Here is a 144,179-nt window from a genome sequence, read left to right on the forward strand (position 1 = left end):
CTTTCCTGGGTCCCTACTAATAACTATGCTTATATCTCAAAATCATGAATGTGTTTTAATACCCCTTTGTGTCTGTGTGTATATTGCACACATACACACACACTCACACACATGACTGCCAGGGATCACATGTGCTATCCTCTTCATTTTCCACTGCGTTAGAGACAGGGTTTCTTACTGCTCACTGCTGTGTATACCATGGTAGCTGGCCCACTGGCTTCTGTGGATTCTCCTGTCTCTGCTTCCATCTTGTCATGAGACACCACCATGCCCAGCTTTGTGTGGCTTCTGGGGATTGGAATGAATGTAGAATGTGCCTTACCCACTGAGCCATCCCCCAGCTCTTGGGTGTATTCTTTATAAAGTCTTAGACTTCACAGAGTTATATTGTTAGGTCTTAATGAATCTAATTCACTTTTCTACATCGCTTAAGCTGTAAGTCTGGTTCCTCCCCCTTCCTCATCTTCATACAGGCAGCCAGCTATTGTGGTATTATTTGTTGAAAATAATATTCTTTCCCATTCAATTATTTTGACACCCTGTTTTAAATGAAATCATGCAAAATGGGCTCATTTTCTACTTATCAATGTGTTTGTTCATCTTTAAGACCATGCAATCTTAACTTTGATGGTATTTCATCTTTTATAATATTGTGATGTGTAAAGCTTCCTTTTTCCAACTTTCAAGTAGTAATATTAGACATTTAATTGATTTTTGTGTATTTTATGATAACAGATACATTTATTGGCTTTATATTTTTTGATTCCTTATAATTCTTTGTGAATATTGTGAACAATTCAAGACAGTTTTGTTTGTCTTTTCAGTCAGTTCTTACACCCTTCCTTTCTTTCTTCCTTTCTTTCTTTCTTTCTTTCTCTTTCTTCTTTCTTTCTTCTATCTTTCTTTCTTCCTGTGGTTGTTATGTTTGAGACAGGGTCTCTCTGTACAGTTCTGGTTGTCCTGGACCTTACTCGTAGACCAAGCTGATGCCCCAGAGTTCTGGGCCTAAAGGTGTGCACCATCACCTTTGGTGCTTTTCATTTCTTAATGTGCTTTCCTGCACTAAGATCTCTGTCACAAAGATAGTGATAAGAGTCAAAGGATGGGTATCTAGCTCTTCTGAGTCCTATGAAGAGGGAAAGTGTTCAGGGATTTTGCTGTTGTTGTTTGTTTCCTTTTTGTTTTTGTTTGTTTTTGTTTTCTATTAAATGTAATGTCATCTGTAGTTTTGAAAATAAATGTCCTGATAAGGTTAAAGTTTGTATCCATGCCTAAGTCTCCAATAGTTGATGTTTCTATAATATCCCAGTACTGAATTCAGTGACATGCTAGTTCTTCAACTGGAAAGATAATGAAATGATTTGTATCTTATTTTTTCAGTTTATAGATAACCACAGATTTTATTTTTAAATGTTAAAAATAACCCTTTGCATTTCTTGGAGAATCCCTTGTTGCGTTAATCTACTTATGTATCGCTGAATTTGAGTTGATTACTTTTCTCTGTGTTTATTTTAATGAGAGATATTAATTGGCAGTGTTCATAATATTTTGGATGGTTTGGTATCAATATGGTACCTATATTTATAAATGTTCACATCATTGGTATTTATGAAAAAGTTCACAGTATATCCAAGTATTTCTTCCTTGATTATCTGATGGAATTTACCAGTTAGGCCATCTAAGTTTAGAGACTTTGTGAAAGTCTCAAAACGTATAAGTCAGCTTTTAATTTTTTTTTTTTTGATAATTTCATACATTAGTACTATGCTTATATCATACCTAGCCCACCTTTTCCCCGTTCAGCTCCTCCCCTGTTCCTGTCACTCCCTCCCGAATTCACGATCTCTTCTTAACAGCTGCACACACACTCTGAGCTCTGGATATATTCGCTGTTGTTCATATGTACGTGTTTTTAGGGCTGACCATTTGGGACTGTGTAACCAATTGGGGTCTCATTCCCTAAAGGGGGCTTATTCTTGCCTCTCTCAGCAACCTTTCACTAATTGCGTACAGCTGTTCATCTAGGGCCGGAGTGCTGTGAGATCTTCCCACCCAGGTTGGCATTCCAACTGGAGTTGTCACTTGTGCGGGTCTTGCGTAGGCGACAGCGTTGTTAAGATTTCACAGTGCAGCTTCTCTGCCATATACAGAAGGTACACACAACAGAAGTCCTGGCCCTCTGAATCGTTGTGCCTTGAATTAAAATCAGCCCACCCCATGTAAATCACCAGCAACACCAATATTTTAATCGTGGTTTTTTTTTTTTTTTTTTTTTTTTTTTTTTGTCTCTTAATCTTCAAAGATTTCTTCTCACCATGCTACAAAAGAAACAATTTATTGCTATTTTTTTCTTTAAACAATGCATTATTTTTTATAAGAAATTAAAGAACAAAGCCTGGCTTATATTTACCTATGTATTTACTGTCCTCGGAGATTTTCATTTCTTTGTGTAAATCTGATTTTTAATCTGAAATCAGGTTGTTTATTTATTTATTTTTATACCTCGAAACCTTCCTTTATCATTTCTTTTACTGTAGAGCAGGTGTGCAGGTGACACATTGTTAGTAGCTCTTTGCCAAATGTAGAATTAGCATATCTGTATTTTTAGGAAATATTTCCCACTCCGTGTAGAACTAAGTTGGCCATTTTTCCTTCTCTGCTTTAAAATCTGCCCACTGTAGGAAGTGGATGGAGGCTTAGAGAGTCAAGTCTTGAGTGAACACGTGTTATTGACACAGGCATGATGATGCCGAGGGCTCCATAGCCTCAGACACATAAGAAAAAGGGAAAGCCTTCCCCTTGGGGTGATGCTCAGAGGTAAATATCAAAGCCTAACTTGGGGGAACAAATTGCGAGTGTTCACAGTGTGCACAGAAAATGTCCACAACAGCTTTCTCCCAGCTGGATACTCATGACCTAAAGATGGCGCCCCAACAGACACTGCTCCTACTGAGATGAGCTAACCCTGTCTCCTTGACCCAGCTGTACACCATAAACCCTGCCTGCTTGTTTTCCTGTATATAGTAACCCCAGCTCCTTGTTCAGCTATATGCATCTAGTAAACAGGTCAAATTTCCAAGATGCTGAGGTTTCTCCAACAGAGAGTCCAGACCACCCAGTGGAAGCTTTTCTCTGTGTCTGTGTATTTATCTGCGATTTTCCTTACCTTGTCAATCCAGTCAGGTCCATCTCTGGAGCTATGCACGATTCCTCCGTCAGTCTGTTGTCCTTTGGCTTGCATCAATTGGACATGAAGTCACTAGTTTTTCTTAGGTTGTAGTCTTTTTCTCTGCCTTAAAGCATTCTTATTATTATTACTGATCTTCACTGGAGAGTGATGATGGGTGTTAAAGTAGTTTTCTCTGGAATTATCCTCTTTGGGACTAATTAAGCTTCTAAGATCTCACAATTGATATTTTTCTCAAATTTAGAGAAATCTCAGTGACTTTGTTTTGAGAAGATGTCTCCCTTCCTGTGCTAAAATTTAACAGAGGCCAGTGAAGCCTAACATTTTAGCTCCCCACTCCCCACCACCGCTCATTAGTTTGGATAGTTTCTATTTTTGTGTATTCAAATTAATTTATCTTTTCTTCTAATGTTAATCTCATCCCGTGGATTTTCCATTTCACGCATTCTCTTTTCTCTTGGCAGAAGGTCTAGGCTTTGCCTTTGATCCCGTCATATTTTTTCATTAATGTTTCCATTCTGTGTTGTGTTTCTCTGCTTGTTATTTTACGTTGTGTTTTTGTTAGTGCCTGAGCATATTGACAATAGCTATTTCAATGTTCCTGTGTGTTACCTCCATTCGCCTTGTCACGTCTGGGTCTGCTTATGTTGACTTGTTTTCCTCCTGGCTACAGTCTGTACATGCCAAATAGTTTCTACTTTGATGCCGAGGGTTATATAGATCTGAATGCTGCTGAGCATCTGCATTTTGTATTCTTCCTTAACTGTGTTGAGCTGTGTTCTGGAAGACAGTGAGAGAGCAATCTTGATTCCGAGTTTGTCCTTAAATTATGTTAGAGCTGCCATAGAATCCTGAGATAGAGTTCTTCTTTCCCTAGCTAGTGGCTTTTCTGGGTTCTCTACTCAACACTGCGGGAGCTTAATGAGACCTCTACTCTCTGGATAGTTGAAAAAGAAACATCTCACCCTCATTCACCTCCAACACTATTCATGGGTCCTTACTAGTTCCCCCCTCTCAATCATCTGTGTTGATCTGTTGTTGTGAGGTGTTTCTAACTTCTGAATCTGCATATGTAAAGCTATGTGCTCAGCCAAGGACTCCAGGTGTCCTGGCTAGAAGTTCTCATTGAGACACCAGTTCAGTACTGACCTCTTGTCTCTTTAGGCAAGGATGGCCGTGACATGGCTTCCTGCTCTGAACTTTAGAAATCATTTCCTGGAAAGATGATGGAACCAACCCAATTTTTTCTTTAAACCCAGAAATCACCAGCCTATATCACCTGTTGTTTAAAATCTTAAAATACCAGTTCATATATTTTGCCCAGTCTTATTTGTAACAGAGAACCTAGTGTGAAGATAAGAACACAAATATGTGCACATATGTAAGTAGAAAATGAGGGTTTACTTGGCTGTCCATTTAGTCTTGTGCTATTTGCTTTCAATGCTGAGCTTCTTTTCTTTTCAGAAGGTTGTTATTCACCTGAGGTAGAGAATCATTCTGTTGAAGGGAGGGCTAAGTAGAGTCAATTAGATCCTAATAGGCCTGATAGGTTTTAAATGAAATGCAATGTAGAGTGGATTTTCTCTTTGTATTCAAAAGGTTGGTTTAGAGAGGACCCTGCTCTCAGTATTTGAGTCACCAGCTGGAATGTCCAGGTCAATGGGACAAGTGAATCTCTTTGATTCACCTGTATTCATGTTGCTGAATAATTAACTTGTAAGCAACTAGAACATTGATGGAGGCCATTGTTTTGAACTACACATTACCTGCTACTACTTTGAACCTGGTTTCTATCATAAATGGGTTTAGACAGACACATGAAATAAGTAGAGCTGTTTAGCATTGTGTCTTGAGGGTTCTTTCGATACAGGTTGCACTTAAGCTTTGTAAATGTTAAGTGCTTGGTAGTAGCCTAGACTTCTTAGATTCTACACTCAAAATCAAGGTTTCAGGTATGTTACTTTCTTAATAATATAAGTATGGTCATAATGAGTGAGTTAACCCAGAAGCAGAAAGACCTACATGGTATATACTCATTTATAATTGAGCACTAGCCCAAAAGACATGTCCCATGACAGTCTTCACTTACCAGGAGATTGGGATAGATGTGAAGACATCCTACTGAGACTGTAGGTAAGAGAAACACAGGAGATGGGGAAATAGAAGGACTCAGAGGGTCCTAGAAACCTACAAGAACATTGTGATGGACCAAGGACAATACAAGTAGTAAACATCGAACCTCTGCTCTGATCTACCCAATGAACAGGACATTGTCCACAGTTCTGTGGAGAGCAGGGACTGACTCTGACATGAACTCTGGTGCCCCGTATTTGACCACCTCCCCTTGGTGGGGAGGCCTGATGGCAATCAAAGAAAGAATAAGCAGGCTACTAAGATGAGATTTGATAGCCTATGACCATATAGTGGGGGAGGAGGTCCCCCTCGGTCATAGACCTAGGGGAGGGGAATGAGGTGAAAGTGGGAGGGAGGGAGGAATGGGAGGATACAAGTGATGGGATAACAATTGAGTTGTAATCTGAATAAATAATACAATTAAAATTAAAAAATAATATAAGTATGAATATTTGTTTAGTATTATTATTTTTCCTAGGCATGCAGTTGATGCATTTTTATTTTTGGTGGACCAGGGAAGCATTAAGGCCAGTACCTTCCACTGAGCTACATCATCAGCTCAGCTGCATTTTCAGGAATGAGCAAGATGTTAGGTGAGCTTTTCTGGATACAAGATAGAGTATATCTTAGAAAAAAGTCTGTGCCTTGGTATGATGTAAATATAAAGTCATATACATTAAATAGTGCATAAATGAAGACTTTGGGAAACTGCTTTTCAATATACTGTTCTAGAAACATTAAGGTAGTTACTCACCCTTATGGAAATGTATCAACTGACCGACTTGGAACCATAGGTTCCAAAGGTGACATGGCTGGGGATGTAGCTCAACGGTAGAGTGCTTGCCCAGCAGACTCCAAGCCTGGGGCCCAATTCCCAGCACAGAGAGGGGAAAGGAAGCTTAATGTTCAGTAGTGTTGCTGCATATCATCCCGGCTGGACTTAAATCAACCTTGGCTGTTAGTGAACAGTATGGATTTGTTACAATCCTCCTCCTTCTCTCCTCCTCTTTATCTTATGCCTTCTCTCCCTCTCCCTCCTCTGCCTCCTCCAGTCCTAACTTCCTCCACCTACGTAATGGGTGAAAGAGTTTTACTCTTGGGAATATTTTCCCTTAACAACATACAGAATGCCTGTGGATCAGGTTGCAAAGCTCTCAGCTACTGTTCTAGCTCCATGCCTTTCTGCTCTTGCCACGATGATCATGAACTAATCCTCCTAAAACTGTAATCAAGTCCCCAATTTGATGATTTTATAAGACTTGCTTGGGTCATGGTGTCTCTTCCCAGCAATAGAACAGTAACAAAGATAAGACCAAATTAGCTAACAGAGTTGGCTGGTAGGTGCCAAGAGCTCATAGCCAAATGGTGCCACCTCCTGCTCTGGTCAGGAGTTTGGATAACAGACTTCATTTCTCTAAATATAAAGAGACATTTGTCCTTAAAAAAAAAAAACATACAGATTGACTCCCAGTCGTTTGTAGCTCCTAAGACTCCTTGTTAAAGCACCCAGTTAGTGTTCTCCTGCAGCGGTAGTGTTTCTGATCACACACACCTAAGGATCTGAGCAGCCGACTAGATGACACTGAAAGTTGTTCAACAGAAGCACCTGTGTGGTACTTAATATTTTGAAGGGCTCCTCAAAATAAAAGGGACCATTTATTCTCATCAGCATTGGAACCTCTGTCTTCCTATAACAGCAAGCATGATGTGCTGCTTCCTCGTCTCTGGCTTCCCTGATGGAGCCCCTGGAACTCACAAGAGAAGCAAATGCTGGTCATTTCCTGTGATTTTCATCTAAAGCCAAATCAAATCCAGGTAGAGAGCAAGTGGTGGTCTCTATGCACACGTCCTCCTCCCTCCTAGATTATAACAAGAAAGCAGAGCTCCTCAGGTTCATTGTGTGTCTGGCCTGAAGGAAACTTTCAACAGGTGGCACATGACAGACAAGATGAAGCAGTGTCCTTGGTATTTAACACGTTCTTTATGGAAGACTGTGTCCAGATTTTTCAAATATAGCCATGGGTATGTTAAATATAATAACCATAAATGTAATATATGTCATTCCCTTTTATGGTAAATACAACTATAGATTTAATACATTCTTTCCTTTTATATTAAATATAACTCCAAGAGCAAATATATGCTTTTTCTTAAATAACTCCACAATATCTACACATATATAATTAAGTGCATGATTACATACATGAAAGTATAAATGGATGTGTTTCAAAATTCTGCTAAATATTTGTTTGTCCTTGACGCTCCATATATCCAGGATATTTTATCACAAAATGAAAGAAATACAATTAAATGAAATGTTGAGGTTTTAGTAGACAGTTTCATTTGTATGGTTTCATTTGGCTTTTATTTTTTTCATAAAATTGACCAATTGTTTTGACATCAGATAGACATTTTGAAGAAATGTGTTTGCTTATAATTGTTAAGTGATTAACGTTGTAAGTAACATATGCTAATTTTATATTTTAAAAGTCCTGGACTCTTAAAAGACAGCTTGTGAAGTTATGCATGCTGCTGTCACATAAGGACTCAGCGTCACCAGCCAGAGCAGGATGATAGTGGCACAGGCCTTTAGGACAACGAGCAACAGAACTGCTCCAGCTTGTAAGGAAGACAGCATCTTGGAGATCCAAAGAGCTCCATAGATTCCCGAGTAGACGAGTGCTATGTAAGAACATTGAAATCAAAATAATAGGTAGGACATTCTCCTTTGGAGATATTTTATTCAGAAAACTTAAGGTGTTTCCAATAAAATGAAGGGAGGAAGATAACAAACACAAAAACCTCCTTGAAAGCACCTGGGCATAATAACATTGTGAGTGACCCACACTCAGACAGTGCACACAAACACACAGGGGACACATTATGTGAACTTCTTTTCCCTTCACTTATTTTAAAAACGAACATGTTGATAATGTGTTTTGATTTTAAGAAGTATTACTCCTGGAGTCTAGATGAATGGCTCAGTGGTTCATAACACTTCTTGCTCTGCAAAAAGGCCCAAAGTCATGTCCCGATGCTCACACAGGGTGCCTCACAACTTCCTGTAACTCTAACTCTAGGGGGTCATGATAACAGTTATTTGAAGGCAAGAGGAAGACAAAATCCTCACCTTATGTTTTATTGTTCATTGTCTGGCACTTTTCTTAAGGGCAGAACATGGCATGGGGTGGAGAGGGATGGAAGAGTGGGGGTAGGTGGTAGACTAGGAGGATGGGGTGAAGGGTGAAGGACAAGGCGTGGGGATGGGGGTAGGGGTCTGGGATGTGGGGTATGAAGGTTCAGTGAGGCATGGAAGTGAGAAGAAGACTTGCCAGTGATGAAAAGGAACAGAGGAAGACAGGAGGAGAATGGCTTGCTGAGGGTGAAAAGTGCAGGTTGAAGGTTACAGAAGTGAGTGCAAGTGCTCCTGTGCCCTTCATGCGCCCTGTGCTTCTGGAGTCCGAATGTTGCGGGCTGGCTCCTCTGATGTTCATCTTTCCTTTGAGACCCAGCACGATCTGATTTAATTAGAGGACTGCGGGATTAAAGCTACAGGTTATGGATTATTCTAAATGAATGCTTACTTGGGGGATCAAGGCTGCCAAGAAAAACTATTTAACTTATGCATTTAATTTCACACATAATATTTAAGTGTGTGTGTGTGTGTGTGTGTGTGTGTGTGTGTGTGTGTACATGTTAGAGGACAGGTGTCCTTGGAGTCTAGAAAAGGGCTGGATGCTGGAACCAAGCTGCATGAGTAGCACTTTGTTCTTAACTTCTGAGCCATCTCTCCAGGCCTCACAAGAAAATTCCTTTGTAGAAAATGGGACTTTCCCCCCTCACACCTAATAGAGGCCTGACCCCACCCTTGTATATGGAGCTCTGCTCTCTTCCACAGCTGTCACAAAGCACAAAAGTTAAGACATGAGTTTGGAGAAACACAAAGATGGATTTCCCTGTCCACCTGTTTTGTCTTTTCTATTCATTCAAGCCAGTTGAAAGCCCAAATATTCAAACAGAAGTCTGATTTTTTTTAGGTTAACTGCAAAAAAAAAAAAAAAAAAAACCCTGTAAGTAAGTAATAAATGAATAGATAAAATATGACAAATGTAATGGAATATGCTTACCACAATACATTCATTGCCCACACAATGAATTTTATGGAGACATTGCACTCATATGCACCATGTTCCTTGGCATCTTTCCATATTCAATTCCCTTCCTCTCTTTTATCTTCTTCCACATTCCTACTAGTCTCTCTCCTTTTTTTTTTTTTAGTCTCTCTCCTTTTACCAAATAGTCTTTTTTTTATTTTTACATCATATATGTTTATATATGTAATATATTATATTGCTCTTACATTACATATGTTATATATATAAAATCTAGGATCCATATATATTTGTCTTTCTGAGTCTGGCTTACTTTGCTTAAGATAATTATGTCCAGTTCTATTTATTGTCCTGATGACACAATTTCACTCTTCTCTATTGTTGAATAATCACACTATGGATATACACCACATTTTCCTTCTCCATTCATCTGCATTTCTATAATTTGGCTAAATACAATGAAATATTACTCAGTAACGACGAAGGAAACTGTGACAAATGCAGGAATGAACCCAGACAACATATTCTAAATGAAATAAACCAGTAACAGGGAGACAGATACTCTGTGACACCATTTATATGAGCTGCTTACTTTGGACAAATTCTTTGCAACAAGGTGAGACCAGCAGCTGAAGGATGAGGACGTAGGAAGTTCTTGATTCCTGGATACCAAGTCTCAGCCATGAGAGATGGCAGGAATTGGTTGGTTTGATGGCAGGACACCAGTTAGAATGTACTTAATGCCACTGAACTGTATGCTTAAGGATGGTCATGAATGTTACCACAATTTCAAAGACATAAGAGAGAAGGGACCCAAGTCTATAAAAAGTCTGCACTGTTTCCAGCTTGATCTTGTTCCGATGATGCCTTCCTAAGCAGCTAAGCAACTCCCTAGGTAGACTGTGTTTTTCTTATTGTTGTTGTTTGTTTGTAGCTTTACATATAATGAGTGTGTGTCGGGGGGGGCGGGTCTTCTTATGACAATTTTTCTTTTTGAAGTATGCTTGTTTATTTTCTCTTGAAATGCAAGTCAATTTGATGGACTCTTTTCTTTGCAATTTTAGTTTATTTTAATTAATTTATTCAGATTGCATCTCAATTGTTATCCCATCCCTTGTATTCACCCATTCCTCCCTCCCTCCCGCTTTCACCCTGTTCCCCTCCCCTATGTCAGTGACCAAGGGGCACCTCCTCCCCTACCATATGATCATAAGCTATCAAATCTCATCTTGGTAGCCTGTCTATCCTTTCTCTGAATGTCACCGGGCCTCCCCACCAAGGAGAAATGGTCAAATATGGGGCACCAGAGTTTGTGAATTTGACAGACTCTTATCCACTGTTCTTATCTCAGGGGGTAAAAGAGTTTTAGATCACAGACCCAGAACCAGCACAGGGTGTTCTGGACTCAATCAGACTTGCCCCGCAGCACTTAGGCACCATGGAAAGTGGCTGCAGGGCAAAGCTAGACAGTGTAGGATCTCCATTAAAGGTCGTGCCTATGTGTCCACTCTGGACCAGGACAACACACTAGGTGCCTTCTACTTCCTGCAGAAAGACTGAGAAAAGTTGATGTGTCTGTTCTATTTTGTTGCTGTGACAAAACTTCATGCTCTAGAGTGGTTTATGGACGAATGTATTTTGGCACATGGTTCCAGAGGTCCATAATAGCAGGAGAAGCATGGCTGCAGGTGATCAAAGTAGGAAGTTTTGAGAGAACTGGAAATGGCATGATCTGAACTCTCAAAGTCCATGCCCAATGACATACTTCCTCCAGCAGGGCGCAACCTTTAAAAGGCCCCACAACCTTCCATAGCACCATCAAGTATGGACCAAGTGTCGAAACATGTGAGCATGGGTGGGTGGGGACACTTTTCTTACTCAAACCACTGCAACTGGAATTCCCTTTGAACTACTGACTTCACTTATTTGAGATATTTTACTTTAAAAAATCATGTTCAAGTCTCTTTATCTTCATTCAAGAGTGATGCTCAGTTGAGAAACGGAGGCAACTAGTGAGGGTACCAAAGTAGATTCGTTAGCAACTTTGGAGCTAGAAAGATATGGCAATAAATTTCTGCTATGACACCCATCAGTTGTGGGTTCTTGTCTATCATGTAACTAAAATTATTTTTCCCCCTAAGGCATGGCCCCACTATGTAACTCTTGCCAGTCTAAAACTCACTAGGTAAACTAAGTTGACCTCAAACTTACAAAGATCTGCCTGCTTCTGCCTCTTGAGTGTTGGGACAAATGGGGTTGCCACAATGCCCAGTGTAACTAAAATTCTTAAGCCTCAATGTTCTTACCCATCCATTGGCGATATCATCATATACTTGCTTGAGAGATACAGTGATGATTGCATCAAGCCTTAAAGCATCCAGTTTGTAGAAAGTATTTAATTTGTAAATGGGTACACCATTATACAAGCCTCAAAAATTAAAAAATAGTTCAACATACGATTTAGTAATGTCACTATGTAATAAGTACCTAAAGAGAATTTGAATTAGGACATCCAAGGGATACGTTACCCTCCAAGGTTTTCTGCAGCACCCTTCACAACAGCCAGGACACAGGGTTGACCTGAGTGTTTACTCAGAGATGAAAAGACATGGAGATGCACTGCAAGTACACAATTGAATGCTATTCAATATCCTTGACTACATTGATGAGAGCAGAGAACATTACATTAAGTGAAATAAGCCACACACAGAATGACAAATACAGTATAAATCCCACTTCTATTCAAAATATAAAAAAATTAAACTCATGGAAGCAAAGTAGAACAGTGGTTAATGGGGACTGGGAAAGGGGAATTAAAACATTATTTGTTCCAGACTCCTTTTTATGGCTAATGATCTTTAAACACATGTGAAACCAACCACTGTGATTTTGATCTGTGTCTTCAGTTCCCTAGTGTTGCTCTTTTTCTTCTTTCCTTTTCTTTAAAATGAACCCTTGTGTTTCATGTTCGTTGCCCTTGAAAAGTGCTACCAAAGGTTGTGATGAGTCACAGCAGCCTGGCTTAAGAATGATCAACATAAAATATCCAAATATAATCCACTCCCACATGATGTTAACCATGAATTATTCATGCAATCTGATGAGGATATTGAGAGCATTTGTAGTCAAATAGCTTGTCTCCAAATGATGAGCCACACATCTGAAACACATCACGATGCTCTCACTTGCAGCTGGGGAACCAGGGCCTGAGAAAGCAAAATAATTGAACAGTACTAAGTAAGCAACGAGGAATGTAACATCAAATGCTTCTACCGGGGCTCAAATCTGAGTGGTAAGTCTCCACCCGCCCCCTTTCCTGTCCCTATTTCCTGTAGGATGCATGAGTTTATTTTTAAGAAATGTGCACAGGTGGAAGGACTTTTGTTAACCCAGATGCTAATTGTGCTCAAATTCAACTGCTATAATACCAACAGAAGTCAAAGTGTAAGCTAAGATCAGTGTCTACCCTCTGCTTCTTAAGTTGGGATGCATGACCCTTTGTGACCCAGTCCCACCCAACTTTGCCAGCATTAGCTGGCCCAACTACTCTTAACTAAAAACTGAAACCTCAAGTAACATTCTTATTAAACTCTCTCCAACCCTGTATCTCTACCATTGACTTCAACATTCTTCTCTTCCTGCCTTATTTCTTCATTCTTTGGCCCAAGCATCCATTCCTCCAGAAATACTTTTCATCCTTCCTTCATCCCTCTTTGGGTACTCTGAATATGAAATGGCTATTACAGTCATAGCATTTAAAATGGTCCATTTTCATTGGCAGATTTACCCACCTGAATCACCTGAAATAGGAGTCTCAGTGAGGGAGTGTTAGATCAGTTTGGCCTGTGAGCCTGTCTGTGGGGAATTGTCTTATTCCACTAATTGAGATTTGAATATTCATCCACTGTGGGCAGCACTATTCCTTTGGTTTGCGTCTTAGGCTCTATGAAAGTGAAGAATTTGAGCTGAGCACTAGCACACACACACACACACACACACACACACACACACACACACACACACACCATCATCATCATCATCATCATCCTCATCATCATCATCAATTCACTGCTCTCTGCTGTTGACTGTGGATGCCATGGGACCGGCTGCTTCAAGTTCCTGTACCTTGAGTTCCCTGCAATGGTTGGCTGTCATCTGGAATTGTGAGACAAATAAGCCTTTCTCCAATCAGTTGCTTTTGCTGGAGTATTTTATCACAGGGACAGAAAGAAAGCTAAGACAGCACCTCTCATCTCACACCGCTCCGGTGTTGACCTTCCTCACTAGACCCTCAGCCCCTTTGAAGGACTGGAACTTGAATGGATGTCACTAGACAGTTTTAGATAAATGCTGGGTCGGTGGGTGAAATACATTATTATCTATGTGAAATGGATAAACTAGATAGATAGATAGATAGATAGATAGATAGATAAGATAAGATAGATAGATAGATAGATAATAGTTAAACTTTTGTGTCTTTCTTTTTTTAAGAACTTCTGGTGGGCACAAGTAAAACAAAATATCAGGGCCGGAGAGATGACTCAGAGATTAAGAGCCCTGGCTGCTCTTACAAAAGACCAGTTTTTGGTTCTCAGAACCCACATGGTGCCTTAAAACCACCCCAAAGCTCAGTTCTGGTTGGTCAGGCCTTTCCTCTTGCCTCTTTGGGTCCTTGCATTTATACAGTGCACATAAGTTCACACACACACACACACACACACACACACACACACACACGATGTTGCACATACAAAAATTAGCAGCTTACCCATTTTAAAGTGTACATGTCAGGGATATTAAAAGCATTCATAACGTAGAGCCATGACCAGCATTCAGGAATCTGCACAACTTTTTCCTGCTAACATGTTAATGCCCTATAATGACCCTATAATAACAGGTAAGAGCTGGGGACTGTGTTTTGTCTCTTTGTATGATACCGTTGAAGGTAAAAGTTGACGAAGCTGGTTTCAGAGTATTAGTCTTGGCTAGAAAACCAAAACAAACAAGTGCAACCAAATACAAGACTCTAGAATAGGGCCAAGACTTACAAACTGAGTGTGACTTCCTTAGGTGATCTATGGTATGGTGAACTTAGGAGCTTTCTATTACAGGCTGAGGAGTCTGAGAGAGGAGTTTGTTATTTGGTGAGCATCTGGCCACTGCTTCTTAGAAGGTGCTTTGATATTGTGTCATGGTGTAGGAGAAGGAAAGGAGTGACAAAGAGAGTCTAGCTAGTTCCCTCCAAACTTTTTATAAGGTCTCAGACTCCCTGGCTCATGGGTGTTATCTTGTCGGAGCTCCAGTTTTCATCCCATACATCCTGGGATGGATGCAAATGTTCAAACCACAGCAAGAGAGAAAACCCTGCAGTTCATAAGCCTGTGATGACCCAAATGGAGATGGGAGCTGAGGTGCACGCAGATGATAGCCGAAGATCTCTGGGCTCTAAGACTCATCTAATTCTCAAATCAGCACCTCATGACATGCCAACATCTGCTCCAGCACTTCAAGATACATAAGACACTTTGCTTTTTCAAATGGCCATTGTGGAAGTGGGCTCTGGCTGTTGGAAGCGTTCCTCGTTATATCAGTATTGCCTATGCCTTGCAGGTACCGGCAGCGAGTTGCAGTCTTTTGCCCTACAGCACTCTGAGTTTCAGGGCACAGCTGTCAAGGGTTCTACCACTCCTTTCCCGAGTTGAAAACTTCTACGAAGGCGGATGCTCTTCCTCACATGGTACAACTTCCAATTTCTTCACTTTCACGAATTTTTCCCTCTGAAAACCCTTCCTTTTGTCCTTCTGTTCTTTAAATGTGTTTATCGGAAAGAATGTATATATTTCTCCATCCTCAGAACTTAAAAATTATGGACTGGGATAATTTTTTTTCTAAGTGAAACAGTGGATATATTTTGTTTTGTTTCATAAGTTTCAGTCCCTGTATCCAATATATATAATTCCCTCCATCTTTCCCCCTTTCTTTCCTTCCTCTCTTTCTTCCTTCTCTTCTTCCTATTTTTCTATGCTTATTATATCAAAATAGCATATTTATAGGCATTTGCTTACTCAAAAATTCCATTCTCCATATTGTCAGATTTTGTGCACTACTGAGTGCAAGCACCCACCTCAAGTCCCATTTAAAGCATAATACCTACCACAGGCCACCATACAATTCCAGAACAAATAAACCCCAAACAAAAACAAGGCAGAAAGGAGATCTTTACTTCATCCCAAAGCAGGAGGGAACATCTCTGTGTCCTATGACTTTAAGTGGAACTAGACAGGAAGTTTGGGGAAGGATCTTTGCAAGGGGAAAGTGGCCTTATTAACTTATTCTTTTTTCACAGACAAAGCCAAATTGGTAGAAATAGGATATGCCTGAACCTTGGATGTATATAAGTACAGAGTCAACCAGTAAGAAATGGACAATTGCATCACCTGTTGTTATTTTTATGGTTTCTTATTGGGGTTTATTTATCTCAGCCACAGAGAAAAGTCTATAGGCTCCAGGGGAAAGGCTGGCCTGACCCAAACCATAGCAGAAACAGAGAGTCATCTGATCTTAATAACTGTGTTTAGACAGAGATGGGCTGCCATTAGTGACACCATCAACAGCTGTTTATATAGGAAACATGGCATAGAGGCTTTTACCCCTATGAAAATTGTTTTTCTTTCTTTCAATGTTTGTGATTGTCTACACAGCAATGAAAACATCTGGATGAAAGCAAAACTTTTAGACTATCATCCACATGGCTGGCACACAGAATATGAAACAATTAAATACTAGGAAGACAAATGCAACTGGCTGAGTCATTTTGAACTGCAAAAGTTGCCAGGTCTGAGCTCCCCTTCAGAGCATCACTAGGACAGACAATTCAGTGGGACAAAATGGTGAGCTGAAGCCACTCAGGGCTGTAAAGGCCATACTCTGGGTTCACAGCTTGTCACCTCTGCCTCATCTGCAACTACCCTTCACCCAGTGAACCATCCCATCAGAGATGGCATATACCACCCAAGGATCCAAGAATGCTAACTAGGTTTTCATAAGGTCAAGCATACCTCTGCGTCTATACATTTTATGTGACTTTGTTTCCCCCTATTTCTTGTGTCTGATAAACTTCCAATCATCTCCTTCAGACCAGACTCAAACATAAACTTTTGAATGTGTCCTGGAGAGTCTCTCTGTGCTGCATGGGCTGCTGGGATCCACTTTCCTCTTACAGGTACCACTTAAGATTTGTTTCCACATCCACATTGTCATGGTTTGTCTCCATCTCACTTCTGCTACCAAGCAGAAGGAGAGCCTTTCACATCTTTGATGGCCTTGTACAGAGAATAGTGATCGGTTGGCGATTGGTGTTGTATTATATTTGAGTTAATTAATTTCAATATAAACTTCTTGACTGAGAAGGTTTTTTTTTGTTTAATCTGAATAATTCAGAAATCTTATCCAATGTTCATAAAGGCAATAGCAAAATGAGCCAGTTTCACCTAATGTTGATTGGATTGCATGAGTTTAAATGCTGCTGTAGTCTAGCAACTCAAATTCAGTGGCGGCATAGTTTGCATTTTGGGTTTTTAATGCACTTGTATAAGACATGTATTTTCCTACTACTTCAGTTATGATTGAAAAACTGTTTTTCTGTACATGTGTAACTGAGATACCTAGCTTATGAGGAGGCCTGACATCTCTTTAGAACATTTCCAAATCTCCTTAGAATGCATTGTACTGAAAAGATCACAGTGAATGTGAAATACTTAGTAACATTACCAGAAGCTGTGCTTGTTCAGGGCATGAGAGGCTATAAAAGGCCTATAGAATGTTCCATCCACCAACCCAATTCTAAATATTTGGGAATTTTCCTGTCTCCTTTGCTTTATACTCTATTACTTGCTAAGAAAAGGAAATGCCCCAAGTTTTGTGTGTGTATGATAATAACTCTAGTAATGTATTTATATATTATACATTATCTAGTAATATATACATATATTACTAAATAATATAAACTGAAATATGTATATTATTTATAGTTATATTCATCAATGGAGTATAAATATATGTATATGTATATACATTTTTATTGAGTAAAATGGCATCAAGAATCAGAGAAATTGGCTTTATCCCTCAACCTCACCCACAGCCCCTTAAAACATGCAAATAATTTTCATTTCTTCACCAAAATCCAGCAAAAGAAGCCAAGGGACACGAGGAGGACTAGGGAGTCCTTTCCCCAGGCTTGAGGGTATGAGATAATGAACCTAGTTCCTGGGATAAGCATATTTATTGCGCTGTTATGTATCAAATGTAACAAAAGTGGAGGATCTGAAGAACACCCTGTGTGGCTCTTTTCACACCCTTTGATCACACAACTCCTCTTTAATTCAAATGCAGTAGAGCTTAAGTGGCTTCATTGATGTGTTAAGTGTGGGATGATTTTTGTATAAAATAAAAAAAGGCCCCATTATGTGTCCAGGAAAAGCCTGTGTGTGCTTGTTTATTGAGACAGGAAGTCGGTTTCCCACACAGAGCAAGGGTTCTGTGATGCTGGACCATTGTGTCTAAAAAGAAGAGTGAAGGAAACTTAATTTTCTACCTGGCAGAGATCAGCTCCTGGAGGAAGGGCCAGACAATGCCATTGGACTTCAGCTGAATGAGAGGACGTGATTGATTTTCAGAAAATGTGCCATGGATAGGGCAAGCCCGGGACACTTTTGTTGGGAAGAACATACATTGTATAATAGAAGCTTGATTTCTGTACCTTGTTTAAAGTGATGTCTCCCAGTGAGCACCAGCTATTGCCTCCCAGGTCGGTTGGGAAAAGGAGAAAGAGTCTTTTGCACAAAGTCTATAGCTTGCTTTGCAGTTGTTTACTTTTCCCTTAATTCAGCTACCATTTGCTATTTCCTCTCTCTCTCTCTCTCTCTCTCTCTCTCTCTCTCTCTCTCTCTCTCTCTCTCTCTCTCTCTCTCTCTCCCCTGCCCCCTTTTGGCTAATGTCAATATTTCTGAGATTTTTTCCAAGGCAAAATTAAGTAAGTCCATCCATAATGGATATGGTTCCTATAATCCCTGGCATAAGCCCTATTCTGTGTTGGGAACAAGCCTGAGTTCAAGGCAGTCTCTTACTCCCACGCCTAGTCTCACCCTCTCTGCCACATTTAACATAAACTCTGAGTTGGCTTCATCCCGGGCCATCCTCTCAGAGGCCCTTGCAATCCCATCACCCACCATCCTGGCTACTATCACTGCTGTCTTCCTCTTCATCCTCAAGATGGACCCCTAAGACCTTCTGCTTCTGAGCTGGGAATCACAATGAACATTTTATAACATGGGTCCAACGAATAATTTTATAAGCATACAATATTAAACGCTGCAAAATGAGAAGGATGTGGTGAGGCAACGATTTCAAGGTTGACATTTATTTCCAAACAAGTGGACTTCCAGGGTGAAAAGCTTGTAAAAGGGTGGGTAGTCATGGCTGGTTCAAATCCAAGAAAACAATCCTGGCTCTATGGACATTGGTTGTGGGGCAGCAGAACAGCTACTTGATGAAGAAGAGAAGGAAGGTGGGTGTTCCAAACACAGCACAGTTTCCATGGTTAATCACTAGATTCTTCCCCAAATAGTTATGTCTCTTACTGACCATATGTCCTAATTTTTAAAGTCCTGCCCCACCGTGTGCGTGGTGCGCGCGCGCGCGCGCGCGCGCGCGCGTGTGTGTGTGTGTGTACAGGTACCCATAGAGATCAGAAAAGGACATCAGATTCCATGGAGGTGAAATTGTAAAGGTAGCCGTAAAGATGTTTGTGAGCTACCTGAAGCAGGTGCTGGAAGCAAACTTGGGTCCTCTCGAAGAGTGACAACATACTCAGCTTCTGAGCCTACACTCACACACACTCACACACACTCACACACCCCCCCCACACCCACACACTGATCTGCTTATAAGATAATCCCCAAACCAAGAAATTGTAATAAAGAAAGTATTGGGGCAGGAAGAATTTTCTTTAAGATATCTCAGGTGAATTAGAACAGCCCTTACATCCCTTGTCCCTTTCGTACACCACCCTTTGTGCTCACGGTTCTCCCTGCTAGTCAATGCTCCTTTTCCCTGTGCTTCTAACTCCCTTCTCAGGTATCCCTCTTGGAACCCCACCTCTTTTTTTTAAAAATATATTTTATTAATTTATTTATATTACATCTCAATTGTTATCTCATCCCTTGTATCCTCCCATTCCTCCCTCCCTCCCATTTTCCCCTTACTCCCCTCCCCTATGACTGTGACTGAGGGGGACCTCCTCCCCCTGTATATGCTCATAGGGTATCAAGTCTCTTCTTGGTAGGCTGCTATCCTTCAGAACCCTACCTCTTACCCTGTTTACTGCGGACTTTTGATGAGATGAAAGGAAAGTCTACCCCCAACTATGGCACCTTGACACAGCTTCAAGCTGAAGCAAACTGAAACCACAACAGTAACAACACCACAATAGACTTCTCTCTTAGGGACTCAGGTGGTCAGTGCCCTGTTCTGTGCCAAGCCAAAACACAGGCTCACTCTTTTGCTGTTCAGATGTGGTAACTCTAAAAAGTAAAATAAAATGAAGTTCTGAGAAGTAGTAGATTTAACCAAACAGGTGGAAAATCTCCACAATGAAAAGTGCAAAACATAAATGAGAAAAATTGAAGAGGACACACAGAGATGACAAGACAACTATGTTGATGGCTTGGGAGAATCAATATTGTTAAAATGATTATGGTGGTATCCAAGAACTTTATTAAATTCAGTGTGATCCCTGTCAAAATATCAGTGACATTATTCATACAACAAGAAAAACAATGCTAGATTTATATAGAACAATTAAAAAAAACCTGCTAATAGACAAAAATCATTTTAGAAAAAAAGAATAAGACAGGAAGCAGTAGACTAACTGCCTTCAAAGCATGCCATTGAACTACAGTCACTAGACCAGCCTGGCAAATGGCACTCAAACCAGGCACGAAGAGAGATGCAATGAAACAGTTATCTTAGAAGTAAAGCTGTGAGCATACAGATAACTAATTTGGCCAAGTGTCTAAAAACGTGTGTCCTGGAGTGAACAACAGAAGGGGTGCTGGGAAAATTGGGTATCCATACGCAAAAGAATGAAAGTAGACTGCTATCTCTCCCTCATTACAGAAAGCAACTCAAATTGGATTGAAATATAAGCATTATAGCTGAGGCTATGCAAGTCCTAGAAGAAAAAAAAAAAAAAATAGAAGAAATATCACAGGACACTGAAATGGTCAAGGATCTGTTTTCAATGCGCCTAAGTTTCTAAATGTTCAATAAACATAAGAAGACAGTGCTCAAAAGAAAATAGGCAAATGGCCAACTGACCTATGAAAACTTGCTTCAATGTTGCTAATCACCAGAAAGTGCATTTCAAATCACAGAGAGATGCCCACTTTTTTTTCTTCTTCAAGTAAATGTTATCACAAAGACAAAGGTTCTGGCAGAGATTGAAAGACTAGGTAAAACTTGCATGCTGTCCTTAGGAATGCAAATTTGTGCATTAATGTAAATTAGAGATAGAACTAACTCCCAAGAAACACGCTCCTGGCTAAAGGCAAAAAAGTCAGTGAAATCCTTATGTTGAAGAAACAATTGTGCCCCATGTTTGTGTTAGCACTATTCATACCAGCCTCAAATTGAAGCAACTTAGGTAACTAAGTTTATTGTTTAACTAAACAATAGATAAAATACAATGCCTAATCACAATGGACTGTGATTCAGCCAGGAAAAGAATGAAATCCTCTTGTTAGATGTAACATGTATTATGTTAAATGAAATAAGTACAGACAGAAAAGTTTCACACAATCTTCTTCACATGTGGAGTACGGGAAAGCTGGGCTCAGGGCTGGAGAGGCAGATGGCTCAGCAGGTAGGAGTGCTTGCTGTGCTTGCAGAGGGTCAGTTCCCAGTACCCAAAGGGTGGCCCAGAATCTTCTCTAAATTCCTCCCAGGAGATCCAATGCCCTTCCCTTGCCTCCACAGGCACCAAGCACAAACATGGCACGCATACATGCAGGCAGGCAAGACAATCAGACACTTAAAAATAAAGACATCTTTTTAAAGGAGTTGATTTCCCAGAAGTTGGAAGGGAAATAGTAAGGTCTTTGAGGCTCACATGCGTAGAAGGAAGCGGACTATTACAAACAACACATATGTCTGTATGTAAGCAGTATATGGCATGCTTACAGTCTTGGGAGTTTTATGTTTGTTCCCATTTTAAAATGATTGAAATAAAAATTATGCAATTTCCCTAGGTCTTGGGAGTTTTTAAAATGATCATCGGGCAACAAGGCTATGCCGTATAGCTCAGTTCAACAATGTGCTTAGCCAGGACCTTCAGGTGGCTGGAGTGACAAGGAACAAAGAGGAGGAGGGCTACTTTTGGCTAAATAAAGTTAGGAAATTTCTTAGTTGAAAAGGAAAATCTCTCTTTCCTGTTTTCTCTTTCTTCTTTTAGAGTTTGTATAAGTTGAGCTAAAACAATCAAGCATATTTGCAGTGCAAGGCATACCTTCTGTTCCCTCTGGTCTTGGAGGCTCTATCTGATTTTAATCAACAGTGGGTCTGATATGATTCAAAACAGCTGACACAAAATTTCCCTTTTAAAAACCCTGTCCTGAACTGGAGCTGTTAGGATGCCCCCATCTAGCCTACAACCCTTCCCCAAGGCAGTCTGTTATTAGGTACAAATATTGGGCTTATGAGTTTTACCCTTAAAATATTTCAATGTCCTGCAGAGTCCTCTGTGATTTTAAAGTCTTGTTAAGCATAATACAGCTAGTTCTTGATTATCTGCAAAAGAGGAAATGAGTAGTGGTGTAGATAATGCAAAACAGAAAAACAACCCAAATGTTTCTTATATTGACTCTGGAATGCTTTGTATGGCTTTTGGGGGTTCAGCCTTCCTTCTCGGTGATGCTGTGCCCAGGAAAAAGTCAAAATGAGTTTGCATTCCCTAAGCCCGGAACAAATAGCTGAGGGGGACTGGGACAGCCACATGCTGGGTGGCAAGGAGAAGGCAGCCTCAAATCTGTGGGAAAGCATTCCATCAAGGCTGGAGATGTGGAAAATGCCTATATGAATAATTAAGTGCTGACTGGAATGTAAACCAGCCTTGTAGAAAAACTAGTGTTTTTCTAGCCCACGTGATTTAAAGGTTGGGTTATCTTCTTTAGAACTAGTAAACTGGTAGGGAAAAAATGATCTCAAAGTTCTTGACTTCTCACACTCTACTGATGCTGGGGTCAGTCCACGGGCAACACAGTCTAGTTCCATTCTACAGCTTTCTGCTTTTGGAAGTATGTAGCTTTATTACGTGCCAGCTTGTGCCATTGTCTTATCTGTCGATAGTCATTCCTAACTGAAGTTCACAAGGCTAGTCACCAGAGATGTTAACTTTAAAGTTAGGACTATTTATCTAGTTCAGGTAACTATAAGTCAAGAGTTAAAAAAGCTCCAATGTTTTTATCAGTATGAAACTTGTATTAGAATTTTAATCATTGTCTTGATGTTCACCTGGTTCTCTCAGTGTTTTTAGGAAGTTAGATCAATTGGACACAATTATTAGTTCTAAATAAGTTGTTCAGATAAATAGGTTGATGAGCTAGCAAGCTAGATGATGGATATTATTAATACTGTATTATCAAAAACTTGATTGTATTACCCAAAACTTAATAATATTTACATATAATCTCTTTCATCTGGCAGATTTCAGTTGAGAATAGAAATAGAAGAGAAGAGAGGAGACAAAGGGAGGGGAAGTAAGAGAAAGAGAGGGGAAAAGGACAGAAGTAGGAAAGGGGGTAAGAAGAGGAGGGAAGGGGGGAAAAGTAGACAGGAAAAGAGGAGGAGAAGAGAAGAAAAGCACTATATAATAGGTGAATACAAAAAAGGGGCAGAAAGAATCAAGTCCCACTCAGCTTAGGCAAAAACCAGAAAGGACTTCAGAAAGAGTAAATAAATGAATAGCTGCAAGGCAGTAGGTAGTTAGAGTGTCATTTGTTTGATTGTTCCTACAGTTACCAAGCACACAGTGCTATTGAAATAGGCCATAACGGTTTGAGATCATCTCGTCATGGCCTCTGACATTGGTGGAATGGGATGACTCTCTTAGTTTCCAGTTGCTGGGATAAAATGCAGTAATAGGAAATTGTGGAAAGGGGAACAAAAAGACTACAAGAACTGGAAGGTAGAACAAAAGGACTATTAGGAATGCCAACTTCTGTCCAAGTACCAGCCATTCCAGTCATAAACTCAATGCTCCTGTGCTTGCTGACACTGAGCCTCCAAACAGATGAGCCTGTCAACAGCTAGCCAGGGATAGTGGAGGATACAAAAAGTAATGCCCACTCCATGTACCCCACCTGAACTAGTGACCACTAGTAGATTCTGGGAATTGAGGGGTCACTGCCATTGTTTGAGTAACCACTGATGAGCTCACCAGGCTCCAATGGTGAGCTCCAAACACGTGGCCACACAGAAACCAAAACAAAATGAACATGAGAAAAGGGCTTAAATAATGGAGATGGGGTTGACAGAGAAAAACAATGGATGGTAGGTGGCAACAGTAATCAGAATGCATTGTGCATATGCATAAAGATGTGAAAGAAGAGATTTAATTTTTAAAAACCCACTAAACTACTTGAGAACAATTTGGAGGAGAAAGAATTTATCCGGCTCATAATTCCAGGTTATAGCCCACCACAACTGATGCTACCACATCTATAATCAGGAACAGAAAACAATGAATTAATGCAGACATCCTATACTCAGCTTTCAGTCTCCAGTTTGCACAGTTCAGAAATAATGCCACCCACAGTGTGTGGTCCCTCCTTTCCCCATCAATTACTATAATTAAGACAGTCCCTCACAGACATTCCCACAGGCCAGCTCTGTCCAGAAAAGCCACTTGTTGGGATAATTCCTTTTGTGGGTGGTTCTAGAATGGGACAAGTTAACAATTAAAACTAAACTCTCACAAGCAGGATTCTAGATGGCATGAAGACCTTAGGAAGAAAACTTCAGAGACGTTCAGAGAAACACGAAATGACCTTAAGAAGAATTTGCTCAAGCAAGAGTTAAAATAATCACAGCAGCAAAGGTGTCTAAATGGCCTATTTTTTTACATAAAAGATACCATGTTGGGGGAAAAATATAACGAGAAGTAATAAAGGAGAAGGAAAAGTCATTAAAAACCTATCGTGCTTGTAGCTCCATGATAGAGCACTCGTCCAGCAAGTGTAAAATCCTAGGCTTCATCTCCATCACTGAAGTGGTGGAAGAGAAGGGTTCCTTCATGTTATCGCGCAGTGTAGGAAACAGAGATGCTCACATCGTCATGCATCTCAGGACAATGAGTGGGTTGAGGACTGAAAGGAGATGAGAACGGATCTGTGGAAACAATATGATCCCAATCACCCCATTGAATATGGATGCTAAAATTCATGTCTGCTAACTTAGTGATCTGCTGCTAGTCAGTCTGTCTCTGGGACATTTTGTCACCAAGGCTAAGTAATCTGGGAAAGATTCAGATTAGTATTTGGAAAGAAGCTTGGCATACTAGAATGCTTGTACTAGACACGAGACACAACTCAAAGCACATAAACTTCGATTAGTTCTGCAAACTCCTCAGCTGTCTGAGCTACGTTACATTCCTTTTCACATGCACACCGTTTTTGTCTTCTATCCTCCAACCTCATAACCATCTCGAACCTGATTTTATCCAGACATGTATATAGCAAGAGACACCCACCTCTATCTATGCTTTCTATCTCCTGGGGTGGTCTGTTTTTACTGTCTTGAGTCTTAGCACCCCTGGGTTCTCCTCTTTGGTCCTATGAATAGCTTCTTTCTGGACCAAGGTTCTCTAGTTCCCAGGAATGTTGGCTTCCAAGCAATCTGAAGGCCTTCCCTGGAAATTTCTCTCTACTAAAGGAATCATTCTTTCCTGAGGTCATTTCTACCGCCAAGATATAGTTCTCACAAAAGACTGTCCAAACCAATGACCACATTGCCAAAGCTGCCCGGGGGATCATTTTATTCCTCTCTTAAGAATTCTGCTTTTGCCCAGTCCTGCTTTCTTTATTATTTCCCATGTCACTTTGGTTTTTTTTGAGACAGGGTTTCTCTATTGTAGCCTTAGCTGTCCTGGAACTCGCTCTGTAGAGCAGGCTGGCCTTGAACTCAGAACTCAGAGATCTACCTGTCTCTGCCTCCTGAGTGCTGGGACTAAAAACATCCTTAATGAACTCCCTGCATATAAATCCCCACCACATAGGAAACTTTCCAGAGAGGGGATCTACTGTGCCTCTATGTTGTTGATGCAGAAAACTAGCTTATCACAAAAGAAAAAAAAAAAAACATGAGACTTTGAAGGCATCCAAGGTCCAGACTCTGGAACACTCTACACAGAAGACACTGACACAAGCTGATAGCCAAGCATGACCATTGCCTTCCTCCTTGACTTTGGATGACTGATTTATTATTCCTCTGCATGTCTCTGCTTTTCTTTACATGGATAATGAGGTATATGATGGAATGATTGGAAAGAGAAATGAGTTGAAATTGAGCTCCGCTAAATGACCACAGAACATTATGAAAACACAGATTCAGTGGCTAAAATGTCTCAATCTAGAGTCCCATAGATGAGACTACTTCCTTGGAGGTAGCTCAGCACATGGCCTTTCCTTGTCATTTTGTAGATTGTGCCACCACAGAATTCCTCTGAGGACTTAGCCCCACCCCAAGTCTTAGCCTAAACCCCCATAAGAATTTGAGAAAGAGCTCACGCAATTTTTCCATCAAATTGAATCCAAATGTTGCCCGAGTTGGCTGAGAGTTCAGTCAGAAGAGGAGAATTCATGCCTACCAACAGCTAAATGGTGATACTTGAAACTGAATGGAGTTTGGTTTTGCTTTAGGGTGAGGATGGAAGTTTCGAACCACAGATAGTATGTAAACCCTGGCCCAATTCAAAACAGTTCCTACTTTTGTGGGTGATTATTTCAGTATGGCATGTGACTCAACTCCAACACACTATACTTATTCCAGATATCAAGGTCAGTTAGGAGAAACTCCAGACTCCGGTAGGTTAGAGTAGAGAGGGGAAGTCACTTCTCGTTGTCTGTCACTTTGGTTCCCCTGCATAGCACAGAACCCTTAGACAAAGGAAGAACAGTAGTATTTGTCAAAGACTAGGTGGCTCCCTAGTCTGGGCCCTGTGAAGAACTAAATAAGCAGGGACTTTGGGGATTGATGCTCTGGTTGAAGTCTCTCCTCCTGTGTCACTGGGGTATAGAGGACATGTTGGCTCCTTGCTTTCAGGAGCAATGGCTTTGTCTCAGATGGAGCACATGGTTAGGTGTAATTACAAAACAGAGCACATTAAGTTTCATAATCACACAAATTCTCTTATGTGAGTTCTTAAATGATAAGTCTTGTTTCCACTCTGTGTCCTTCCTCATTGCTATGGCTTTGGATCATATGCTCCAATGCCCTTGTGCTAAGGGCTTGATCACTTGTCTGAGGGGTCACAGGAGGTAATGGAATCATCAAGAGGTGAAGCCTACAGTGGGAAGAAGTTAGGTCATTGAAGAGATATCTTGGAGGGGTTGTGGTGGTCTGGTCCTTCTTCACTCTTTCAATTATCAGTTACCAAGTTGTGACTAACACTAATGCACCCTATACTCCTCATGATGAATTCTTTTTTTGCCAAAAGTTTGAAAACAGAAGAACCAATTAACTGTAAGCTCTGAAACCATGAGCCAAGATAATCTTATTCTTTGTAAATTGATTACATGAGGTATTTTGTCACGTTGATGGAAGGCCAACTAGCATACCCCTTCCCCTTCTGGCCTTTCCATCCCCCTTTCTCATCCTCTCTTTCCTCCTCCTCTTATTCCTCTTCATCTTTGTTGCCCCCTGCCTCAGTCACAGTTTGGTTGCTGTGAAAAGGCTCCATGACCAAGGCAACTCTGATAAAAGAAAGTATTTAATTGTGGACCTGTTGCCAGATTCAAAGGTTTTGTACATTATTATCATGGTCGGGAGCACAGCATTAGGCACGGCAGGCATGGAGCTAGAGAAGTCGCTGAGAACTACAGCCCAATCTGCAGAAGTAGTGGGGAGGGCCACTGAGAACTGAGTTTGGCATAAGCTTTTGAAATTTCAAAACCCACCTCAAGCAACACACTTCCTACAACAAGGCCACATTCCTAGACCTTCTAATCCTTTCAAACAGTTCCACTCCATAGTAACTAAGCATTCAAATATATGAGCCTATGGGGGCCATCCTTATTCAAACTGACACACCCCCTAAGAACTTACAGTATCATTTGCATAGTTTTCAAGCCTCATTTAATGTTTCACCAGAGTCTCCTCCTATCCCAGCCTTCCACCTCTTGCCTTTCTAAACCAATTGTTGTATGCTTTGTATTTTTACTTCTACTTCAAGTCCATACAAGTCTGTTCATACTAAGCCCTGAAATCACCCTACTCCCACACGCTAAGATTTATTTCCTCTACATACTGTTTTCTAAAACCTTGCATGCTTAGAGACAACACAATAAGAGCATCTGTGGGAAATTTTAAACATATTTGAGTCCTAGGTTTCTCCTTTCCAGACCATCTGGCATCAGGTAAAACACTAGACTCTCTAAGCTTCACTTCCTTCACCTCTAAAATACAGAGTGAAAATGTCTAATTTATAGTTTTAGCTGAAATTTCATGTCTATAAGAAAACCAATAAACTTCTCAATCTTCCAAAACAGGATTGAACCTCCCTCCCATCCCCATGCTGTTGTCAGCTTGTCCCTCACTTATTATAAAGCTTCTAACTTTGTATCTTCATTTCGTACTTAACTGAGTCCCCCTAAACTGTCCTGTATGGCCGAGACAATAGATGATTGCCTCGGAATCCCAGTGGTAATTGTGCTGTCTAGAACCAAGTGATACTGAGCTAATGGACCACTTCCGAAAGCATTTGTAAGTGGTCGTGGTAGTTTTCCCAACATGCCGTACTTACATTGGAAGAACATCCTTTTAAGACCACGCCTTTCTTTCTCCTGTGGGGCGGGGGGGTGAAAAAGAGTTTCTCTGTGTAGCCATGGCTGTCTTGAACTTTCTCTGTAGGCTGGCCTCGAGCTCACAGAGAACCGCCTGCCTCTGCCTCTCAGGTGCTGGGATTAAAGGCGTGTGCCACCATGATGTCTTTACTAGAGGAGAGATTATAATGGAAATGTCAAAAGCAGGAAGATGATTTGGTGTGAATCAAGTAGTTCTATGTAGGTGACCTATTGTTCTCTCCAGACATCGCACTGGTCCTGGGCCCACACACCTGAATGTTCACATCTGAAGCACAGTATTTCCTAATCCATGTTAATGACACTAGTTTGGCTCACGTTTCCAAGCTGGGACCAGAGCTTTTCCAGCTGTGGAGAAAACAATAAAGTTGCTATGTCTCCTCTTTGTATCATACTAACAGTTTTCACAGTGGCTTATGAGATTCCCAAGAGACAAGCCCTGATCCATAGTCAGGGCCAGTAGCATCCACAATTGTGGGCCTTGACACCTCTCTTAGCAGATAAAAACGAGGAAAGCAAGTCCCTGATGAGGGGCTAGAGCAACCAATAGCATGGGAAAAGATGAAAAAGAAAGACAATGCAGAGGATGTGGGATGTGTGCAACATCGTCTGTATGGTGTAGAGGCACATGCAGAGAACCCTCTGTAGTGATAGAAAAGAAATGGAGTGTTTCTGCTCTGTCCTTTGGAAGCCAACTTTCCATGTGGCTCATGTTTGCACATCTGGCAGGTAGAGGCGCGGCATGCCTTTGTTCTGGGCTTCCATTTCATGGATGTTCCGTAGTGAATAGGCTGGGGAAAATAGGCTAGTCTGAAGCGTAGGCCAGGTATGCTTGCTTTTTCTCATACAAACCTTGTGTTCCCTAAACCCAGTGCCCCTTTCTAGTTACACAGCCCACACTGGGTACAGGGACCACCCATTCTCTTCGTCCTGCAAGGATGGGCAAGGAGGCAGTGTAAGTACTGGTGCTCATCCCGCTGGCTGCACTGAGTGATTCAGCCCTCAGCTCAGACCCAGGAGTCTTGGGTCTGCCAACATCTTTGCAACTGGAAGATTATATTGGTAGCTACAAGTTTCTAACAGCTTTTGGCAAAGCTCTGTCCTCTAGGACTAAATATACCTTGTGAAACAATTCAGTCTTCCTGGGACTGGGTGAGGCCTACCTGAAGAAAGACTAAAAAGGAAGAGGGAGAAACAGTGGTGTTTATTGAAATGTCCTCTTTCTGCACAGCTGTGCTGGGCACAGGTTATCTCATTTGGTTCTTATGACCACTCTAGAAGAATGCATTATTCTACCTTTGCAAAAATAGATAGGGGGTCCTACGCCCTATAGGTGAAGGTACATTATGAGGTCACACACAGGGCTCAGAATTTAATGAAAACCTATCTGTTGAGAGGTTTCTTGGAAACTCAGGTCTTTCCAAGTACTGAGAAGGTGTTCGGTCTAAGGCCAATGTCTTGACAAGCTACCAAGCATGAAATAAATTCCTCCACCATTTGATTATCTGTTCCCTGAGTTGGCACAGCTCTCTTGGATGTAACCCTGGTTCCCCGCTCAGCGGGCAGTTTCCGGTTTCCTAAAATCATGCCTATTCTGTCTTTCTTCCCTTTTAACTCCTCATAACCTCTAGCCAGTGTCATTCTAATTGCTTAGTCTTGGCCTTCTTGGCCCTGCCTACTGTTCTGGGTTTTTGTTTGTTTTGTTTTGTTTCCTCTATGAAAGAGGATATAGAAGCCATTCTGAGATGCTGCCCCAGAAGCAATAGTCTTTAAAAGCTGCGAAGAATTGTATTCGGTTTTCAGAAATGACTGGCGTGATTAGCTTAGACTCACCATCTGCTCCCCAGAAATCCCTCACCCCCGCCCCCCACCACTGCATTCTCCTGCCATAGGCCAGTCTGATCTACCTGCTACTGCCATCCCCAGAGACTGCATACCTGAGCTACAGTGCTTAAAGCTGTGCTTCAAGAAATTACAGAAAAGCATTTCCCCAGCCCAACTACACAGCCTAAGTGCAGTATAAAACTGACCTTGCCTTGTGGGAAATGAGGCCAGGAATGACCTTGTTTCCACCTAGTACCTGTTTGTTTTCTAATTAAGAGGGTCTGTAGTACTCCAATTATTTCCTTTGCACTCCTGGAACAGCCTTGCTTTTCAACTTCAATTTATATCAACAAAACACTGCCCTCCTAATTAATTCAATTAAGCATCTAGCCATTGGTAGTATTTTCGCTCAATTTTTAAAACATCTTAAGATGCTAGTCCTATAACTATTCCCTGTATGGCTAATGCCATTCCACCTAGCTCTCAGCAATTGCCACAGCTTGAGTATAGGATCAGAACTGAATGTAATGGCCGATCCTCTCTAACCTTCTAAGCGTGTTACCATCCCGTTTCATCTGTATTAAACAGGCATGAGTGTAGGAAGGACAGTGAACATAAAGAGCTTGCCACCTTCTGAGGCAACATCTATATGGATCTATTACCAACACAGCACAGACCAGTGAACATTTTCTCCCCCTTGCTACGGAAGCAAAAGTTGAAATACAAAGCATGATGGGATACACACCATGCTTTCTGGAGTTTACAACCAAGTTGCTGAAAGGAGCAGTAACCAATGAAAAAGAAATTGCACATCATAGCAACAGGTAAAAGATAGATCTCACGTACCTAGGTAGCACCATCTGTGGCAGATGTTGTAGACCTCTGGCTCTTACCATTTTTGCATCTTCTCTTCTGAGATTTTCCCTGAACCTTAGATGTAGGGGTATGTTGTAGACATATCAGGTGGGGCTGGATATCCCATAGTCATTAGCTCTCTATGTTCTGGCCAGTATAGTTTCTGTAATGGTCAGGGAAGGTTCACCCATGAATTCTCAACAGGATAATTGCTTAAACAGGACCTGGATAATGACAACACCATCTGACATGCCAGCATAGATGAGATCCCATTCCTAGATGAAGAACTATCAGCAATTAATAAAGGCTCAAAGATGGAGAATCAATCTTCTCTAGGGATATGGTCCCTAAATGGCTATCCAATATCAACTGGTTAGTCTTAAAAACATATACATAAAAGCAACGGGACTCAGTTGGTTGCAGGTATGTATATGTAATAATGATAATTTTCAAAAGATGCATCTGAGAAGCTCAGCCACAAGAAGGTATTATACTTGGTCTCCAGGTTACAGAGATGATGAATCGCGGAGCTATCCTCAAATCCCACGCCGACTTCACGCCTACCCAGCCTCCTTCAAAATGCTTCTTTCACAACCTCTTTTCCTTCTTTTTATGGCTAATGCCATCACCTTAGTTTAAATCTTTGTCAATTTGTATTTAAAATTTTAAAATTCTTTCTTTGTTCCTTGCCTGAGGCCACTTCCCACTGTGACGGGACTCCCGAGAACTCACATTCCACTTTTGGAAGTGCTGCTTTGATCGGTTCCTTCTCTGTGCACAGACCTTCCGGGATGCTCACTCCTGATTAATCAAAACCGGAGAAATGGCTTGAAAGTAGAATCCACTTTGAGGTTGCTGTGGTTACTGTTGGCTGTCATCTTGACAGAATGTGGGATCACCTAGGAGACAAGCCTCCAGGTACAACCACGAGGGATTATTAAATGAGCCCGGCCTCTAGGTAAGCCAGGGAGGGGTAGTCTTGATCTGGTTAATTGAAGTGGAAAGAGCCACTTCAAAGGAAGTGATACCAGTCCATGAGCTTGGGTCCTGGAGTCCACAAAATAGAAGAAAAGAGCTGAGTGCGGGAATACCCTGCCACTACTTTTTTTCCTTTGGCTATGATAGCATAAGCAGTTTCAAGCTCCTGCCACTTTCCTGTTGCGTGGACTGTGTCTTTGAATCCATTCATCCCACCGTTAAGTTGCTTTTGTAAGTGTAATTTGACACAACAGTAACTAAGATAGAGATAATGTGGGCTTCATCGCAGGATGGGGAAATTAAAGTTCAGGCAAGACTAGGTGCTTGGAATAGACAGGAGTAGAGAAGCAGTTGGTCTACGGACTGGACCTGAAAGACTAGACAGATAGCAAAAGGCAAATGTGGAGGAAGAGCAGGCGAGCAGGAGAAGAGGAAGGTGAGGCAGGCGCTGTAGGGCTCTCTCAGTAGACCTGCTGCTTCGCAGACACTTTACGGAACAGAGAGGCGCTCAGTGGGTGTCTGTTGAACAAATGAGCGGACAGTAAAGGAACAAGGCTCTCGTTAGCTTTACACCTATCATTTCATGTTGTTTGTCCTATAATCAGTTTATAGGACAACACCTGCACTCTGGATTCCAGCGGCCTCAACAGGTTCAGTCCTTTGTCCCTAATATATCAGTGAAGGAGGAGGAATGGTGGTATGGAGCAAAGGGAAGGGACGTCCTCGATGTGGTCATATTGAGAAGTGTAACAGATGAAGGAGTCCAGTGACTGCAAGTGTATTTACAGGGCATTGACATGAGCTTTAGCCTTAAATAGAAGAGTTGGGACAGGAGCAAGAGGTGTGCATGATTAAGAAGTTCTGGTCTAGGTGAGGTTTTGTTGATCATTATCTCAGTGCAGGTCCTTATTGCTTGAAGGGACAATGTGACGCTCAAGAGATGGTCGCTTCCACCAAGAGGCTGCTCGCCCTCATCTATAATGGCCATAATCTTATAGCAGATTGTGCAGGGAGCATGTTCTGACTTACAAAGTTCTACTGTCTGGGTATCCAAGGCAGCTCAATGGGAAAGATTAAAGACAATGACTTAAGTCTGTGCCTTCAGCCAAAATGAGGAAGACTGACAAAGCTTACTTCCTATTACTTTTAGTTACCTGTTAACCAAAAGTGAGTGGTCAATGCTTTAAGACCAAACCAAACCAAACCAAGCCAAACCAACCAAACAAACAGAAAGATCCTGACTCTCAGTGCCTGGGTGGTAGCTCCTAGTCTCTCCATTTTCCTGACATGTAAGCAATGAGTCAAAGCAATTGCATCATTCTCCCAGCATCCCACAGGATACACATGGCAGATCCAGAATGTACAGCTGGGTCAGCCTGACATAGAAATAAGCAGCCAATAGTGGTTGAGTGCAGCTGTGACTATCAGGGCCAGTGGGAGCGGGAGATTCAACCCAACACTGCTGCCTGGTGCAGCCTGAGGAGTTAGTTTGGAGACTTCTTCCTCAAGTGAAGATAGAGTTCCTAGCCTTACTACACTTCAAGACAAATGAATATGAAGCAAAGTTGGAGTTTATTAGTGGAAAGTGTGCATGTGGGGAGGGGTATGGGTTTATGTGTTGTAGGGGTGTAGACCCAAGGTCAACCTTAAGTGTTGTTACTCAAAATGATCTACTTTGATGAGACACTATCTTCACTGGGAGCTGAACTCACCTGATTTTGCTCAGAGCTCACCAGGGATCTTCTTGTTTCTACCTGTATGCACCACCAAGCTTAGCTTTCTTTCTTTCTTTCTTTCTTTCTTCCTTCCTTCCTTCCTTCCTTTTTCTTCCTTCCTTTTTTTCTCTTCCTTCCTTTCTTGTGTGTGTGTGTGTGTGTGTGTGTGTGTGTGTGCTGGCGTTGCTCTCAATAACAACACTGTAGAGTTCATTTCTTAGTATGACAATGAATATGGCTACAGCAACAATGTGGTAGACCTCATGGCTGACATGGCCTCCAAGGAGTAAGAAGCCCTGGGCCCCCAAGCCCAGCAAGGACATGAGAGCAAGAGAGAGGCCCTTGGCTGCTGAGGAGTCCCTGTCCCAACTGAAAATCTTCCCTCATAGTTTCTATCACAGACCCCTCTAGAGAAAGGTAAGGGCCTTAGGGAGCCCTATTCTATGGAGTACTATCAATAAAGTTCACTGCATCCACAAAAAATTTTACATGGTTTACAGTATTTCCTAATATTTAACATTTTTACAAGTGGCAATCACCTTACTGACTGGCAGTCTCCTGAGCTATCTTGCCAGCCTCAGGGGAAGGTTTTAACATATCTAAGAACAGATGCTAATGAGGGGGAGGGCATTGCTTAAGTAGGAGAGAGTCACCACTGAGTGTCTTAACATAACTGCTTAGACAGTTTTGGTGGCACCTGCAGTTTTCACTGTTCAAAGGGTTTCTAAGGACCATCTTGTTTGGTCTTTCCTTTCGTAAGTGAGATCATAGGGTGGTTTCTGCAGGGCCTTGGACTAGAAAACAAGCCGATAAGATGAAAACACAAAAGTTCAAAGGGTCAGAGGAGTCCTCGCAGCATGTAAGCTGCAATGAAATGAAGACGAGCTTTGACTGTAAACATGGCTTGAGGTTTATTTGTGAGCGCCTCAGAAAAATTACAGGCTTATAACCGGGAAAGGGATAAGGATGGACTTATGCATGATTGCCATTTTTAACATTTTAAAATTTGAAATAGCTCTATTACAATAAAATATTTTCTTCACAGTGAATTTTGTTAACTATATCAAAATTCTCACCTTTCAGACGAAATTTCAAGCCGGCTCCAGGGGAAGGTGTTTTTTGTCTTCCTACGTCCCTTAATTTTCCATCTTTCAGTTGTGCCTCATGGAGAAGTTATAAGGATCAGAGAAATAGCTGAGGGACTCCACTATGGGAGGCGATTGCTCACTATCAGAGTTACAGCTGGGAGTGAAAAGGTAGAGAAATGTGGGAGACAAAAAAAAAAAATCCTTGTCCTTGAGCTCCACAGTAGAAAATGCCAACATTGTAGAGATAGGTGCAGAAAGAGCAGAAAGAGTGTGTTTACAAGGAGAAGGAGAAAGAAAGCAGACAGGAGTTTTGTCAGCAAATGTGTGATTGGCACTATGAGAAGCATTAGAAAGAGCCTCCTTCCTCACAAGGGGCTGTGAGGCAGCACAGTTTGAGGGGTGGACAGAGCCTGGGGCCCAGCTGATGGTTTCCAGGCTAGAGCCATCTGCTGCTCACTTTGGTCACCAAAGGGAGAGAGCATAGTACCGCTCCTTCCCGCTTGTGAAGGCCAAGGCTGACTCTCCTACAACCAAAGGCAGACAAAGGAGAAAGACAAATAAGGTCCAGACAACAAAGATTTCCACAATAGAAGCCTCTGAAGTGATGTTCTGTAGACTAAGGGAATTTGTCTTTATGTTTTCTGATAGTAGGAAGATATTATAGAGAAAAAATGGCTGGGCTGGTATAGACTCTCTGGTTGTCAAGCCTCAGGACCAGAGTTCAATCCCAGGAACATGTATGGTGGAAGAAGACATTGATTCCTACACTCTATCTCCTGACCACCACACATTTGCCATGGCATGCATGTGGTCAACCACACACACACACACACACACACACACACACACACACACACACACATGCATACATACATAAATGAATCAATGTCAGTTGAAGAGGGAAAAAAAAGGGGGGGGGGCTTGGACAGAAGTAGGTATACACTGGGAATGAGCTGGAAGCCAGAAATCGACTCAGGAAGGCTCCTGTTGCGCTTAGCCTCTGTGTAGTGCCCTCTTTCCCTTCTTTGGGTTCTTAGAACACAATGCCCATCCCCAGGCAGTCTCAGGAAGGCTCCATCAGAGAGCATCCTTTTAGGTCTAATTCTTATATGCATAGGGGTAAGGGGAAGCCAAATTGACCCTCTTGCTTTTGAGTCCTTCTCAATCTATTTCACTTAGAAGTACTTTGAAGAATTTCCTGATGCCTAACTAACACGATGTCTAAAGTAGCTCCAATCTAGTTACCACATTTGGCAGAATCCAACATAATAATGGTGTGAAGACCTGACAACAGCCAACAGTATAAGGCCTCAGACAGTAGCCATCCCAATCAACAGTATTAACTCATTGAATCCACGCAATGGCAGTAAAGTAGCCCCCATTGGATCCAGCTTCTTCATTGGTGAAAAGATGCAAAGATGAAAATCACACAGCGTGTGAGTAAGATGGAGGTTTTAAACACAGCCCCTGTGCTCACAGAAACTATGGACTTGATTCCCACGCTGTGCTAAGTTTTGTTGAACAAATTTTCCATGAATGTATTTCCTTCCTTCTTAAGAATGAGGGAGGTACTTTTAAAAGCTATGTAAGTTGTACCAGAGATCTGCAAATGAAGATATGTTGGCCCAGAATGGTCTGCTTTTTGTATAGTCTACAAGCTAAGAATGTTGTACTTTTAAATGATTTTCTCCCTCTCCTTGTAATATAATTTTCCCCCCCTGCCCTTTTTCTTTTTTCTTTTCCTCCTTACCTACTCTAGTACAAATCTGGCAGCATTCCTATGTTTTTGAAGCTATATTTCAGATACAGGTCATGAACACTGGATGTGAGTCTAGAGAAAAAAAATTACAGAAAAAAAAAGAAAGAAAGAAAAGAAAAGTGAAATCATTCAAGAAAATATCGAGTCTACCTACCCAGGTTGGGTGTTATTGTGCTTCAAATATGTTTTGAATCAGGTTATATCAACCATGGCCACAAGGTCAAAACATTCATATCAACCCTGGAACAAGGCATATTTGGTTTCCTCCAAAGGAATCTTCAAAGTATAGCTAAGAGCAGACAGAGCTCTGGAATGAAAAAACACAGGGGAAAGAGTGGCAAGCAGATCATCTTCCTGTTCCATGGCATTAAGACCATTGAGACCTTCAGAGTACCCAAAGCTTCTTTCTCTTAGCAAGATTGCTTAAAGAATCTGTTCTTTTTTTTTAAAAAATTATTTATTTATCATTATGTATGCAGTGCTCTGCCTGCATGTATACCTGCAGGCCAGAAGAGGGAATCAGATCATGTTATAGATGGTTGTGAGCCACCATGTGGTTGGTGGGAATTGAACTCAGGACCTCTGGAAGAACAGTCAGTGCTCTTAACCTCTGAGCTATCTCTCTAGCGCCAAGAATCTGTTCTTATTCAGCAGCTTCAATTACTTGAGAAAGGCCACTCAGAGAGAAATGAGTGGGGAAGTTGTGGTTTCGGAGGCTGTCTGTCTCTGTCTGCTAACCTAGGCCTAGTCCTCGAAGCTTCTAGCCTCTGTGCAGTCTAACCTAGGCCTAGAATGTTTTCAGCCTCTGAGACTTACTGCTGAATAAGCTCACCCTTTCTTGTTCTTACTGAGCTCTGGGCTGGCAGGTTCAACTCAGCTGTCCTGGACCAAATTCATCGCTCAGCTGACTTATTCAATCTGGCTTTTCTCTCAGCCTCTGAAATTTCTCTGCTTGGCCTCAAACTAACTCTAGCAATCTTTTCTAATCTCCAGACTCCTTCTCATTCGTTGGCTCACTCTGTCTTCACCTGTGTCTAGCCTGTTCTCTCCTTCAACCTCTCTCTGTAAAGCTCTCCAGGTAAAACTGCCACCTCTCTCCTCATTCTCTGTGTTGCTCCCTTAAGTAGCTTCCCTTTCCTCTCTGTCCTCATGAGAGTTGGACATATCCTATTCCATCAAATCTTTCTCTGATTAATCACTTTTTCTACCACTCAATTAAACACCACTTTCAAACATCGGTGCTTCCTTCTACAAACTAATTTTACCTTCATTGTTTGGGATTAAAAGCAGGTAGCACCGCATATGGACCTAAGCTTTTCTTTATATGAAACTTGTTCTATACCAGGCTGGCCTTGAACTAGGATCTGCTTGATTCTGTCTCCTGGATTAAAGGCGTGCTTGTATTCCAGCTGGATCACACAGATCTAGAAGGTCTTTGGACGTGATCTCTTGCCAAAGAAACCATGTTCTGAATCAAAATTCCTCTACAGGGAAGAGTCCAAAGAAGCCATGCAGACACAGTGTCTGTCCCCATCCATAGACTCAGATACTATTTGTTCTTATCTCACACACAATGTGTGGCAGTGTAGTGGGCTGACTCCTAAGAGAACAGAATGAAATATAATTATAAAGGCACAAAAACTTTCCTGAGGAAAAAAAAAGATACTGTTTCTTTAATGCAGAGTAGACAAAAAACATATGAAAGAAAATGCCACAAACTAATGAAAAGAAACCTGCCTGAATACAGAGTATGGATGAATTATTCAATAAGGAAATAGGCCTACTCGATTCCCCAGAGCATTGCGCGGAGTCCAAACTGAGGGTCCCAACACTCTAGACCTTCAGACAGGTCTTTAACTCCTGACTCACAAAGTAGTAAAAACAAGCCACTCTAGAAAGGTCTTTCTGCAAAAGCCACTGTGTCTTCTTTGATCATCATGTGAATTAAATGAAGTATCAGACCACATCACCTTCTGTTAGCATATTTCGTTATGTAATGATACAATGTTACAATTAAGAGCTTACTTATGAATTACAATTCTAAGTGAGACCAGGGTCCTTGTCAATCGAGTGCTGTCATTCTTGGCAAAGGTGATAATGACAATGAGAGTGATAGCGTGATACGAAGAACATTATAGACCTGTTGTAAGGACAATAGCAGAATGTGTACGTAATACAGCCACAACTTTGCAGGGTCCTGCTTTCTAAGTGTTAAACAGGACTCCTGCTCCCACAGTCACTGCCATAACTTTTGCTTATGATATTGCCACAGACACTCAGTATATAGTCACTGACAAGGCTGCACGTAGGGTCCAAAGCTGCCGCTGGCCTTTGTAATCTGTAAAAGTTTGGGAAAGTCATTTTCTGCCTCAGTTTTCTTACTTGAGAAGTGAGGATAATGCTATATACATCATTTGTCTATTTTCTACCTGTCGTCTATCTACCATTCTACCATCTACTTACTTGTCTGCTTAGCTATAGTCTACATTCCTATGAATCTTCATCTATTTATCATATTCTATACATTATCTATCTATCTATCTATCCATCCATCCATCCATCCATCCATCTATCTATCTATCCATCCATCCATCCATCCGTCTGTCTGTCTATCTATCTGTCTGTCTGTCTGTCTGTCTGTCTGTCTATCTATCTATCTATCTGTCTGTCTATCTATCTATCCACCCATCCATCTATCTGTCTGTCTATCTATCTATCTGTCTGTCTGTCTGTCTGTCTGTCTGTCCGTCCGTCCATCTATCTATCTATCTATCTTGTCTATAAAACAGGGACAAAACAGGAGTAAGTATTCAAGCAATACCAACTATAAGTATTCTTCTTATTAAATTTTTAAAAATTTGTTATGTGTATGTATATGTGACTGTGTGTCTGTCTGCCTGTATGTGCTTGCATGTGCACATGCCTACAAAAACTTGTGGGAATGAGTCTTTATCCTCTACCAATTGGGTTCTGGGGGTCAAACTCAGGTCATCATGGCTGTAGGCACCCATACGCTGAGACGTCTCACCAGTCCCTTTCCTTTTCAATGACCACATGTTACTTGCACATGCCTATGGAATGTACTGTGAGTTTCCAGACACTTATACACTGCATCATGATCAAATCAGGATACGAGCTCAGCCATCAAGGAAAACACTTACTGTAATGATATAATTGCCTGTTTGGGCAGTTTTACATCTAAAAACTGTTTCTCCAAGTATGGTGTGGATACCCTAGGTGGCCTCTTTTGTGGGTAGGTCACAGGAACCAGAGCTATTCTTAGCAACACCTTGAAGTACTTTGTCACTTTTGTACTAAGACAAATTCATAAGTGTGGTGTCACTACAGAGCACAACTTCCCTCCAGCTTCTCCTGAAAGATGTGTGAAAATATGGACCAGTGCTCTTCGCTCTAGTGTGTTTACAAAAATTCAACCATTTTCATAAAAATATGCCCTATAAGCTAGATGTGGTGGTGCATGCCAGTTATTCCAAAACGTGGGAGGCAGACATAGGAGCTTTAGAAGTTCAAGGCCATTCTCAGCTACCCAGCAAGCTCAAGGCCAGCTGGGATATGCTGAGGCCCTGACTCAATTAGCATGCATGTTTGTGTGTCCCATAAGTTAAAATAATGGGGTCTAGCTTTTAAATTTATTTTTTAAAAATTATATTCACTTTACATCCCAATCGTAGCCCCCTCCCTCATCTCCTCCTAGTCCCAGAGAGGGAGAGCCCCCCTTTTTCTCCCCACCTTTGCCCTATCAACTGACCCCCAGCCTACCATGTCTCATCAGGTCTGCCTGCATCCTCTTTCTCTGTGGCCTAGTAAGGCACCCACCAAGGGGAAATGATCAAAGAACAGGCAACAGAGTCCATGGCAGAGATAGCCCCTATTGGTGCTATTTTAAATTTAAATTTCTAATGTGGAAAATACAAACAAAGACAATCCATGGCAGTTCTTTCTCTGGAAACCCAGAACGAGCCTGGTGCTGAGGCAACCAAATTTGCCAGTACTGTGGACACCTTCAATTACCAGCTGGAGATTCACATATGGACAGTGTCAAGTATCCAACTGCAGTTGTTTGTAACTGACCCAGGGGTCACTGTAATGCATCCTAATCCAAGAGCCTTGGTGTACTCACATGAGAGAGGTCAGTGGTCAGCCCTCCCTTGAAAATTTGGCACTGTTAGAGGACTCTGTATCAAAAGGTCTTAGAAAAATGTCCCCTTTAACATGGTATTCAAGGCTGGTAGATGTTTCCTTAATTTATTCCAAGTGGCACATCATTACAGTACCAGATTCATACAATGTTGCTTGGTGGGTGAGCAAAAGAGAGTTAATACACATCAATTCTTGTTTCAAAGCCCAAACTAAATCCCATCCCAGACTTTCAATCGCCAGTGCCAAGCAAAAAGTATCACCTGTTCAATAGTCACTTTAAATATGTTTTCCCCCCAGAAGTTCAAAACCCATCACATTCTTCCAAAGTTTTGTTCTCTCATTGCAGAGGGCTAAATTTCAGCCTCAAGGAAATACTTTGAGCGACAAGGACATACTTAAAGGATGAAAAACAAACAGGCAAAGTTTTGCACAAGCAAACATTTGATATTTGAGCATATCACTGGAACAAATCGGTTTTAAGTATGCAACATTCTGTCTGTGGGTTCCTGCCTTTACCTTGGTGCAACATTGACACCTGCCACGGAGGCCTATTGTCATAGAGGCTTAGAGTTTTAACACACATATGTCTATAATTATACGTGCATTTATAATGCCTTTGGTTGGGTTGGACTCTTTGGTAATAATTCAGAGCTTGGCTTCTAGGGTGATAGCACAGGTTTGCATGCATTATGCAGAATTTTCTGCTAAATGTAATGGGCTTCTTGTAGATGAATTAGTTTATTTCAATCCATGCTTGTTTGACATAAGTGTCACATTTATGCTGAATAATGCTACCACTCCACTGTGTTTGTTCCAGTAATGTTGAGCTTTGAGATGTTACCCCAGACAGGCTCTGACAATGAAGTGCCAAGTGGCCATCTTGAAATTACAAAACTTTGCTTTAGCATCCTGCTACCAAATCTGATATTTAGCAAATTGGAGCTCAAAGACCTGGATATTGAACCATTTTCATCGATACTGCGATGTCATGGTATAGGAGGAAACAAAACCAAAGATAACACAATCATGTTCCATTATTTTTATTACATTTAATAATTCCAGCCAAATGAGACCAGATCAATTTGTAATAGAACACAAAGTACCAAGTAAAGAAATTGCCCATTTTTACTATTGAAATAATGTGGAAGGAAGACCTGTCCTAGGGAAAGAAACAGGAGATATGTAGGACAAAGTCAAGATGAAAGGATTTTTTTTTTCTTCCCTCTTCTTGGTGGGTCTGGACAGAACTAACTGGCTGTCTCCAGTGAACAAGCAACTATAAAACCATTAGTCCTCACAGCAGGATGTTGCTGCTGTGGGGGCTTCAGCTAGGCCAGAACTCAGGCTCTGGGAGGGAGGCATTCAAGGAGGAAGATCCAATCATGAGGGGTTACAGGCTAGACTCCCTTCTCCATGTTCCCCAGGCTGGGGGGTTGTTCAGAGTGAACTCTCCACCCAATGGGTGTGGTCATCCACTCCTTCTATATCCAACCTTATCCCAAGACCTAGAAATTCAGACACTACACCCTATAAGTCCCACAGTCCACCACTTGTGGGTTCTGTTCTGCCCTACACAAGTACCTCTAAAAGCCCACACATATTGTATTGGCTACCATGAAGACAATCTTGTAAAATCTAGCCAGATTTGGGCTCTCCTCTCAAAGCTGTTGAATCGTTTAAGGATCCTAAGATATCTTTGTCTGTCTTGCTTAGAGTTCGCCTTTACAATTCCCTTCCTCTAATCAGACACTCAGCATTCAGCCGGAAGTTCAGGGTCAACCATATTCTGGGAAATTGAGGGAAAAAGTAAAATTGTACTTTAGTTCTAAGCTCTACTTTCTTCATTGCTTGTCTAAATGAAAACTGTCTAAATAATTTAAATCTGCACAGTATTAGGTTTTGATTGTAACATATGAAAAATAAAAGGAGAAATTAGTGGAGCTTTTAATATAAACAGGGCTGGTAAAATTCCAATAGAATGCCTGTGCTCGAGTCATTCCCCCTAAAGACATGGAGAGACTGACCCTTCACACATTGGAGCAGTTTGAGTCCCCAAGTGCAGTATCCTACATACATGCATGGAGCGCCCACTTCAGAAAATGGGAGTTCAGTGAAAGACACAGCATAAAGAGCTCATAGCCCAAGAGGAAATAGAAGCGCAAACATCATTTCCTATTGGTATGCAATGTACTTCATGCAAGCATAGAGTGCCTAATGGATACAGAAAGCAATGATATTTTCCTTAGGATTGCATTGGCAAGCACTTACTATACGTATAATATACATATATGAAATAATATGCATGTTGTTTATATACTCTGTGCTGAGTGCTCTGTAGAAATAGCCTACAATGCCGGGAGCTGGCTTTTTTTTTTTTTTTTTTTTTTAATTCGGTTTCCAAGGCGGCATGATTAATCTTTAGCAGAGCTACAGTTTAGCACCTGTTGAGCGATATTAGAGGAAATCATCTGTGTTGCACGTGGAGAATATGTTAGGGAGGCTGGACTCAAATGGATCCAGGTTTAGCTCCGTTTCTCCTTCTGTTTTAGCAGACAAATAATCTGTTGCAACTTTGCCGCTTCTCTTCCACGGCTTGGCTCCGTTCCCGTGCACCATTTTGTTCTAGGGGATGCCTAAACTGATTCTTCAGTGTTAGCCAAAACAAATGAGGAGCTTTTGGCTCTCGGTCTGGTCCCAGCAGCTGCTGTGATTGGAGTTCTCTGCACCTAAGACAGTGGGGCAGCTTTCCCCTTGACAGATGAACACATTTTCATTCCTAGGGAAACAGGAAGCATGGCATACTGGGCAAGGGAGGGGGGGGGGCAGGCAGATTTGGGCAATGGCTTTGTTCTTTCTTATATCCATTACGGTTATTGTTCAGCTAAAGCGTCCGAGGGGAGGTTGGCGAGTCCAAGTGGCGATATACATGTTTCAAGCTCACCTTCCCTTCAGACAGCAGTTGTGAGCTCAGGCTGCCTCAGGCAGAAAAGTTCTGGGAGCTCTCTGCTCTAGGAGACATTTTCTCTTCATGCATGCAGCAAAGGTCATGGGGAGGGCAGGAAGTCATACAAAAGGAAGGTAAAGAAACGTTTGGCGATCTCCAGACTTTAGCCATACAATATTGCTAAACTGGAAAGTGGCTATTCTAGACACAGCCCCCCCCCCCACACACACCGGAGACAGTCGCGCTGAATTAAGTGCTGCAACCGACTCGACCACCGGGGCTGTAGACACAGGTTCTTCAGGGAACTGGATGGGTCTCCGGTGTGCCGCCTCACGGCGAAGTTTTCTTGATGATTCTGTATTCACATTAGTCTTTAATCAAAATGGCAGCCTGGAAGGCATCCTTTATGCCCACGTTTTGAGTGTGACTAGAATAATGTGGGTGCCAGTTACTATTGTGAGGAGTTCAAGGGCAGAAGAAACTTGTGGGAAGAAAAAAAAAAAAAGAAAATAATAAGAAAACACATAAATCTAAAGTGCAGAATTGTAAATGAACTGATAAAATTGAATGTAAGTATTAAGGGGTGTCTTCAAGGATGAGGGGAGTCTGGAGTCCTCACTGGCATGTGACTTCTGGACCCCCATCTCCAACTACCACTATGTCTGTCATGTAAGCTTCTGAAAATTCAGGTTTACCAGTCAAGGAAGCAAACATGGTCTATCATGCATTACTTCTGAGAAATGTGTCGTTAGGCATTTTTATTGTATACTCAGAGAATGCTTAAAACTAAGATGATATGATATCACTAAACCACGTTCTTGCAGTGTGTGTCTACACTGAGTAACTGCCATTTGCCAGGACACACTGTGATGGCTTCTTTATATGAGGACGTTCTTGTAACAGCAAACATAATGCACTTAGAATGTAATGTACACAAAGAAGGCTGAGACGTGGTCTTTCAAAGGGTATCTGGTCCGTAAACAAAGGAAGATTTTTAATACAAGTCTTAGAAATCTCAAAGGGCTTTGGAGTTTGAAGAACTGCTTTGCCTTTTATGTCCTATATCTGTATTAGTAATAACTGAGACACAGAAACCTGTGAGTTATTACACAGAAGGATCAGTTTAGGCATCCCCTAGAACAAAATGGTGCATGAGAACAGAGCCAAGCCGTGGAAGAGAAGCAGTAAAATTGCAACTATTTGTCTGCTAAAACAGAAGGATAAAGAGAGCTAAACCTGGATCCATTTGAGACCAGCCTCCTGATTGGCCTGACCAGTGTCTCAGACATCTCCACACAAGACTACAGTCCAAGCTGCTAACAATCAATGAGAGTTGGTATACAGGACAGACGGACACTGTGCCATTACTGTGAGGACTGGAGTGAGTCCTGCTCTGTTAGGCATTTATTGAAGGTATATGACATGACATGCATTGGCTATCCTCACCTAGGTCTCCATTACACAAGCTGGTGGTTCCTGGAGACCTTACCGGGACAGTTTGTCTTTGGCATCCTGTCACCTCCCAGGCACAACGCTCATTCTCTGGATTCTAGCTGCTCATTTACAAACCTTCGCTTTCCTTCTCATCTACTATTTTGTACTTACACAAGTATTGGGTGAGGTCCTTTTGTGATTGTGCCAGGGATAGTAGAAAATGATGAGATTGGGTCAAGGTTCTGTACTAAATAGAACCAGTGAAGACAGAGCCAGGCAAAAGCATGTTCTCTGTTCCTAACAAACTATTTTTTTCCTATAGACCAGTCTTTCAATACCATCGTGCTTCTTGAAAATACAGCATCTGGTTTATCTTTCTTGTTATAATTTTAATAGTTTTCCATCTTTTCTTCTCTTTAAATTCCCCCCTTACGTTGCTGTATGCCAGTGAATTTCTTCCCCTGTGAAACCCAGAATATTTTATAAGGAAAGCATCCTATGCCAAGTTATTTCCAATGAGCAGAAGAATAATGCATATACTTAATTCCTGATTTCTCATCTTCTCAGTAGTGATATGAAATGTTAGCGTTCATCTTAAACACCAGTACTTTAAGTTAGAAAAGTAATTGCACCTACCAAAATGCCTAACACATAGTAGGCCCTTAGCAAACAACTCTCATCACTGCTCACATTGGCCATGCCATGTCCACAGAATCATGTAGAGAAGAACAGGAAGCAACAGCAACACCTCCTCAGATAAGGATGGAATCTCTGGAGCTCCTCCCTATCTGATGCTGGGGTGGTGACTGCTTTGATCTCGTACAGGTTTTGATGTGAGTTCATGAGTGCAACAGCCAGGTCATGTCCGGAAGACAGCGTTTCATATAACTTTTCATCCTCCAGCTCTTACACTCATTCCTCCCCCTCTTTCTTGATGTTCCCTGAGCCTTTGGAGGTAGTGGTATAAGTGTCCCATTTGGGGCCATAGCTCATTGCTTCTTTCCCTGGCCATATCCAGTCTACGGAGGGGCCTTCTCTTTGGTAACACCGTCTCTGATTTCTAGCGTTCCCCTTGCTCCTTTTCTCAGAGTTTCCAGTGCTGCTTACACCTCCATCTGTTCTTTCTGTACTGTGTTTGGAATCTTCTAGGCCTTGGCACTTCTGCACTTCAAGTCAGGAAGTGAAAAAGTTATTTTCTATTTCAAGTAGTTGATTCTTGGAATAAAAGGCATAATGTTTAAAGATTATTTTCCTAGCTTCAGACTGCCTAAAATCTACGTGAGAGTTTTTCAAAGTGAGGAATTAACTATTTGCTTGCTATCAGCTAATGGAAAGGGAAGAATTCCAGTAAATTCTTCATATCCTTTCCTGTGTGTGTGTGTGTGTGTGTGTGTGTGTGTGTGTGTGTGTGTGTGTGTTGAGGATTGGCCCATGGCCTCCAGTACTCTAACAAAGAGCTAGAGCTACATCTTTAGACTATATTAGTATCTGTGATGTTGATAAAAATCACTGGAGAATGGAAAAGATGTCTTGCTTCTTTATGTGTATATGAAAACTTATAAAACTCAAATTGCATTGACCCAGGAAAAAGACACAATAACCCTGCCCAAGGCTGCCTGTAAGACTGCAGCGATAACTCCATTCCAACTCACATGCCTTTTAATTTAGCTGCCACTTCACACCTTGTTAGCCATAAAGCAGATAGAAGGGAACCTATATGCCACTTCTCTTAAAAAAAAAAAAAAAAAAAAGACAGACATTTGTTATTATATTTGAGGTTGAAGAAGATACATTATTTGCTAACTCATCAAAAACTCTGATGGGAAGTCCAAGAGTATACTTCTGGGGACGTAGCACTAAGTTTAAAGTCCTCAGTTCAAGCTTTATCACCAAGCCAAATGAAACCAAAGAAAAGCTTAGGAGGGAAAAAAATGTCAATATACAGTATGACATTCTAGTCTGTGATTCTAATTCCATCACTCTTCTTTGTCTATATTGATAGCACAGTAGCTACATGCTCTGTTTTAGGTGGGACTGTTATCAGCCATAATGCTTCTGTTAATATTTCAAAATATTCATATCTGAATTTTGGTAATAGCTCCTGTCAACCCATGCAACACATATGCCATAAAATTCCTGGATAAGTTGACAGAAAAAGTGATATTTTCATGTTTTCTATTACTTGGCTGCTATGTATATGCGTTGGTGGTTAGTGTTCAATTATCCTCAGTTTATATACAATGTCAAGGGCTGGGCTTTCTACTTCCAGTGATTGGCCTTATTCACTGGGGACTTTATTCTGTATTCTCTAGAAGACCCTTGTGCAGTTCCGTATATTTTCTTCTTTAAACATGGCAAGCCTCCCCCTCCTGTGACTTTTGGGTGTCATAGTTAGCTCTACTCATTAACTCAACACAACTTACAAGAGAGAATCTTCATTGAGGAATAGCCTCCATCCAATTGGCTTGTGGCATATTGGTGGGGAATTGTCTCAATTCCTAATAGATGCAGGAGTGCCCAGACCACTGTGGGCTTGGGCAAATCGGCCTGGGATGTAGATGAAATGTGACCCAGTGTGGCCAGTAAGACTCCTGCATGGTTTCTGCTTCAGTTCCTGCCTCTGCTTCCCTGGATAACAGATTATAATCTATAAACCAAATAGCTCTTTCCTCCTCCACTTTGTTTTTGGTCAATATATTATCACAGCAACAGAGAAGCAAACTAGGACAGCAGAGAACCTGAACTTTGCTTTGTTTCTCATCTTCATTCGATTCCTGTGCAGCCATCACACCTCTCTGCCTCAGGGTGGGTTCAACCTTGCTAAGATTTCACTTCCAGAACTATCCTATTTCTTCCATGCCATAGTAGCCTAGGCACTTGTGTTCCTTCGGGCAAATGTGTCCGGTTCATGCTGCCATTCACCACTGAGCACCATTTTGAGTCTCTTTGCTACCCCACTATCAACTCTATTTGGATCACACAAAGAACAGTATGTTCCAAGAGTTGTCATTTATGAAATGTCCTCACTTTGGCTCTGTTGTGGAACACAGTCTTCCAAACACTCCATGGATGGCTGTTGCCCTCTTGAACTGTCCGCAGCTGTGATGTGATTCTCTACGGGCAAACTTCACACATTGTGTTCATAAAGGTTTCGTCAAGGAGTTTGGAAGGGGCTTTTCCCCTTCCTGGGGATGTATTGGTAGCTAATGGTTGCTAGCATGAAGTCCCCACCCCCCCCCCCAGATATATAAGCAGTTGACAATTGCTGGGAGAAACTTTTCTTTTACGGCATAACCACTTGTAAGGTGCCATCCTCCTGTAAGTACTCTCTCACCTACACTCCCATGAAAATTAAAGAACTCATTGGTTCTCCAAGCCAAACCAGAGTGGAATCATTTCCTAGTCTGCATTGTTGAAGCCCTGCTCTGGGTAAGTAGATGGTTTGTTCATGGCTTTCCAGGATAGGTCACACAGCAGAGACTTAAATTCATACTGGAATGAGGAAGTATGTGTGAGGATCTCTAGCAGAGTTTGCAATTTAAATTAAGTTTTAGAAAAATAAAACAGTGAGGTTAAGTTATCCTCAGTGCCAAGTTCAGTGTCTGTTCTGGAGGTGGTAATTAAAATGCTTATTAATAAAATAGCAGACATTTCCTACAGAACTAGAAAAAAAATTCAGAAATTCATATGGAAAGATAAAAGACCTCAATTAGCTCAAAGTCTAAGGACATTAAGGAAAGAACTAAATAGAACATCCAATGCTGGAGAAAACACAATTCCTGACCTTAAAATACACTACTGAGCCATAGTAACAAAATCATTATGGTATGTCCATACACAAAGACATGTAGACCAGTGGAATAGGATAGAGGACTCGGAAATAAACTCACACAGCTACATGCCCTCAGGGATATGCTATGAAGTGTCTTCTACCAATTACCTTTTAATCTCCTAATCATTTGTTTTCCCTGTTTTTGACTTGTGCTGTTTCTATCTCTTTCTCACATCCATCTGATGTGAGTTTTATCTGTTTTGTGTTTTATATGCATTGTGTTTCCAGAAGGAAAGACTTCTGTCCTTATTTAAGGCCAAACATCATCATATCCAGATTTTTTTTTTTAAAAAGTGCACCAAAGACATTAATCCAAAATATTGCCAAACATTGTACCTGGCTGCAGCTGCTTGGGATTTTCTGCTCAGATCATTTCAGATTCCCTAGTGCCAAGACTACACAGGTGTCATTCAAAGTGTGAAATCTGGAATAGAACCCATACATGTGAGAGTGGACCCAGCTTCCTCTGAGCATGAAATATATGTAGACTCCAGGGAGATGGGGTGTCTTAGACTTTAAAGCCGAGGACAGGTTCTCCTGGTTAAGCCTCATCTGAAAAGAACACTATGTTCAACCTTGGAGCATTAGCAGATTCCCAGTTAGGCTCACAGAAGATGGGACCCTCTTCCCCTAAGAACATGTGTGAATAGTAGAAGCAAGAATCAAGTCACCAGTGGCTACCTGTGATGGCTCCATCATCTGGCAAAAATCCCTGCTACTGCTATGACTGTGAAGCCGGAGAGAGGTGGCTTATAATGATAATATTTATGCTGTAATATGCTTCTAACCCATTTCTTTTGTATTATTTTATTTTTTAATTTTATTAATTTATTCAGATTACAACTAAATTGTTATCCCATCACTTGTATCCTCCCATTTCTCCCTCCCTCTCACTTTCACCCTATTCCCCTCCCCTAGGCCTATTTCTTAAAGCAGCACTGGGTATAGAGTTCTGAGCCCCATGAATGCAAGGCAAGCTTTCCTACCACCAACCGAGCACCGCAGCCCTTTTGTAGCTACCTTTGAAGGAGCAGATTGAGGAGCAGAATAAACTCCTTCTTGTTCAAGACCCTGCTATGTGCCCTCACTACCTCACTCAATTTTCATTTTTTTTCCCTCCGAATTCATGATGTTAGCGCTTCTTCATGAGTGAGGGAGCCAGGTTCAGACAAAGATGAGGCAGCACATGTTTTTAATAGGTGGCAGAGCATGGAGTAATCCTGAGCCCGTCTAATACAAAGCCCACAGCTTGTCTATCACAACTTGCTTCCCAGGAGGTAGCCCGTGGGAAGTGAAAGCCACATTCTAGATATAGCATTTGCAAGCACATTTGTGTATACAAAGAAAAACAACACACAAAAGGAATATGCTACAATGGAAGAGTTCACGGTTCTTCACTGAGGCAAAGACTCAAAATGGGATCTTTTGTAACTTGCCGTCTTATTGCGAGAAACAGGTATCAGCGACATATTATTTCATGTAAACACTGCCTTGTGGTCCTTGTCCGCTTGCTCTGCGTTGTGTAGCCTTTACAAACTCTTCGTGTCTGAACACAGAGCTTTGCATCGTGAGGACGTGTAAACCCATTAGCCATTCTTCTCGCCGTCCTTTTTGCCACAGAAATTTTTCCTTCTTGTAACAGAGTAATGGATTTTCTTCCTCTTTTTCAGCGCTAAAAGATTGCTGGTGGCACAACAGAACAGTCCTTGTAAAGCAGACAGAAAGGTTGGGTGCAAATATTCTATAAGCCTATAAGAAATTGGAGATATTAGGACTATGATAAGCTATTACAGTTATTTACCCAAGCATCCTGCTTCCCTCTCTTCTTTCTCTTCTTGCTATGTGGCCTACGTTAGCCTGAAACTTGTAGTAATTCTCCTGCCTCAGCTTTCTGAGTGCTAGAATTACAAGAACAAACCACCACATTGGAATAAACAACCTTTTTTTTACTTGAAAGGAAACAAAGATGCCATCTCTATATGAAATAACTTTGTCAGTGAGTATCCACATTAAGATACATTTGAAAGGTAAAGGAAGTATCAACCGGATATGGCAGTGGTGACGATACTAGGGCTATCCCGGGAAACCAGGGCATGCAATTGTTCTAGTCTCTATGAGCCTTAATAGCTGTATCACTTTTTTTAAAGTTACTTTTTTTTTTTAATTGCTGTGGCTAAAACCCCATGACCAAAGTAACTTAAAGGAAAGTACCTAATTGAACTTATGGCTCCAGAGGGTTATAGTCCGTGAGGGCGGAGCAAGTATGTGGTAGCACGAGCAGCTGAGAGGTCACATCTCAAACTACAAGCAGGAGATGGAGCATGCTGGCAATGACAAGCATCTTTTGAAACCTCAAAGACCAACCGCAGTGATACATCTCCTCCAACGGGGCCACATCTCCAACTTTTTCCAAACACTTTCATTAACTGGGGGCCAAGTCTTCAAACATCAGCCTATGGGGCCATTCTCATTCAAACCACCACGATAACAGTAAAATGAAACTGTGTTAGGAAAAGAGCCTGGCGTGTAGACACAAGAGCATGCCTAATATTTTTTGCTTAATTCTCCCTCAAAGTCCAGTTGCCCAGAGCATTCATGGAAGAGAAGGGGTCATGTTCAGATTTTTCTAGTTCTGAAGGTTACTTCCAGCAACACCAACTATCACAAATGAAAATACAAAATGACAAGCCACTAGCCCTTATTAATTTGCTTAATATGGTATTTTGTTTTGTCTCTATAATAGAAAAATCTATCATCATCCAATTTTTATAGCTTAACCAAACTATCTAGTTTTAACCAACTTAGCTTACTTACAAAATTAGCTTATTAAAACAGAAATGTATCAGTAGATGGCTGTGCAGACTGATCATTCCTGCAGGAAGGAAGGGTCAAAAGGAACCGGGGGGAAAAAAAGGATAAAGAAGAGGGATTCTAAGAGCAATTGTGTCCTAAAATATAATATTATGCAACATCTATATCCAGAAGAGATGCCACATTTTATATGAAACTGCCAGACACTAGCGAGGAAACTAGATAAAATGTAGATTTGTAACATAAAAACGATGGACTTTAAATCATCCAATTCTACTGTGATTTTCTTGTGTAAAATCTGTATCCACATCTCCGTTATGGTATGGTTAGCTAGTGCTGTCAGTTTCCAAGGCCTTTGAATTCAGAATTTCTCCATTTGCCCCTGTAAATGTGCAACAACTTGTTCCTTAACTTAGTACATAACACAAAGACAGACTGAGTGTCCCTGGTTACCTTGTTGAGTTACCAGCACTCAGGAGCTACTAAAAGGAGAGCCACAGCCAAACGTTGCTGGGTACTGTCACTGAGAAGCACCAAGTTCTACCTATCTTGATGTATCCCCATAGGAGGAGATAAAGAGGCATTGCTTCTGAACTTCCGAATTCAAGGTGTTGGGTCTCTACAAGGTACACCTGGCACAGCTCTATCCCTGGAAGGACAGCACTTGGACCAATTCTGCCTTGCCACTTGCCCGACAGCAATGAAACTTCCAGTGTTATCCAGGCTGTGAAATCTGGACTTCTATCTGCTTCTGATTTGAGCCTTCCTTACTTCCTGCTCAGGCTGACGGACTGGCCCCCAGCTAGCCCCCTCCACAGGTTGGTTGAGCTCTAAGAGCCAGAGGAAAGGCCTCACCAGTTAAACCAGCACCGAGGTCAGCCAAGGTCAGAGCAAGCCAGCTCTCACTACAGCTGCATGCCAAGTCACCACCAGTGTGTGTGTGAAATCGAGCAAGGAGCACCTCTGTAGAACGCCCTGCTCTGCGTTTACTGTGACGACAGAATAAGGAAGTAGAACAGGATTAGATCACTGTGCAGAATGTCTGGCAAACTACCTCCTGCTGTGTAGGTCAGCTGTCTAGTTCATGGAAGGCTAGGGCTCTGGGTAACACACTCTGCTCTGAACTTTATTGTTTGTTTTTATTTCTTTTTATAAAAAATGTATACATGTCTATTATGAATTTTGATCAAATCCACCCCTTATTTCCTCCAACTCCTCCCCTGTCCTCCCTACAGATTTCTCCAGGAATTGCATTGGCTCCTCCCCCATCCTGGGGATTTTCGCCAGCCTTGATCTTGCACAGACCTTGTGCCTGCAATCACTGAAGTAAAACTGGAGTTTTTATTTTTCTAAGTGAAAAACTTCGAGTCAGATTTGTCTTCAGATGACTGATTTTTTTGGGGGGGGGGGCCTGGGTTAAGCTTGAAGATCTTGTTTCCAACTTCAGTTTTTTTCTTCTGTCTTTGAAATGCAGCTTCATCTTTTTATTGGTATGTACAATTAGAGAAAGATGCCCATGGGTCCCAAGGGAGGTCCCAGAGGCTGAGCATGGGCTGTGCAAGCAGGAGGACACAGGTTCAGATCCTCGGAATGCACACACATGACAAGTCGGTGTCGGCATTCCCCAGGGCAGGCTGGCTAGCTAGCCTCACTGAATCTGTGAGCTCCAGGCTCGGAGAGATGCCATGCCTCCAAAAATAAAGTGGAAACAATTAAGGAAGCTGCTAAAAATTCAGGTGTTAAATGAAAAATACCTCAAGCTTCAATGAAGATATTGAGTTTATGGAACATAGTGTTGAGTAACATGTATCTGTGGTAACAAATTAATCATCTGCTCTCCATGCTTAACAGAGCTTTTGCATGGAGTGCTGAATTCCAGGCCTCAGAGCTGCACAGCATGTACTTGGGCCACTGGGACATCCCCCAGGATGCTGAGTGGTCTTAATTGCATGTATCAGCACGAATATGAAGCTATATTTCAAAGATAGAGGAAAAACAGAACCGGAGTTAGGAATAAAATCCTTGTGTTTAACACAGGCAGAAATCAATCATTTGAAGAAAATCTGACCTGGGGTCTTGTCATATGGTACTTTTAGTATGGGTTAGCCTGATCTGGATTCTACATTAGCCCACAAATTGTGGCCTATGGAGACTCCTTCATCTTAAACATATGCTGTGTCCACCTTAAAAAGACATTTACTCTCGGTTGCTGCTAGCTTAGAAACACATCACTTTTGTCCCCTGTGTTCTGGTCTGAATTTGTCACGTGGTCCCACCTGAGCTGGAAGGATGAGTGATCGCTTGGATGTCTCTGTAGCAACAGATGTCCCTGTGCACTGTATGCATAACAGCCTTGGCATATTTGTAGTCTTACTAATAGCTGCACAACAGCCGTTTGTCACTTCCCAGCTCTGGACCAGGAATGGGCTCCTAAGATGAAACCAAAGCTCCTGGAGGGCAGTATGTCATTCCAGAAGCAGCTGCCATGCTGCAGTGAGAGCTAGGAGAGATTGATTGGGGGCAACTCTGCCTTGAGAAGTTTGGGGGGGGTGATGAGTAAAGGTAAACACAGATGGACTCTACACCATGGTGCCACACTGAAAGGACAGGGAAAAAGGAAGAGCTAGCCTGAGGCTGTTGAGCAGCTCTGAAAAGACACCAATCAGACCACAAAGGAAAGATGAATACCAGACTAGCCCCACATTTCCAAGTGGCTGTACACTGGTACCCATGTGCTGGTACCCACACATAGTTCCATTACTGGCTCTGATACCATGAGCTTGGCCCTCACATTGACACAGATCCCCTAAGATGCTGGCTGAGGTCATTGGCTGATTGCATTCATTCCAGAAGGCTTTGTCTTGCATTATTGTCACAGAGGGGAAGTGCAGGGTGAGAATACACACACTCCCCAACATATAACCATTTGACTTTCGAGCTTTATTATGGATAGCGTGAAATTGATACACATTCAGTGGAAACCAGACTTGACATTTTAAGCTCGGACCCTTTCAAGGGCCAGCCGAATCTCTTGGGATCCTGGCCCCCTATAGCTCCCATCAGCCATTCAGTCATAAAGGTAAGCATTAGTGCTCTGTGATGTACTGAGTTGCTAGGCTATGGTGGTCAGTAAGTTAGGGTAGCAAATATACTTTTGACTTATGGCATTTTCAATGAACAGTGGCTTTACCAGACAACATCCTCAGTGTAACCTGGTGAACATCCGTAAGGATTCCCATATGGTACTGCTAAGACTGTCTGTTCCTCCAGGCTGCATACTGGCTGTGGCAAAATGTTTAATGTAACTAAACTGAGTGAAGAATGACATCTTAAATGATTTTTTAAAACTCAACAGGACAAAAGGAAAAAGTTCATACAGGCAGGAATTCAGAGTTGCAAACTTGTGTCTGTTTTTTGACAAGCTCTATGATCTTCACTCAGTCACTCTCTCTTCCATGAAATTAGATGGTTGTTGGATTTGCTCAGTCATTTCTAAACTTTATCACACCGCTTAGAAGCTTGAAAATGCAAAGATTTCTGTCTTTTACAAAGTCCAGTTTCTGGCTCACTAAGTCTTGAGTGGGCTGATACTATAGCAATTTCCATCCTGTAGAACCGTGAAGTAAACAAAACCTCCAGGATCCAGAAAGCAAATAACTCAGAAGTCTCAGGGAGGTTACAGGATTCACAAGCCCTATACCCATACCCCCACCTCACACTTTCCAACACCCCAAAACCCTCCAAGGTTTTATTTAAAAAGTAGCTGGGGAGAAGAGCCTTTCTGACAGGCACAGCTGCCTGCAAGTCACACAGAAAGCTCATGGAGTGGGGTACAACCTTGGTGTAACTGTTAGTTACACCAAGTGGACATTTTAGTAACTCAAGTGTCTTTGTTTCATCTATGTTCCTGTAGGTAGACTTAATAAACTCACCACATCTCTCAGCTAGATTAGGGTAGACATGTTTCACTGGTCTCTTGTCAGCACCCTTTCTGGCATCCACAGTTATTCATTCACCTTTCTCTAGGACAGAGTATCTCCATCTTTGGGATGGTGTTACTGGCAGGCGACATGTACTTGGAAAACTACTGGACTAGATGTCCTTCAAGTTTGCTTCACATTCATAAGACTTTCTGCTTGTGATTCAACTACAGTGCTTTACAGTGACTTTTTACAGCCATATCTCTTCAGATAGCCCATAAGTTATTTTATAATCACTTATAAACTTGTAAGTACTTATAAACCATAAGTTACAAATATTTATTGATTTATTACCATATGACATATATTGTGCTAAGTACATAAGTAGAGTTAGTTGTCATTGTCAACACCGTTTTCATCATTGCCGTCAGTGGTGGGCACAAATACCCAGTGTTTACTTCACTGATTCAAGAGCTCAAGGGTATGATCCAATGTTACGTGATGACCAATAGAAGGAAGGAGCGGAGTCTCGAAGCACAGATGGATCTTTCGAGCGGATGGGCCTGAGAGCAGATAGACAAAGTCAGGAGAAGAACATCATGAACAGAAACCACGTGCAAACGCCTTTTATGTTTGGGGAGACTTTGCCAGCGTCTCGGCATAGTCTACCCGTGAGATGGAAAGCGGGAGTGTTGTTTACGTGGTTGGGAGAAAGAGGGGGAAATGGGTTCAGACATGCAGTTTCATTCCATGTGTCCAGCATCTTTGCTAGCTGTAGATTTTATGTTGCATCGCTTATTGGGTAAGTAAACATGAGCGGATGGCCTTCCTAGAAGGAGAAGAAAATGAGGCAGAGGTGACACAGAGCTTTGTACAGAGTCAGCTGTGTGGTACAGAAAAGGCCCTTAAGATCGCTCAGCATCCTGCGGTCTCTGTGATGAACGCAGCATTCATCACACTCATGATAAGGGAGTAAGCGTTGGGGGCGGGGGGAGTTGGTTCTCTACCAGCCGCAAAGCTCTGTCTGCACAACCTCATGAAGAAAATTCATATGTGTACCATGTTTTCCTGAACATTTTTTTTAATTTAAAACTTTCCAAGATATCCTGATTAGCAATAGATTTTAGTCCTTCCTCCAAAGCCCAGCATCCTTCATAGAGACTGCTCTAGCATTTACTCAGGTGCCTTAGGGATGTCCTGTACTCTCAGTAGCACTATGAATATGGAAAGGGAACCTTTTCCTCATCATGTGACATCATAGGAATTTCGCCCTGCATTTCGATGGGTTGTCCTCTCCCCGCTGCTTGCAAATATTTGGAAACTCCCAGAGTGGGCCCGTGAACTGTTTTGAGGTGGAGAACAATAAAGAGATGAGCATAGAGGAAGACCAAGACATGGTCAGTTAAACTCTGTATAATTAATATATCCCAAAATCTCAATGGGTTCTGATTGGAGCCTAAAGGAATGAAACAAGAGAGGGAAAACTCCAATCCAATTAAGGAAAATGAAACTCAGGCTGAGGTCAGAGCTGTACTCTAGGGATATTCATTAACCACTTGAGGGTGGATTTGGAAAGGGTTAATAAAAGCTTGACCCCTGACATTGGGAGTATGTTGTAAAGGAGAAATTGGATTCTTAGCTCAGAGAAAAGGTAAGAAACTTTGTTTACAGTTTGATTAATAAATGGACATAGAATCAGTATTGGTAAATGGAGCTTATTTTTGAGAAAAGTGCTGTGGAAGCTGGCTAAAGTAGAGACATGTTGGTGTATTATCGTCCATTGAGCATATAAATAAATTGAACTTGAAGGCATCCAAACAGTGGACTACAGGAAATAACTCACATTTCAGAGAGGAATATTTATGAAGACTAGATAAGAACAAATGATTTATATTTAGCTTCGGGATATTATCCTCACCCATCTCAGCAGAGAATTTGCCTGTGCTTTAATGTTTTTCCTGGATTAATAGCAAAATGGACCAGTGTTCTTTGGACTTCATCAAATAAACTATGGTTGAGGCATGGGGGGTGTTGGAAGCACAAGGTGTGAGGTGACTAAGAGATGTGCGAGTGTCAACATAGAAAAATTCAATGAGCAACCCCCAACCATACAGTCCTAACCATGAGCAACCCCCAACCATAGAGTCCTAACCATGAGCAACCCCCAACCATACAGTCCTAACCATGAAATGTTTAAATATTTCCAAATCTCCTGAAAATCCTGCCATCCCAACAAGCACAGCCATGTATCTGAAACACAGTGAGTCTTCAGAGCTAGTACATTTCTCGGATAGGCTAGGATTCTTCCCCTCCCTGTCTGTCCAGGTTCTGCCAATCATAATCCTGGCCACCGTGAAACCTCTCTTTTCATTTCATCTGTTATTATGCTGGCCTAGTCCCACATCCTCACTGTTTTTTTTAATGTTGAGAATCTATTCATCTTGATTACAGGATGTCCAGCATTCAGTCTTGTTCTTTCACATTCGCATTTCAAAACCAGTCTGTGTGCATAGTTCGTTCCAATTCAGAACTGTTCAACTAATCATGAATGGTAGAGACTATTGGATGATTCCCAGAGTTCATTAATCCCCTTGACTAGCCAAACAAGAATGGGCAATCTGTTCGGCTAAGAAAACCTCCTTAACCCAGGTTCCTTTCCAGCTACATTCAGTTTTGTGATCAAAGCTCTAACCAATGAGATGCAAAGAGCATCTTGGCTTGTGAATGGTTTGTTGAAAAGTAAGGAGCAATTGCTTCATCCCTTCCTCCTACCCCACCCTGAAATGTGTGGGAGCTACCATAAGAGCCTGAATCAGAGATAAACGTGGGGGCTGAGGCTCTGAGGGTAATAAAAACCGGAAGATAGGAGAATATATCTGATCTGTCACATTATATCTGGCCTGTCCCGTTAGGGGCTGCTTGTATTTACATAGAATAAACATTTGTATGGTCAAGCCATTGTCCCGACGGCGTATTAGTTCAGACGATGTCGAATCTGGGCTGTTGCCAGGCATGCTCATTTCCACAGGAGGCTGCCTGAAGGTCTCAACTTGATGTTTACAATAGAAATTCCATCTGCTTCTAAGACTATTGTTACAGCCTTTCCTTGTCCAGAAACATTTCTTTAATCAAGTTAATGCACTCCAAATGTGCTAAGTGGTCTCCTGTTTCCAAAATGTACCACAGTATCCCACGTGCTGTGGTTGTCAATTATCCCAGAGCATTCAGGGAATACCTTGCGCTGGGACTTAAAGGAATAATAGACTTTTCAAGACGGAAGTGAGTTCAGAAAATTTGTTAACCTAAAATTTTATTCAATGAAACAAAAGCACTTTCTGTCCTTGATACCCGCATTAGGTGCTTGTACAGTTGCTGTGGGGGAAATACCCCAACACAGGCAAGTGGAGGGAGAAAAGGCTTACTTTGACATACAGTTCAAGGTTACACTTCTCATAGCAGGGAAGTCATAGCAGCAGGAATCTGAGACAGGTGATCACATTGCAGTCAACCAAGAACTTATACAGTTCAGGGTCCAAGCCTAGGGAATGATGCTGCCCACACATACAGCAAATCTTTCCATCTTAACTCACCGAATGGAGAAAACCCTTTACAGTCTTGGACAGTGGCTAGCTTAGCTGGTCCCGCACAGGTATGTCTCCAGTGTTGCCTCCTAGTTGATTCTGGACAGTATCAAAATGATAATCAATATCAACTATTGAAACACCTAAGCATGCTTGACAAAAAAACAAACAAAAAACCCCAGCATTTTGCAAGATCCCAGGTGATTCAATACATCTTAAATTTGAGGGGTACTCTAATCAAATGCTTGTCAGCCATTGTGTGGGTTACTCACAAATACACAAAATATCCTCAACAGTTCTTGTATAGACAGAATAACCAACAAGTTATTCTATGTAATAAGATAAAATTTGCTTTCCTCTTACCAAGGACTTCTCTGTTTCTAGTCTGTAGAATAATTACAAATAGTACTGATTGACAGAAATTTGATTGATAATATTCTTCACTGAAGCTTGGTCTGCAGTGTGGCCAGTTATAGCTGATTATGTCACAAATGTTTTCATTCTATATACAATTAATCTATTGGTGGTTTCATGGCTCAATGGACTAGTGGGAGGTGTAAAATATGAGACCCAGTTAGAGGAAGTAAGAGCTGAGAATGTGCTGAGAAGAGCACATTTGTCTCTAGCTCCATCATTCTTTCCTCGGAGCTACAGAGTGAGCAGCTTTCCTCTTGCCCTGCATGCCCTTGGCCACAAGGTGCTGCCTGCCCATAAACCTAGAAGCCTTGGGACCTAATGACTGGATACAGAGCCTTAAGTGTTTCGCTCAAGACTTTTGTAGTAGTAATGAAAAGCTGACTAAGACACTGATTCACCCTAATTATCTGAAGGCACCTATCAGTTCTCAGCCTTCTCTTTCCAAAGAAGAATGGCTCACTTAATTGGCATTCTTCACATAGCCCAGTTTTCAGAGATTTTATCTTTTTTTTTTTTAATGCGTACCAAATTGTTAGTATCCTGATTAGAGTACAATTCCAGAATTTAATATTATATTTACTTAGTAAACAAGACTAGAACATAGCAAGTTCTAACTTCTTTCATATACAAAGTAGTACATTTAAATGTTGATGCATCACTGTGGCTTTGGTGTTATTCTCATCATCAGTATCACTGGGGTGGGAGTGAGACAGGGTTTCTCTGTGTAGCCTTGGCTGTCTTGAACTCACTTTGTAGACCAGGTTGGCCTCAAACTCATAGCAGTCCCCCTGCCTTTGCCTCCCCGAGTGTTGGGATTGCAGACGTGTACCACCACACCCGTGTAACATTTTATTTTATTTGTTTGTTTATGTATTTGCTTGAGGAATTGAGGCTTTACTACGTTAACCATGCTGACCTCAGTATCCTGAGCTCAAGTGATCCCTCAGTCTGAGCTTCGCATGGGGTTTGGTTCTAGTACATTTCATTGAATCCAGTTTCCTGTACTTCAAAAAAAAAAAAAAAAAAGCCTTTTAGTAATTTTCACACATGAGTATTATATTTACATCATTTCGTTATCTCCTTCTTTCCCCCAACTTCTACTCTGTATACACACACACACACACACACACACACACACACATATGTGTGTGTATAGACATGACTGCTTGGGGTTAGATAACTGTCAGAGGGCTTCAGATGTCCCTGAAGAAGACTGCCTCTGCATCCTCCCTCTCTGAGCAGCCACTAACTGCCTACCGCTCGTCATCCGAGGTGGCTCCTTGTGTGATTTCCTCCATTCCTGTCGGTGTGCTAGCTGATGGTGTCACTGCGCACGTCTTACTTAGGTGCCCATAATGTTGAGATTTCATGAAGGCAGCTTTCCTGTCTCATATAGAAGACACGCTTGCAGCAGATGGGCTGGATCTGGTCCTCTAGTTCTTGCAATCTTTCGGGCCCCAGTTTCCACAGTGTCCCCAGAGACTTAGGTGTCGGGGTTGTGCTGTGGATGTGTCAACTCCACAGGCGGTTGTGTGCATTTTGACCAGTTGTGGGTTTCTGTGATTCTACCTGCTGCAAAAGAAGCTCCTTTGATGAGGGGTGAGAGCTGCACTTACATGTGGGTATAAGAATAAGTATTTATAATGCAGTTAAAATTGTACTGGTTTAGGAAAGTGACAGTACTAGATTCTTCTCTAGAGTCCATGACCTCCCCAGCCATGGGTTTGTAAAAGCCATAGGAAACATTTTATGTCGACTTAATAATGTGTGGTATAAGATATTAGTGTACATGGGTGCATATACACAGAGTTTAATTGACACTATGCTACTTGGGGTGACAATACTCCCTCCAGACCCATGGACTATCTAACAAAAAAAATCCCAGGGCCAGGCATTGAAAACACCCCTTTGTGTTTTTGATCAGGGAAATCCAAGAGACTCCTCCAAATAATCCAGGCTATTTTCAATGCCTTTGTCTCCAGAACTTGAAAGTAACGCCTTACTACTAAATATACCACACCCTTCAGAGACAGGACTAGTAGGTGTATTTTTGGAATTGACCTGGAAGCTTCCTCCCTGAAGACTCGCTGATATGCCAGGCAAAGGTGCTAGATAAGCTACCGTGGTAGAAAAGCAACCAGTAGCTGTACCTGGCTGTAAAACCTAACAACAAAGGCCAGCATAGCAACAGCGGCATCTACATCTTGGGAGTAACCATCAGCTGTCTCATTGAGGCCGGCCTCAACGGGAAGAACTTCATACCTCGTACTGTCAAACTAGCTATGTCTTGACGTTTCTGCAAAGAACAGTGCTGTCACTGAAAACTAAAACTGTTCTGGCTGGTGCCATGCGTTTGCTCTATTGTAAGTCTCAGATTCCACTTGCCTGTAGGAAGCTTTCCTCTGACTCGAGTGGCAGCATCTCAAAGCTCGACAGCCACTGTCTTTCTGTTTGTTCACAGCGTGCATGCAGGGGCTTCTCTTCCTTTGTCTTTTTGGGGCAGCAGGGACTCATATCTCCACAACACCCAGCACAATGGAGAATTTACACTAGGCGCTAAACAAATGCTTTTACATAAATAAATCCCAGGTACATTTCTTTGTACAGAGGGCAGTACTGGATTGAATTCCATTGGAATGAGTCAGGTTAGGCAAGCCAGTAGCATCCCCATGCTCTTCCTACTATCTTTAGGTGAAATGTAGCGCTCCCACTGGGATTGTCCCAACAAAGGAGTTGACCTAGTTTAATAGCGTATAAATATAGTGTGTCCCCAAAGGTCTCCAAACACAGGAGTCACCAGAGTGTATCTTCAGTGCTTCGAGTGGTGTGACTAACACAGATTGACCCACTTAATGTGAGCCTTCTCACACAAAGTGGATTTGAAACCAGTACCATTCTGCAGAGTTCTTGCTGCCTACTGTCCGGTGAGATTCCTCTCTTTTTCTATGAATGGCCTTTGAAGAGTTTGTGCTTAACAAAAACTCAAGCTCAAAGGACTCTGAACAACAACAGATGTCCTAAAACTGTGTGCTTTCAAAGGAAGCTGGGGGTGAATGCAGAAACAGAGACCATCTAATGCTAGCCTTTCTCATCATTTGATAGTTTCAGTTTTTATAGCCCTCATGTAGAATACTGTTCCTTCTAACTATTTTGTCTCAGGGTAGCTAGCTGCCAGTGGAAGGGCGGTATCACTGTTTATGGTCTCACAGAGAACCGAGAAACATTGGTATCTTGGCAAAATTATCATCCAGATTATCCAGTTTTAGCAGAAAGGATACATTTGTTAAAATAGACAAGGGTCTATGAAATCACCAATATCTTGCCCCAATTAAAACAGGAGTGAGATGGAAGCAACAGCTACTCATGGAGCCTTCTGCATCTAAAGTCCACACAGTGCCCGCATCCATTCTATGGGTGTTACCGAGACAAGGCCTGCTTTAGCGACTAACAGGGATACTGTGGTTTTGCATGGTTTCCTCTTCTGTGCATCCCAGGGCTTGTGCTGATGTCCCAAAGCTACCTAAGGCCATCTCCATCTCCCAGTGGGGCAGCTTCCAGCCTTTGCAGGTCCAGAAGGTGGTCCAGCAGAAGAAGGACTGGAGTGTGTGTGTGTGTGTGTGTGTGTGTGTGTGTGTGTGTGTGTGTGTGTGTGTGTGCGCGCGCGCGCTCTGTGCTGGGCTCAGGAACAGGTTGCATGTTTTAGTTTCCACTGTGAGGCTATAAAAGTAAGCAAAATGAAAACTCAGCCTCTGTCTATGGAAGAGCTGAGTTGCCTCCAATCCTGGGCTGTTGCTAACAATGCCGTGACAGAGACTCATGTCTATCATCTGGCATGTGTCTAATATCACTCCAGGATGCATTTCTAGAAGTAGATAGAGAAGCCGGGGCAAAGGCTGTACACACTTGTAATTTTAATACATCTTACCAAATGGCCTTCCTTGGGGACTGTAACAGTTAAGATTTCCATCAGTGATGTTTAAAAGTGACTGTTCGGGAAAGAGCCCCCATCAGATTATAACACAGTCTGAGATTTTGGAGGTATCAGTATACTGTTTTAATGCTTTTATTGGCATGTATTAATTGCATACAGTAACGGGTCTTATTATGGCATTTTCATGCATGTAATTTAATCGCATCCACTCCCTAGCCCTCTCTTGATCCGTTCTCAGCTTTGGCAGGCCCGTTCCTCTTCCTGGCTTACCTCCCTTCTACTCTCAGATTGACTCAAGGACTCTCTTTAGAGCTGTTTACTGTAATGTTAGTGGAAGTTTGTTTACAGGAGTGTGCATACTTTGTCAGGGGCGACACCCAAAGATGTGTCCTTCCCTCCTTCATCAGCTGTGATCTGCATCTCTGTTTTGAATATGTGGAGCTTGCATTCCACGTGTTCAAAAATGCTTGGAGGATTTAAAAAAATATTCTTTGCTTATTTTCATGTTAAGTAAAAAAATGTAAGGCCTCTCCTTTATTTTGGGAGGAGTGAAGGAAATAAGCCCCTTTCTGGGCACTTGTTGTAAGTTTTTAATTTGAATTTCACATTCATGTTTTTCTTTGTTGACTAGTATGTCCTCATGCTCAAGTTTTTCTTTGAGTGTTGTGTACTCAAGCATAACAATTTAATTTTTTTTTAAATTTTGAGATATATTTAGAAATTCTTTTTTCCTATCCAAGCTTGTAATGGAATCTTCCCATATTTTCTTTTAGTGTTTTTGTGGTTTTATGTTTTATGCTTAAGCTTTGATCCATTTGGAATCTACCCTGGTTTGAGCCCTGCGGAGAAGATCTGTTAGATCTTAATCAATTTTATTGAATACCTTAGCTTTGTCCTCTGGATTGAGGCAGTGCTGTTGATATATCTACTTAATTTCTTTCTGAACATTGCTTTTTTTCTCTAGGAATTTGATGATGTTTTCATGTTCGGGATCATAGTTTTTTTGTTGTTAAGATTTTGAAATCAAACGCTACACTTCCCTTACTTGTTGCTTCAGAATCTTGTTAAATGTGTTAATTCGTATATTGATCTTAAAAATCATCTTTTCAGGGCTGGAGAGTTGGCTCAGTGGTTAAGAGCACTGGCTGCACATGCAGAGTTTGGTTCCCAGCACCCACATAGTAGTTCACAGCTGTATGTAGGTCTAGAGTCAGAGCATCCAATGCCACACATGTTCTGACCTCTACAGCACCAAATGGTGCACATACATTCATGAAAGTAAACATTCATATGCATAAAATAAGTCTTTTTTAAAACTTAAAATTTTTAAATCTTGCCTAGCTTTAAAAAATAGGTTTCTGGGTACTCTCCCCCCCCTCCAATCTCCCTCCCTGCCTCCCTCTCTCTTTCCCTCATTCTCTCCCTATTTCTCTCTCCCCCTCCATTTCTCTCTCTCTCTCTCCCTGTAACTCTCTCCCCCCTGTAACTCTCTCTCCCCCTCTCCCCTCCATCTCTCTCTCTCTCTCCTCCCTCCATCTCTCTCTCCCTCTCTCCCCTCCATCTCTTTCTCCCTCTCCCCCTCCATCTCTCTCTCCCTCTCCCCCTCCATCTCTCTCTCTCTCTCCCTCTCCCTCCATTATTGTTATTGAGATAACTGATCCTTCTCATTTAAAAAGTGATAGCTGTGGTCAATGTTTTTCATTTTAGGGAGACTTTGCCTATGCTCTTACAATTGAGAATAATGTTTTATCTAAGACTAAGACAGAAATACCCTAGGTTATTAAGAAATCATCTACCATCACCACCTAATTTTATCATACTTTTAAAAATCAAAATGGTGGGTTTTCTTTAAATTTGGGGTATGGAAGAAAAATTTTTATATGTCAACATTCAGACTCTTAAGCAGAGAGCTCAGAGAATATTTGAGATAATAAAAACTATCCAAAACACAGAATACATTAAAGCATCTAACTTTAAGATTATTTTCAGTAGCCCAATCAATAGTAACTGAAAAACCAGTGAAGTACACACATTATAGTCACCAGTTTCGTAAGTTTTGATATGAACCTATATAAACAACAGCATAAGAAAAACAGTATCATCCTCTTAATTTCCTCTTGCCCCATTATAAGTCCCTGTTTTGGTTAAGGTTACCACTGCTCTGATAATACACCCTGACCAAAAGCAGCTAGGGAAGAAAAGAATTTATTTAGCTTTCACATCACAGTTCCTCATCAAAGGAAGTCAGGACTCAAACAGGGCAGGATCCTGGAGGCAGGAGCTGATGCAGCCTTCATGGAGGAATACTCCTTCCTAGCTTGCTCAGCCTGCTTTCTTAAAGAACCCTGGACCACCAGACCAGGGGTGGCACTGCCCATAATGGGCTGGGTTTTCCCCAGGGAATCACAAATTAATTAAGAAAGCGCCCTATAGGCTCACTTGATCTTATGAAGCTGTTCTCTTGATTGAGGTTCCCTCCTCTCAGGTGACTTTATTTTACATCAAACTTACATAAAACTAGGCAGCACAGGCCCTGCCTCCCAGCCTCACTCCTAGGGAGCCAGTGGTTAAGCTGCATTTATAAACTATATACATTGATCAGACATCGCACGGGACTTAGTTTTCTTTCTTTCTGTATAGGTCTCAGCATCTGACAGGAATCAGATTCCTCTAGCTGTGGGCTTCTAGTACCTTCTGGGTTGAGTGGGTGGGCCTTTGCCACCTAGTTCCATCGTTATATTTCAGCCATCTATGGATGTGCCATAGAGAACATCTTCCAAGCCTTTGAGCAGCGGAATCACGCTGCACCAGGGAGCTGTTCGTCAGTTCTGGTTGCACCTGCTGTTGGGGTACCAGTGAGCATGCACACCTGATTCTATTCTAATTAACGCTATAAACAAGATTAAATAATCCCAGAGACCATCCTAAAATGGAGTGCATTTTATTCATTGACTAAACCCACCTGGTCATTTTGCATTATTTTCACCAGCTATGCCAACATCCATTTGCAAATACTTTACTTAAGAATTATGAAATTTCATCACCATTTTCAACACAGTTATATTAAGAGTAGCTTGGTAGTATATATTGAGTTTCATAAGCTAATTTGAAAGATGTGGGGGTTTTTGTTTATTTGTTTTTTGTTTGTGTTTTTTTAAACTGTTCTTTAGAATATTGGAATTACATGTCTCTCAAAGTTTTGATAGTTTTGTCCACAGAACTCCTGGGACTTAGCACTTTTTTCATTGGTGTGTCTTTTCAAATAAAATTGATCCATTTAGATTTTAATTTTAGTATGAGTGTTGATAAATAATAGATCCTTACAGTAATTTCTGTTTCATCAGATATATCAAAGTTGCAGAAAATTAAACAGATCTTTCTCATTAGAGCAGTTTGTGCTACTGTTTATGCAATCGGCACTCACTTTGTGTTTGTCTGTTTTTGCATTCTCCCATCTTAACTGACTAAACTGAATTATAGTTAATCAGTTGCATTGATCTTGTTTTCAGTGGTTTTTCTGTCATGTTGGTTCCTAAATCATTAACTCTCCATAAAGGCCACTTTTCTTTTAATTTTTTTCTCTTCTACTTGCCTTAATTTATTTGTGGCATTTGAGTTATCTGTTTGGATTCTTGTTTTATTTTCACATTCAAATATCTATTCTATACTTTCTAGTTAAATTATAGTAGTAGTAATTTTCATCCCGTTTTTTAGATTTTAAATTTTGATTTCTGTGATGACATTTTCCCATTTACTCTGTTGTGAAGCACATGCTTGCATGCATTCTACTGCCTTTGGGTTTCTCTTCTTGCTTCTTGTACTTCTAGTTTGTGGTGTTGAGAAGGTGTCTTAATAGTTCTTTTAAAAAACATTTTTTTTTCCTTTTTTTGGTGGGTGGTGGTGATGCATACCTTTAATGCCTCCACTCAGGAGGCAGAGTCAGGTGGATTGTTGAGTTTGAGGCCAGTCTGGTCTACAGAATGAGTTCCAAGAAAGCCAAACATTTAAAAAAAAAAAAACTCTCTCAAAAATAAAACCAATAATAATAATTATTATTGTTATTTTTCTATCTTTTGATATTATAATTACATCATTTTCTCCTTCTCTTTAACCCCACTAAGCCTCCCATTTATCTTCCCTACCCCACCCCGCCCCAGCTCTCTTTCAAACTCATGGCCCCCGTTTTCCTTAATTTTTCTTAAATATATAATGGGCGTATATAATTATTCGCACACGCATATGTAAGCATCCATTGCAAAGGGGAGTTTCCTTGTTGAAGAGTGAGAACCATACTTACCTGCAGATAAATATATAGACTGTGGTTGGGGGTTATACCGGTTTAGTAAAATGACCATTGTAGAGTCTCGTCCAGGAGCCATGACTTCGCCAGCCATCGCTGGCTAGGTTTCCAACACCACACAGGCATAGCTTCCTGCTTGTTGAACAGGAGCAATAGTTCTTTTAAGTTGGTGTATTGTTTTGAATTCATGGGCACATTCTTTCTTTTAAAGTTACTGTGTTATGGTGTATATGTAGGAGTGAGCGTGGGCCTGTGTGCCGTGATGCGCATGTAAAAGTCAGGGGACAACTTTTATAACTCAATTCTTTCCCTCTACCATGGGGTCTGGGAACTAGATTCAGGCTGTTAGACTTGTGTGACAACTGCTTTTAATTTCTAAGGCACCTGGCTGGTCCAAGAGCCCCATTTTTCAACTGCTCTGTTTTGGGATCTTCTATTTTTCTTGTCTGTACATAAGTCGTGTTTCTGTTGTGGTTTAGATACCTGATCTCTCTCAGATTTTTTTTTTTTTTTTTTTTTTTTTTTATAGCACAAGGTAAAGTCCCCATTTCTTTCTTGCTTATTTGTTTTTTCAGCAACGTTTTTTCCCCTACAAAAGAGCACCATTTGTTAACAAGACTTTCCTTACCTCCATTGAACTGTCTTAGAGCCACCGTCAGAAACCGTCATGTCTCTTTCCAGACTCTGCACGTTCACACTGTTTTCTGTACCTCCCACTGTACCTTGATGACAGAATCTTTAGCAAGTCTTAAACCAAACAGTACCATGCACCAGCATTTTTCTTTATTTTAGATGTGTGTGGCTCTTTGTGGTTCCTTATATTTACATATTAATTTTAGAATCTTTTCCCATATTTAAAACACACACACACACACACACACACACATACACACACACACACACACACACTGAGCTCTTTAGTCAGCCTATGCTCAGTTTACAAAGCAGTCTAGTCTAGGAAGATGAGTCCAGTGGTGCCTTCCAGTCCTCCAGCATGGCATGGCTCTCCATGCATTAGAAGGTTTGTGATTCTTGTTGGTAAGGTACAGTGTTTTCCTTCCATTTTATTGTCAAAGCATCATTCTTTCTAGGCTTTTTCTGTTATTCACTTCTTTTTAAAAAATATTTGCTGCATGGGAGCTTCTGTGTGGGTACCTACAGAGGACAGAAGACGACATCAGATACTCTGGAGCTAGAGTTACAGATGGTTGCAAGTACCATGTCGGTGCTAGAAACCATGTGGTGCAAGTGCTCTTAACTGCTGATCCATCTCTCCAGCCTCCACTTTTTTTTTTTTTTTTTTTTGGATAAAGATAGGAAGAGTTTATTTATGCTTACAGTTTTGGAGGATGCAGTCCACCTTGGTGGGGCATGCATGGTAGGAGGAGCACAAGTATCTGGCCACATTGGGCCCACTGGAAGGTAGCAGAGAGATACTTCTTCTTACACACTTTTGAATAAATCTACTTCTCCTGGGCCTGTTGTGGTTCTTCCCCTCTTCCCCGCCCTACAACTCTTAGCCTTCAGATCTTTTACTAGTAACCAGAGGCTTCTCTCATGTAGCTCTGATGCATTATCAGGTATAATTTCCTTTAATTTTAGTAGGAAAATTATTTTTGTGATAAATAAGGCACAGAACTTTGTTAGCAACGAAACCAGGACTGCCACCCAGGTCTACTCAGGGCAACATGTCTCAGTTATTCAAAGAAGCAAATATTAGGATAACTATTGGAACTCTCTAACTCTTTCATATATAATGTGTATAATATATTATAATGTAATATATTCCATTCTTTGCTAGCACTGTTTTGCAGTGGCCTTAATTAGGTTGGTTTTCAAGTCTCTGAAAGAAGAAGCTAAGAATAGAACACATTAAAAACCACCCAACAAACTCCATCATTGTTAACTCCAGAAGAAACGCTGCTTTCTGTTGGGCAAGAGCCTGCTCAGAGAGCGTTTTCTGCTTTGCTGTTTTTCTTCCTTTCTTTTCTCTCTTCCTGATCTCCTGCCACCTTCCTAATGTGTTCAGCTCACACCAAGACCCTGAACAATGAAGGCTTACAAAAAGCAGCTGCAAGGCTTGACTGAGGAGATAAGACAAGGCAGGAGACACTGAGGAAGGGCAGGGTAAGAGTACAGCAGACTCGGGGAGGGGGGGTCTTAGGAGAAACTCTGAAATCCAGAAACAAGACAATGGCAGAGTCTATGGGAAGCCAGGCTAGGAACAAAGTCAAGAATCTAGTCTGGTAGCTACAGTTCCTACTCCAGAGCCCTGTGAGTAAGTGCTTGGAACAGAGGTGATTCTGAATCTCAAAGAAAATCTGGGCTGGGCTGCAGGAATGCAGGGCCACCATTTGTCACAAGTCTTAGGAGCATCTGTATACATTGGTTGATTCATACACTGGCTCATTCGTTCATGCTATGGTGAAAACTAGGTTACAACATTAGTAAATTGACCTGTGTCTTTAAAATGTTAGAGGTGAAAGGCAGAGTGAAGGTTTCTACTAGTGACGCTTGCTACGGAACATGCAAGGTGAAGAGTGTTAAAACAGACGGCTAAGCTTTGTCCTCCTAAAGCAGTGTCATATTAGTGGCCATCAGAACAGTGAGCTGACAGGCTTAGCTTTGCTGTGGAGACATTGTGAAGGGGGCCACTTGGGAACTGAGTGGGCTCCCTGGCCCCATCAGTGTTCAGTGTGCTACCCTGGAGCCAAAGCACCAGCCGTAGTCAGTAATTGCAGCATTTGTTTAGGGAGCTGCATTCCCAGGCAGCACAGCCTCATTTCAGTACACATGCCTCTAATTTGATGTTTTTAAATTCAGCTCCAAGACTGTCGTCAGCCATTTGTCCCCTTCTTTCCTTTAACACTGACCACCTTGTTCCCGTTCTCCTGTGAACAGAGGCAAGCAGTGTGTATTGAAAGGCAATAGCCTTTGTGTTGCTTGAGACATCTGAGGCTGACATCTCCGGGCCCTTTTTTGTCTCTCTTGCCTCTCTCCGCCTGTGACCTGCCAACAGGGTTTGGCTCTCCCAGGCTTTCGTCATGTTGCATATCGATTGCTCTCCTTTTCTTTATTTGTAAGACGCTAAAGAACAGACCCTGATGCACAGTGCTGTGAGTAGGTCAGACAACTTCCCAAGATACACAGGCCCAGGGATACTTTGCCAGGCTTAGCTGGTGTGACATCAGCAGCTCCAAAAGGAGCCGGTTGATTTCTTCTAGATGGTGATTCTAAACTCTCAGGTTCTTTTTCTGGGATTTCACTCTGCCTTTTTGAATGCTCTTTTTTTTTTTTTTTTTTTTTTTTTTTTTTTTCCTGTCCTGCTTTTTTTCTTTCTAGGACCTTGTGATCCTTAGGTAGTGGGTTTACTAATTACCCCCAATGCTGGCACCTGACAGCAGGTGGCCACCATTCTGTTAATTATGTCCTGGGGCTTAGAGAGTCTCTTCCAATGACATCTAATCATCTACCTCTGACTCTTGGGCTAAAAGCAGGTTGCAGGCGTAATCTCTCTCCCTGAGCTCTTCAAATCTATTCTCATGGTCTAGCCCCATGCCTGCAAGGTAGACGATAGAATTCCCAAGCCCTGGGTTCCTTCTGTCCTGGCTGGGGACTCATGGTTCAAATGGAGGGACCTGAGATCAGCACAGTGTTAATTTACTAGTCAAACAAGCCAACTTGAGAAAGTGTAAGCCTGTAAACTGCAATAGATTAAGACTCTTCTCTTGTCTCCCTCAATCCCCAGGGCCTCATTTTATACTGTCTTTTAGCACAAGCAGAGACGGAAGCCTTTCACAGCACAGTGTAGAAAGTAGAAGGAGATGTGGCTAATTCTTTCATAGGGGAGTAAGAAAGACCACAGTATAACCTGTGAGGAGGCTGGGCTGCCAGAGAAATCAGTGTAAATCCTTGTAGTGTTCATTCCACGAGCAAACAGGCTTCTGCCTTTCATCTATAAAACAGGGAAAATATCCCTTTTGTGCTCGTTTGAAGTGCAGCCAAGAGAATTAATTGTGCATTATTTCCAGAAGGTTTGGTATTCCATGGAGGCAGGTACGGTGCGCATATATGTGTGCAGACAAAGGTAGATAGATGTAGCGATAATCCTTCACTGGCCGCTTCGAGACACTAACACTGAACGAAATGAATTATGGGTAAGAAGAGCTGTCAGGCAGGGAGTTTTGGTCAATTTGTAGGGACTTTAAAGCAATTGTGATGGATGTGGGGAGAGAGATCGATGAAGAAATATCAATAGGGATTTCACTGTAAAGGCGCCATTGCCACCAGGCTCACGAGTCACCCGAATGACTGTAATCTGAGCACATTAAAAGGGGGGAAGGACGATCTTTACATATAACAGCGAAAATAAAACAACCACCTGCTTACTCTCACAACTGATGAGATCAGTCTCGCAGGCCAGGGATAGATAAAAATTGTCTTAGGTGGCAGTCAGAGGTATCTTACCTGCTTGACAGTTCCGATCACAGCTTTGCTGCATCACCGCAGCTGAGCCTCCCTTTTCATATGAGAGGTGGTGGTGCTCAGGGTCACACTGTGTGCAAATGCCTAGAAGTGTGTGGGAGTAACCCCGGCTTATTCTTCCTGAGGTAGATTGTGTCTGGCTAGCCCACAGCTTCTCTGCCGATTTCATGGAGACCTCAGCTCTGTTGCCCTAGCTTCTTGTCCTCACCCTTCATGGAATCCCCTTTTCATTGGTCCTCCCCCTGCCCCCCCTGCCCCCCCCCCCCCGCTCAATGGCTTGGTACTTGGGTGCCTGTTCTCTGGAGTAAGGCATTACCCTTGAGTCAGCATACACTCCAAGGCTTTCTTGAATGATAATGTATCATGTGGCCCTGGCAGGTCTCCAGGCCTCTCCAATGGATGCCACCTAGGGTCTCTTGTCATTGACCCCATCAAAAGAAAGCTGACAGACGGGGTGAGAAGAAGGAAACAATCTGGGAGCTGCCTAAACAAATGTACACCGGGATTCCAGGCAGCTGTGCAGCCCACCCCGACTTAGGGTAATTCAAACTTTCTCGCTGAGTTCACTGGTTATATGTTGACCGTTCAGTCTGGTGTCAATGCAACAACTCTCCAGGGGGACTTTAATCTGTACTTGATTTTTGCTAGATCGTCTTTTTCATCCTTTCCTCCTCTAATTATTGCATTCTTTGCACTTGCTTTCTATCTCAAGTTGTTTGTAACCTTCTCAATCAATGAACTCCTTGTGTCGTACTTCTAGTATATCTAGAGGCTTGGCTCTCCCCTAAGTCAGGCTGTGAGGTTAAAATGCTGGTAAGTGTGTGCGGGAGGATGACTAGCCCACTTTGTGACCACTGTTACCCACCTCCTTTGTTTAGATTTAGACCTGGGGGGAGGGGAACCAGTGCCTTAGGTCCCTCCTTTCTCCATCCCTGCCCCCATGATTGTCCCTGGCTTCTTGGGAGCTAAGCAAGGGTAGCAGTGGTGAGGATTTGTTACTTTTCCTTGATTGTGAATACATTATGTCATTCCAATGAGATCTAGACTTCAATGACAGACTCTCCCTGCTGGCTTGGCTTTGTTCTCTGCTCTGCAGACAACGAAAGAGGACAGGTTGTAAGTTCCCACGTCAGAAGAGAGCAACTGGCTTCGGTTGGCAACCTTACTTGTCAACTGGCAGCCCCAAGAAACAGGCTCCCTGGGCCATATAAGGACAAGCAGGGGTGGACAAGTTTGGAAGTGGAGGAGGAAGCGGGAAAGGGTTGCCTTCGGCTCCACAGCCCACCACAGCTGCCCCACCCCCAACACATAATTTTCTTCTTTGCAGGGCTCATGCCCGTCTCTTTCTCTCACCACACCCTGGCACTAGCGTGGGTTTATAAGAGACAGAGTAAGCACTTCCTGACTCTGCCCCTAGGGATGAACCTGGGATTGGCTGCTTGTCGCCTAGTCAGTAAACAACTGTCTTTTCACCCCACCAAATCCAGACTCCTTGATGTCCTCTGAACTGATAACCAATAAAAATGCAGTGTTTTACTTAACTGCTTTTTGAATGCAAGACTTATTTGAAATCCAGCATCACAAATCCAGTGAGGAGTTAAGTCCTCCCCAGTGTCTGGCTGGGTTTAGTAAGCCCTTCAAGGAAGCATTTTTATTTAGGAATAGTTTTAGATTTGTAGAAAAGTTGTGACAAGGACATAGAATCCTTTTATAACACTCACCTACTTCCCAGGACATTTCTACTATCTGGCTGATTCTGACTAATGCTTCAAATAAGGCCAAGCCAAGCTTTTAGAACAAATCAGAACTATTTAATGTGGGGTCCTCTCTCAACTCTCACCCAGTGTTACAGTGCTTACCTGCTTCTGGAATTCCCTGGCCAGTGTGGGAGGGAATTATTTAAGCAGATCTAGTGCCATAGTCTGGTTGTCAGTCACAAGTTTCCCAATGGACAGCCCAGCTCACCTATGGATTTGGGCCATTCTTCACTGAGAATCTACACTGAAGGAAGTGTCCCCTCTGTGCCTCCACAGGGACACCTGAGAATTATGTACTTCCCTCCTGACTTAGGCTGTAAGCCATTCCACTTGATCCTTTCTGGAGTCTCTCATAATCTCTGTCCAGCTCCTTTGCCTTCCCAGGGTAGATTTCTGAAGCTGGGTGGCGACCTGGATCTTCAGCTCCTCCACCTTAGCCTCCATCTCCTGCAGCATCACACAGACCTCACCCCAGGACTCACTACTTGCCGGAGATGAGCCCTATTTCTATCATGACATCCAGATTTTGTATTCTAGGTCCTGAAGTAAACTTTTTCATAATCTCTGTTCCCCTAAACGAGGTCTAGAGCCAATGTCCGGGCCCTTCCAAACATCTCTAGTCTGTAAGCTATTCTTGACATATCAAGCATTAATGTAATGTTTAACATTTATGTGACCATGTTTGTATAGACATTTACTGCTGGCCACTTCCTGCCTCCATCATTAAGGTTCATGTAGATGGATAATAAGCCCTGCTTTATAGACCTCCTGGTAAGTAGAAGAATCAGTGAGAAAAGTGAGGGTTTCTTTCACCTCTCTAGGAAAGAGCACCAAGGAATCAAAGCAGATCAAGGACAATCGGTGATAGCAATTTGGACGTTCTATCTGAAGTAACCGCAGGGCCCCCCAAGGAACAAGCCTGGAGATAGTGTTGGGATGTATGGGCTGAACTTCAGGCCTTGACAAAATACAGAAGCAAACAGAATCCTAAGGCCTCCTGGAGGTCGTAGGGGGGAAACCTCTCTAGTGGTGGAAAGGTCAACACTGAGTGATTCCAAAGATGTCTCTACCACTGGGAGAGTGGGAGGCATGGGAAAGAGGGATAGTTTCACCCTCTCCTCCCCGCTTCTGGCCTGTCTTCCTTTAGTACAATCTTCGGATGTGAGAGCCACTGGGTTGCTCTTTGCTACAGCTAGAAAAAGAGCAAGGAAGCCACGCGTGTTTGCCTTTACAGTCAAGGCATCGGGGATACCTGTTCTCCTGCCGGTTGTGCTGAGTGATGGTGAACTCAAGACAAAGCTGAGGGATCCGGACACGTTCTCAGTCCCTGAGTGGATTTCACCCTCTGCGTCTGTAAGGTAGGGATATGTGGTTACCATCCTATAGCAGCTGGGGCAGAGTACTGTCCACTACTCTGAAGGAGGTTCCAAGAAGATCTACAGGGCAAGACGAGCAGGTAGCAACCGGTACATGTCCCTGTTTCCCTGAAACATAGGCCTCAGTGAGGACCTTGATGTAGCCTAATTAGTAAAGGATCCAGTCCAGAGTCTGTGTTTGGGAACTAGAAAAACAAATATGTGTGATCTATATCCAGCAAGGGGGATGGGGGTGGGGAAAGCATCAAGACAAAAATGTGTAATTGTAATGAGAATGCCCAGAAATATAAAAGGCTCAGAAAGGCTTCCAAATTATTCATTGTGTCGAATTAACAGAGTGATGACTAAGATGAGTGATTAATGATGAGCATTGCTTTAAAACTCCAGAATGTGGAGACAGCAGTATTCTAACTAAACGGACTGTGGATACTTGTGAGCCCCGCGCTTTATGCTGGTTGACAGAATATCATTGTCCTGAAAAATCTGAGATAAAAATGGCGTGGGTTGCCTTTGTGTCTCCTGTCTGCAAACATTTGCTGGAGAATTCTTGCACCTCCAGCAACAGGTCACATGTCCTCACAGGGCTGACTAGCTACTTAAACTAAGAGGAAGCTCCCACAGAGCTTTGCTTGTTACACCATGTCTCCATGTAGCTCAGGCTGGCCTCAAACAGTCCTCCTGGCTTTGTTGCCAGTGGCCTGGGATTTCAGGCTTGCTCCACCAAGTCTGGCTTCCAGAGAGGCATTTTCAAGTAACACGGTTGCATTATTCTCTGCAGTCGAGGTATCTAAAGGCTGTAGGCAAAGACTATCCTTGTCTTATTAACAGAGATGCTTGGAGCCTTGATAAGTCACCCTGGATCTATGCAACTGGGTATCCCAGAACAGGCTCACCTCAGGAGAACACACAGGCCAAGACCAGGCACTGCTGCAGACAGGGCCTCACTGAGAGTGCAGATGGCAGGGAGAGACCTGGAAACCACGAAGGAGCCGGATGCATCCTTTCTAGAGCACCAGCTTTTCTGACCAGCCTGCAAAGTGCTCACATTATGACTCTTCCAGAACTTTTACAGTCTTGTGCCATAATAATAAAGGAAGAGGCTGGGTGGGTATGGTGAGCCACCTCTGTAATCCCAGCACATGGGAGGTGGAGACAGGAACATCACAAGTTCAAGGTCACCCACGGCTATGTCATTTGACCTTCTATGGTTTTTGTTTTTTCTTAATTGAGAAATTATGCTGACATCTATTCATAGGATCAATGTGGTATTGTGATCTTAATACAATACTAAATGATTAAACTGAGCAAATTACTATTTGATCTCTTTCGAATCCATCTAAAGAACTAATATCAACAGGCCTACCTTTCAGAGGGAAAAGTGTGGAAAGTGTACTTGGTATGCAGCCAGTCAATGTCTGTTTCCTACTGACTAAATCCCAGCACTCTCTGTGTGATAAACACAAGAAAGGGTCTTTGTTTATATAGAGCCATCCTATAGGACAGCCCGCGGTGTAACTCACTCCTGTGGGATTTTCTTCTCTAAGGACAGACTCAGGCACGTGACTTTCTTTGTCCAATCAAGCACAAGTAGAAGCTGCTCATAACACTTGTAGGCAAAAGTTGGGAGAGGTAATCATTTTGTCCGTGATTTCTTTCCCCTTGCCTGGAGAATGAAGTGGCCAGAGAAGGGGCTTTTGTTCTTCCCTGTATCTTACCCGTGTGGAGACCATCTCTGTCTGGCTCCCTGCAGCCGATGCAATAAAATACAGACAAAAATAAATAAATAAATAAACCGTTACTTCTTGCAAGCCACTAACTACTGAAAACAGCATAACCTAGTGAGACCCTATTCACATAAGCTTGATTGTGTGTTGTCACCGGGAATGAAAGGGGACTTCTCATGAGTCATTGGGAATTTGTCTCAGGAGCCGACATTTTTAATGACCCATGTGAAGCCATTGTATACTCCACATAGTAAGTGTCCCCAAACTTGTTTGGACTATTCTTCCACAATTGTTCACCAATGATTCTAATTCTGGATGGTGAGATGGCTCAGTTGGTCAAGTGCTTGCCTTGAAAGCATGATGACCTGAGTTTGAGCCCCACCTCCATCCCCCAGGCCCATGTAAAAAATAGACAAAAAATAGACATAGTGGCATGTGCTAGAATTTCTGGACTGGGAGGTAAGGTCAGCAGGATCCCTGACTCACCAAGCAGCCAACAAGTCTGTTTGGCTAGTTTGAGGCCAGTGAGAGATTCTGTCTTTAAAAAAAAAAAATGTCTGAGGAGTGGGACTGGAGGTTTTCTTCTGATTTCCACACACATACAGCACATCAGAACACACAAGAACACACACACACACACACATACACACACACACATACACACACACAAAGGTATGCACAAGCCTAAGCACATGAAAGATCACAATTCTGGGAGGACTTCCCAGAACATAACAGAGTTCCATAACTGGATTTCTGCATAGACTCATGGAAATGCCAAACAAGCTCTCCAACATTTACATTTGGATTAAGTCCAGGGCGTGATTTGCCCCTAGCTCCCTGCTCCCTGGTTTGAAATCTGTGCGGCCCTTTAGGGAAGTAGAGCCATGTGGCTTTCATTTAGACATGCTTACCTCATCAAACTAGGGTTTGTATGAGTCACTTGATGTTTCGGACTCTTGAAATCATGGTTTCCTTCCCAAGTGAAAAGGCCTGCACCTCAAAGGAAGAAAGTATGTGCTCTTTTTGAGGGGCCGTGGTGAGGAACATAGGACAAAAGTCTTCTCACTCTTGGCTTCAATTGAAAGGCCTCGAAACGTGGCTTCCATTCCCCTCATCAGATTTTTGCTTGCCAAGTGAAACCGCAACACCCAGCCATCCAAACAAGACATATTTCTTCCAAGAAAGCCAGAAATTCACAGCCAAAGAGTCCAACATTTCCTCAGTCACCTTCTCTCGTCACTGACACTTAATCCTTTTCTTTGCCACCAAACGGACGTCAGCACTTGCTGTCCCATTTGTAGCTGATAAGAAAAAGGAATCTGGTTGTTGAGACATCTTGAACACTCATAACTAGCTCCCCTCACTCTCTTACTGTTTTAATCTCTCTCCCTCAGAACCAAAACACTGGTCACACTGCCCAGACATGAGCTGCTTCTGCTCCTTTGTATGCGTTGCTCTCCAGCTCTGCAGAGTGTCACCCTGCGCCCATCATGCACTTCTGCAGGAAGGTTCTCCCCTCTGGTTGCTCTCCAGCTGCCTTCTTCGCCTCTACCTTCCCAGTGGGCCATGTGCACACTGTGTGAGCATTTACCTCCTGACCTCATGAAGTTTTGTGAGCAGGGTAATCTCCAGTACCCTGGGCAGAGGACAGGATTTATTCATTCTTATATTTGTCTTCTCACCAGGCGAGAGGTTTCCAATCCCTGCTGACTGGCTGAATAAATAGGTAAGCTTTCACACGGCTAGATGGCTTTGCAGAATCATCACTGTATCTCCACTGTTCTAACCCTATAGTTTTGCTGTTTCTTCAATGTATCAACATATCTTCTCTGCAGTATATGAAGAAAAATATAAATGTTCTGGGCTGGGGAAGTTAGACTCAAAGTTTTATGTGTAACAAAACCAACAGAATTAGTTTTTCCTTTTCAAATTAGTTTTAACAACAACAACAGAGACAACAGAGGGGGGAGAGAGAGAGAGAGAGAGAGAGAGAGAGAGAGAGAGAGAGAGAACTGTTGCAAGGCTGGAGAGGTAACTTAGTAAAGGGCCTGCTGTACAAACATGAGATGGAAAGCCATTAAGGATTAAGGACAGACATATGACATCAGCTTCTGACCTCTACCAGAGTGTACATGTGAATACACACACACACACACACACACACACACACACATACACACACACACATACACACACACACATACACACACACACACATACACACACACACATACACACACACACACACATACACACACACACATACACACACACACACATACACACACACACATACACACACACACACACACACACACATACACACACACACACATACACACACACACACACACACACACACACACACACAGAGAGAGAGAGAGAGAGAGAGAGAGAGAGTTGCAGAAGTGAGGAGGGAAGGAGAGCTACCCAGAGGGAGTACAGGGGCTGTGGAAACAGGATGAGAGGGTAATGGCCGGCTCCCAGCAGCTCCCTAGTTTGCATTCATGGAGGTTTGTAGAACTTTCCCAGTTTTGCTTTTCTTCCTGCTCTGTTAGTTCTTGTTGCTAATCCCATTCACATCTCTGCAAGTGCTGAATTTAGCATAATTGACTTACAGGTGTACTTTGCAAGGGGCCAGTAGACAGTTTCTGCATGATGACCTTCCTTATATAAATATGTACATGCCACAAAGACCAGTAAATATCTGTGATAGTTCCTATACTTGTGGATACAGTTATGTTATAGAATATGCATGCTGGAACCATTTGTGTATGTGCATGTTCATATCCATTTAATTTGAGATGTGAATGATTTTTAAATCAATTAAAACCCAGCCTTCTAATCACTACATTGCCCTCCAGGAAATTCTAGACTCACATTGGGTAGAAGACAAAAAAATAATTTAACCAGTTAACCATCCATTATTCTAAAAACAATAAGCACTATAAAAGCTAAGTCCGCTCTGGCCATTGTGTTATGAGTAGCTCAAAGAGGAAATGGTGATTTTTAAGAACAGAAGTGAAGAACTAAGCAAAGAACCCAAATGAAGTACATGTGTCTCTTCCTGAAACAAAGCAAGACTCAACCATTCCCTTCCCCACCTCACCTTGCTTCAAAGCTTAGAGAGGCTCTTGTAGAATGTTTGTGTTTGTTTTCTCAGATGCTGGGGCAAGGAACAGTGACAGGACCACTGGGTAGGGTGATAAATGTAGGTATGTCAGCATCAGAAAGTCTTGAGTCACATGAAAACCATCACCACCAAGAAGAGGAAACCAGGAAGGATTCTTATCTCCTAAAGAGTTTCACAATCATCAACGCCCAGAATGAGCTGGTGAGCTTGGAGTGGGTGACCTTAATAGATACAACTGTGTGTGGGCTCAGCGTACCATGAAATTAAAATTTAAATCTGAGTTGATGAACAAAAAATGCTGCCTTGATATTTTGAACAAAAGTCTTAATAGTTCTGTAACTCTTTCTCTTTCACGAGAATGGATCTGAATCAGAGACTGTGAAAAGGAGAGATTTGCTGGAGGTCTACACTTACTTCACTCAGAAATGACTAAACATGAGATGTTCTGCCATTGTGGGCCCAATTATCTACAGGCTGCTGTGGTCTCCATACCCTCAACCCTCTGGTTTTCTTTTCTTTTTTTTTTTTAAATTTTTTTTATTAATTTATTCTTGTTACATCTCAATGTTTATCCCATCCCTTGTATCCTCCCATTCTCCCCCCCCCCCCATTTTCCCATTATTCCCCTCCCCTATGACTGTTCCTGAGGGGGATCTCCTCCCCCTATATATTCTCATAGGGTATCAAGTCTCTTTTTGGCTACCTGCTGTCCTTCCTCTGAGTGCCACCAGGTCTCCCCCTCCAGGGGACATGGTCAAATGTGAGGCACCATAGTACGTGAGAAAGTAATATCCCAGTAGAACATTATGATAGGCAGATTTGGGCCCAGGGGTCCCGCTTAAACTAAGGCACCAGCCAAGGACAATACAGGTGGTAAACTTTAAGCCCCTACCCAGATCTAGCCAATGGTCAGAACCCTCTGGTTTTCTAACGAGTCTGTCCTCTCCTCCAACTTGAGCAATTGAGCCCTTTCCACTGCCTATGAGACCTTGCAGTACTAAGGCCTCTAACTCTTTCATGTTCAGTGACCCCACCCCCACCCCATTCCCCTACACACACACACACACACACACACACACACACACACACACACACACACACGTTCCTCAGTCTTGTCTTCCATAGGAGATATGATGTTTTTTTTAAGGTTCTGCATTTGCTTGCTTCACTTTTCCATCACCCATACATTCACACACTGACCCCAAGGGACCTAGCTCCTAGCTCCTAGTGTTTCAAACCTCGGATTAACGGCTGAGGTGCCTATTTAACATTTCAAAGAGTAACTGGCGATTCTCCCTCCATCCCTCAGCCCTTGCCTGTTACAGGGCCTTCCTGGCTGGCATATGTCATCCTCTACCCTGAACTGCCCAGCCCAGAGGGCTGGGCTGCCATTCTCTATATAATCTACCCATTTTTTTTGTTGTTGTTGCTAAACCCCCTAACCCTCCACCCCCCACACATGAGTAAGATATCATCCATGACTTCAGAAAACTACCTAAGAAAGTGAAAAAAAAAAAACTGCAATAAACTCTCCAGGTAGAAATATCCAAAATTTTACAACACCATTCATGTTACTTGAACGTGAATGTCCCCAAAGGCTTCCACTGTAAGCCTAACTCTGTAGCCGATGCTTCCCTTTATGTAGGCTGCACAGCATTAAGGGAGCAGAACCCACTCGGTAGAAGTAGGTCACTATGGACTATGCCTTTGTAAGCTATAGTTCAGGCCCTGCATTTGGGCTCATTCTCTGCTTGCTTGTTCACCATAATGTGAGGAGCCTCTCATGGATTTCCCACCAAGAGCTCTGCTGCCCCTTGCCCTCCATAATGGACTGGAATGCTCTGAGGTTGTAGAATTCCCCTATAACTTGTTTCTATCATGTATTTTGGTCATACCAACGCAAAGAAAATTAGCACAGCAAACTGGTTCCAGAGAAGTGACATGACTAAATCTGATTGCATGATTCTTAGGCCTTTGAAATTGGTTTGTGGGAGGGGTTTGGCAGAGTTTGACGATGCAGGTTAGAGGAGTCTTAGAATGCTTAAAGCAACTTAATGGGCAATTTTGTCAGAATTTGGGAAGACTAGAATATGAATAATCATGGAGACAATGAAAGCCAGGGTTATGGGATTTCAGGTAAGAATAACTGGTCTACCAGGGCCTGGAATAAAGGATAATAAATGATAGAGTCTGGCAGAAAATTGTCTATATTTTACCCATATTCTAAGATTTTGAGTGAGGTTGAACTAAAAAAGTAGAGGCTTGATTTGGTGGAAGAAATGTCAAGACAGCAGAATATTAAGGCGGTGGCGTGATTATCGTTGATTAATCTTAGCAATAGTAATGGGATTGATCATAGTGAGAATCCAGAGCAAAAACTGGAGAGAAAGACATGCCAAATGTGCAGACTCACCAAGAAAGAAGGACTCTAGGCTATAGGCAAGGAAGTCGTAATTGATGATGATGATTTATTCATTATCATCATCATCATCACATCATTTTGAAAATGTCAAACAATTGGCACCTGGACAATGAAAAAAGTGAGTTGCAGCTATTTCAGGTAACAGTACCACCTCATCCATGCAGGCTCCAGGGGCTAAAACGGAAAGCACACTAGAAAGAGAGCATGTAGGTTGCCTTGCTTGCTGTACATGGCCACACAGGGAGCTCTCTGCCCAGCTCCAGCCACCCAGGCATTCAGAAGCTTCTGCATGCGTGGTCCAAGGAACTCACAGCAGAACCTGATGCTATCTGCACCATGTTGACTACTAAGGTAAGATAAATGCAATGGTTTAGGGATCATGGGAACATGCTCCCAGATTTGTGAGGAAGGTCTGGGCATCTAAGGAGTGTGTGACAGAGTTGGACTTCCTTTGGAGAGACACTGACACTGACAGGGGCATGTGTGAGCTGTTGAGAATGAGACCTAAGTTAGTTCACATATCAGTCTGTTGGAGAGGCCAGCAATGAGGAACATCTGGCAAACAAAGGCAGGCAAGGAATGGAGCTGGCGTAACAGAGAGCTCGTATGCTACAATGACAAGACCATAGGGGCATAGTTGCCCAGACCCATTCAAATTCAGCTGATGGTACCATGTGCTCCAGGGTTTCATGTCTGCCTTGTTGGTTTCTGTTTTGATTTTTTTTTCTAATATTCTCTTGCACTCTTCTTATTCTTTCCTTTTGGAATGGAAATATTTACTCTTTGCCATTGTATAATGGAAGTGTATAACTTTGGTTTTCATTTTGCAGGAACTCACAGTTAAGAGTTTGCTTTGAGTCTCAGAACAGACTCACAACTTTGGACTCTTGAACAGGGGTGAAACTGTTAAAGAGCATGTTAAGACCATGGGGGTTTTTGAAGTTGGGCTAAATGCAGGTTTGCTTTTGTTTTTGTATGAAATGATCATGAGACTTTGAGAGAAGGGCCAGAGTGTCTTGTCTTAAATCTGAAATGCTTCCTTGGGCTTTTTACAATGGCTATAGAGGCTATTGAGGCTTTGGACTTCACCCCCTGTTTCTGCAGTGATACTAGAAAGACTAGCATCACCTTTGCCCTTCTTTAGACTTTAAATTAACAGAGGAAAAGCTGGAGGTGTCTGGACTTCCTTGAGGCCCATTAAGGCACAGCCACAGCCATAGCCACAAGACAAAGCTACTTTCTTTTGTCCAAAAGAATGAATCTAAGTTCTACTGCTGGCCTGTCTGGTGACCCAAATCATCATGTCCATCTGTCTCCTTCTTAATGGCTAGTTCAGCTGTGCCTATCAGTCACCTGGAGAGGAGTCCAAGCCTTGAGGAAACCCAAAGTCACCTGAAGTCTTGCTGAGGTGAGAGAGGATTTTTTACCTAATGAGATAATGTCCTTTTCCATGCCAAAGACCCTCTTGCTTACAGAGTCTCTATCAGTAAAAGACTGTGGAATATCTGTGACATGGTCTCCCTGCTCTCATTCTTTTTTATTTTCCTTTTCACTGTGAAAGACTATCCCTAAAACTTACTAAATCAAATAACTATGTTAGCCCTAATAACTTCCAGTGACCCAGGAACCTTAGACCCCGCAGACTTGACTGTTGAACACTTTTTTTTCCACATTAAACAAATGAGTCCAGAAGAGCCCATTCCTGACGAAACCATCTTACGAAACTGAGGCTACTCAAGACAGACTGACAAACAAATTTCAGCTTTACAGATTTCCCAAGGGCTAATATTGTCCTCTCTGAAGGTAATTGGAAATGGAAACTTTTACCTTATTGATATAATTGTATAGTGTGTGGAACAGAACTTATAGAATATATGTATGTATGTATATATATATATATATATATATATATGAATGAAGTAGGTACGTACATGTGTGTGTATGTATAAAGGGGCTTTATTAGAGGCTTTGGTCTTACTAGTCCAATCATGGCTGTCTAAGATCCTGGATGTCCAAGATTCTAGTAGCTGTTCACCCCATAAGGCTGGATATCACAGCTGGTCTTCAGTATACTCCAGAGTCTGAAGAAGTAGCCTCCAACGTCAGTGAAAGAATGGACCTGCTAGCAAGAATGAAGTCCTTGATACAGGCTGCCAGAAGAGGGCGTGGCCCAGATTTAAGGTGGATCTTCCCACCTCGAAGATCTGAATTAAAGTTGTATCTTCCCACCTCAAAAGATTCGGGCTAAAATTGAGCTTTCCCACTTCAAATGACTTCATTAAGAAAAAAATCCTAGCCAGGTGTGGTGGTGCACATTTTTAATTCCAACACTTGGGAGGCAGAGGCAGGTTGATCTCTATGAGATCAATGCCGAGCTGGTCTACAAAGCGAGTCCAGGACAGCCAGGGGTACACAGAGAAACTCTGTCTCATAAAACAAAACAAAACAAAACAAACAAACAAAAAAAAACCCCGTAAATAAATAAATAAATAAGATAAAATTCCTTACAGGTGGACCCAAATGCTCAAGTTTTAGTTAATTCCAGATGCTGTCGAATTGACAACCAAAAATAGTACAATATATATTTCCATGTAATTCTTTACATGCCATTCTATGTTGGGATACCAAGGAATGGAATTTAACTGCCCCTAGAATGTCTCAAAATACTTGAGAAACAAACCTAAGGCCATTTTTTTTCTTTCACCCATTTATTCTGTGCTTTGACACTATTTTTAAATTTTTAATTTTTTTTTAATGTTTCAACATGCTGACTTTAAAACTATCTGTGTGACTGTGTGAATAGGATTTCTTTGGTAATACATTTTAAAAGCCTTACAAGTATGTACTTAGAAACTGAGATACCCAATTACCTTCTTAAGACCTGTGAAAATGGCATTAGTGGATCTATTACATGTTTCATAAAAATCCTAAAATGCTATTTGTTTATATAAAACAAAATTCACTGGAGTAATAAGATAAAAGTTTTACTAGACTATAAGATTAGACACATAGTGATGTGGTTTTTTTTTTTTTTTTTTTGACAAACAGATTCTTAAAGTTATTACTTTTGAATTTAATTTTTAATCCATCCATGTGTGATATTCATGAGTAACAAAAAACGTGTTTGGTGTGAGTTGGCATGCCTCTGGGTAGGATACACTGCAAAGTGCATGTTGGATTAATTGTTATGCCTTATTTATTTTGCAAGAATATTTTTAGCATGAAAATGTTAAGTATGAGGTTTTTATAAATATCTGTAACTAGTAAACTTACTCCACATGCAATAATGACTGTTACTAAGTGTTAAGATAATAGCAGTAACTAGTATCTCACAGATCCAAGATGAATTTCACTCAAGGGTATAACATTAAAAGGCAAAAACAATTGCCTGTGCTCTTCATCAGTCAAAGACTGGCTTTCCAGTGTTCTTGTCTTGTGCACTTTAAATTAAAGAGGAAAAATGCCATTTAAGAACCAAGATGCTTGTTCCTGCTCTCCCTGCTGAAAACTACCAATAATTGGGTCAGGCTACTGTCTGTAAGATCAAAAGTCTCCTACTTTATATTAAAAAATCATATTTAAAAGTACTGATTTTGAGTCAAGGATTGTTGGTGCTTTTATAATGTGGTCTGATTAACAGGTTAATATAAGACTAAAAAGTAGTAATACAAAATATTTGATTTTTAAAAGTCTCTTTGTATGTGGTCATTTATGTAAACAATGTAAAATATATTCCCACGTGATGCATATACAGATGGAGCATATAGTCTATGCACATACATATTATGTGCTTATATTTTATATTGTTTCCACGTTACAAAGTACAGCCACAACAATTAAACCTGCCAAATTAGCCTAAATCCATTATAGTTTGTAGTGTCATTAAAGGGTTCAAACAACCACAAATAGAAATAGTCAAATAAATAGCTTCTGTCAAGTGATAAGTTGGTTACTCATTGCCTCAGCTCTGATTCTGTAAAAGGCTTTTTAAAAAAAAAAAAAAAAATCTCTATTGCTTGAAAGATAAAGTGACTCTCAGGACCTGCTGGCTTCTGCTCTAGGGTCCAACTTCACCCTCGGGGACAATTGTCCTCAGTGGGGGCTGAGCCTCTAGGCTCTGCTAGTCCTACAATCTAAAGATTTATGTCTTACTGACCTAGGTAGGCCTGTGGCTTCAGTCTTCTTTCAGAATATTTATTTGTAGTTTCTACTGAGTGGTTCAGGCTTCCGATTAAGAAACACGAGTCGTGAGGTTTATTTAAAATCTGTTTCTGTCCAGCTTTATCCAAGTGTTATACAATAGCTGAATTTTAAAGCATAATTCATTCTTCCATTCTGGTTTAACTGACCTCCTGAATGTTCTATAACCACACTTGTAGGCCAAGGCTAGGGCGACGATAGGGATCAAGAGGACCAATATTTTGGCCTTTGCCCTCCAATGTCAACTAGATCCCAGGAAAATGTAGGACATCTCTGATGGGGTCCTGAAGTTCTGAAAAGACATCTGTTCCCTTCCTCAGAGACAGCGTGGAGATGCAGCATGAACTCCAGACAGTGTGCATTCTGCAAAGAGGTGAACAGAGAAAGAGAGAAACACCACAGTCGTCAAGGCATGGACTCAGCCCCAACAGACGACACAGCTAGCAGTAAAGAAAAGCTAAAGGGAGCCGGGCGTGGTGGCGCACGCCTTTAATCCCAGCACTCGGGAGGCAGAGGCAGGTGGATTGCTGTGAGTTCGAGGCCAGCCTGGTCTACAAAGTGAGTCCAGGATGGCCAAGGCTACACAGAGAAACTCTGTCTCGAAAAACCAAAACAAACAAACAAACCAAAACAAACAAAGAAACAAAAACAAAAAACAAAAAAAGAAAAGCTAAAGGACTCTGAGACTCCTCTCAGACCACATGACCCCTGAGGATCAGACCCATAATTGGCTTTAACGCCTTCCCTCTCTCCCTCCTCCCATTTGTTCCTCCCTCCCTCCCTCCCTTCCTCTAACACTGAGTGGGAAAGTATAACCAAAATAGTAAGAATTATTAGGAAAATATTTTTTAAAAGATTAAACTAGACTTTAGAAACCAAACCAAACCAAACCAAATACACAAACAAAAAAAGATGGTGATCCAGTCCCTTGAAGGCTTCCCCATTAAACCCCAAGCATGGACTGCTGACTTGCCAGGTGGAGTGATCACCAGCTGTTATCAGGTTAAAGGACTCCGCAGCTCTCCCTAGAGGTAAACAGAAAGCTGCTTGTCTATACCTTACACTTCTGCTAACATCTCCCTTGCCTTACATGATTTGCAAAATCAGACTAAGAACACACCAATACCACAATCCTAAGAGTCAGCAGCTTCAGAACCACGTCTCTGGGCTTCTACGGTAAAAACGGATTATATTTATTATAACCTTAGCAGTGATCCTATTAATCTTGGACCTTGTTAATTAACTGCTGATTTAATGTTACCTCCCATTAACAGGCAGCCAACACTCAGATAGTCCTGTAGCAATCTGATGCCATCCACCGAGTTCCCACTGATCACTCTCCTAGGCCTGAAAGTCTCCAATAGGGGAAACCCTAAGCCCCCTGCACGCCCAGCTTACCCAATGTCTAGTTCTCTTTGACTCCTGCTTTTCCCATCCAGGTGCAATTCAAGGACTCCTCTGATTTCTGGTCACATCTGGCTGTTCTTAAATGGAACCACCACCCATACACTTTCGAGGTTTCTTCGGCCCATTGGAGGCTATCCCAACTGCGACACCTGCTGATTCCACTCAGCAGGAGCTAAGACTAAGGACACAGGAGGAGGATTAATTATCCCTTGATATAGGATAATTCCTTCCCAGAATCCCCTCCTTCGGTACATCTGTTCACAGAGCTTCTGTCAATAATGCGGTGGAGTCTCCCCTGCCCTCCTCAGGCATACCTGCTTTTCTGAATCTCAGTTCTGAAAACCTCAACTTTTCCATCCCTTCCTCTTCCAAACATTGACGGTTCTGGCCTTCTGACTCATTTTCTGAAGGTCTGTCCAGCCTCACTTTTCTTCTGATGCTGTTTGCCAACCTCCATTGCAAAAGGCGTGGCTTGCTTTCTTTTTTTCTCCCACTTCCTGCGTCAAAATGTACTGTTCTCCTGCCTCCTATGTGTTTCTCCCAAACTCTGATAGAATCTTCCCAAGCTTCCTTCCACATTCATTTCTCATTGCTTTTATTAACAAGACTAAGAGCCCACAAACGGGAACCCCAGTTTCCCTGTAATGGGTGTGTTTTGAATGCTTGCTCCCCAGCTAGTGTTACTTTGGTAGGCTGTGACTCCTTTATGAGGTAGGAATTGGTGGGGATTTGAAAGCCATAACTTACTATTGTACCCCACTTCCCATTTCCTGAAGCGCTGTGAGATGGAGGAGCCCCCACTCTATACTACTCCCCACCATGAACTCCACCAGGCTGGACCAGGACCACTTGCTGGAAATGTTACACACGGTGAGCTGGGCTCCTCTCCAGTAATTAGCAAACAAGACAATCCCCCATAGTCGTCCCCGCAGACTAATCTGATCAAGGAAACTCCTATGCTGTCAGTCTGTATGACGCTGACACTTAGACTAACTAAAATGATCTTTATCGTCAATTTGGGGAATTTTGTACTCAGCACGGAGACAGGAGGTTTGGAAGGCCCGACCTAAATGTTGGCACTATTATATCATAGGCTGGACTTGTACTCAATGAAAAGAAAGAAAAAGATGTATACTTTTAAGATATATATCAATATCTATATCTATAGATAGACATATCATATCTATTGATATGTATACTTAATCTATAGATATAGATATAGATATGAGAGAGGGGGAGTTCCACCATTCATTCATGTCTTCCTCCTCCCTGCTTAGGGACCCTGCCACCATGTCTTCCCTCACATGGTAGACTTCACTCCTCTGAGCTGTGAGACTAAATAAACATTGTCTCCCCTTAAGATGTTCCTTGTCAGGTATTTGGTCACATGGATGAGAAAAGTGGCTAATATAGTAGCCGCCTGTCTCTGCAAGGCACCCATCCCTATAATCCCGTTCTACTATCTCTCAGATGGAGTATTTCTAGAGCAAAAGACAGGCCCTTTTCTCAGATTAGCAAGCCAGTTTGTTATCACCACCAACATATATGAAGCAGAAACTCCGTCTAGACACACCTTCTAATATGTTATACATCTCACAAGGACCCAACAACATAAGAATTTTATCTGTTAGGTGGGCAACTTAGTCCCTGCTCCACAGTGAGTTAAATGGAAGAGCCTATTTTCCAAATGAGGGCAAACCGACTCCTATGTGTTGCTTAGCTCTTCAAGTTGGTGTATGGGACTGAATGGCTTTTCTTTGTATTCAAAATTCGAAGACGTTTGCCACCAATAAGTCCATTTTTTTTTTTTTTTGCCTGTTTTTCTCCATCATTTTAATGCCCCGTATCTTCTCTGGAGCTCAAGCACCAAGCTGCTCAGGGGGAGGAAATATCTACTCAGCTCATTGCCAAGGGACAATTACTGAGAGTCCTGAGACCTTCCTGAAGCAGCAGCAATGATAAGGACTCTTGCCATCATCATCATCATCATCACCACCATTACACCACTGTCCTCTGCTCTTTAGTGTGTGATCACAGAATGTCCCTTACACATTGATTATTATTTATTCCATTTGGTGAGTTAGACTGGACAAAACTCATTTTATGTGAAAGGATCTTGAAGTTCAAAGAGGTCAAACTCTTAAGATGGAGAGTCTGTGCCAACTCCTAAGCCTCCTGACTTCTAGGCCAGACTGGTTCCATTACATCACACTGTGTGTGGTCAGGGCTGTGTAGCCCCATACACAGGTAAGCAATGTGGTATGGTGGTTAGGAACAATCATTTTGAGACAGGCAAAATCACACCCCTCCAAAAAAAACCCTCACAAATCTCAAGGTTCACATCTTTCCTGTATGCTACTTGCTGAGTCTTGGACAAGGTTTTGTTTTGTTTTTATTGAAATGCATTTTTCTCACCTACTCAGGATGCTGAAGATAAAACAGAATAAAGCCACACCCATGGAGTCCTCAAAGTCTGTGTGATGCTTGACACAGGCAAAGGATGAATAAGTGAGAGTCCTTCCCTTGCAGAGAGGCCACAAAGCCTTTTTCAACTGCCTGAAAAGTTCTGAAGATCAAAACAATTTAAGTAACTTATGGGAAAGCCCAGCCTAAATGGGCATTTCTTAATCTTTAAAGTGTTTTTACAATTCTGTGTACAGCACTCAGTATGACTGTTCATACATTTTTCTTCTTGAGAACTATTACTATGTTTCTGCCACTCATAGTTGCCACCAGGTGAGCTAACAAGATGGTCAGTGTATGTAACTGGAACAATATTCAATGTATGTAATTCATAACCAGACTGGTCAGATTGCTCAGTGGGTAGAGATACTTCTTACCAAACTTGGTCTCCTGAAGTCAATCCCTAGGATCCAAGTGGTAGAAGGAGAGAACAGAATCTTGCAAGTTCTCCTCAGAATGCATGTATGCTGTGGCATGCGAATATATGTACAAACACATGCACACACATGCACACACAGTAAATAAATATTAAATAAATATTTAAAGGAAAAATTCAAAACATTCTGAAAGAGAGGTCTCCATGAGGATATGAGCCAATGACCATGTATTCATACACAGGTGACCTAGAATAAGTAAAGGAAAACACCAGTACTTCTTAAAGACCACCTTCTTTAGGTATTGATGTCCCTCTACCTGCTACAGCTAGCTTATTGATCTGGACACCGCAGAATTCTGAAGTCCTGGAGAAGGAATTGAGGAAATGGTCTGCCAAGAGGGCTGGATATAAGTGACATGAATAATTTCACTTGTCAACTTTCTAAGACTAAGAAACAGCCAAGGCACTAATGAGGCACACTAACCATGTTAGGAGGGACTTTTCTAGAGAGTGTGAATTGAATGGAGAGGACTAGTACTGGAAATAGTTGTCACCTGACCATAGGCCAGGGTAAGGAGAAGGAAGGGGAAGGAGGCTGTGAGCTGAGCATCGTCAGTGCCCTCTCTCTGCTGACTGATCTGCCCAGACATGAGCACATTCCTACCAGCACAGCCAGGACTCACGTCTGCCACGATGCCTTCCCCACTATAACAGACTCCCTGAGCCAAAACTGCCCTCTCTCCCCTTAAGTTGTTTCTTACCAGATGAAGGTCTCATGAACTGGACAGGTAGCTAGCTATATGCACACAGGGTAGTTAAGGTGATGTTATCGTTTGAGAAGTGAACACTGAAGCTGTGGTTTGTGAGTTGAAGGTGGTGTCCCCATGCAGCGTTACTGAGAAGCAGTGGAACCCTCTAAGCAGTGGGGCTGAGCCTTGAAGGAGACTATGGAACCCCAGACATCAGACTCCTTATTGTTTCCTCCTCCTACTTAGCCATGATGACTACCTTTAATTGTCAGCTTCGAAACGGCCTTGGAAGACAGTGTTGAGGAGGGATGGTCTCCATTGGGTTGGCTTGTAAGCACATCTTCAGGAGGTTGTTTAGTTACATTGACTGATGTGAGAAGATCCACTGTGGGCAGTACCATTCCCTGGGCTGGGGATCCTGAGCTATAGATGAGTAGAGAAATCAAGTTGAGCAAAAGTAAGATATGATGTGACTAGCATCTGCCTTGAGTTCCTGTAGACTATAACTTAGATTTGAAAGCCAAATAAATCCTTTCTCCTTTAAGTTGCTTTTTGACAGAGTTTTTTTTTTTTTTTTTTTTTTTTTTTTATCACAGAAGCACAAATGAAACTAGTTTGCTGGCCATGTGTTAGGCAGTTTGGATCTGCTGCATCCTCGCCCTATCATGTGTTTCCTTGTCACAGGCCCAAAGCAACAAGGCAAATCAATCACAAACTGAGGTTACTTCCAAAGCAATGAGCCCACATGAACTCTTTTTGATTTTTTAGTTGATTACCAGGGTATTTGTTTTAATGATGGAGGATTGACTAGCAGAGCAGAAAATACCCAGAGAGCAGGGGCTTTGGGAAAGGAGCTATGATAGCACAGTGCCTTTAGTCCTCACCCTACCCCAAGAAGCAGAAGCCAAGGCAGAATTAAATCATCAAGAGTCTAGATTAGGAAAATTCTAGAAAATGGTCAAGGGAAAGGGCAGCAGCAGTGGCGAGAGGAAGTCTTCCACCACAATGCTGGAGAGACACATGTGAAAAAGAGAAAAGCCAGTGTGAACAGGGATGGGTAAGGCTGTTAGCATAACTCAGAGAAAATGTGGGGAGTGTTACTGGTGGCTGGAGCTCAGGTTTCCTAAGAGTCCTTCTCCAGCTAGGAAGGGCTCAGATCTACCACCTTGTCAGTCAGTCACTGCTGGCGAATGCTCTGTAATGTGGTCTCAACTCCAGATCCAAAAGGACAGCACCTGGGGACTGTCAGTCAAGCCACACACCCTTCAGAGATTCTTCTGAGGAAGTTATGGGGTGCATAATTGTATGTCTGCCACAAGGCAAATTTTGCAGAGGAGACAATCTGAGCCTGGCACACATGCCTCAGAATGAGGACAAGTTAAAACTAGAATGAGTGAAAGTGTACAATGAGGTCATTTCCAAAAACCTCACCACCTCTCTGCCTAGTCGGTTTGGGCATGTTCAGGTTTCCTGATGCATTAGGAATGTAATTTCAGGTCAACCCATAATCACCACAAAAGAAAAGGGAGAAGAAAGAAAGAAAGAAAGAAAGAAAGAAAGAAAGAAAGAAAGAAAAAACCATTGTTACCTATCTGATTCCTGTAGTCATCTAAGGTCATCAATCACACCACAGTTCCTCTTTGCAGCCTTTTACTGAATGTTGTCCATGGAATTATAACAAAGCCTAAAGGTGTATACACACACACACACACACACACACACATACACACACACACACACAGAGACAGAGAGAGAGAGACAGACAGACAGACAGACAGAGGCAGAGACACACAGAGAGATACATAGAAAGATAGAGGCAGAGGCAGAGGGACCTTGCAGGTACAACCTGTGGTCTAGCCTTAAGGCTAGAAGATAACTGCCTAAACAGAAGGGATCCTGTGTTCACTCTGAGCCTGGGAACTGCTGAGCACTGTTGAAGACTCTGCTCATGGCTTACTTGGTTGCTAGCCCCACTCAGAGCTGAACTTTATCTCCAACTCATCCTTTCTTTGAAGTTATCCTTCATTCTGGCTTCAGCAGAGTGTTCCTTCAAGAAAACCACTTTGAGAATCTTATTCTGGGCAGAGGATTTTAGAACTTGATTTTACCTAGAACAAGAAAACCCTGAGCAGTTGGTAGACATCACTGTTTGGGGAGCTGTAGATCTAAATCAATAACTGTTTCCTTCAAAAATCAATACTAATATACTTAGTCCTATTGGGCTTCATTAAATATGTATTGGTTATCTTTTTTTCACAGATTAAAATTATTCTAAGTCTGTTCTTAAAAAAAAAAAAAAAGCATTAAAGCTGGTGAACTGGTCTGGAGAGACAATTTGCTTTAAATAGAATGAGCTGCTCTTCCAGAGGACCCAGGTTCAATTCCCAGGACCCACATGGTGGCATCTCAGAATAAAGATCCAGTGCCCGCCCTGCCCTGGCAAACCTCTCACTGGCATACTGTGCTGCTGATTTGTGCTTATATGCTCCCCTGGTGCCAGAGGAAACAGGGTGTAGTTTGAGCCATGTTGGGTTAAGCTAAAGGCAGAGCAGCATTTGGAAAGGACATACAGGAGTCTAAGGAATGAAATGAAGTGTGTGCTTCCATAGACAGCCTCATTCGAATCCCCTTACATTGCCTTAGCCCCTCAGGGAGCCTCTTAGGAGGACGGTCCATGTGACTCGAGGAAGGGATGACTCTCCAGTCACAAAATTAGGCTGAGAAACCAATATACAACTCGCGATCTTAGAGGAAACTACCTTTGAAATCTCTTTCCAGACAAAAACAATATGAGGTTCAAAAACAGCCACTTAGAAAATGACTGTGCAAGTATTGAAAAAAATTACCAATTTCAAGTTGTTTCAGCTCTACTAATAGGTTTACAGACATCTGTGTTCTGCCCCCAAAGACATTACCAAGTGGGTTTCAATTAGAAGATTATTTCTCTTCTGGAGTATATAATGCCTCTCTTGCCAAGGAATAAAAGAGCCTCAAGGCCCATAAAAGTCTGGGAGAGTTTGTAATAGAACTTGAGGTTCTTCCCACCTCGAGTTCTCTACCTTTCCCCGTCTGTCCTAGTGATATTCTATTGCTGTGTGATAAACACCATGTAATTCTATTGCTGCAGGATAAAACACCATGACCCAAAGTGACCTTTGGTAGAGTTTCTCCAGGCTTACTGCTCCAGAAGGCTGAGTCCATCATGATGTGAGGGGTGGCAGCAAGCACCAGGCATGGCAGAAGAAGCAGGAAGCTTAGAGATCACATCTTTTACCTGAAACACAAAGCAGGGGCAGCAAACAGAGGCAGAGTGAGGCCTGTAATCTCAAAGCCTGCCCCCAGAGACATGCTTCCTCCAGCTTGGCTTCACCACCTAAAAACCTCCAAGTAGTGCCATAAACTGGAGACCAAGTGTCCAAATCCCCATGCCTAGATGGGACGTTGATCATTCAAATCATCACATCATCTTCTAAAATAAAATAGACACGATGAATATGGCCCTTGCAAGGACAGTACATGTTCTAAATGTGGTAACTGAGAGACATTCCACATAAGATACAAGAGGAAAAATGGCAGCTTCCTTCCATCTACCAAGTCTGAAACCACGATGGATTTATTTTTTTTAAGTCAATTTATTACTTTAGTAAGATGAATGAAGTCTGTTTTATGGTGTCATAAGGGGCATAGGTACATGAAGTAGGAGAGTGCTGTTCCCTAAGTGTGCAGTGACATCCCAGAGAACACACCTACTGGAAGGGAAAAGTCAGCACCACTCTCTTTGAAGGAAGAGTGTATGCGGAAGGAAGAGAAACATGCTCCATGTGCATCTGGCTGCTGCATTTACATGCTCTCCCTGGAACAGATCACACCATCCCAGAGGCCATAGCCAATAATAAACACCAGCTCTGAGAGACCTGCTGAGAGAGGCTATAGGACATCAGAAGCAAATCCCTAAAAGCAGCCCCTATAGTCCAGAGATGCGTGCCCTGCCACCTTGTGAGAGAAAGAGAAGAAGTGAAGAAAATACTGATGTATCTTGAAAACTATCACTTGCATGGAAGAGGAGAATCCAGTTGTAGAGATGGGTGGGGGTGGGTTCGGGTGGGAGCTATCAGTGGTTATGCTAGGAAAAGTCTTAGATGATGTAACAGCATCTGGACAGACTATTATCTATCCAGAGTAAGAGACTAGTGAGAGCTGATCTCAAACTGTCTAGAAGACACTGTTGGATTTGCAGACTGTATTATCTTTTGTTTGGGGCCCCAAACTACATTTCCCTCCCTCTTTCCTAGGAAACTGTGAGAATCAATAATGGCTAATTGAGCATGGGCAGAAGAGATAGGCAACCCATGCTGGTTAGGATTCATTGTCAACTTGACACAATCTAGAACCTACTGGGAAGAGAGTCTCAATGAGGGATTGCGTCAATCAGGTTGACCTGTGGCCATGTCTGTAGGGGATTACATTGATCACATTAATTGATGTGGGAAGATTCAGCCTAAAAGTGGGCAGCACCATGGCTGGGTTTGGGTCACATGTTGAGTAAAAGCAGAGAATGTGCGCTGAGAAGTAGCCACACAAGCCCTCTCTCTCTCTCTCTCTCTCTGATCTTGACTGTGGATGTCACTATGTGCTTCAAGTAACAATGGACTGTAACTTGGAAGCACAGTAAAGTGCTTCTTCCTCCAGGAAATTTTATCACAGTAACAGAAATGAAATGAAGACAAACCTTACTGGACAAGCCCCAGAAGTGGTCCCATTATACTTCTAGTCCTCAGGAAGTAGAGGTAAGTTCATCAAGAATTCAAGGCTAGCCTTGGCTACACAATGAGATTGAGACCCTGTTTCAGAAACCAAAAGTGAATGACAGAAAAAGTCTTCCATATTCTTAATTTTTTTTGATGAATGACAATACTAATTGAAGAAGACTCCAAGATGCAGTAAGGGTGATGCCATAAAGAAAAGGAGTCAAAGTGTCACCATGAGTAATTGGAAATTTGCCAGAGCAGCAGCAGCTGCAAAAACAAATCATTTATTGCTTAAATCAGTAGGGATTGGGGTGTGTTTGTTATAGCAACTACTCTGATTTATTCCAACTAATTCACCATCTTTCATGGGAGTTGGTATTTGCACTTCATTACTATAATGAAATAGTTGGGATAATTAACTTATAAAGAGGAAAAGTTTATTTCAGTTTGTGGCTTTGGATATTCCAGTACATAATTGACTGGCCACATTGCTTTGATCCTAAGACAAGGCAGTGAGTCATTCTGGGAGGACAGGACAGAGGAAAGCTACAGAAAAAGGAAGAGCAAGGCTCTGGGATTCCACAACCACCATCTAGGACATGCCCAGTGACCTAAAGACCTCCCTTAAACACTTCACCTCTTTCCAATAGGCCACCATGGGTATCAAGCCTCTAATATGTAAGCCTTTGGGAGACTTTCAATACCCAACTTAGAAAAAATGTTAGACATTAAATAATGCTAAGCCTGTCCTAACCACGAATGCGTGAGCTTTTATTCATTATTACAAAATTGAGGAATAAACTTAGAAAGCTATTATCTAGAAGTTGTGCCTTATGACTGATGTTACTCTGGCTCATAGAATGTTCTCTAGTGAGTAAGCCACTATGGGTTGTGATGTGTGATCCATTTCAGCATAAGATTATTAATCAGTTAAACACATGATCTACTTAGTAAACACCATGGATAATGATGTGATCTTTGTGTTAGACAGACCTGTGGTTCTTTCATGCTTACAATGTACATCAATTTATGTTTCTCATTCACCTTCTTCGAGTTGAAGTTTTCTAACCTACAAAGCTATTGTGATGATAATAATAATGACATTATTTAACTAAAATTGCAAACTGGGTTAGCTGAGATGCATTAAAAATATTTACAGGCTACACATAGTATTTTAGTTATTGTTTCATTGTTGTAATACTTATTTTGAGGAGAGAATTTTTCATTCTTTGAGTCTTCAAGTTGCTTCTTCATTTATTATCATTGTTGTTGTGTGTTTCTCTTCTCTCTCTCTCTCTCTCTCTCTCTCTCTCTCTCTCTCTCTCTCTCTCTCTCTCTCTCTCTCTGTGTGTGTGTGTGTGTGTGTGTGTATAAAACTTTTGGGGATCCATATTGTCCTTCCACCATGTGGTTTCCAGAGATCAAACTTGAGGTATCAGGCCTGGAAACAAGTATTGTCGCCTGCTGAGCCATCTCACTGGTCCATAAAGGCCTTTTACTAAGGTTCATTCTCCCAAAGATCTCATGGGAAGAATTTACTGTGGTAGGATAACTTTATAGGGAACCAAGCAAACAACCACTGAAAGCATATGTGTTATGATGCAAAAAAGCTGACTTCCAGAATAAGCTATCAAGAGGATAGTCACTTAGACATCCCTGTCACTTAGCTTGTCCTCTAGAGATAGTTGCTTTCCTGAAGCATGAAGCTCCGGTAATTATAAAAATAGTGGAAGGTAATAGCCAGAAGCTTGGGACTGCTGACTTGACTACCCCACTTGGGGTCCCAAAGAATAGCTGAGAGGTACAACATACTCATATTCATGGCTGATGGGGGGGGGCTCAGGTTACACCACACAGATGCCACCCTGCTCAGACAAGGCACTCTGGTCTCACGCTGGCACAGGAATAAGTCAAGGGGAGTCTCCCTTGTATTGGACCTTTTACCCACTCAAGAGATCAATTTAATTGGCCAGAGGTTGATGAGGAAACTGTTAAGACCTGGAGACCAGGTAAGGTTTGAGGAGGAACAGGCTCTGAGACTGTAATGTGAGGCAGAGGGAGGGTAGTTCTGTTGTCTGAGACAGCTGAGATGGTTGGATCAAGAGAAGGTATTACAGACAACATTCTCAGATCAACACACAGTAAAGCTAAAACTAAATTCAAAACTAGGTATCATAAAGAGAAGTAGAAGCCATGTAATTCTCATATAAGTTGCCTATGCAGGAAACAATAATAATGATTAAACAGATTCTAGGTACCATGACGAAAGCAAACTTCAGCGGAAAATCCACGGTCTTAAAGATGTTTCAGATTGACAAACAGAAAGATTAAAAGTCACCAAATGAATGTGAAATGCAAGAAATTAGGAGAAAAATGTAACACCCTCCCCTGGAGAGAGAGAGAGAGAGAGAGAGAGAGAGAGAGAGAGAGAGAGAGAGAGAGAGAGAGAGAGAGAGAGAGAGAGAGAGAGAGAGGGAATATAAAGGTAAAAGCAGAAACTACATTTTAAAAACCCAAAAAGATAAAACATCAAGAAACAGGCCTTTTTTAAAAAGTGAAGCAGGATAGAGACAAGGTTTAGCAAATTGAACAATAACCACAGACAGAAGTGAATCTTTAATAATTATCCCATGTACCACTTTGCACATAAATATGAAGTTTCCTAGGAAACTGTAGCTTCCTAAAACCAACCTTAAAAGAGATCGAACGTTTAAAGAACAGATAGTCATCAAAGAAATTAAGAAGAGCTTAAAAGAACTACACCTACCCTCGTTCACAAATGAGTTCAACCAATCAGAAGAGGAGGAGGAGAAGGAGGAGGAGGCGGCGGAGGAGGAGGAAGGGAAAGATCTTAATTCATCTTGGCTTCAATACTGACAGAGTGTTTGGAGCCCAGCAGACAGTCATCAGCCAGGAGCTGGTGAGAAATGCAAAGGCTTCCTTCAAGCCTACTGAAGAAAAACCTGACTCTAACAAGATTCCTGGGAGCTGGTATATAAGTTAGTTTGTGAAAACTGATTTTTTTTTTTTCAAAACTCCACAAACAATCCTCCATGGGCCGAACCCAGCCCTCTTCTCTTCATTCACAAAATTCTACTGGAGCACAAGTAGACTTGTCTGTTATTTACAGCTGCTGTCCCACTATGCCAGCTGAACTAGGTCACTGGAACCACAAAGCCTAAAATATTTACTATTTGTCAATGACAATGAAAAGTTTGCCCACCTTTGACTATCTGTCCTGGTTTATTTTGTTTTGATACATAAGGAATGAACAAGATACATGATTTCTGTTGTGGTACAGTTTAATATGGATTATAAACGCTATCAAATAGCAAGGGTTATGAACACTTCAGATTTAACCTAGATTTCACAAGCAATAACACTTTAAATTCACTCTTGCAAACATCAGAACAAAAGTAGGACTCGGCAAGAAAATAACAAAACAGCCAGGTGCGCCTGCACATATCTGTAATCCCAGAGTTCAACCAGCTATGTATAAGGAGAATCCTAAGTTTAAGGCAAGAAAAGAAACTAGAAAAATTTCTCTGAAGTATCCCAAAAGAAGCTGGTAATGTTCCACATTATTTTTTTTAGCTGCTTAGAAAAATACAAAAATAAATTGCAAAATAAATAAATAATTATGAATTTCAGTCTTACAGTATTGCCAGGTTAGTAGTCAAATAAGATCTTTTTTGGCTAGAACCAAGTTCATTGTACACATAGAAAATATTGGAATCCTAAGGCATAAAATCAGTGGCAAACTAGAAAGAACAAGAATATAATCCAGTTACGTTACATGTATTAACTCTTGGTTACTGCTTGTCAAAATGTCTCAAAACTTGGTATTAACTACTGCCTTAGATTCTTACCCATGGCTTCTGCTACTTAGAGGCTATGTTAGACTGAATGTTTGTGTCCCATCTACAATTTGTTGACAGGTAACTCCAACGTGTTAGGAAGTGGGCCAATGAGATCATCATGATAGAGGCTTCAAGAATGGAGTCCAAATATCTCTCTAAAACAGCAGTCCCCAACCTGTGGTCCACACTCCCTGTAGGATGACCTTTTCAAAGGGGCCAAGTATCAGATATTCTGCATATCAGATATTTACATTATGATTGATAACAGTAGCAAATTCACAGTTATGAACTAGCACTGAAATAAGTTAGTGGTTTGTAGGCCAAAGATTATTGTGTAACTCAAATGCTGATTTCTGTATCCCCTATATCTGATTTATCCTTTTTCTTAGAATATCCTGTCTCACTGTTGACAAATGCTTCACAATTATCCCCTGATATGCCAATAAATCTGCTTATAGCCATCACTTAGCAGGGAAGAGAATAGGGATGGACTTCCTGTCAGCCACGGGAAGAGGACTGGAAGAGGAGTAGAGGATTCAGCCATGGGAGAGGTCCAGGAGAAACCAGAAGAGAGAGCTAGAACAGAAAAAGCTACAAAATGTTAAGTACCACTGGGATGCACCCTGCTAGGAAACCAGATTAGCTTAGAGGGTTAAAATTAGAGTAATAATTGCTCAGTTATTGTGCTGTGATGCTTATTAAAAATATAATGATATCTCAATTATTTGTGTGATAGCCAGGTTAAGAGATAAAATGAGAACCAAACAGTTTTATAAAAAAAATTTTTTTGAAGGTTATTTTTATAAAACAGTATTTGTTTCTCTTAGTTTATTTCTTAAGCCAGCTATCACACAAATAATTTAGACTCTTTTATATTTGTTTATAAAGCTTTACAACACAATTTTGAGCAGATTATATCTGTTCTTAACACTCTTTGTTATCCTGACTCATTCTTTGCCGAAATCCCCAAATTACTAGCTTTTTAGTTCTTTCTTTGCTCCAGCTGAATTTTCATCTCTCCTGCACCTCTGCTTGTATCTAAATCCCCTGGGTGAATCACCTACTTTCTTGTCTAATTCCTCTTCCCCTGACTGGCAGGAAGCCCAGCCCTATTTTCTCCCCTGCTCGGTGATTGGCTATAATCTGCTTTATCAGTATACAAGCGAACAACTGGAGAGCAGAATTTATATAACATTGAGACAGGAGATTCTCAGAAGAAGGCTTGCAACCAGATATGGGAGATACAGAAATTGGCATTTGAATTATATAATAATCTTATGCCAACAATGATTGGGGTTCACAACAATGTGAGGAACCATATTAAAGGGCCGCAGCATTAGGAAGATTGAGAACCACTGCACTAAAAAGAGGTTCAGGATCTTCCTGTCCTACCACTGTGTGAGGACACAGTTGGAAGGCACTGTGTGTAGACCAGAGTGTGATCTTCACAGGCCCTAGTCTTGCAATTCCAAGCCTTTAGACTATGAGAAACACATTTAGATGTGACTTCGTTTATGATATTATATTACAGCAAGTGAAATACACTATGAAGCTTAGAACAGAAAATGTTTATTATCTCACACAGGCTTTCTGGGACTCCACAAGCAGACTGGCTGGGTGGTTCTTGCTCAGAATCCCTCATGCAGCCATCTCTCAGATGTTTACTGGAGCCACTGCCACCAGAAGACTGACAGGTGTTCACATTTTCACATCTAAGACAGCACACTCACATGACTATAAGCAGGAAGTCTCAATTTGTTTTTTGCTATTAGCCTCAGTTTCTGACCACATGAGCCTCTCTATAGGGCTGACTGAATGTTCCGGCAGCATAGCAGCTGGTTTATTCCAGGACAAGCCACACACACACACACACACACACACACACACACACACACACACACACAGTGAAGAGCAAAACACCAGGAAGCCATGCCTGTCTTGTGAACTAATTTATGAAGCAGCCTACCATTGTTGTTTCATTAGAAGTGAGACCCTTAGACCAGCTCAGAGTCAAGAGAACATCTGAGCACTGCTTCAAATAGTAAAGAATGCAACATATTTATAGTCTCCTATCACACACCTCCCTGAAATACGGTCTATAGCTCATACACAAAAACAATACAGTCATATTCCTATTCAAGTCACATCTAAAATATAAGAAAATTAAAAGAGAAAAGGCTTCCAAATAGACAAAAGAGATCAACAAACAAATCTTTTTTTTTTTTTTTTTTTTTTTTTTTTTTTTTTTTTTGAGATTTATGTGTATGTGTGTATGTATGCCATATGAGTGCATGTGCCCATGCGGCCAGAAGGGGGAGTTAGAGCTCCTGTAGCTGGAATTACAAGTGGTTATGAGCTGCCTGATTTTGGTGCTGGGAACTGAGGTTGAGTCTTCTGGGATAGCAGTACAGGCTTTTAATTGCACAGCCATCTCTCCAGCTCCATGAGCCAATCATTTAAATAAAGAAGAAACCTTGATAGTGAGCACACGTATGATGCTCAGGTTGTACCTAGAGGTCAAAGGTAGAATGCTTACCTTACATGCGTGCAGCCCTGTGTTCAGTTGCCAACACTGGTGGGGATGGGGGTGAGGAAGGATGCTCAAACTCACTGTTCATCAAGTGTCTCAAACTGAACAGGATTCTCTTTTGCGCCCTCTCAGATTGGCAAAGCGTGAAAGTGTCACAACCCTCAGTGCAGCTCAGGATTAGAAAGCATGAGATCTCTCAAACCTTGTTCGTGGGACCTTGTCTCCTTCAAGACAGTATGCCATGAGCTGGAATAATGCACATGGAATTAAACCTTTCAGTTCTGTGCTGGAGAAACTCTCTTTACTATTCAGGATCCCAACAAGGACCTCCTTGAGTCATTGTTTCTAATAAACAAATGACAACAGGGACACCCTAATGTCCACTTCCAGAAAGTCACATGGGTAGCTGTGAAATAGTCATTGTAATAAACTGGAACTAATATGTTGGTATGGACAAAATCTGTCAAGTATATTGAAGGACAAGGCAAACTACAGAGGACAACCTCAGGCCTTGGCTAAGAACATATTCCCATGTCCTTAAAGTCTTCTGGAGGTGGAATGCCCTCCACCGGCCCATGTCTAAGACACCCAGTGCACCTAGCTGATGCTGATGTTTAGAGAAATTACAAAGCCTTTAGAGGTATGGCCCAGGGAGAGAGAGTGGGTCACTAGAAGAGGGCATGCCTACAGGTTTATAATCCTGTCCTACTGTCTGTCATTTCTCTGATTCCTGTTTAACCAAATGTAGTTTCTGCTGCCATGAAGCCACTTGCCACCACGCTCTCACTGCCTTGGTGGACACATTCCACAAAATTTGAGCCAAAATAAAACTCTTCCTCCTTTAAGCTACTTCTTGTCCTGGAGAGATGGCTCAGCGGTTAAGAGCACGTGCTGCTCTCACAAGGGTCCAAGTTCAGTTCCCAGCATACCAGGTGGCTCACAACAGCCTGTAACTCCTACCTCAGGGAATCCAACACCTTCTTCTAGCCTCCTTGAACACCTACAGGCACGCGCGCGCACACACACACACACACGCACACACACACACACACACACACACACACATCATGAAATAAATCTGAAAATATTTTAAAATTGCTAACTGTCAGATATTTGGTCTTAGCAGTGAGAAAATCATTACTACAGAGGGAGAGATAGGAATGTGGGGAAAGGAGGCAGGTGGAAGTTTCAACTTTCTCAGTAATGTTTTATTTAAGCTAAGTAATGGCCACACATGTATTTTTAAAAAAATATTTTACACTTTTAAAGTGCCATTTCATAATATATTTCATAATAAAATATTCTAAAGAAAAGGTAATGAAAAAATATATCATTTAAGATTGCAGTATGAGAAGCTGAAATACCTAGGAATTTAAAATCATCTCTCAACGGAAAAGTGACCAATTTAACTACATTTTTGGCATGGTAAATTAACTATGAATAAAACATAAAACTGAATGAAAATTGGGGAAATGTTTTCATAGTCCAAAGGGCTGATGCCTTTAATACATGCAAAGGTCCTTGTTCTAAGTCATATGGCCAATAACCCAGAACAATAACAGGGTGACTCCTGAGCTGACAACTCACAGAAATATAAATAGAAGATAAAATACAGATGAGAAATGCAGACGGGGGAGATGGCTCAGTGGGGGGAAAACTGTAGCTCAAGTGTAAGGAACTGAGTATCAGTCCCCAGAACCCACACGAAAGCAAGATTTGAACACAAAGAACCAGCACCTGTAGCCTGGTGCTCCTGTGGGGAGACAGGGGGTAAGGACAGAAGAGTCCCAGGAAACCTGAACACCAGCTCGCTTTCCTAGTGTCCACGCAGGACACAACATGGAGACCTTGTCCCAAAGTGGGCAATGAGGAACGACACCCAGGCTTGGCCTCCGATCTCTGCTCGTGTGTTATGGTACCCACATATCCTCATTTACACAGGACGACATGTGAGTGCACACACATACACGATACACATGCAAGAGGGAGTGGGGAGGGGGAGGAGGGGGAGGAAGGCAAGCCGAAACTACGGAACAATATGCTTGTCCATTAACGACTCCAAAATATGAGCCTGGTGAGGGTGAGGCACTGGAGTGTGAGCTGCCATATGTAATGGTCTGTGGAAATGTAGAGTGCATAGCCTTTGGCCTTGAAATTCCATCTCTAGACCCCTTTCCTGGGGATACATTTGCACACCTGTGGAGTGGTTTATTTGCAGTTATCAAAGTTTGAAAGATGTTAAATATCCTTTGATAAGAACTTTACATAATCACATATGAAGCACCCATTTTATCAAACACTAGGCAGTGGTTTTTAAATAGAGGCACTTCTTTTTGCACACTGAGCAATGGTCCCATGGTGTATTGCACACGCTAGTGTAAGGGATAATGTGTGCACTGATTTTCAAAGACATACAAGGAGTAGGATGCACACAGTCTTAGGGTTTCCATTGCTGGGAAGAAGCACCACGGCCATGCAATTCTTATAAAGGACAACATTTCCTTGGGGCTGGCTTACAGTTCGGAGGTTTAGTTCATTATCGTCATAGCAGCAAATGTGACAGAGTGCAGGCAGACAGACATGGTGCTGGAGAAGGAGCTGAGAGTTCTGTATCTTGATCTGAAGGCAACCAGGAGGTGACTGGATGTGTTTCCCACTGGACATAGCTTGAGCATTAAGAACACAGTGACACCCCTCCTAATAGTGCCACTCTCTATGGCCAAGCATTCAAACACACGAATCTATGGGGCCAAACCTATTCCAACCACCACAGATCCTTAATGGTCTCTCTCTCCTCCTGACCCCCCTTAAATAGGGCATCATGATGTAGCAGCTCATTTTGTAGACCGCATGGGCTTTGACTGTCTCTGCCTCCCAAGTGCTGAAATTAAAGGCATGTGCCATTGTGCCTAGCCCTTACTGGTATCTTTAACTGGCGAATTGGGGATGGTGGCCTGACCTAATCTAACCTAACCTGACCTGTTGAGGCTGCTGGAGGCAGGTGGGGCAAGGAATGCGCTTGCTAACAACGCAACTCCACAGACTCAAAGTGCTTTCTTAGGCATGCTGTAGAGTCCGTTTTAGTGAGAGACATGATGCAGGGGTGGGGCTGGGGAGTGGCATGGGGGTGTCTCAGGTATACTCTTAGAAAAGCTCCAGCTTAGATCAGGTCATGTTTGATTCATTACACATTGGACTTTTCACTTTTTCTTCCTTGGCACATTTATAACCGTTAGCGAGAAATCGAGCAGCGCTGTGAAGCTAAGCCAGTCAGCAAAAACAGGACGACGGACCCCTTCATATGTCCTGCATTAGTGTGAATCCATGAAGAGATGCTGAGAACAAATATCCCCACTCTGAGGGATATAAAAGGCCCTGCCCTCGTGGGGTGGGAGTAAACACAAAGTAATCTTTACCAAAGAGAGCAAGGGGGGATAGGCTGTGCCGTGTAGAGGCTGCAGATTGAGAAGAATAGAGAGTGAGAAAAGCCGTGGGGGGGGGGGAGGTCCATTAGCAAAGGTTTTGTGGTAGTAACATCCCAGAGGAACCATTTAATCAGAAGCGAGTATTTCCTGAGCTATGGGCCTGCTATGGGCCTGGCACCATCAAGAGCTTGGGAATATATCAAAGAATAACATAAAGACGTGGTCTTTATACTGCCCACAATCTCCAGACAAGGCAGAGTATGGGGACAGGGGAATATGGAGAAAATCTGTGATTCATGTACAACTGGAAAAAAAAAACACCTGTAGTATGATTCTGGGTCTCTGTCCACTAGCGCGCCGGCTAAAGGAAAAAGAGATCAGTGTGTAGAGCATTGCTGTCTTAGATAAGATGGTCAGGGCGTCCTTCCTCATGAAGACCACCTAGTGAGGTTACTAAAGGACAGGACTACGCAAATGCCCTAGGATGGGAACAAGATAAACTACAGAGGCAGGTGAAGGAAAAGTGTGCGACAAGACAGCGGCTAAAGCACAGACGTCATTCTGGCCTATTGCACACGGCACTCCAGCCCCAGGGGACCTAATGTCCTCTTCTGCATAGAAATTTTGATCACAGAAGATACTGGGAACCAGAAACCTCCTGTTTCTCAGGGGACAGAATGGTTGCACCCATTGTGTTGGATGAGGGAGGCATGGCACATGCAGCATCTAAACAGTACCGCATGACTGAGCAGATGACTATGAGATGCTTTTGAAAATGTTTTGCTCATTGTTTTTGAAAAATGAAGTGGGAGAGGGTGCTGGCGGGAGAGCTCAGCGGCTAAGTGCACCTGTGGCTCTTGTACAGAACCTCAGCTCTCAGTGCCCATTCCAGCAGCTCTGATTCTGTTCACTCTTCTACATCCAGGGGATCCAGCACCCTCTTCTAGCCTTTGAGGGTACCTGCATGCAAGTGTGCATACACACCAGCATGAATGCACACACAGAAACCCAAATGTAAAACAATTTCTAACAAATGAAATGGCTCCTTTAAAATTTTAAGTTTGTAAGGCATATTTTTGCATTCTGGTCAAAATGGTGGGGATTCCCAAGGAATATATAACTTTAGACCAAGATAGAACTGAGTTGGAAAATACAAAGCCCTGCTGTACTGATAAGCTAACATCTGCTGTGTACTTGTCTGTGCAGGGGAACACTTTATCAGCTCAATGAGGCAGCTAGTGTTATACCACATGTCCATTGAGGACAAGGCAGCTCAGAGAAATTCAGTTTCTATCCACAAACACAGACCAATAGATGATAGAGTCCTGTTCCCATCACCCATGAAGCCCAAATACACACCCACTCCAGACTTTTCCCTTGTGCTCAGCAATGTGTGGTATTTGTATGTGACTTCCCCTGGTTCTAGAGCTCAGTGGGATTTCATTTTCCCATGCTGTCCCAGGGTAGCACCTGACTGAAGATGTCCCTTTTACCTTCTCATCTCTGACCTTAGTGTCAAAAGAACTAGATCCAAAGCCAGGCATAGTTGTGCACGCCTAGACGCTTAGCACCCAGAGACTGAGGCAGGAGGATTCCAAGTGCAAGGTCAGTATGGGTTACACAGAGGGACTATTTCAGAAAGAGAGAAGGTGAAAAGAAAGAGAAGCGGAGGAGAAAAGGAAGGAAGAAGTGGAGGGAGGGAGGGAAGGAAGCAGGGAGGCAAAGAGGGGGAAGGAATGGAAGGGGAGGGGAGGGGAGGGAAGGGCAGGGAAGGGAAGGGAAGGGAAGGGAAGGGAAGGGAAGGGAAGGGCTAGAGGAATAGAACCCATGGGCTCTTTAATCACAACAGTTGGCTCGTACCTGAGAGGTTGAGAACCTTGGTCCTTGGTGCTCAGTGCATCAACAGTCAGAGCAGCCCCACAGTGGCTGTCTTGCTGGAGAGGCCAACAGGTTGGTGGTTGCTTAGTCCACAAGACTGGATGGATGCCTCACAAGCCCTAATATAGTGCCCCAAACTCCAAGGGTTCCTGGAGAGCCACTGGCCCTCAGCCCTCTGTGGAAACAGAGGGATCTGCATCCTCAGCAACAAGGTAAAAGAGGGAAGGTCAAGCAAGCAAGCAAGCAAGCAGCCAAGACTGTCCCTTGGATGGATCGCCCCAAATCAGTTAAGGCAAAATGGACAGCTCTTCAGCTGATGCTTCCCACTCAGAAAATTGGAATTTGTGGCAAGCTGACACTAAAACCAACCATGATAGGCCTGGAGAGATGACTCAGTTGTGGTATTCCCTTCCAGAGGACCTAAGCCCAATGCCCACCACTCACATAGCAGGTCAAAAATATCATTAACACCCATCTCAGGGGATGACTAACTCTGGTCCCAGGAGATCTGATGTCCTCTTCTGGCCTTCACAGGCACCAGACAAACACATGGTGCACAGACATATATGCAGACATAATATCTGTATACATAAATTAATTTTAACATATAGAGCAGTCAACAAGACCAGCCTTGGAAGTCTTTTGACCCTGGACTGATGTAGTGCAGATACTCAGTATACACTGTGTGGGTATATCTGTGGCTGACTTATGTTGTAGCCTGGCTAATAGTCATATAACTGCTGAATGCATCCTGGATTAATCCATTATGGCTACTAGAGAGGACTCCACCTACCCCCTGACCTTGCTGCTTCTAGGGAAAGCAGCCCATTTGTTCCAAAGTTCATAGGAATGACTGAAGCTAAGAATAAACAGAACATATGGGTAACCATCGCTACTTTAATAAAACTCCTACTGAGGCAGTGCTTACATGCACACACAGACTCCAAACTCAAAGTTCAAGAGAGAAAACTCTTCAGACTCTCCAGAACCTTCTGGAAATGAGTCAGCCTAGTGAGTTCACTTTCTGAGATATAATGTCTATCTTTTCCAAGGAGAACTTTATTTTCCTAAGCATACTGATGAAAGACAAGAGGATGAGGTTGGTAAGGAGTCTATAAGGTGGACAGTTCATTTTCTAAGGCTGCCATTACAGAGTGTCACAAGTTAGGCAACTTCGCGTAGGAGAGGTCTCTTACCTGGATTTCTGTGGCAGCTGAGATCTAAAATCAAGATGTCAGTAGAACCACGCATCCTCCGCAGCTCAGGGGTGACCTTGCCTAGCAGCTCAGGGGTGACCTTGCCTAGCAGCTCAGGGGTGACCTTGCCTAGCAGCTCAGGGGTGACCTTGCCTAGCAGCTCAGGGGTGACCTTGCCTAGCAGCTCAGGGGTGACCTTGCCTAGCAGCTCAGGGGTGACCTTGCCTAGCAGCTCAGGGGTGACCTTGCCTAGCAGCTCAGGGGTGACCTTGCCTAGCAGCTCAGGGGTGACCTTGCCTAGCAGCTCAGGGGTGACCTTGCCTAGCAGCTCAGGGGTGACCTTGCCTAGCAGCTCAGGGGTGACCTTGCCTAGCAGCTCAGGGGTGACCTTGCCTAGCAGCTCAGGGTGACTGCCTAGCAGCTCAGGGTGACCTTGCCTAGCAGCTCAGGGGTGACCTTGCCTAGCAGCTCAGGGGTGACCTTGCCTAGCAGCTCAGGGTGACCTTGCTGCGCTCAGGGTGACCTTGCCTAGCAGCTCAGGGGTGACCTTGCCTAGCAGCTCAGGGGTGACCTTACCTAGCAGCTTAGGGGTGACCTTGCCTAGCAGCTTAGGGGTGACCTTGCCTAGCAGCTCAGGGGTGACCTTGCCTAGCAGCTCAGGGGTGACCTTGCCTAGCAGCTCAGGGGTGACCTTACCTAGCAGCTTAGGGGTGACTTTGCCTAGCAGCTCAGGGGCGACCTTACCTAGCGTCTTGAAAGCACACATCGCTTTCTTTTCTAAGCAGTGAAGTTCCCAGAGGGACAGGTCACCTTCTGTGGTTGGCTGGCACCTTTGCCTTTCCTTGCTTGACAGGTACTTCATTCCAACTTCTATCTGGGTTATCAAATGAGTCTTCTGCCTGGACATCTCTATCTCTTATCTCTTTCTGAAGGACACTGACCATAGTAGATATTATTTCCATCCTTTTCCAGTACGTCTTTATATTAAGCAATGCATTTATAATCACTTTATTGCTAAATAAAGTGATATATATACGTATATATATACATACATACACACACATATATGATATATGATATATCTATGGCTAGGCACTCCGTATGTCCTCTCTCTCTCTCTCTCTCTCTCTCTCTCTCTCTCTCTCTCTCTCTCTCTCTCTCTCTCTCTGTCTGTGTGTGTGTGTGTGTGTGTGTGTGTGTGTGTGTGTGTAAAACTCAATCCATAACAATAGGTAACAGGCCTTCTTAAGCCAGGCAGAGTTTTTAGTTGGAGAAGCCTATATCTCACATCCTAGTGCCAGTGGGACTACAAGAGGTGTAGAAACACCTCCTTCTCCCCTAGAGAGAAGCATTCCCAGAGCTCGAGGGCGCAGCATGCCTACCTAGTATGCACGAAGCTGCAGATTCAATCTCCAGTACCACGTAAAACGAATGTTGCTTGGGGCTACCAATCCAGTTATCTCAGAACTGCAGAATGTGTAGCTTTTGGAGCCAAGGGAAATGGCCTCTCTCTGTTTTTATATTAATCACCAGATCTTGATTCCAATCTTTATATTGAGCGCACCTTGGGATTGATTATATAACTTTCATTAGGTTAAGTCATTTGAATTCTCATTTTTATAACTAGAAATTGGTCAAATGTTGGCAATTTCACCTGATTTGATCCGTACATTTCATAAGGTCACCCCAAGATCACTCCAATGACTCTTACTTAGCTTTAAGTTTTCAAAGTGGGCCCAGGATTTCAAAGTTTCCACTTCCCAGTTTCTGTCCTTAGACCCTATTAAAATGCTCTGGGGACTGGATCCACCCTACCATATGCAATGAACACCTCGTGTTTGTGGACTCAGAAAAGAAGACCGTTGGATTCAAATTATTTATTGTATTAATTAGTAGTAGTATCTCTTTTTTAATCAAAGCACTCATTTGTTAATTAGTAACAAATCACAAGATTATTATAAGGACTAAAGTATGTGCTATAGCCATTTATAAATGTACACACAGACACACACACACACAGACACACACACACACACACACACACACACACACACACACACACACACACACACAGAGTATGCTACCAGCACAGTAGATGTTCACTGAAATGGATTTCCCTTCAGCACCTCTATTATCTCCACTAATAATTCCAGCAACTGCTGAAGGAAGAATTCAAGTGATGAGACAACCTGTGGGCTTCATGAAGGTAACTAGAACCAAGCAGTAGTGGAACCAAAGAGAAAAAGAAAAGAAAAAGAGGGAGACTTTTGTGCATAGTTTATTCTTTATATTTAACAGCAGAACCCATCTCAAGGAATACAATTCTTAAGCTCAGTTACTAGAGAGCTATCTTAATATGTTGTCTTTCTTCATCTTAAGATAACTAAGCTCCATTTGAATTCTACACATGATATGGCCGTGTTTACATCAAATGTCATTTTCCAACATAGCAGTTCTTTTCCATTGGGAACATACATGACATTAACATAAATTATCGCATATGATACTCTCTAAGGGGGCTATTGTGAGATCCCCTAGTTCCCCATAGGTCCTCCTTTCTCTCCCACTCTAGAAAGCCTTGAGGAAATGGGATGGTAACAAGCCAATGAGCCACTGTCATGTCTGCACCGTACCTAAAATGTGTGTGTGGTACAATACCCGCATCGAGACTCACTCTTCTAAGGCATGTAATACCATGATTGTTTGAAATGACTAGAAACCACAAGGCCATTAGGACATTTATACCTACGACATCTCTTGTCTCCACCATCTTAGTCACAGGCTTATAGATGCTACGACCCACAATGAAGTCTGAATCTTTTTTTTTCCTATATACTAATGCTGAACGAATAAATCCATTTCAGCCACAATGTTTGGCCCGATGGCATTCCTGCCTCTGTGTCACAGTGGCAAAGGAATGAGGTTTGGATAAAACCACTCCAGGCTTCCTGTCTTTCAACATCTTCTGTAGGCAAAATATTGCTCTCAATATAATCAATTCTGCCTAAACACCAGTAGCATTCTCCCACATCTTTAGCCATGTGAACATGCTAGTCAGTTCCTCCCCTCTTCTCTGTGGTCAAAGCTATTTCCTATCCATTGTGAGTAGTGTGGCTCTGGGGATGTCATCAAGGCTATCAGAACTTGCCACAGTGTACAGCTCTGGGAAAGATATCCATGGTATAAATGAAAACTCTTCAAGCCAAACCAGCATTGTGAGCCTTCCCAGAATGGGATTCAGGACAGGTTTCCTCTCTCCTACACAAAGACTTCCCAATAAGAGAGCCAGATCAGGATCAAGGATAATTTGCAGTTTGTTTGTGCTTGTAGTTAATGCCAGGAATACAAGATTTGGTTCATTCCTAAGACATAGAAACTTAGAATGCAGGTGAGACGGAACCAAATGATAAAGAACAAGGAAGTGTGATCCTCTTCAGGTGTAAAGACCAACATTTGCCTCTCAGTTCAAAACGAAAGCTCACACACAAAACGAAAGCTGTATAGCATCTCCAGGGTCTGGCCATGCTCGTGTGCCCTCAAGAACAGCATTCTCTTCTCTTCAGTGAAATGATGTGTGTGCCTTCCTGATGAAGGCTTAGCAAACATCAGGAATCCAGAAGGTGAATACCCCAGAGTGTGTTGGATCTTCTGAGTAGAGATGGAGTTACAGATGGTTGTGAGCTGTCTGTGGGAATTGAACCCAGGTCCTTTGGAAGAGCAACCAATTCTTTTATCTATAGAATCAACCAAGTCCACTGAATTATGAAAAATGAACAAACTGACTCTACACTAAAGCTGCACACAAGCCAGGAGGGCAAAGCCAAGAGGGCAAAGCCAAGAGCAGCAAACTTGAGGTTGGGTTAAATTCAAGAACTTATTGTTCTGGTTGGCTTTCATTGTTAGCTCGATAAGACTTGGAATCACCTAAGAAAGGGAACCTCAGCTGAAAAACTGCCTCACAGTTTGGCGGGTGGTGATGACTGTGATAGATCGTTTTGATTGATGGTTGATCCAGGAGAGCTAGCCTAGTGTGGGTGGCATCATCCTCTGGTTTGGGGGGGGGGGGCAGATTGAGTCTATGCTACATAAAAAAGCTAGCTGGTCAGGAAACAGTGGACAAGGCAGTAAGCAGTGTTCCTCTGTGAGTTCTGCTTCGGTTCCTACTTGACTTTCCTCCATGATGAACTATGACCTGAAAGTATAAGCTAGAATTAACCCTTTCCTTTCCTAAGTTGTGCTTGGTCATGGTGTTTAACACAGTAACAGAAAGCAAACTGGAACACTGAGGAACATGTCTTTTTCTTCCCCCACGGGCTTCTAAGCTCCTGGAAGTCTGTTTATAAGCTGTGATCGGGAACATGACCTTCAGTTTCCCCCTACAGACATACCAAGAACTATGGTTCCTTCTGCGCACTCTCTTTTTAGGAGATCATGGGCATATTCTAAAGTGGATATATTTGCTCAATAATCCTTTCTTGGAACTGAGGTCAAATTCCATTTACAAAAAGCAAATTTAATTTGTATATAGGCACACTTATTTCTGAAAAGCGTTCTTCCAATCTGATTGCCCACCAGGTTCACGGGCAGCCTTTAGTAGCTCCCACTGACAAATCCATCCTCCAACAATGAAAATGTGACAATATCAAAACTGTTTAAGACACAATACCAAGAATACTGGTGTGTGTGTGTGTGTGTGTGTGTGTGTATACCTCAAGTGTCATTTCACTTTCCTTGTTTTTTCAGACATGGTCTCTTACTGGCCTGAGGCTCCCTTATTGGGTGAGGCTGGGTAACAAACGCCAGGGTCTCTGCCTCCCCAGCGTGGGAATTATAATTGTGTGCCACCATACCTGTCTTTTTTATATGGGTTCTATGCATCGAACTCATGAGTCCATGCTTATAAGGCAAGCATTTTCCCAACTGAGCTGTCTTCCCAGCTCTCCATTCATCATTCTAAGGAATAGTTCCAAAAATGCTTTGAGTAATTTTTTAGAATCTTGAGGAAAAAAAAAAGCATAAATCTATTAAGAAGACAGCAGTGAAAACAATCGCGCCCTTCAGAGCGCTTCATCCTCACACACACTACTTAACAGTAATGAGCAGTTCCGATGAACACTAAGGAGTCTGTTAGACAATGTTCACCTGTGTGTGTCCTTATTGAATGCTCCTAAGAGCTGCCTGCAAATAACATGAGCAGTCACAGTTGACCCTGACTGCTTGCCTCTATCAGTCAGGGACTCTGCTATGGGTCATTTCGTTGAAATCTGCATTTTACAAACAAAAACAAGCCTTAAAAAAAGAAATCTAAGGATCTTGTTAAGGCCACAAAGATGCTAAGAGAAGTAAGATTCATGAGCAAATGCATGTAATTTGTTCTTAATTACCTGGATTTATGTGCTGTGGTATAAGCTACAGGCTTATGGCCTCCTGATTTGTTTGAAAAAGTTTATCATTTTTAATTATGTGTAGGGGTGTGTGTGTGTGTGTGTGTGTGTGTGTGTCTACATGTGGGTGTGTGCACATGAGTGCAGGTGTCCTGAGGACAGAGGGTGCTGGATCCTCTGGGCAGAGCTCGAGTTAGAGGGTTGTGAGCTGTTTGTGGGAATTCTTGTATCCACTGAATCATCTCTCCAGCCCCAAACTTACTGATTTACACATACACATATACAGGCATGTATATATGTCTATGTTTTATATATATACATATGTTTTATGTATACATATACATGTATACATATGCATATATACATATATGTACATACAATATAGATCCCAACTCACATTTCCTTTCAGGAAGAACATTGTCTGTTCCATGCTCAATAACACAACTTGTAAACTGTATTGGTGATAGTGGCCCAACAAGGACAAGGATGTTGTAAGTGGAAAGAAGAGGACAAACTTATTCAAGGTAGTTCAGTTCCTCTATCCTCCTGGACCCCAAAAGCCAGCTTCATAGGTGTGAGCACAGGAGTCAGAGGAGGAATTTTGTAGTGTGCCCCAGGCCAGGTGCAGCATGGGGCTTTGTAACTTCCTTGCTGAGCCTTTCATCCCAGGTAAGGCCCTGCAGTCTGGCAAGCCTCAGTGGCTGACATCCTGAATGGGAACATTCATCTCTATTCATCTCTCCCCTTCAGACTCCTCCCCCCCCCATGCATATTTATAAAGACCTCAAGAATCCTAGGATCCCATAAAAATGCAAAGTACAATTATTATTAATGATGATACAGTTAGCAAGGACGACATTTGTTATTTCTACTCAATTGCTTTCCCCAGGAGCAGAACCTTTTTTTTTTTTTTTTTTTTTTAGGAGGTGTTAAAGCACAGTCCTGGCTACTTTGATCCTCGGCCATTCTCCTGGAGAAAGTTGGGCCGCAGACTAGGGCGGTGCCCTTCCCCTCCCTCTGCAGTACAGTACTGCACTGGCTGAGCCCTAGTTGCCTGGTGTAAATGAAACTGTTTGTCTTTATTTGATTTCTGGTCTCAGGAAACACTGTTAGGATCAAGGCAGGCCGCTAGACTAGGAGACTTCCTCTCTCGCCAAGGTAGTCACTAGTCTGTTCAGGCAGCCCGGGCTCATAGATCTAGTTTTATTTCCCCACTTAGTCACCTGGAACTAAGTGATTTTTTTTTTTTTTTCAAGGCGAAGGGCGAACACATTTCCTTATGTAAGCAGTCTTCCTCCTGTTCCTAATCACCATTGTCTCTCAAACAAGCCGCTGGCTGAGGCTGGGAGGAGCCATTTCCATCCTCCGTCCGCAGCCTTCCATTGTACTTTCGGAGGAGTTTACAGAGAAATACTGAACCGGTTTGGGATTTCCCCGTAATGACCCGCTTCCTCTAACACACACCAGAAACTATTGAAATGTGAATTTCCACGAGGAAAGGGCTCCCCGAAAATCTCCATTATCCTATGCCCTTCAGAAAGTACCTTGCCTTTCTTTGGGCTCCCATCCCCCGCTCCCACCCTCCCTCCAGCCCCGCACCCCGCCTTTCCCTCCTTCTTAAGAAGACTTTCCCAGGTCCCTCTTGGCTGTGGTTGAACGACGTTGGCTGCAGTCCATGCCGTAACAAAGGCCTGGCATTCCAGCTGTCTGCGTCTAATCTCCAGTGTCAGCTCTCGTTAATGTGTGAGCGTGAAATCAGAGGGGGCAGAGCTGCACGGAATATTAAAACCATGATCAGAATTCCACTGAGATGCTGAGAGGCTGCGAGCACCATTAGAGGAGGCTGTCAAATCACGGCTTCGCATTAAATAAAAGATTTCTATCGGAGCAAAGTACAATCAGTGAATCGCTGAGCTAAATTAGCATTTTTTCAATTGGAGATCGAAGGTGATTTATTGTTCTACAAGACATTAATGTAACTATGTGCTTGACCCGCTAAGGCAGCTAATTTTTCATTTAAATGGTTTCTTTCCTTCCCGGTGCAAAGGCTGCAATCATATTTCAACTTTGCCGAGTGATCAGAAAAGTCCTGGAATGCTGCAGAAATGCCGTCCCCTCCCCTCCTTCCTTCCCCTTTTCCAGCTCCAGAGCCTTCCTCCTCCCCTCCCCTTCCCTACTAACCTCATGGCTGGTGGTCAAGGTCACAGAGGAAGAGTAATCTCAAAGCCACCGACTTCAAAGCCTCCATCAAAGAAGCCCCCACGTAGCCACTGAAATAAAAGGGAGTGGGGGAGGGTGGGGTCCAGGCACTGGTCGTTCCTATCAACAAGAAAAGACCCTTTAACTGCCCTGCTGGTAGGGCCCAATCCGGGGCATCCTGGGTCCAGTCTCTCTTGCAGCCCGCTCACTGTGCCTCCCTCTCACATCCTCCCCAGCCCCCTCCCCTGCACACACATCGCCTCAAGATAATATACATTTCCAATTAGCAGCGCACATTCTAGCCATGTTCTCTTTGACTGCCCTAACTATCTTCCTTTTTTTGCTAAAAAGCAAAGCTGTCATTAATGCAATCCTGCAGCTCCATTAATCCGAGGTACAATGCAGCTTTTCTCTCTCAGGCTCCCCTGAACATAAAAACTACAGTTACTCAAGCACCCTTCTTCTATTAAGATTCCTTGTCAATTGTCTTTCATTACATACCTGATGTAACACAGTAGCCATCGAAGCTCTTGAACACAGAACAGAAGCATGCAATTCCATTCATTTCCCAATGCCCTTGCTTTCAAAAGGCAGCTGGTATTTTTGTTGTGGTTGGTTTTAAGCACATTGATTTTAATCTCTGAAAAATGAATGAATATATTTTAGGGTACACTGGGGCCCCTCACATGTGGCCAACTTGTTAGATTTAGAACAAGATGGCCATCCTGGCTGAACCCTGGTAAATTACATTTTCTCGTTTCTCTGAATCGCTTCTTATGGAATTAGTTCATTGTGTTCCACACTGAGAAGGAGGGGAGGAGCTGGCACGGGGGTGGTGGGCAGTGGAGCTGACATCTGCCATGCCTTACCAATGTAACCGCGATTTCTAAAACCAAACAGACATTGCACCAGTAGCTAGTATGCATATTTCACTTGTTTTCTTCCCATCCCAACATCTTTTTAGTGAAATTACGGATTGAGATATGCAGAGGAGGCATTAAATTGCTACCTATCCTTAGGATATGAGGCCAAGGACAGAGAGTCTCTGTACCAGGCCTGACTGTGGACAGATAAAAAGAGAGTGTACCGTTTCACCCCCACAGCATCAAAACAAAAGTGATGAAGTTCCTTCAAGGGTCAGTGAATTGGGGGGGTGGGGGGGAACTTCCCTCCCAACGCTATCACAATGGGACCTAATTGGCAGCCCCTGGTCAGCAAAAAGGCCATGGAGTGACAGGGTCAGGGTACTCTACTGACCTCTGTTCCGATTCAGGGAAAGAGCCTCTCATGAAGCCAAAGGTGAGGCTTGCGTGGATGGGTAGGTGGATGCTACAGTTGCTCATTGTGTCATCTTCTCTAAAGTTAGGAAGCAATTCCGTCTCTCTTCCATGGTGATCATCACTGAACTTCAATGACTCTAAACAAGAGATGTGGATTTCATTACTCAAAACCAGGGAGAGTTCGGTCGCCAAATATACAGGATACATCCTGGTCCTGAACACTGTTCATCCACTTCCTATCAGTTGATTTCCACGGGACTTATGTACCAACAGGCCCAATGTGTCCAGATCAGTGTTCCTTCTATCCCTTGCCACTCATCCATGAGGCAAAAGCTGTCCCAGCATTCTGCCATCCCCCTACTTCCCATTTACCAGGCAATCCCCCCCCACACACACCAAATCAAAGGACCCAGAGTCAAAATTTCATTCCTTCATGCCCCCTCTAAGCATGAGTTGCCCTCTATGGCAATGCCTTTTGGAATATAATTCTATTCTTTGAACTCAGCACCTTAAGGAGATCTGGGTCACTCTTGGTGCACAGGATAGAACATAGAGGGACAATGCAAATAGTCAATTAACCCACAGGGCCTGCCATGCACTGAGACTTCAGCAAGCAACATGAACCCAAAAGATTGGCAAAGGCTAGACTTGGACCTGGGAGGCAGGCTTTGGAGCTAGGAAACACAAGAGGAAACAATCTGGTAGCAAAGCAGACTCTACAGTAGGTAGAGTCTACAGTGGGTAACCTGACTGTAGGCCACCAGGGCTGAGAGGTATGGCTCAAAAAATGCTTAGCATCCAAAAGCATGGGCCAGTTGGCTCTTGGGAAGAGGGTGGAGCAAACAATGGAGTCCTGAGACCATTCCAGACTGCACAAAAGCTCAACTCACTGTGTGCTCTCCAGAAAAAAAAAAAAAAAGAATGCTGCAACGAGCAGGTGTGCCTGAGTCTTGTACCAGGTGGGCCCTGAGGACAGACTCCGTCCTCAGACACAACGAGGACACTACCAGCATAGAAGGCTCAAGAAACAAACTCAAAAGAGCACACTGGCCTCAGAAGCAGTTCTCAGGGCCTTCACCTTAGAAAAGATCACAAGTATGATGGCGTAGAACAACTGTAAGGATTATATCTAAATTTAGACGTGTGTGTGTGTGTGTGTTGTATGTGTGTGTGCCTGCATGCGTGATCACGTATGTGTCATAAATTACACTTCGTGCTCATTACACTGTAAAGATGCTGTAAAAGTCCCTCTTGTAGGCATTGCGCAGAGGCTAGGGCTGATCCAGCTCTATCAGATTTCAGGCTTAATGACCTTGAAGGCGTTGGTGGTGGTGGTGGTGATGGTGGTGGTGGTGGTGGTGTGTTTTAATGAGAGGGAGCAAACATTTGCTAAGACTGATATGTCTGATGCTAGAGACTCCATAAATGATTCACTTAAGTCCACCCCACCAAACTCTGTAAACCACTTCAGCAAGAATGTAAGCAAGGGATCCATGATTATGCTCCCCCTTAAATTATGAAGACTGGTGGTGGTCCCAAGTTCTAACTCCAAATGACACACTCTCGTAAAATGAGCTTTAAAACATTCAAAATATAAAGCTGATTAGCTACAAGCATAGAGTGCACAAGATCATGGGAGATAAGCACGATTTTATTTGGAGAATATTAGCTAATAACTAAACTCTCTTGAGTATGTACCAAGTGCCTTACAGTATTCCAAACAAACATACATGTGTTAATATAATCTGATCCTCACACTGACCCAGTAAAATATATTCTATCATCAAAGATGGAGAAGCAGGGCACAAAGGTGTTATCTTCCTCCCAGGCTAGTACATTCAAGAGCTACTGGTAGAGGGAGGATTTGAACCCAAGCAAACCCTAACTTCGTATTCCACACTCTAGTACATGATATACTGTCAGAGAAGAACACTGCGTGATTCCATGTCACTATCAGAATGCCTTATAAATGTTTCAGAAAAGCAAATTGGAGTCGTATAGCTATGCTGAAGCCAAAAAGCTCTGAATGCAAGAAGCTACAAGCTTAATCACAAGGCCAGCTTTTGTAAGGTTTGCCCATCCTTGTACTTTCTCCCCAGTACAAGCTCTGTCAAGGTGAGAACAGTAAAAGTAGAAGAAATAAGCTGGCTGCCTCCACTTCCAACATCCACTGTGTCACTTCTGAGTAGAAGCAGCCTATTGGATCACTGGACAAAGAATAAGTCTTACAATAGAAAGATAACATGAAAATAAGAAAAGAAAAACACCTGGCCGTTAAGTTGAAAGGAAGTTTTTCATGGGCATAAAATAGGGGAGAGCACCCTAGAAATGAGGGACAGGCATGGGTGGAAGCAGAGAAGTTATAGCTCCTCATGTGTCCTCATTGAATCCTTTGTGTGCTGCCTTCCAAACATCCCTGCATCTTCCTGCAGCATGTCAGGAACCCAACACATATTGAACAAGGTGAATGGATGATGTGCTCCTAAGTGCACACATGAATGAAGTTGAACTGTGTGTGACACAGAATAGTAGTAGAGACCTCTGCATGCCAACGGTGACCTAGAAAAGCACTGAAGAATTGCTTCAACCATGAGCAAATCTGGTTCCTTGTGGCCTTTGTCTTCAGTCTCTCGCCATGCCATGGCATTGTCACGACGTGTGAGAGATTTGTTTGGAGTAGGGGAAGCATATTTTTGTTTGCATTTGCTTAGCACACTGCTGTCGCACATTTTGCTCTGAGATGTAAAGTCATCTGCACGTACCGGTTGTGCAGTTAGAACGAAGTCAAAACAAGCGTCAGGCGGGTTGTCAGCCACATGGCCTAGGCAGACTGTCATACTCCTTTGCCCATGACTGGCGCTGTCTCTTGCACTCCTCCCTCACTCTCCTCCTTGACTCTGAAACACCACACCTACATATATACTTTGACATCCTCAGGGTCTAATTTCTAATTGGCTCATTTCCCTCTGTATCAGGCTGTCTCCACCAGGGACACAAGTTCAAGTCAATGGCCTAATGTTTGACAATGCACCTGTGAATCATCAATGAGATTACAGTAAAAACCAGTCTTCTTCACTGTTCAATAGATCTCTAGGTAGTGCCCACCTTGTACCAGAAGCTACCCCGGGCTTTAAGTTGCAGCACACTACAAAGCAAGCTTGGTTCCCATCCTCACAGAGCTTAAAAGTCTACAGGAAGAGCAGAGAGACATCATGGATATTAACTGCTGTGGAAGAGAACTGTGAATGACTGGGAGAGAGCAGTGAGTTAAAGGGCAGAACACACCAAGGCTCTGTGGCCCATCAACAGCACAAGCAGTCTGGGGAGTGAAAGAGAAGTCAAGGATGGCTTGGGGAACACCGAGGATACAAACCAGAAACTTGGCAACCAGAAAAGGACTGTGAAAAAATGTGAAAGCACAAATTTTAGTGGAAATTATGCCTCTTAAGGAGGAGCACATCTGACCAATGCTCTTGGATGGTTGCCAAAGAAGGTAGTTAACCAAAGACGAACAAGTCCCATTTCTTGTTACATCTAATGTGATAAGCTATGAAAGCCAAATCCCACAGGCGGGGTGAGCCTGTTCTGATTCTTCATGCCTTCTGGGTTCTCCTCTGCAATATTAAGCTCAACCATATCCAAGTTCATAGGTTGAAAGCTACTCTTCCATATAAATTGTACCCCTGTCATTTCAAGATCATGCTTCTAGGTGATTATGCCTGTCCACTTATTTTACTTTTGTTTTGGAAAACTGGACCTGATGATCATGAATTTGCTCACAGATTACATATAAAGATATATCAAAAGCTACACACCAGACCAGGGCTGTATCTCAGTAGTAGGTCATTTGGCTAGCATGGGCAATGTCATACACACAGCAATAACACCAAAAGAGCCATGTACCATTAAAACCCTTCAAGTGTACAGCCTACTTCCAGAGCATTGGAGAACTACAGAATACCTTCCAGCTCTCCCAGGGCTACTCTGCCCAGTTCAGGAATCCAATCAGCACAGTCCTCACAAATAACCCATGGTTCCGTAGGGTGGATCAGAAACATTGTCCAAAGCCCATGTGTTTCAAGCTTGTTCTCCAAGGTGGTCCTGTCAAGTAGGAGGCCTTCAGATCACAGGTGACATGTCCTCAACAGGGATATTTGGACCACAGCCTCTTTTCCTTCCTCTCTTTTTACTTTCTGATCATGGGGTGAACAGCCTCTGAGGTTCAGCTGTCATGATGCCCTGAACCATCACAGGCCCCAAATCACTGCATCCCACTGGCCATGGGCTGAAACTTCCGAAACTATGAGTTAAAGAGAATCTCATGATTTCAAGCAGAGTGTTCAGGGGATGATGTTTTGAAAGAAGGTAATTGTCCTTCACACGATAGCTAACAGGAGGAGCTGCAGTGAGCACGCCTACATCTGGCATCCCAGTCTCAGCCTATCCTTCATGCTCTATTGCTGGGACCCAAGACAGAGAACACTCACAGGGTGAGATAGATGAAAGCTTTTATCTTCAAAGCCTCTTGCTGACCTCACCTTCCTTCTTTCTTCTTCTACTTTCCATATCTAGCCATGAGTTTTCCCTCAGAACTCCTCTGATCACCTCCCCATCCAATGCTATATTCTCCGTGTCTAGATAAGTCCACAGATCATTCCCACCATTAAAACCCCATCTACTCCAATGTCAGGGGATTCCTACTGTTGCAAGCTGTCTGTCTGATCCCATGGTGAACACTGAGATTGTGAACACACACACACACACACACAGAGAGAGAGAGAGAGAGAGAGAGAGAGAGAGAGAGAGAGAGAGAGAGAGGGAGAGAGAGAGAGAGATTCCTGGTTCCCAGCATCTACCAACTGCCAACTCCTCAGTAATGGATGCAGTCTGGAGAGAACATCTCTCGTCCATGTTTGATTTTTTGCTGGAAAGATCCTGTGCAAGTGACTACAGCTGCTGAGAATTCATGAGTACACATTCAAACCAAGTCCAGAAGGTCGTATTTCACAGCACTCCTCCCCCCTCAAGTTCTTACATTCTTTCTGCCTCTTCATCTACATTGTTGGTGGGAGGTGAGATTTCTTACTTTCAATCCTAACTTTGAGAGTTATACATCTGTCCACTGAGTGTTGCCCAGTGTGGGAAGAAGCTCCTCTGACCAAGACTGGGAGCAGCCTGGGTCTATAGGTATAAACATAAACATTTAGAATGTAATTTAACAACATAACCATTAGCACATCACTATGTGGGTGTTGGGCATTGAATCCAGGTCCCCTGGAAGACCAGCCAGTGAGCCATCTCTCCAATTCCTCAATTTCATGTTTAAAAAAAAAAAAAAAAGACTTATAGCCATAAAACCAAACCTCAATTCCTTATAGATATAGACTTTGTGTAAATTAAACAGAAACAAAACTCAATACTATTACTATTAGAGTCACCACTATGAATTTAACATGACATGACATATGACTTGATGTTTGAAAAACACTGGATCTTGGCCAGTACAGCAGCTGGACTATCTAAAGTTAATCAAAAGGTGAGTGCAGGTTGCTGTATCAGTATATAATTGCTTCTGTGCTTGCTCTGCTTCTGCCATTCTATGCTCTGGAGTTATTCTGTCCCCTGTGTTCTTTTTCATCCAACTCCTGAGAAATCACCATTTTGTCAGCACACTTTGATGTTCTTCTGTACTCGCTGCAGTGTAAATGAATTATGTTTCCACTCTTTCCTCGTTTGGGAAGCGACATAGTGCCCACTGGCTCTAAAGCAAGTGAGACTGGGGCACTGATGTTAGTTACACTGTAATGCTAGTAGAAGTTCATTCACATGCTTAGAAGAAACCAGAAGGTAAAAAACATAATCTTGGGACATTTTCATTAAGGGATGGGCTTTCCAAGAATATTTTTCGAACTCAACCCCACCTATCAAGGGTCTGCATGCTCCTGCCTGTCCTCTTCTGCTCTGACATGATCCTAGCTACGACATAGAGTGACATGGATCAGGTCGCACCCACAGTTCAGGTATGGTCAACGATGCTAGGACTAGAGTCCTATAGGTGATGAAGAGAGAGATAGCCACTGAGACCGGAACAGCATTTAGAATCTTCCAGGTGGAATTTAGACAATTACAAACATAGTTCATTTGGAAGAGTTTGCACTTGACACAAATGGCAAGTGCAAGATAATTATGATCAAACCTTGTGAAGGCTACTTTTATAGATGTTTTACACACACACACACACACACACACACACACACACACATACACGTTAGCAAGAGAGCAGGATGATATATGGGCCTATTTCATCTGCAATTTTAGCGGTTATTATAAATGATGAATATAATTCAACTGGAAGTACTTTCTTATTGTCCTCCCAATGTGGCGTGGTTGATCCTGAAGTAGAAGAGCCTCCTTAGATGTACCAGGACCTGGAACAAAGTTAGAGATCTGGACCTTGACCCCAAGCTCTTAAGGAGAATATTGCTCATTACTCCACTGAGAACAGAGACAATTCTACAGTGAGATCATCTGGCACTAAACCAGGCATATAGACGACTCTTAAGATCAAAGGAACCTACCCTAAAATTCAAGTTCCACTGGAGAAGCTGAGGTGCCTGGTTGGCATGCTAAACTATGCACCAAAGACCTACCTTGCGTAGGCTACAGAAGGAGTGCAGAGGCCCAGCTGCTGATGTCAATGAAAAAGAAGCAAGAAGGCAACGCTGTCACTATATTGAAGTCATAAGAGAGAGCCAGACACACACAAGTGATTCTCCTAAAAAGATGTTTGAATTCATACAAAATACCCGAAAGCTGGCAAAGCAAGTGCTGTGTAACCCACCTATCTATCAGATTAGGTATCATCTAGTTAGGGGGATTGGAAGTGAGATTCTCTCCAATAGAATAAGGTCTCTAGGAAGCTCAACTGATGGTCTAGCATCTCAGGGATGCACTGAGTCACTCTTGACCGAGGTTAAGACTGTTGTTGCCCTTTAGGAATCTATACTCAAAATGAAGCTTACTTCTGACATTACCTGACTGAGACAAGAAGGCCTCTCCTAGTATCTCCTGCCCATCTTAAGGTGTGATCTGGGTATTGTGGATTCACCAGCCACCCAGATACCATGGCATTGCCTTCAGCTGTTGTACACTGCAGACAAACTGGCAGATCCACCAATCTATTCTCCACAGGAATGGGCAGCTGAAAGGGTTTGTAACCTTTCACACCTTTGATGGGAACAAAGTATTAGAAGACACCTAATCATCTATAGCTGTCAAGCCCAAACTGCCCTCTTTTAAGAGCCAGTTGTCTTCCTTGCCAGATCAATGTTCTTTATCTGTAGTCGTGTGGACCACTGGTGATGGCCAGCAACCAGGTAACACACAATTCAATTTCAAAAGGAAAATAAACAGCTTAATTCAAACAATCGTTGCACATCTGTGAAAATGTCCTAAATGAAATTAACTGAGGTTCAGAGACTAACTTAGAAATCACTTTGCCTGGCTGGAAAAATATGACAGATGGAAATGATAGAGCTTTGGGAACAGGAGACAAAAGTAACCTTGTTCAGGCTTTCACTATTTAGCCCCTGAGACACAGCCATTGCTATACTCTGGTCCCCGGCCTGTGGAGATCTTAGCTAGCAAAGTGGCTGGAATGTTTCAGGCCTCCAGAGCTCCTTTGTATCTTCCGAACAAACTAAGGCCGCTTTGTTTGCTCACATCCCCCTCCTGGACTCTTCAGATGGATAGTTCCTTGGTCCCCACACAGCTGTTTCCAGATGCCCGCCATTAGGATATCTATCACGGAGAGTACAGCCTTAGTTTCTTTACTTGAACAGATACAAAGAAAGATTTCTACTTTCTGAAACACTGTTGTGTTGTAAAGAAGCCACACTTTTATAATTAAATGAATGTTGTCTCAATGTTAGGCCAGTATATTTGATCATAAAGTAAAACACTACCAAGAGTGCTCTAAACAAGTCGTGGTTTCAGCAGAGGAAATAGAAAAATAGGTGCCAGAAAGCAGTTTGTCCCATGCTTTGGGTCTTGAGCACATGCGTGTCAGAGAATAGATGGCTATTCACTGAGTCCGAACTTTATTATCCCTGTTTATATAGTTAGACATTGCTCCCCACCTCTGTTTCCATTTGACTGTGGACACATGACTAAGCTTTAGCCAGGGGAATTCTAACATAAGCAACAGGCTCACTTCAAAGCCCTAGAGCAGTGTTATCTCCCATGTAATATGCTCTGTGCTTCTCCCTCTCCCGTTGCCTTCAGGTAGACAAATGCTGGCAGCTTTAGAAGCCCAGTGCTGAAGACAGAGAAGGAATGAGGTCCTTGACTCACAATGCGGAAGAAAATGAATGATCCATCCTTCAGGAACACCCGTGCCAAGCTTTACATAAGATAAAAGAAATCTTTCTTGCTACAATTAATGTAATTTGGGGCTTATTTGTTACAGCAACAAACATTAATGGAAATAACTCAGTTTGTTTAGTAGCCATAAAGAAGATAAAAGGGGATTTTCCAAGATTCCCATGTACTTTAGAATATTGTTTTGCATTGGCATTCATGCTTGTCATCTAAAAAGACCAGACAAGTGTGTTTTGTTTTGTTTGTGTGTTTTCCTTTGGTTTTTCAATACAGGGTTTCATTGTATAGCTTTGGCTGTCTTGGACTTGCTTTGTAGACCAGGCTGTCCTTGAACTCAAAGAGATCCACTTCCCTCTGCCTCTCTGAGTGTTGGGATCAAAGGTGTGCAACACTACACCTAGTGTGAACCAAATCTTTATGAACCAAAATATGGCTATTATTTTGCTTGTGTAATCCCTTTTTGGAGGTTTTTGGTTTGTAGGTTTTTTTTTTGTTTTGTTTTTTTTTTTTTTTTTTTTTTTTTTTTTTTGAGACAGATTTTCTGTGTGTAGCCTTGGTTGTCTTAGACCTCACTCTGTAGATGAGGCTGGCCTTGACCTCATAGATATCCACCTGCCTCTGCCTCCCAAGTGCTGGGATTAGAGGATTGCATCACCACTGCCTGGCTGTTTAGAGGATTTTTTTTTTTAATTTTAAAAGTAAAAGCATATAATGAAAATTTCTCTGCTAAATAGAAAGGAGAAAAATCCAGAAACCAGGTTGTTGGAGAAAATGAAGTAAGAATCTACTAGGATAAAGCCAATATGCTAGTCATATACATGGATTTAATTGGTTGATATTGCTTTTGAGATTTTATTTATAACATACTATATTGAATTTATAATCTGAGGAACTTATGTGTGTCACCACAAGTTCAAGAGCATGCATAAGCACTTTCTAATAGAATGGTACATCGTGAAGAGAAAGAAGAGGGCAGCTTTGACAGACACAATCCTTACTTATTAATAAGAGGAACTATTTCTGGGCATCTGCTTGCTCAAATAACAACAAATGAATTTCACATGTACACAGGCATTACACCTTCTGGTGAGTGTACTTACAAACATTGGTTCAACAATTCTCCCTCTGGACTACTGATTCCAAGGACTGCTAAGCTATTAACTTCTGTCTTCCAAACAAACTTACCTTTTATTCATCTATAATTTAGCATACATCTCTTTTTACTCAAGTTAAAAAAAAATGATTTTCAGAACACACAGCTTTTAATTAACCCCATTATTAAAAGCAATTTTATACTAAGTGCTTAAAACATTTTCAAATATACTTACTACTTTTCTGTAAAGAAGAAAGGTATTATAGAAATTGACTGTCATGTATCAGCCCAATAGAGTTGGTGCCCACAATACAGCCTGCCTTGCATGCCCAGGAGCTGCTTCCTTGGTTGGCATGGAGCTACAAAGTCACCATGGACTACAAATCAAGATGCCCAACTCCTGGCTTAAAGGCACAGTGAGCCGCTGCATAGTTTGCTGTTTTGAGGAGGGAGGGTGGTTCTCTTCTGAATCACATTTCTTCAGATGTGTGAAAGCAACACAAGGTCAAATATTTCACTTACATTCTTATTACATTCTTATTTTCAGGAAGAAAGGGCAGATTTGAGGTCATTTGCCAACCCTCTCCTTGAATGTCTCATTATTAAAATTTGGTTTAAACCTCTTACATACTAAAGCTCTTTTTAAACTTCATAGAGAAACAGTCTTCCTAAAGTTGGCTGTAGAGTTTAAAGAGATTCAGAATTTTTTTTTAAAGTTCTTATTTAATTCATAACATTAAACACAAGCAGAGTTCTGAGACTGAGAGTGAAGGGTGAGAACTTGGTGGAATTTGCCCAGGGATTCTATGATTCTTGGCAATATGTTTCTTACTCAATGCCCATATAGGAACGAGAATGGATGTAGCTCCTGGGAGTCTCACCCATCACTGGTACCCAGCCATGTTCTGATATGCTATGTGTTAGTCACAGGCCTCAGTGATTGAGGCAAAATACGTTCTAAAAAAAAAAGAAGAAGAAGAAGAAAAATGGTTTCAGAGGTTTAGTTTATGGTCACTGTCTCTGTTGTATCCAGGTCTGTGGGAAGTCAAGACATCAAGGCGGAGGGCACATGGCCCAGCAGATGCCCATCTTCCCATCTGTGTTTTGGCTTAGTTCCCATGTCATCTACAAGGACTGGAACAGATCCTGGTGGGGAAGAGGAGAAGATGTCCTGGATAAGAAAACTAAACAGCAGAAAATGCAAATGGAGAACAGTCAATAGTGCTTGATGCCTGACCGTGGCTTTTCAAATTTGAGAAGATGAAGAAACATGTAAAAGTACTTTAGAAGAATTCATCATCCAAGGACAGAGATTTATAGCTGTTAACTTTCTAGTGTCTCATCCCTCTCTCTGCCTCACTAAAACTGATCATCACATGTTCTTTCTCCCGTGTCATTAACTGCTCTCTGCAAACATTATTTGTTCTGATCTTATGCGGACATGTCATAATTTTCCAAACCTCTCATTATTTTTAGACACTTTGATTGCTTCTAAAATTTTGCTACTATGAATAACTGATGATGAATGTGCTCATACATAATCTTTTTATGCATTTCTCATAACTTTATGAGGATGTATTTTTACAAGTAGAATTACCAAACCCAATAGTACAAATCTCTATGGTTCTTGAAACTACTGCACAGTCTCTTTTTAGAGATCAGTGCCTAGTCTAACATTCATATTCATGCAAGTATTTTAGACATACGTTGCAGAATGAAATATGATTTTGAAAACTTTTGCTGATTTGGTAATAAAAAAGTAAAATTTTGTGTTTTTTTTTTCATTTTATTTGATTTCTAATATTGTGGAATAAATGATTTCTTCTTTGGAAGACAGATTATGTGATTTGCAAATATGTCTTTACTTTTCAATATATTCTATACTGACATGTTTTCTGTGCTTTAATGTAGGCTTTCACTTTTATTTGTTATGTTTATGTTATTTTATATTCCTGTTATATTCTGATTCATTGTATTTGTAGTAGAAAGTAATTGAGTGTCATATGTGAGTTTGTAATCCACCACTTGACTTAATGCTAATTCATGCTGAGTTTTTCCTGTTCATTGTGAAGGGATTTGTAGTAGACAATGAAGTATTATGGAAATTATGACTTTAATTTTTACCTTTCAAATAATTCAGCTTCTTAATTCTGTTTCATTATGTCAGTATCTTCTCTCCCAAACTGTGCCAACTTTATTGAGCTTGGTATTTGACACTGTTTTTTTTTTATTAATTTATTCATATTACATCTCGATTGTTAGCCCTTCCCCTGTTTCCTCCCATTCTTCCCTCCCTCCCATTTCTCCCCTTCTCTCCTCCCCTATATCTCTGACTGAGGGAGACCTCCTCCCCCTATATATGCTCTCAGAATATCAAGCCTCTTCTTGGTAACTAGCTATCCTTCCTCTGAGTGCCACCAGGTCTCCCCATCCGGGGGACATGGTCAGAAAAGGGGCACCAGAGTTCATGTGAGAGTCAGATTTCACTCTCCACTCAACGGTGGAGAGTATCATGTTTGTCGGCTAGGTCTTGGTAGGGGTTCGAAGCTTACTGCCTATATTCTCCTTGGCTGGTGCCTTAGTTTGAGGAGGACCCCAGGATCCAGATCTGCCTGTCATAAAGTTCTTCCTGTAGGTTTCCAGGACCCTGTGGGTCCTACTATTTCCTCTTTCTTCCATGCTACTCTTGCCTAAAGTCTCAATCGGATGTCCTCTCCTCTGACCCACTTTCTTGGTAAGTAAAGATTTTCATGGTATGTATCCCTTGACACTGGTTGAAGACAGATTCTTTTACATATTAAGAAGGACTCTTGTTGCCCTATTTTCCTATAATTCTTTTCAATGACAGATGTTAAATTTTGTAGTGTTGCTGACATGTTCATGTGGCCTTTGTATTTTTATTTCATTTTTAATTATATTTATGCATGTGTGTGTATGTATGTATGTATCAGCATGTGTGTGAGAGTGTGAGTATCTGCAGAGGTCAGAAGAAGGTGTTGATACCTTGAAACTGGAGTTATAAGCAACCATGACTAGCTCCATGTGGGTGCTAGGAGCCTAAATCCCTCTGCAAGAGCAGCCAGCACTCACAACTGCTGAGCCATCTCTCCAGTCCCCACAGCCCTTGTTTCCGTTGGTTGAGAGATGCAGTGCTTTAATAAATGCTTATTCTTTTCTTTTTCAGGGCATGCTCTTCTGTGTGAAGAACCAGGAGGCATAGTGTCTGGTCTCTAGCACATTCTTTACCTTACATAATAGTGTTTACTTAAGTTTTGTATCTACAGTCACAAAAGAGGTGGTACAGTCTAATTTTACAAATTATAGGTAAGATTTTATATCACAGTTATGTTAGCTTCTTACATGAATCTGTACATGCTCAATATTTTCTACTTACAGGTAACACCCTTTTTAATATTTTGACAGATTTATTGGTGAAACTATTCTCTCCTGAAATTTTTATGTGATGGATAGAACAACTTCATAATCATATTTTCAAGCTTTTTGTCATATTAATTTCATCCACTCAAAATTCCCATTTCTTCCCCTGTAAGCCTTGGTTAGTTGCAAACTTCCTAGAGATTCACCATGTTACTATGGATTTCACGGTAGCAGAAAGTTCTTCACTGAGATGATTTGTATAGCATGTCCACATGTTGCACCAGTCTTTTTCTAATATTTTACTTCAAGTATGCTATAATTTCCCTTTATTTCCTGATTTAAATAATAATTTTATTCACGTCAGAGGCTTCCTTAATTAGTCAACTAATTTTATTTTCAAATTTATTTCTGCCTTATCTTTACAGTTTTATTACTATCCGTTTCCCTCTTCATTATTGGGCTTCTTCATTTTTCTAGCTATTTGAGATGAAGGATTAAAATACTTTCCCAAACTAAACCATTTTAGGTGATACATTTCCCATAAATGTCCATTTTGGTTACACCATACAAGCTTTAGTCCTTTAGTTCTTACTGTTGTTTTTTATTAACAATTTTTGTGATTATAATTGTGGTTTTTGTCATGTTTTCTCACTCAACGACAGTTTGACTGGCTTTGAGAACCACCTTCCCCTAGGTATACGCACCCCACTTTCACATAAGCATCTTTGTCTTTACTAATATTAGCCAAAAATTGTAGATACTTTTCAAATTTGTTTCGATGACAATTTCTCATATGTACCTGTACCCAAATTTATTTCACATGATAATGTTAAACCCTTTCCTCTGGCAGCTACATTTAAACACAAATAATATAGTCAATGTATTTAAAAGAACCAGTGTTGATCATATTACACTTTGTAAACTAAAAATTCTGGCATAATTTTCATGTGTATTGTTCGGTGCAATGAGCTACATCATTGAATGTAGTCTTCACAGGAAACCAGCCAGAACTGATCTCTTGGGCAGATGTTCCTTGCCTGTGGCAGCAACTATTTCATCGGCATCGTATTTACAAATATATGTTGACCATCTTTAATATAGTTTCTCCTTGACCAGTTAAACTCCACATTTGCATTAAACCAGGCGCTGCTTCTGCCTGTCCATGAAGCCACCCTTGATCTCCTGTTGTATTTAACTGCTTCCCCTCAGGACATCTGAAAGCAGCGTGCGTGTGTGTCTCACTGTGCTCACTGCTGCTGTTGTCTAAACTGTTTGAAAAAAAAATTTTTTTATGTGTATTTTTGTGTCTTTGTGTATACTTCACTATGAGTGAAGTGGCCTGCGGAGGCCAGGAAAAGATGCCAAGGTGTTACAGGTGGTTGTCAGCTGCCGGATATGGGTGCTGGCAACTGAACTCAGGGCTCTCTGGAAGGAAGTAAACATTCTTAGCCACTGAGCCATCTCTTCTGCCCCCTGCACTACCGATTGGATATGATCATTCTTCTGTGAAATATTGAGGGCAGTGCTGAGCACAATGCAACCAGTGCAAGTTGCTGAATGAGATGTACTGATAAAATATTGACTCAATCGTTTAAATTAGTAATAACTAGTATCAATTCGACCTTCCATTCTGAGTATTCTTCAGTAATAAAGCTGGGGGGAAAAAGGCAGTTCCATGAAACCTCCTAAGAAGTGGAGATGAGAGCTTCCTGTGAAGTCATAATGAGATCTCCCCATGGCTAGTGGCCGTCTACTGTATTAGTGGGTGAGTTACTCCTTGATTACAGGGATAGTGGTCACAGAACATTGAACTTGGGGAAAGAGGACCTTGTAACTTGTGTCTATTGGATAATTTTGGTTTTCCTTTCCCTCATGTATGTGTAAGAACAGCCTCTTAATTCTTCTAATCCGGGCTCATATCCCAGCCTCTCCCAGTGGTTTTTCCTGCCCACTGTTAGAGGACTGATTTCCTGTCTCCAGAAGCCTCCTCTACACACACTGATCAGGCTGTTCACTCGGTTTCTAACACTCGTCACTTTCTCTTGCGGTTTTTTTTTTGTTGTTGTTGTTGTTATTAAGAGAACTCAGGGGAGCAAGGAATGATGGTGCATGAATGTCTGTAATCCCAGCACTCAGGGAGGCAGAGGCAGGCAGATTTCTGTGAGTTTGAGGCCACACTGGTGTGTGTGTATGTATGAGAGAGAGAGAGAGAGAGAGAGAGAGAGAGAGAGAGAGAGAGAGAGAGAGAGAGAGAGAGAGAGAGAGAAAGGAGAGAGACAGCAGCGCTTGGCTTTTTGTTTTTTGTTTTTGTTTTTTGGAGAGGAAATTGAAAGTATGTTTTCATCTCCCACTTTTGAGCAAAACACAGCACAATGCATGTACCAGGTAAGAATGTTTGCATATGTGTAGGTGTGTGTGAGTGTGTGTGTGAGAATGAGTGTATGTGCGTGTGTGAGTGTGTGTGTATGTGTATGAGTGTGCATGTGAGTGTGTGTATATGTGTGTTAGCACAAGATGATTTTTGTGTGTGTATGCAAAATTATGCAACACACAAATATCTGTGTCAAATTTTCCTCTTTAAACAAAAAACAGAAACAGATAGATGTGGGAAATTTGTGCAGAAAGGGTAAGAAAACCCCAACCTAAAAATTTCTTCAAATGCCTTCAACTCCTCCTCTTCTTCTTCTTCTTCTTCTTCTTCTTCTTCTTCTTCTTCTTCTTCTTCTTCTTCTTCTTCTTCTTTCCTAATATCCAGATTAAAACCTTCCAGAAAGCTTACGTTTCCCCCTTCGAAAAGATAATCACTTTCATCATCAATTGCCTAGTGATTTATGTGCCTCCTGTACAAACACTGGAAATTTCCTAGTTCCCCATGGAACCTTAAAATACTATCCATCAAGCGCACTCTAAAATTACTAACAGTAATCGAGAGAAACCCTCAGAAATTATCACATACCCACACACACACATAGCCACGGCTATATTCGTATTAGCACAGATCACTCTCTGGAGCCATGAGATGTATGTATGCCTAACACCATGCATACACATGTACCCCTATACATGCAAACACACACATAGATATTCAGCTTTCTTCCTTCCTGAGAGTGAGGGTGGAACTTGAGGGCTCTTGAAGCACAGTTGGTTTCTAATACCAGCTGCCACAGAGCAGTGGTCCAGGAAGCAGAGGGACCATGTGGCTGAATTTCAGGGTAATTAACAATGTAAAAGGGAGCCCTGGGTGCCACTGGGCACTTAGCAGCATGTGCAAAACTCTTCCAGCAGATACCCAGATGGGCATGGGGCCAACAATATTTCCACCCCCTGTCTCCTTTGGCAAGGGAAGCTGAGCCTGCTCTGGGGAACATAAGTGGAAGAGCGCTGTAGTGAGGAGGAGGGCCACATCAGGCAGCGAACACATTCTGCTGTCCAAGCTGAATGCCACACGCTGTTCTCCCTTATTCGTCAACTCTCTTTAGCAGCCTAGGGATAGTGCCCTCCCTACCCAGCCAGCCTATCTGCATGAAGAGTCATAAGAAAGATGGTGCCTGCAGCACTAACCCGTGATTTCCCCTTATCTGTCCCACATCTGCTACTGTGGCAGGCAGCTTGCGATCATAGTGAGAGCATTTCCCACTGGCTCTGCATCTACCTTTTATTATTTCTGGGCTTTCATTTTTGGTTGGGTTCCATTGCCACATGAGTCGCTGCCAGTGTCAGCTAACAGCAACATTTGAAAACGATTCTTGCCTCTTCTTAATGATCCCTACAAATTAATAAACTTGCCCCTGGTGGTAGAAGTTCAAGCCACTTGATAGCCGGACAGGGGAGGAGTTTTGGGGAAAGGATCTCTGGGGAGCTGCAAGAATATTTACAGAGTGGAAGGAGATGTTTCGCTCTCCTCCAGCACCCCCTTTAGAGCTACCTTGATGCTCAGCCTCCTCTGAAAGAGCTATCCACTCACTGGTAATGAGGCTGCTTCCTTTTCTGTGTTTACACAGGTGAAGAGTTGGCAGAGGCACCCTCTTTTGTTTTTCTTTGGAAAGAGCATTCTGAAGGAGCATGAGAGAGTGGAGATCTTCAACCAAGCGGAGGAGACCTTTTGCTCACAGGCTACTGTGTTCCTCTCAGTTCAGGCCCATCTACTCAGATTTCGCTGTAGCCATGCCAGACTCCCAAGAACTTATTTAAAAGGTCAGCCTCTAGTATGCCTCTAGGACTTCTGGTGGGATGAGTTACCACCGTACATGGCTCTGTCTAGCCTCTTCCTAGTTAGATGCTCCCTCATGTGAGAACCTCGGAAATGCTCTGTGCTTGCATTCCTCATTGTTCTGGCCTTGACAGGAAAAGACTCAGAGTGGCAGGGTCCAGGTAGATAACTTATCCTCGTTATTTGCTTTTGGTAGAGGCAGTATTGGTTATGGGGGGAAATGGTAATGACTTACATGGAGTAATTTCTTTCTTTCATTTCCATAATATCTTAGCTAGACCAGGGCTAACATGGAGACTCCCAATTGTCCCTTCTTAAAAGGACACCAGTTGTGTAGGTTAGTGCTGTTCTATTGGCCTGATTTCAATTTAGTTATCTCTTTAGAGACTTACCTTCCAAAGGCACTAGAGTTATGACTTCAATATATGAAAGGAGGGGCCACAGCTCAGCCTATCATAGGCTGTGCTGTTTCAGGGCCTTGGTGAAATAGACTATATATCTGTGGTCACTTTGGCAGCACATATACTAAAACTAGAATGAAATATACTATGTAGAAAGCTAAGAGTCAGATTAAAAAGACCATCAGTGGTTGGAATAAGTAATCTCGACTTTTCTTTAAGCTAATGAACAATGAAGAAGGGATTTTCAAAGGATGATGTGCTTTATTCAGATGGATATCTAAGTTTAGTGACCATCAAGGAGCCTATCATAATGAGGCAAGAGAAATATAATGGAGATCAGAGTGACAATGCAGTTAGTGAGGTGCAGAAAAAAAAAATCAAAATTAAATAATTTGCTCATAGCATTCAAATAACATGGATGTGAGACCTAGAGGTTAATAGGTTTATGACATGGTTGACGTGGAGGTGATGTCATGAACCAAGGCCAAGAATACATGTCAAGGGGCAGGAATGTAATCTCCAACACCAAATAAGCCTGGGGATATAGAGGGACAAGATCAGGAAGTCGAGATCATCCTCAGTTTTATGGAGTTCACGGGCAGCTGGGACTACTATCTGTAAACATTCAAGGACAAGAGCCATTCCCAAAAGAAACAACTAAGTGTAAAATAAAAGCACGTGCATGGCAGCTGAGGTTACACTTTAGACCAGCCTTGAATCATGTATAAACCGAGAAGAAGCATAGACCCAAAACAGGAAGCATGGGAGAGCAAATTATGTAAAGGGCAGGTGTAATAAGGAAAATCAACTAGAGAGTCAGGGGGTAAGGGAAGGAGAGAATAATGTCAGAAGACTGAAACAAGACGGTTTCAGTAAAGAGGCCACATTAAATTAAAAAAAAAAAACAGAATAAACCATTCTGTTCTCCCAAACAGAAGTTGTAAGGTAATGGAGATTGTAACTTGACTACAGTAAGGCTGAGACTATGGGGATGATGGCAAGAGGCTGGGGGTGGACACATGACGTAGAGACTTTCTAGGTTGACTATAAAGAGAGGAAGGAGCTGGAGAGAGTCAAGGGAAGATTTGAGCAGCTGGGCCAGCATAGCTTCCAAACCAACACAGTGGGAAAACGCTGCATGGGTACTCTGCCCGACACCTTGTGAGAGGTTACAAGCTGTGTAGAACCACTAATATTTGCTATATAGCTTTCCTTTTTGTCCATGCAGTGGACTTCCGTGATGAAGTTTATATGCATGGTTTTTGTCACACACATCTGCCTTTCTGTACTATACCATAATCCATCCCTTTCATGTCGGATTCTTCTTTATACCTCTTCCTTGTGTATCTGTAGGAGATGGATGAGAAGAAGAGAAGTGGGGGTCGGGGAGGGAAACACAATAGTTAACTTAGGAGCAGTTATTCTGGGTCAGGCTCTGTACTGAGTTTTTCTTGAGCTGAGCATTGTACTACACTGTGAGCTGGGAACTGTTGGTATCTCCGTTGTACAACTGAAGAACTGAGGTACTGATGTCATAAATGACTTACCCAAAGCCTCACAGTTAGCAGACAGCTGGTTATGCATCTGTACTCAGAACCCAAATCCCATGTCCTTAACTTCCCCAAATCAACTATACTATTATGGTGGTTAATTTTATGTGTCAATTTAACCAGGGCCACGAGGAGCCCAAGCATTTAGCCCAACATCACTCTTGGTATCTGCGAGGTTGTCTCTGAGTAAGAATGACATTCTGATGGGCACAGGGAGTCCACCACTGCCCTTGTCATTGAAATCAAATACCAGAAAGAAGCAACCTTGACGAGGAAGGATTTATTTCAGCTCACGGTTTGATAGAGCACAGTCCATTGTGGTGAGGGAGGCACGACAGCAGCCCGCTTCCTGGTGGCAGCTTGCTTACCTCTCCGTTGATCAGGAAGCAGAGGTGGGGGCCGGTGCTGAGTCTCAGCTGTCTTTCCTCCTTTTCTCTTCATTTGATCTGGAACCCCCTCCACCCTGCACCAGCTTCTGACTTTGCACCATCCCATTTGGAGCAGGTCTTGCTCTCTCACTTCTCCTTTCTGAAAACACTTATCTCACATCCCAAAGATGTTCTTCACTGATGCCTCAAGTGTTTCAGAATCCAAGCAAGCTGGTGATTTAAATCAACCCACACACTACCCTGTGGATAGGATGGAACTCTTGCTTCCAACTGCTTTGTGGTAGGACATCAGTCTCTCTGGCCTTCTTGTTCAAGCTGAAGTTCCAGGGTTTCTGGTATACCAAGCCTGCCAGGCTCTGTCACCGGGGCCTCCCCAGTCAGCTCTCAAGTACTCCAGTCTCAGAGTTGGATATGAATGAACTCTACCTGCCCTCTTGAATCTCTGGCTTGCTGGTGACAGAGCTTAGGACTTGCTTAATCTTCTGAGCTGATTCCTTACAGCAAATGTCATTCAGTCTTTACATCCTATTCTCAAGAGAACTCCAACTGTTGGAAGTATTTTTAAAACATGACCTCTATGAAAGTATATACTGGGACTAGCTTAAAGTCTTTATTTTATAAAGAAGGAAGGCAATAGCCAAGAACAGTTCCATTTGCTCTTGGCTGAGTTGCATTTGATTCACCTTACTCTGTGCAACAGAACACGCGCGTGGCTGTCCCATTGCTCCTGTGGTGCTACATCATGTTTGGCTGTCAGCTTTGCTGTTTCCTAAATCAAGCGGTCACAAGCCATCATCTGAAATGCGTTTTACCATCAAGTTCTAGAGCATAAAATTAGTCTTTATTGCTTTGACCATTACTGATTTCAAAGGCCAATGGGCGATCATGTAGAAAGGCATCAGAGAGCCTGGGCTAGAATGGCTTTTTAGATGAAATAGAATTTTGCTGATGGCTTTCTGTTGAGTGCTGACATAAAGCAATTGCAGGGCTCTGGGGTGTTTCCTTAAGCCTGGGAAAGCTAAGCATAAGTATGCTGTCCATGTGGTTGTTTTTGATAGTTACCAAATTCTGCGGGTTTTGTTTTGTTTTGTTTTTTGGTTTTTTTTTTTTTGTTTTTTTTTGTTTTTTTTCTTGATAGTAGGGACTGAACCCAGAGCCTTGTGCATACAAGGTAAGCCCTCTTCTAATGAGTTACATGTCCGCTTCTTCACACGTTTGGCCCCACACTCATAGCTATTTCCCAAGGGATGGCCAATGGCATGGACTTTGAATCCGTGCATGGGAAGTCTTACAACAAACCGGCCTCTGTGCTAAGCAGCTATTCAAGATGGAGAGCAAGGTGCTTCCTAGGAGGCCTCCTGAGTAACAAGCTTCATTAGCCACTCAGGCAGGAAATAAAAATCATCTGGAAACTTCTCCTTCAAATGGTACCTGTTTTCTGTATGAAGGGACCTGCCTGATTGATTTATAAAATCAAAGTGAGCTGTTATAGTTCACCTTAGGATTTTTTTATTGCTGTGATGAAACACCATGACCAAAAGCAGCTTGGGGAAGAAAGGGCTTATTTTATCTCACAGATTGTAGTACATTATCCAGGGAGCCGTGGCAGAAACTCAAGGCTGGGTCCACCAGCACCATTTATTAATCATGAAAATGCCCCCACAGACTTGCCCACCGGCTAATCTGGTGGGAAAATTTTCTCAGTTGAGGTTCTCTCTCCCCAAATGACTTTAGCCTGTGTCAAGTTGACATAAAACTAGGCAGGATATAGTTTGAGGTGGGGAAGGGCCGGAATGTGCCATAGCTTTCTTTCTTTGAGAGTCATCCCCTTTGTGATGCTTCCCTGATCATGGCTGGCTCTACTACCTTAGAAGAGCTTATGTACGCATGGTTACATTGGGTTTTCTGAGACTGGAGGTGCATTTTGAAGCACAGAGGTTGATGGCACAATTGATGTACATATTTTTCTCATTATGGGCCACTTTTTATTTGCCAGCCATCATGTCTAAGCCTTCTAATGTGTTGTTTAACTGAAGGCCTACAGTACATTCTTAATTTTACTACTGTGATTATCATCAACTTTTCTGATAGCGAAACCAAACATAGGAAGAAAGCCTATGGGTTTAATTACATCATCCCCAGCTCATCTCTGAGACATTAGGTCCCAGCTCTTGGTGTATTTGGATGTGATCTTCTTCAGAAATGAGGTCTTTGGAGGTATAGTCAGTTCAGATGAGATCATTAGGGCAGGTCTTGTCTCAGTCTGACTTGACTCCTATCTTTAAAAGGAAAGAGAATTTGAACACACAGAGGACAGATAATACAGAGAAACAGAGTTGCATCTATAAGGCAAGGGAGGCTAAGTATTATAGGCAGACACAATACCTAGGTCCTCTAAGAAAGAGGGGACATCCTGACATACTGATTGCACAATTTTAGCCTCCAGGCCTGTGAAATAATACATTTCTATTTTTAAAATCATCCCCATGTAAAGTTTCAGCACATCATCCCTGGAAAAATAGTACAATTTTCTTTCCCTAAATCACAGAATTAACATCACTAGGATGTGAACCCATGCCAACTGAGTGTAAAAACCCATCCCCATTGTGCATAGATCTCACTTCCATTGTCTAGTACAAGAATCAATTCTACTGAAATGGTGAAAAGTGGGGGTTCTTGAGTTCAATCTCAAGGTGGATTTTAACTCAGATTCTGGGGTGCTGAAAGCTTGCAGCGACACAACAGTCTCGTTGAGTTTGTGGTTCTGGGCTCTTATTTGGTGGATTCGAAGAATGAAACTAATAGACCACGTAAGAGTGAGTTTTCAGAAAGGTTTTGTTATAGGTGGGAGCTTCAGAGAGAGTAAGAACAAGTTCCTGTACAGAAGAAGCGGGTCCCAGAAAGCTGGATAGCATGGTGGGCACCTACCTAGGGTTAGTAAATCACAAGGCTTGGAGATGAGCTGGTCAGTCCAGTCTGCCTATCTACTGGGAGTTTGAGTAGCGCTCATGGCCTCAATTATAGCTTGCAGTTAGGGATAGTCGTTTATGTTGCATAAAAGGGGAGGAGAGGGACCAGCGAGATGGTAAAGACATTTGCTGTATGAGCCTGAGAGCCTGAGTTCAGTCCCAGGAACCCTTGTAGAGGCAGAAGATGAGAGACAACTACACAAAGTTGTCCCTCCACCTCCACAGACAATACTAAATCTCAAAAGTTTAAAAATAAAAAATAAGAGGGATGGAAAATAACAAGAAACCAGGTCAGGGGCCAGAGCCTCCTCTGAGCATTCTTGGACTCTGTGTCCAAGACAGAACCAAGGACATTTGCTGCTCCTGGCCAAGGACAGAGATTATAACTGTTTTTAGGGTCCCTGATCTAAAACTACCACACCAGTTTCTATCTACTGTTCTCATCACCACTTTAGAAAACACTGCGGGGGAGGTGGCATTAAGTGCGTTGTGTAGGAGGAGGGTGGCGGTCTAGGCAAGGAAAAAGAAGAGCAGAGAAAGCGAGACAAAAAGAATAGGGCAAGCAGAGAAGACAAGATGTGTGTTGTGCTTCAGGAAAAAACCTTGCTCATCCACAAGGTGGTGGGAGGGACACATGGCAAGGACATGGCATCCTGTAAACACCTCCGGTTCTTAAGAATATCTAAATGCATGCCCACAGGTGCTGTCCTGTAGCAGAGGACCACTGAAAATGGAAAGATGGTAACAGGCTGTGCTTGCATTACAGAAGCTCCTGCCCTGTCATCCACTGTGGGAGATTTTGTGCTACAGTGGAGCTTCTTAGGCAGAATGAGCTGGAAGATTCCATTCACAAAGAGACCCACACAATCAGGAACATTTTCCTTGCTTGTCATTAAGTGCTTTCTCTTAATTAAGCCATCAACTTACTCCCAACCAGAACAGCATTCCCAGAAGTCCCTTTCTAGGAAAAAGCTTATTTCTGCTCTCAGTAACTACCCCCAGCGCACCCTTCCAATCCCCCAGTTATTGGTAGGCTAGTCTGAGGGGTAAATAAGCTGAGGGGCTATGGTGTCAGTCACTTAGATCGTAACGTGGGAAAACATAATGGAGGAGCCCACGGGTAACGACAGGAGGGTGCTCTGTGTATCCATCATAGATGAAGCCAGGCCACACTGTGGGATCCTAGCAGCTGACCCTTTGATGTCACCCAAGGGGGGGGGCATCATGAGCTAGTTGTCAGAAGGCAACACTAGCATATCACCCATTAAGACTCTTACTGATCATTTTACAAGTCAATTTACACAAAGTAAAGACGCTATGCAGGCAGTAGCCATTGCCACGAGAATATCTTTCCAGGAACAAGAGAGTGGTGCACAGGAATAGCCTTTTTTTCCTTTGTTCTGTGCCTCCTGGTGAAGTCTTCTCCAAACGCTGTGGAGGCTTTCTTCTTTGCCGATGCCTTTGTCTACTTATTCCTTTCTCTCCATCTCCAGGATGCAGTTGGCAAGGGCTGGCTTGTACCTGCTTCAGGCAGCCACCGTTTCACCCACCCCTCTACAAATGGACCCCCCCCTCCTGCCTTCCCTCCCGCACTGTGCTGACAGAATTTCAGTCACAGTTTCAGCACAGACAACATGAGGACCACCCATTCCAAACCATGTTCACTTGTTTAGCCTTCCTTATGGATACATAGGAAACTACCCCCCACCAAAAAAAAAAAAAAAAAAAAAAAAAATCTCAGCTTCATGAAACGGTACTTACTATAATTGCTATGTCTCATGATTGACTACAGAGCTCACATGAGCCCTGACTAAGTCTTGGTGCCTATTACTATCAGACTGTGACCAGGAGGCTGGGACTAGCACCCAAGACCTGGTCACTCCTGTGTGTACTGCCAAGGTGAGATTACTCAAACACCTGAGAGCCATTCAGGCATCACTCTTTTATATCACCTCTCCTCATGGTAGTTTCAGCCTAGATCATGTCTTATATGGCCACTTGAGGCCCTGAAAAAAAGGGAGGGAGATGCTGAAAAGGGTAAACGTTGTATTGTCTTTTACTTCTAAACCCAGGCACACAGTGCCCCATCTGTCATAGATGCCCGCAGAGTTGATGGGAAAGGAACGTGACCCCTCTCTCAACCTCACAGAAGAGGCTTAGCACCACAGTGCAAGCAGTGCGAGAAGAGCATGCGGAATGGGGGTGTATTCATGAGGTCGTTGCTTAGAAAATACAACCTGCCACAGTTACAAATCCAGTGTCTGGCAAAATGCCTGGTACTTAATGGTCTCTCTATAAATATAAATGGTTGAATGAACGAATGACCCTCATCTCCCTCTATAGACTGTATTATCTTATGCCTAGCCATAGAAGCAGCTTCTATTCTTGTCTCTTTTTTCCTGCAGCCCATCCTGTGTCCAATTTATCACTTACACCATTTTCTAAAGACCCGTTTTCTAAAGCCCCTGCTCTTCCCATGTCTCCTCTTCAAAACCTCCGGTGGTCCCTAATGGCTTACCACAGAATGAGGGTGCTGCCCCAGGGTGCGATGTTGTGAAGTTCCTGGCTATAACACAGGCCTGCATAACCACAGAGACACCTCCCTTTGCTGCGGATGGAAGGAGTGAATGTCTGTGTTGTACGGACTATTACTTTTCTCGCAGGCAGCTTTTGTTTTTAAGAACCCTGAGTTCTAGTTGAGAACGACAGATTAAAATAAAATCTGTTGCATTTTCACCAACAGAGAGGCCTAAAGGGAAAGCACACAAATTCTCAATGTACTGCAGCTGAGGCAATGGTTTCACTGGCAGAGAGCTTGCTTAGCATGCAGGGAGCTTTAAGTTTGATCCTCGGTATTGGGTATGGTCACATATGCCTCTAATCCCAGCACTTGAAAAGTAGACACAGGAGGACCAGACGTTTAAGATCACCCTTGGCTATATAGCCTGAGCTACACAAGAACAAAACAAACAGAAAGGCAAACAAACAACGATAAAAAAAAAAAAAAAAATCCAAACAGAAACTAAATGTGAGATCAAGAAAAATGCCTAAAATATTCAGAAATAGGAGCAACAATGGAAGTTGACTTGGTAATTGAATTAGAACA

General features: G+C 42.3%; 2 long non-coding RNA genes across 2 annotated transcripts; one reads left to right on the forward strand and one right to left on the reverse strand.

Annotated features, from left to right (window-relative positions):
* The first annotated feature begins 6,981 nt into the window (after positions 1-6,981).
* Positions 6,982-80,688, forward strand: LOC127198339 (uncharacterized). The gene is made up of 4 exons (XR_007831820.1): positions 6,982-7,135; positions 12,624-12,724; positions 79,140-79,180; positions 80,618-80,688. It is a non-coding gene; the product is annotated as an uncharacterized LOC127198339 (long non-coding RNA).
* Positions 80,689-116,855: 36,167 nt separating this feature from the next.
* Positions 116,856-118,057, reverse strand: LOC127198031 (uncharacterized). Its single transcript, XR_007831807.1, has 3 exons — positions 117,926-118,057; positions 117,407-117,544; positions 116,856-116,995 (listed from the first exon to the last, which is right to left on the reverse strand). It is a non-coding gene; the product is annotated as an uncharacterized LOC127198031 (long non-coding RNA).
* Positions 118,058-144,179: the final 26,122 nt, after the last annotated feature.

This window comes from Acomys russatus, chromosome 14 (genome assembly GCF_903995435.1).
Source record: "Acomys russatus chromosome 14, mAcoRus1.1, whole genome shotgun sequence".
NCBI lineage: Eukaryota > Metazoa > Chordata > Mammalia > Rodentia > Muridae > Acomys > Acomys russatus.